We start from the raw sequence: 144,179 nt of genomic DNA on the forward strand, positions 1-144,179 counted from the left end.
TAGATGTTCTTGCCCAGTACTTTTCCCCATAAATCATCAATTGGCAGTTCAATGTCATTATTTGCACCCATGAGTATCAAAATACCAATGAAGGCATATAATTCTTCTGTGTTTGTATGTTTTAGATTCCTAATACTAGCTTCTTCATTAGTATGATGCACAATAATGTTCACTATTTCAGGAGTTATAAACTTTTGAAAGATTCTGACGCATTAGAGGTCAAACCTTCATGGAAACTCACTATATTCTGTACTGGCCTGCGGACTTGCCTTGGAGGTGCAGTAGTATATTCCCTACCACTTCTTGCTATAACAGCGATGTTAGAAGTAGAAGCGTGCTGCTGATCAGGGGATGAACTTCTCGAACTTGAGTCACTTTCAATTTCTCTGTGATATTCAGGTCACTGTCGTATGTCACAACATTATCATCTTCTTCTGGATCACTTGCATCATCTATATTATCTTCATTTACCATAGCTGTCACCTCTTTTTCTGTGAGAAAACTCCGAGACATTTTGACACTCTGATTATTACGAGACATTTCACACAACTAATTTCCAACTGTTCCAGTTTGAATAACAAGACAGTTATTACTTTAAAAGCAACAATGACAACATAATTTGAATTAAATTTGTATATACAGTGGTACCAACAATCAAACAATGTATATTAATCTGATTATTGATCAATATTTTCAGACAGAAAAATTGTCACACCCATGTCTAAGGGGGGGGCAAAAATTGCCCGCACTATAAATGAAGATGGTAGGCAGATTTAAATAAATCATAAAAATTATAAGCCCATGTCATTATATACTTGAGATATTAATCTACAACTACCTACAATCTTGTTTCTTCAGGTCAACAATTACATAGTCTACACAAATAAAACAAATAGTGCGGGCAATTTTTGCCCCCCCCCCCCTTAGCAGTGCTAGGGTTAAGCACTACAACGGGATTGTTCTGGATACACGATCAAGTTAAAGGTCCCAGCCTTGAGAGTAGATGACGTCACGAGCAGTGGGAAGTGTTTCCTGTGGCCAGTACCTTCTATTCTATTTCCCTTGGTATCAACGACAGTGTTGACAGTTGCGCAATAACCTTGCAGTTAAAGCGACTAGATATAAAACCAATTAAAACAGATGACCTATTGGAACGATAACAGACGAGACATTGCTATATTCATAACAGAAATATGGATGTTTTCAATATATTTGTTTTGCTTTCTTTCCGCATTAGTCACATCACTTTTATTTATTTATTTATTTATTTATTTATTTATTTATTTATTTAGCTATTAATTCATTCATCCATCCATCTATTCATTCATTCATTGCTTTAGTAATTTAAATTCTCATTAGATGTCAGTACTCATAATGTAATCATACATAGTGAAAAACTTAAGTAGTCTCGTATAAAGGCTTGGTTCTCTGTCGTAATCTGTTAGATTTTAAGAAGCTGCGGTTTATTTTAATATTTAAAAAATAGTACCTGTAACCGTTTTTATTTTAATAAATCATAATTAATTGAGAACTTGTCACTCTATGACAAGCAATTTTGGTTGAGAGAGAATGTTTTGTGGGACTTGTTTGTAATGCAAAGGCAGGCAGGATACAAGTGGTTTTAAGTGTTAATTGAATTTCGTCAATATAAATAATTTTATGATATGATACAGCTTAATTGTAAATAATTATAAATATACTTTTTTCTGATCATAAGATAAATTTTATTTGTTCAGTATAAATTGAACTAATGGTTCTTAGACACTTGTATGAAATTAAAGAAACTTGAAAATTTGTATATCTATTGATTCAGCTCCTTCTTGCAGAGAAACAAAGTTGTATAGAAGTTAAGAATTTATAAATAAATGTACCGTACAGTACTGGTACACGAGAAGTGAATTAGTCAAATAATATTTTAAATTAGGTATGATACAATTTAATTTAGGGAGGCTTTTATCTGACCTCTATTGAGATTCTGAGTGACCATTTCTCAGTTCACGAGATGAATCGTAACAAATGATTGCACAAAGTGGATTGCTGCATACTGGATAATTCTCTTTATAACACTGATATTATTCTGTGTTAAAAAGTGTGAAGCCTTACAATAGTTTCAGATTTGCATACTTGAAAACAAGCTATGTTTATAAGTTACGTTATGTTTGCTCTGTTGTAGTTTGATGATATCACTCTATAATACAAGTACATCTCGTGTTCCTCTAATTGTGGTTTTTACAGAACTTATTGTTACCGGTACTGTAATAGTTCCTTGTAAAACATTTTTAATTGCATTAAACAATAAACCAATGCATCACCAGTACAAACATAATATATCGATCTAATCAAGCAGATAAAAACAAACCCAATTTATACTTACACGAGAATATGTACATAAAGAACCGAAATAGAAACTGCCTATTATAAAGTTAATTTGATTAATGGCACAGATTCTCTGCAAATGAATAATGACATTAAAATATTGCACATGTTAAACGGATTATTGTAAATTTGATGTAGAAATGTGATTGTTTTAATAAAACATTCTTACAGAGAAAAGCAATTTTATTTTTTGTTCATAATATAAAAAATGCATTCTTAATGGACCAGATTGTCAGACCTACCTACAACACGCGTTCAGACAACGGATATAGAATATTTTATGTAAATCATGTGGATATATTACATAAATGAGTGAAGTGCGGAAAATGCACTACCCTCCAAAAAAAACTGTGACACCAAGTTTTTTTCGCAGAAACCCCATTTAAATGTGGAAGAATGGAATTTTCTTTCTACTACATCATCACAGAATTATAAAAGACTAATTTCTACACAGATTCTGAACTTTAAAAATATTTAGATAAATGTTATTTATATCTCGTTATTTTAGAGCCCTAGCGTGCTAGAACTTAAAATCATTGTTATGAAGGTATTGTTGCGTTTTCGATGTTTAGCGTTAATGTGGGCATTCTCTGTAGAGATTTCGAAGAGGTTTAAGAGAAAAGTACACAAAAGAATGCCTCTAAGCCCTAAGGATTGGACGATAGCAGTCTCATTTTTAAATGAAGGCTGCAGCTACAGCTACTTTAGTGAGATACTGGGTATGTCCCACAGTAGTATCCTTCGAACTATATGTATATAATTTCCAGGAACTCAGTACTTTTCAGAGGAGACCCGGATCAGGTCGTCCATGATGCACTTCGGGCCAGGGAAGGCCGTTTCTTGAAGCTGCAAGTCCTGCGAAATCAACATCTCCCAGTCAGTGCTGTTGAGACACGAAATCACCTGATAAAATTGTACAATGCAGCTGTAAATGAGAATACAGTGAGGAGGAGGCTACATGAGACAGACCTAGCCTCAAGAACACCTGTCACAGGCCCAGACCTTACTCTGAAACACCGAAGGGCCAGTCTATGTTTTGCACAGAGACATGAACACTGGACTGAGGAACAGTGGAGCCAAATGCTTTCCAATGACTAGTCTAGATTCTGTCTAAGGCATACGGGGCGTGTCCTGGCTCCTGAGCTGGGTGGGCAAGTATTGGGCAGATGTTACTCTTAACATGAGCCAAGAGGAGTTCAGCGGCAGCCACACAGCCACTAATCTCCTACTGTAGGGGTTCGAAATCTGGGGTCCATGGACTCCTTGGAGGTTCTTGGATGGTCTTCAGGGAGTCCGTGAAAGTCACAATTAAAATGAACGTGTTTATTCACTATATTATATCAATGTAAAAAACAGAAGCGTATCTAAAATTGTTTTTCACTTTTTTGACATTTTTCTAGGGAGAAGTCCATAGTCTTCACCAGATTTTCGAAGGGTCCGTAACTCAAAAAAGATTAAGAATCACTGTCCTAGTGGGATTGACAAGAATACTATATCACTTTATTTCAATATTACTGTATGTCTTTTATAATATATTTACATTATCCAAACAACAAAATGTTTTGTTTTATGTATTTTCTTTTATGTTTTTGACAATAATATTCAATTACTTCATTTCAATTTATCTTTTCAAATCAAAGAGTTGTGTTTACAATATATTTACATTGTCTACACAACAAAATGCTATTATGATTTTGCTTTATGTATTTCCTTACATATTATGTTTTTTTCTGTGTTTTGCAATAAGCAGGGAAATGTCTGACACAAATTTACTTTCCTAAAACAACTTACCTCATTGACGACAGATTGCTTTAAATTCTCCATTACAGTAGAACCCTGATTATCCGTCACTCTATTAACCGATTGGTGGATTATCCATCTGTCTTTCTCTTGCTTTTCTTTCTGCAGAAATCAGAATGAATCAAAAGTCTGGAACCATTGTAGGCCTAAATATCGTCCAAGCATAAGATAATAATTATATGGTTCCAGACTTTCGGTTCACTTTGTATATAAAGTACTGTACATTGTATTAGCATGTTATTTTTTCCAGAGAGTGTTATTACAAGCCTTTTTCATTACACAGTATGATCTACTGTTCGAGTGTTCACATACTAAGCATTTAACACGTTCGCCAGTTTGAACAGAAAGGAACCATTCCTCTCATTGGGAATCTTGAATCAATTTAAATGTAATGCTGGTACTTGTTATGTTCTCTTTGTAAATAGTTCTCTTATTGTAGCATTAAATACTTCAATCTGCAGTAATTTCATACCTAGATAATTATTCTACGTTTAATTTGTACTTCAGCAACTAATATTTTCTTTGTTCTTAAATTATACAATAAATTGTCCGGTCTTTATTAATCAAGTTATATTTCAGTACTTTGATTTCATTGTAACTGTAAGTTTAATATTAACTGCAATTTTAATTTCAATTGTATTCTTGATGTTGTAGTTGCAATACCCTGATAAAGAGGAAGAGAAGACCTGATGACCTTATCTCTACCAGATTAAATTATAAATAAAGACAGAAAGAAAGAATGAATGAAATAAAGATATGAAGATACAAAGAAAGGAAGAAATAAAGAAATGAAGAAAGAAATAGAAAGATAAAAAGGAAATAAAAAAGAAAGAAAGCAATAGTAAATAAATAAATAAATAAATAAAAAGTATTGGTAACTAAATAAGTACTGTAACCGAGTAATAAAAAAATGAATGAATGAATGAATGAATGAATACCGTATCAGTAGAACTAACCATTTTACAAACTGCCAGCAATATTACTTTTTGGTTACACTATGCTTGAATTCGCGATACTGTTTATATTTGCAACAGGTTTCCAGCACCCACCCATCCAAGTGCCTGCGTGCCCAAAGTGCAAAATTCCCGCCGTGGGCACGTCTGGTCTAAGGTAACTGGGCAGAAGGGGAAAGAACGTGGAGAAGGCCCAGAGAGCGCTTTGCGCCTTGTACCTTTTGGAGGGGGCTCTGTGATGGTGAGAGGTGACATAACTTCAGAGGCCCGTACCAAGCTCGTATTTGTAGAGAACAGCCACTAACAGCACACTGGGACATTCAAGAGATACTCGCTGATCATGTAGTCCCTTTTTACATTTCTCATAGACGAAAACTTTGCATTTATGCACAATAATGCATGTTGCTGTTTGGTGTATGACGGACTACCTCCAGGAAGTCGGCATTTCAACTTTGAAATGGCCAGCAAAGATTCCTGACCTGAGCCCTATTAACCATGTGTAGGACATGCTTGAACATGCTAAACCCGAGTTTTCACTACTCCAGTTGAAATACCACAGAAGGACATCTGGGCTTTGATCAGGAGCCTGACAAGAAGATTGGTAGCGGTAATAAAGGCAAGAGGTTGGAATACTGGATATTGATCATAAAATGAACAATTTTGAAGTTATAAATGTGTTGTTTCAAATGAATGCTCAGTAAATCCTCTGTTTTCGTTTTTACCAAGAACAACCCTGTATTGAATTCTTTTTTTAATTTTCAATAAGATTGTGGTAATATTAAATAATTGAAGCAAATTTAATTTTTCTACATTCAGATATGGTTTCTGTTAAAATACTGTATCTAGGTGTCATGGTCTTTTTGGAAGGCAGTGTATTTTGTTTGTTTGTTTTTTTTTTTCAATTGAATTTTGTGAAATTACACTCGGTACTCGTATTATAGAAGATTCTGTCTTCATAATTTTGTTAAGTCAATTAGGAACAATCAAACAAAGAATACTCCATACTTCATCTTCAGGCTGTAGACAACCTTCCAGGATTATAAAGATAATACAAGACTGTGGCTTTCAAGTTTGATTCAGAAAAACAACATAGAAAAATGATTGAAATAGTATTTTTAATGATAACTCATGTGAATTTTGCTATATAGAAAGATGAGTTTTTGTTCTGACCATTTCATTATCATCAACTCATTATTATTTAATTTGCATGAATAAGAAAATTATGCGCTCCAATCAACACACTGAATTCAGGCAAAACAATTTTTGTTATCTATATTAAATGAATTTATTGATATTAATCGTCCTTGTTTGATTTCACATCTGAATTATTTACTCAGTTTGTCTCATACTTCTAAATACTAATTTGGCATTGTTTCAAATTCTTGGTCCTCAACCTCACTAGGAATTTTTGTTTCATTTTCTTTGGAACATATCACTGGCTCAGAGTCCACAATTCGATGTTCTGAAGTCAAAGATGCCATCTCCTCTTCTACACGAGTCTCTGTCTTTTCAATTTGTTCACCCATTTCACAAAGTATTTCTGCTTCTTCCTGCTCCGCTAATTCTTCAGAGTGAGACTCTAAGTCTAGATACTGATACGACACTTTCAGTGCTTGGTTTTTCAGTATCTCATCAATTTTCTTCAATTCTTCAGGTTGGGATTCAGTTCCCTGGGAATCAGATTCATATTTATCTTGTGATAATACATCCGATATATCAGAGTTGTTCTGTCTAGGATTATTGTTTAAAGATGTTGCAACCATTGTTGACGGATGTTCTGGTTCACCGTCAACCTTCACTGAATTCTCCATGGCCTCCAATGCTTCCTCTATATTACCGGTACTCACTGGACTTTCGAGTAAACCTTCTACAATTAATCCATGATTTTCATGTATGTCAGAAACTACGACATTCTCTAAATTCATAATCCCAATTTCTGAACTTCCTTTTGTTATTTCGGTATTTGTTTCTCTCTCTTCATTCTTATACAGATGATTTATATTAGTGCTTAAGCCTAACTGTTGTAATTCTCTTTGTGAAGTTGATAGTACCTCAGAAATTGTAGTTTCACTCGTATCGAAAGTAACATAATCTTCTATATCTTGTATATTGACTGCATTGTTTATTCTGTCTATTGTATCATCGACATTTCTTCTCAGAATTTCTGTTTTGTTTTCTAAATGTACTGATTTAGTTTTTTCTTTATATTCAGTGTCTTCCAAATTACTTTCAAAATTCTGTGACTTTAATGAAACGAAGTTAATAACTTCACTATCTTCAGTAATTAATATGTTTTGTGGTTTCATTACCCCACATGATATTTCTACCGATTTATTAGGATTAAAATCATCATAATTTTCGGTTACTGTCACTTCTTGTGACTGCGAAGTGTTGCACAAAACTTCTATTGAGCTTTCCATGAGTTCAGATGCATTTTCTTTAATGCCATTACTTTCCTGCAAACTCTTTTGGGAACACGTTAAATTATTTATTATTTTCAGTATATTAGGCTCAATGTTCTGTGCTACTATTAAAGCTATTCTAAGATTCTCGGTACTATATTCAGCAGTGCTGTTAATGTAATCGACTACAGGATTTTCAAAATCATCATTTTCTAACACATTCACTTGTTTCATTGTATCATCAACGATTTCATTTGCAGTTTGGAAAGCTGTGTTTTCTTTCAGTTCCGGTTCTTGATTACATGCTTCTGGTGTTACTTCTGAATCATTTTCTAAACAATTGAAAATAGAGGAGCATAAATGAATTTTAGATATTTCTATTTTCAAATCTCCAGACAATGATTTCACATGGAAAGGAGAATTTACGTATGGAATGTTTAGTGATATTTTGTCTACTATTTCTGAAGGCATAGGATGATGTTTATTCTCTTGTTTTTCATTAAGAAGTAGTTCAGCAGATATATTTGTTAAGCATGCTACATCATTTGTCTCTTTCTGGCCAATATTTTTTCGATTTTCATTCATAGCCTCAGTTTCACTAGATTTCACTGGTTCCTCTAAAATATTCTCTGCAACTTCTGTAATCAGTAACTTGGGCTTTGAAGATTTGGGTTCTGGTTTCATCAGTTCCGAAGATATGTTGTGTGGTGACACATTTGTTTTTGAGGAAGCTATTTGTTGATTCAGTACTGAGAATATTGCATGTGCGACCTCTTCTCCGACCAGGGATTCGCAAATAGTAGTAGAATTGCGGCTAACATCCTCCATTGGATGCTGTGTCAGTTGCAGCAATGGGAAATCTGAAGGATCAGATTCCTCACTATCTATTGCTTCTGTCATTGTACTGTGTAAAGATTTATCAGGTCCTTCCAATTTCATCATCCTTTTCTGGTCAGAATCGACACTGACATTCTGTAGAAATTTCGTCAGAAGAGAATGATGGCCTGATGAAATCTTAACAGTATATGTAGAAATCTCGTTATCCACATTATTATCTGTTGGAATGCCTTCCATGTGCTTGATTTCATTGCCGATGCTTTTAAGAAGGAATGGCTCAAAAGAATCTGCACTTACAGCCGAATGTGTTTCAGATTGACTGCCAAAATTCCCAACATAAGTTTGTTGCAATTCTCTGAAATCTGTGGAAATGATGGGTGGCCGATATGGAGGCATGCTGAACATAATAGTTTGTGGATAGCACTCTCGTTGAATGCTTATTTCTGTAGCTGGGATAGCAAATGTTCGCTGCACTTCACAACTAGTGTAATTATGATCCTGCACTGAATCTTCATTGTAAATACTGATGGCTGAATCTTCGATGTTGACTAGTGGAAGTTCCATCTCCTCTTCCTGTTCAATTATTTTATCTTCAGACACCGTATAGTTAGGTGTTTTCTCTGTTTGTATCACTGAAAAGTCGTTATCTACTTCAATTTCGACTGTATTTGAACATTGTGTTTGCAATGTTAGTTTTTCATTTTCCTCCTTTGTGGTGACAATAGCTTGGCTAGTAGTAGGCCTAGTGTTTACATAAATACTTTCCTTATGTTCCACGTTGTCAGCTGGATTTTCACATTTACTTAATCCATCTTCTGTTATATTTTTTGAAAATTGGACTTCAGAAGTCAGTTTGCGGTTAAAATCAATTAACTGAAATCCTTTTCCTCCATTACAAATGCTTTCTATTTTTATATTAGTGAAGTAATTTTTGTCATTATCAGTTTGAATTTCACTGCCATCTTCTTGTTTAGAATTGACGAGCTTATTCGCATCAATCAATGCTTTTTGTATGTCATCTTCCTTCATTTTATGCTCGCCATCCATCCGTACTTGAGAATAATTTTCAACATGTGGCGAATTACTCATTCCTTTTATCTCATAATCTAGTGATTCATTTAACATATGTTTCACATACTCTTCTTTTATATTTGTGGCCTTTTCAGCCTGCTGTAATAATGAATTGTTTATTTTACGCTCAGTTCTAAGAGTTCCATTCAAATGAGAGGAGGTTTGTAATGTATATTTTTCATCTAGGTCCTTCTGCATGTTTCCTTTATAGTCATATAAACTTTCCTGATTACCCGCAGTTGTCACTGGTTTGGAATCGTCCATCTTTAAATTTGATACTTTGTCTTTCTCTTGAATACTTTTATTCGAAGTTTTGTTCTCTACAGCTTCCAGTTCCACTTTTGATTGCTCATTAATATGAGTTTCAACTGTCTTTGGAAGGTAAAACTCACAAGTTTTCACTACGCATTTGTTTTTAAAGCATTCAGTGTCTTTGACATCGATAATCACATTTTCTTTCTGACTTTTAATGCTAGATTCTTCCTGTTTTTTGCCCAGGCTCTGAGAAACACCATGTTTAATTGCTAACATTGCTTCATTTTCTTCGATTATATTCCAATATTGACTTTGAATGTCGTCAGGAACAAAGTTTGCATTTTGGGGATCAAAAGAAGTTTCTGATGTACGTTGGTCTTCTACTAACTCTTCCTGCCATTGAGATTTTGCAGTTTGAATCTTGGTATTGGACTCTACAGAGTGAACTTCACATTTACCATTTTTTTCCATGTTGCTTGATGTAACAGACATAATAGAACACGACTTCCTGGATTGTTTATTGTCCTTATAGATGTATTCCAATTTCTCGATTTCTGCAGTGATCCTGGCACATTCTGCTTCGCTTCTAAAATCTTCCACTTCTGTAATAACCACAAATTCTGTCTCTTGACAATCTTCACACACATATTCAATACCTTGTTTGTCTATATCCACTCCTGTTCTAGAATCAACACTGTCTACAGATGTCCCACAATGTCTTGCCTCATGTGTCCTGTTTCTTTCTGATGCTCTCTGTGAAGCGACTTGATCTTCTGTCTCTGTATTGTGGATATTGATGCTTTCGTCCTGCTTGGTTTGGTTATCTTCACAATCCCAAAAGTAGTCCTTGTCTAACAAATTAGTTGCTGTCTTGGTTAAACCACTTAGTAAAGAGGTTTTGTCAGGTGAGAATGAGTTTCTATTAGTTGATGTATCATTTCTACACGTGTCTGGAATGATGAAATTGACTTCCATTTTCTCCGGTTCTTGTTCATCCAACACTTCAGAGATGTCAGAAATTTCTTTAGTGCTTTTGTATTCATGGCCACTGCAGCTGTCGTCTGACATGTTAACTTCTGTTGCTCTTTTTAAAAAGAATATTATGTTGTTTGAAGTTTGGAAATAAGACACATTAAAGCATTATGCAAATAATATATTCTAAGTGATACCTTGTTATTGTGTACTGTTATTTTAACTCAAAATTTATAGAAGGTGTCCAAACTGTTGTGGTCTGGATGTAACCATAGTAACAGGGAACGACTTTTCTTCCACAGTTAACAATGGATAAAACAATGACAAAATATTGTAAAATCATAGCTAGTCTTAAGAAAAATGTTCGATATAAGTGACATAAGCCTTATAAGAATTAAAGAAAGAGTAGAAATATTCAACGTAGATGTCCCCTTTATATGCCATGAAAGCACTTGCAGGGCATGGAGATACAGGTAATGTAGTCGGCAGCAAACTCAGACCACGTTTTACGCATAGGAAGACCCGGTATTCAGTTTGATAGGGGGCTGAGTGAACCTGGAGACATTCTAGAAGTTTTGGCAATAAGAAGAATCCCTTCATCACACGGACTTCAACCCAGGATCTTCCAGTCCATAACCAATTATTGTTCTACCAACTGAGCTACCTTGCAACCTAATGGAAATAGAAAGACATATTTGAACATAGTGGTCGTTCATACTGAGAAAAGAATGTTTCTCATATACTGTATATCACCCAACTCACAATAAAGTAAAAGCAGGATATAATATGGCTGTCGGAGAACCTATTTCACTCCTGCCCTATAAGTTAACAACAGTATATTGGAACGTAGCTTGTAGGATGACCAATGACAGGACTGGAAAATTATGCAACTTGATACATCCCAATAAGTAATTTTATATCATCAAACATACAATTAAAAAACTTCCCAGTTTAGACAACATTATTCTTACGGAAAATAAAATATAATAAAGTGGGTTACTTAAACATTATCTCTCAACCTATTGAGGCCTGAGACGAGTCAGAATTTCAAATGGAAATGCTTGCATTTGTTCTTCACCAGCGGTGCACAACCTGCAGCCCACCACTATGTTTGCTGTGGCCCGATAGTGAAGTTTCAAACTTAAAATTTACAAAAATATTTGAACAGACTTATATTATTAATTACTATAAATCACAGCAATCACTAATTAGTAAGACATTTATGTAAATTCTATTTATTATTGGAAGATGTCTGCGGCCCTCCAAAAGAACGCTTTTTTTTAATATTAGCCCGCAGTATTCATAAGGTTGAGCACCCCTGTTCTACACTGTGTAGGCATACACCACGAGTGCCCTAAGGGATATTTCGCAAAAAATAAAATAAAAATATACCGTACAGAATTGTTATTTATTTATGTTTTCTTTTTTTGGAGGGGGATGTGCTTTCCACTGCGGTATATCAGATTTTTACTGTAATTCTGTTCACTTACCATGTTGCGGATGATTTTCAAACGACGTATATAATTTAAGTCGTTCCTTACAAGCAGTGACAGGATGCTGGCTTATTGATTATTTATCGGCGAAGTGAATATATACGAAAAGAACTACAAATAGGGAATTTTATATCTAGCATGAGGGATTATCAGATAAAATAGAAGAAGCTTGTGGAAAGAATGAATCGATACCGACTCCCAAGAGTAGTTTTGGATTACCACCCTAGAGTCAGATGAGACCAGGAACGCCCATGTAAACGATAGAAAGAACAAGTTTAATGAATATAGTGCTGAGGTAGGCCTATATATCTTATTTTAATGTCAATAGTTTTCAGGTGAACATTTTAATGTAAATATTAATTTAACAGTTAACTTGACACTGGAACAGGCCAGGTGTCTATCCCTTGTGGTTGATGATGTTGATTATATAAAATATAGTATTCGTATATTGTAATCGTTTCCAGTATTATAATTTTTGTATTTACGGAAATCTGCATTTAAAACAGATATCAGTATTAAATATATTTATATGCATCAGCCGGTGGGACCCAACCATTTAGGACCTACCCATGGAGCTGACAAAGACAGACAGGCTTATTCATTTCATAATATTCTTACATTTACTTTACAACATAGAATAAAGAACATGTCTAATTCTTACGTTTAACATATAAAAATGCAAATATGATATATGTACAGAATTAATACCTTAATAACAATAATATATTATACAATGCAATATCTTTACCATTTAATAATATTAAAATATTTACATAGTACGGTACTGTGAAATGTCAAGAATTCATCTACAGAATAGAAAGTGTTAGATATTAAGTAATTTTTTTAGTTTTACCTTAAATAATGCAGGGTTTTGGTTATGATTCTTAATATCTTCAGGAAGACTATTGAAAATTTTTATCACCATGTAAAGTACTCCCCTTTGATAGCCTGATAAATTTGATGATGGCATATGAAAATCATTCTTTCTGCGGGTATTTATACTATGTATGGCTGAATTAGTTGGAAAATTTTCTTTATTACATAGGAGGAAATTTATTAAAGAATGTACTGATTTGAGATCAGAATCTCTAATTTTTTTTTAATAATCTACACGATTCTCTATCCTTTGCTCCAACTATTATTCTAATTACTCTTTTTGTAATAAGAATATATTTTTACTATCTGCAGAATTTCCCCAAAATATTATTCCGTAGGATATAAGGAATTAAAATAGGCAAAATATATCGTCTTTAATACTCTCTCATAGTCTAATGAGGAATAAAATTTATTTTTATGAATTCTGACTTCATAGACAACAATGATCTAAAGTTAGATGTCAATTATTGTTAGAACAATAAAATTAAATATTTCAAATATTTTCTTTCCACTAGCATGTTAAGGACTGTACATATATAGCAACAAAAATTAATCAATTTTTTCTAAAATTATTAAAAAAAATGGTGGGTGGTAGAAAAATTCTGACTTCATTTTTGGAATCAGCAAATGGAATTATATAAGGAACAACAGAAATTGTACATTTAACAAAATCACTGTTGATCAGTGTAATTAGCATAGGAACAAAATAGTCGTCCCTACATTCTGTGATCAGGACTTGTAAAATATGCAGTCAGTCAGCACTCTCTTCAATAATGGTGGAACCCAGTTTCGAGCTCCATGAAGTACACATCAGATGATATGATAACGGGATGATAACACTTCACCGCAATCTGATGAAGTGGTCATGGTACCAGGTGTTTTTATTTATTCACGGAGTTATTAAAATTTGTTTAGGCATTTTGTACTTGAAATTCCGAGGATCATAGTGTCCTAATTTTGAGATAATTGGATTGAAGTTTTTACTAGTTTGAAGATAGAAAGTGCTGGCTGTCTGTTGAATCTCTTGTGTGATATACTTAAGACCAAGATCTTCATGTAATTGAACAATGCGAATGTCGTAATCTGCTCCAGAAATTATTCTGCCAACTTTATTTTGAAGGACTTGTAGTCTTTGGAGATTTGTCTTTGCTGCAGACCCCAAGCAGGCACTGCATAAAGCATTACTGAAAGAATGAGACATTTGTACAACTAAAGTTTCTTTTGAAGTTTCAGAATCGGAGAGGAAAGCAGGGGATACAATTGATGTATTCTTTGTAATGTTCTCTGCTTTATATAACTGATATGACACTGCCATGTTAATCTTCTATCAAGTTTTATTCCGAGATATTTTGTGTTTGTTGCATTTGGTATATCTTTGTTATTAATTTGTAATGGAGGTGGTATTAAAGGTCTTCTTTTTGTGAAAACTATTACATTTGACTTTTCTTCATTTATTTTAATCCTCCACTTTGTACACCAGTCTCGCATTGTGGTCTAAGGCATCCTGCCTAGGACTTGCGTTATGGAATGCGCAATAGTTCGAGTCCTCATGGGGGAAGAAATTTTCTCATGAAATTTCGGCCAGTGTATGGGACTGGTGTCCACTCAGCATCGTGATGCACTTGGAGAGCTACAATAGGTAGCGAAAATCTGGTTTCGCAAACCAGTTATAATGGCTGGGGGGATCATCATGCTAACCACACAATACCTCATTCTGGTTGGATGATCGTCCACCTCTGCTTTGGCATGTGAACGTGAGGCCAGCAGCCGGCTGGTCGGTCTTGGCCCTTCATGGGCTGTAGCGGCACGGATTTTTATTTTTACTTTATACACCATTGAGTTAATTTCTGCAAATGACTTTGGACTGTAGTTGTTGAATTTATAATACTGAAGTGTCTAAAATAAATTACTGTATCATCTGCGTATTGAGCAGTTTGACATGATCCATGAGTAGGTAGATCAGATGTGTAGATATTATAAAGTGCAGGAGCCAAGACTGAGCCCTGAGGAACACCAGCCAGCATTTTGTTTCCATTTTAACTTGAAAAAGTCTATCTTTTAAATATGATGCAAGTATGAAAATGATAGATTCTGAAAATCTTAATTGTATTAATTTGTATAGAAGCCCAGCATGTCATACAGTGTCATATGACTTTGCAACATCCAAGAAAGCTTCTGTTGTGTGTTCTTGTGAGTTATATCCTGATTGGATATATTCCACAACCCTTACAAGTTGCTGGGTTATGTGGCATGAAACCAAATTGGGTATTAGATAAACACAATCTATTGAGGCTGTCATGTGAGCAAGAATTTACTTTTTCGTATATTTTTCCAATACTACTTAAGAGACTGTCCCGCACCGTGGTGTCGTGGTATAAGGCATTCTGCCTAGGACTCGCGTTATGGAATGCGCGCTGGTTCGAGTTCTCATGGGGGAATTCTCATGAAATTTCGGCCAGTGTATGGGACTGGTGCCCACCCAGCATCGTGATACACTTGGGGAGCTACAATAGGTAGCAAAATCCGGTTGTGAATACCAGCTATAACAGCTGGGGGGATCATCGTGCTAACCACACGATACCTCCATTCTGGTTGAATGATCGTCCAACTCTGCTTCGGCATGTGGACATGAGGCCAGCAGCGGGCTGGTCGGTCTAGGCCCCTCATGGGCTGTAGTGCCACGGATTATTTTACTTACGAGACTAACTGGTCTCCGGTTCCGAGGATATATTGCGTTTTTTCCAGGCCTTGGAATTAAGATGATATGCGCAATTATCCAAGGTTTTGGAAAATAATTAAAAGAAAGTGCCTTGTTTATTAATTCTGTAATGTATTTTATGACAACATGAAGATTTTTGAGAATTTCATTGGTAATATTATCAGGACCTGGAGACTTTTTAGAATTTGTAATGTCACCAACAGATAAGGGTTTATTTAAAAAACCAAGTACAGCAGATGTTCCTGATGATTTCTTCTAGTTTGTAAAATAGACGCAAACTCACAAACAGTACACAATTGCTTCTCAGAGATGTCGTGACGTCCGCGAAATTGCCGAGTGTCTCGCGCAACGAATCAGCGCACAGTGGGGTATTTGCATCAAAAAGCTGGCCAAAAGTCGATATTTCAATATTGTCCTACCCCTGAAATTCTTGCTCCCTGACAGAAAGAAATAGTGGGGGAGCGATAAGATAACAGTTTGTGTTTCATCTGCTTCATCATGTGGTCGTCAGCTCAGTCGGAAGTTGAGTGTTTGTGACAGTATACGTGTATCTTATTGACGCTCTGAGCAAGTTGACAAGTTCATTATTGTTTTTATACGTTTTAAAGAAACAGTGTGGCCTGTTACAGGATGGATCCTTCTCAGCAAGGTATGTACTTCACTTTTGAGGGCTTTTTGTGTTTATATAAAATATATTTACAAAGTTATTGCGGTTAGAAAACCATCTATATTTTCAGTATTTTTTTTACGAACCCAAGTTTTTGTTTAATGATTTAGTGTACTTCAGGGTGAGTCCCGATGTTATTTCCTATGTTATTACAAAGACTAGATCTTTGGGTGTGTAATAGAAAAGAAATTGGCTGCGATCTCGTGCGAATTGCTTATTTTCATACATTTTTGTAACAAATACTAATTTTCAATTTTTTACTCTGTTACAAATATATATATATTTTTTCTTTTACTAGGGCCATCTCAAATCAAAATTTTGTCAAGGAAACAATTATATGATATCATGCAAGAGCAAAAATAATGTGATATCAACGAAAAATTAGAATATCTCGAAAAATATTTGCTGATGCAAGAGAATTACTCAGAGGAACAAATTAAGGCTTTTAAACATACATTTTCGTATACAAAGGCAGAGTTAAAAAGGAGATGGTTGAGTGCAAATAGAAAAGATAATTGATTCAGCAAAAATAATGAAATCTGGCTTCAAGGAACCTTGGAGTTACCCAAAGCAATGACAACGGCTACGACTGTATTCGGACGGCCACAAAAATCTTTCGGCGACTCTAGTGAAAGAAGTAAAAGAAGGAAGACTCAAGGACTTAGAGAAACAGTAGATACCGAGGAATTGACTTTTGCCACCCAGATGAAGCTGCGAGCTTGTGGAAAACCAGACGCATCAAAAGTTCTTAAGGAAATTACTAAATCTCCTAAGCGAGCGACAAAATACAGGAAGGCGTACTCCAGCAGTCTACAAGAAAAAAGAGGGCAGTTGTCACCTCTACAAGCTCTTTCTATGTTTGTGGAAGCAGGTAATTTACTTTATCACCTGCTATTTATGTCTTATTGTTCCTTAATTATCTGTTCTATTTCCATTGTTGTTGTTGTTGTTGTTGTTAAGTCAACTGTCCAAACACAGGTCTGAACCTCACAGGTGATACCAACAAAGAGGCATAGGGTAGGGTGACCAGTTCATTTCCCCCTCCATTTCATACATCGCTGACTTGGTACATATTACATTAATCAGACTTCAGATGTACACAAACAAATGAAAAATATTTATTTTATATACTTCTTTATAGGTTTATCAAGAAGACAGTACGAGATCGTAAGAGCCAGCGACAAAACGCTTTACCCATGTTACTCCGTGTTGCAGAAAGCTAAGAAAGACTGTTACCCTGTACCTGAATCTTATCAAGTGACAGCTGCTTGCGCAGAAATAAATCTGCAAGACTTGTTAAACCACACTGTTGCTCGATTATTGTTATATTTGCAAGAAGTTGTGCAAACTTTGAGTGAAGATGAGTGCAATACATTAGAATTAATAACCAAATGGGGCTGCGACGGATCTCAACAGACTCAATTTAAACAGAAATTTGAAACTGATATAGATTCAGATGCCAATATATTTCAAAGCTCACTAGTACCTTTACAGTTAGTTTGCGGTACAGATATAAAGAAGGTAATATGGAAAAATCCTACACCTTCTTCTCCTCGATATTGTCGACCCATTAAGATTAGATTTGTGAAAGAGTCAGCTGACTTAACTAGAGAAGAAATCGGTTACTTGGAATCAAAAATAGTAACTTTAAATGAAACGAAAATTGAAATAAATGGAAGAAACTTGGTTATAAAACACACACTGATACTAACTATGATCGATGCCAAAATATGCAATGCGGCCACTAATACTACATCTACTATGAAATGTTATATCTGCGGAGCCACATCAAAAGAATTTAACAGTTTATCAAATAGAAGGGAAGCTGATCAAAGCACATTCAAATTTGGATTATCCATCTTGCATGCAAGAATTCGATTATTTGAGAGTCTACTGCACTTGTCTTATAAGTTACCCCTCAAAAAATGGCAACTGAGAACAAAAAATGACAAAGAGATTTATAAACAGAGGAAGACGGACATTCAAAATCAATTTAAGAATAGAATGGGCATTATTGTAGATGTTCCTAAACCTGGGTTTGGAAACAGCAATGATGGAAATACCAGCCGAAGATTTTTTATGGATCCTGCTTTGTCCGCTGAAATAACAGGTATGAATGTTGAACTGATCTATCGATTCAGAGTCATTTTAGAAGTTATATCAAGTGGACATAAAGTTGATACTCTAAAATTCGCTGCTTACACCATGGATACAGCAAAACTATATGTTCAGCTGTATTCATGGCATCCAATGACCCCCACAATGCATAAGATTTTAATTCATGGCCCAACTGTAATTGAAAATGCCCTTTTACCGATTGGACAACTGTCAGAGGAAGCAGCTGAAGCAAGGAATAAGCACTTCCGTTCCTATCGCCAAAATTATGCCAGGAAGTTTTCTAGAGAGTCATGTAACCTAGATATCATAAACAGGCTGCTGCTTAGCTCGGATCCTCTGCTCACAAGCATGAGACCAACCCCGAGGAAGAGAACGAAACCATTTTTAAAGGAAACCTCAGAAATGCTACTACCTTCTTTATTTACGATTTCTGCTGATCGAAATGAAGACGATGAATCTGCAAGTGAAGCTGAAGAGTCTTCTGATGAGGAATCTTGGGAATAATCTCATTAATAGAGTATCTAACAAACTGAAAGTGAGCTAAATGTTTAGGTAAACAAAAATTAGTAATAAACTTATATATTCATGACATGGAAAACATATACATATTTTTAGATCAATATCTTATATACTTCCATAATTACATATATTATATAATTAGTGTTAACTTATTTTCAAAGTACTCGTATACTATTATATATTTATGTCTTTAATCGGAAGAAATTAAATTTTATTTCAGTTGAGTTGTTGCCTTCTGTATAACGAAATAAGATTTACGTAAATAAACTATAATCTTTGCTATAGAGATATAAATTTACCTGTACCTGCTGTATGAAGAATATATGTTTTAGACCATTAGGCCTATATTAATTGATTGACTAAGTGTAAAAATTGCAAACATTACATAGCCTAATCATTATAAAATATGTATCATTAAAATGTAACAATTTCGTTTTGATTTTTGGCTTTCATATAATGTAAGTTTATACATGATGCAATAATAGTTTATTTTCACTACTAATGTATACCTACTCTAATGAAACTACTGATTATCTTTTTGTAATTGTAATTATGTGTATAGGTAATCATATTAGTCGAAAACCTTGAAGTTGCTGCGATTTAAAATAATAAATAAAGAACTTGGATAAATCAATAAATAGCATAAAACACATTTTGTATTTCTCTCCGAGTGCCATAATCTCCTTATTGCATCCTAATTTAATATATTATCCCAATTAAATGCGATTGGAACACAATAATAATTTTATTATGATAATTAATACTTTTGGCCAACTTTTTGATGCAAATACCCCACTGTGCAGCGCAGCCACCTTGGAATCCATCACAGACACAAGCACCGTCTGAACCGGGCAGTGATCTCAACCCAGCAACAACTCAATGTCACCGGGCGGTGATTCGAAACCAAAGTTTACTAAAATGTTTCTTTCATCCACTGGGCCGTGCCTCAGCGCGATCTATAGTTCTGGAACTGCCCCAATAATTTTGCCAGCTATTAGAACTAGCGGAACCATTTCAAAGTTTGTTCATATGGTATATCTTTAATCATTCAACTAATACAGCAAAGTATAAAATGCCATGGAATAATGCCCTTTCGGGCTCATCTTTATCTTATAATTATTTGTTATATCTTTGGGTCATCCCGTGGTTAGAAAGTTTTTATCTAGGATTGCAAGTGGCCATAGAACCATAGTCTGTAGTCACGAAGCTCAATAATAGTAAATATGCATCCATAGATAGTTGCTAACCACTAGGATCGCTAATATCGCCTCATTATAGACAATGCGAAATAGTACCGGCACAGTCTATTGTTTCTAGCACCCTCACAACTCAACCTTCGTGACTGTATATACTATACTGTGATAGAACTACATACTGTAAACTTTATTATTATTATTATTATTATTATTATTATTATTATTATTACTATTATTCGACCAGTCAGTGCAGTTGGTAGAGTGCTGGCCTTGTGTGCCCGAGGTTGTGGGTTCGATCCCTGCCGATAGCGATTAGTGTACTTAATTGCGACAGGCTCATGTCAGTAGATTTACTGGCGTGTAAAAGAACTCCTGCGGGACAAATTCCGGCACAGTGGCTACACAGATATAACCTCAACAGTTGCGAGCGTCGTTAAATAAAACATAGGCTAATTTCTTCGACCAAATATGGCGCCCTTATGTATTGACATCACTTATCAAATTGCCAAGAAAGTTTAAATGGCGCCGGGTCGAGTAGTTGTTGCGTGTACTTTTACGTGGTAAATTGAGAACGGGTATTAATTTATGGGCGAATACATTTTCTTTCTAATCAAGACTCATTACTTCCTGTGACTACATCCTGTTGGTAAACGATTTAATTCATGCATTGAAAGAGCTATAGTAGTGTCGTGGCCGGCCACCTACACAATGCAGAGTTATTAACTCTACGAAATTGTACGATAAGAGTTTCTGTTTGAGTAATTTTAGAATTTCAAGAAAATGGGGTTACTTTTATCACGATTTCAGGTAAGTTTGATATTTTAGTTAGTTATTTCAGGGACTAGCGCAGGAAACTGCTCTACAGTTCATTGTTATGTTTAATCCTAGATCATAGAATATGTTCAACTATGGATTCTGAATATTAATTTTACTGAGATATTTTTTTGGTATCAGATCCTACCTATTACAATAGAGAATATTACTTGAATGTTATTTTGATATGTGTGTTCCTTTTCATGTTACTGAATTGTACGAGCATCGGTAACGTAATGCTTGATGAGTTACCGGTACTCCATGTTGTATGTGAATATTTGTTGCTAAAAGAATAAGTTAATATTACCACTAATATTTAACTCTCTTTCTCACATATATTTGTGCAGTAATTACTGGGATTGATTATTATCTATTAAAAATTTAGGCTTAGATTGCGTGATTCTGTTGTACGTTGAGATAAAGGGCTAAAATTTCTACGAAAAGAGATTACAAAATAACTTACTTTTCACAGGTGTAGCATTATTATTCTCCAGTCTTCCAATTTTCGCACAAAAACACGTAGGCCTATATGTAAGTCATTGCTACCAAAAGCCTGAACAAACCAAACCTAACCCTTGACTTTACGAAAACTCGCCTATTCTAAGTTCACAATTTGAACAAAGATAGTCATTAGACAATACGTCATGTCTTAATAGAAAAGATCGCAGTTGTTCAATATATTCAACAGTGACTCCTTTGAATATTCCAAAACCGTCTCACAAATAAATGAGTCTTTCCTTTTCTATGATTGTTAACCAAAAGATTCAGCGATGTAACTTCGCGAAATATAATTAAATCTATCATCTACACGAACGTCAGCAAGCAGGAAATCCATACACATCAGAAATTACGAAAAAAAAAAAAAAAACATAGCCACAGTAACTTCACAATTGCATATGGACATCTGATCACTGGAGAGCAGTATTCTACCTTGAAACAAGTAAAATCACAAAAATCAAATAAACATACAAATAACTTTTTATGACTCAACCGCCATATCTTAACCATAAATAAATGCTAACCGACATTAACTTCAAAAATATGATTTTTATGTTTGAAGAATGTTATCATGACTTGTAAAATAATAACCAAAAACAATTTCGAAAGTTTCCAGGTACCGAAGCAGTACATGGCTTGCTAAAATTGAATATCAGTTGCTGTTTTACCAGTTCCCCCATAAGTAGTTACTAATAATGCACATTCGATACCTTGTAAAATGCCAGAGATGGAGCAGATATTAAGTTTTCCCATGTGGCTGACTGAAGTAGAGTGTCTTAAATATTAAACTTCGTAGGCCTATCTATAAAAAAATCTCGCATAAACTGAACATCCTGTGCGCTAGTTTAGCTATAATTTTTTACATTTCCTCTATCTGTATAATGATTTCTGGTAAACAATGACAAGGATTTTGTTGACATTCTGTTTCTAAGGATCAGTTCTCCCTGGAATGAATAACATTTATTAAAAACTTAATGGACTCTTTTTTTACTTCCAAAAGGAAATGAACTTTCCACGTGTAATAAAGAGACTGTTTAGTAATTAGGCTTTAATAAGCTGAAAACGTGTACTTACTTACTTTTAAGGAACCCGGAGGTTCATTGCCACCTTCACATAAGCCCGCCATTGGTCCCTATCCTGAGCAAGATTAATCCAGTCTCTGCCATCATATCCTACCTCCCTCAAATCCATTTTAATTTTATCTTCCCATCTACGTCTCGGTCTCCCCAAAGGTCTTTTGCCCTCCGGCCTCCCAACTAACAATCTATAATGCATTTCTGGATTCGCCCATACATGCTACATGTCCTGCCCATCTCAAACGTCTGGATTTTATGGTCCTAATTATGTCAGGTGAAGTATACAATGCGTGCAGCTCTGTGTTGTGTAACTTTCTCCTTTCTCCTGTAACTTCATCCCTCTTAGCCCCAAATATTTTCCTAAGAACCTTATTCTCAAACACCCTTAATCTCTGTTTCTCTTTCAAAGTGAGAGTCCAAGTTTCACAACCATACAGAACAACCGGTAATATAACTGTTTTATAAATTCTAACTTTCAGACTTTTTGACAGAAGACTAGATGACAAAAGCTTCTCAACCGAATAATAACAGGCATTTCCCATATTTATTCTGCATTTAATTTCCTCCCGAGTGTCATTTATGTTTGTTACTGTTGCTCCAAGATATTTGAATTTTTCCACCTCTTCGAAGGATAAATCTCCACTTTTTATAGTTCCATTTCGTACTATATTCTGGTCACGAGACATAATCATGTACTTAATCTTTTCGGGATTTACTTCTAACCCTATCACTTTATTTGCTTCAACTAGAATTTCCGCGTTTCCCCTAATCGTTTGTGGATTTTCTCCTAACATATTCACGTCATCCGCATAAACAAAAAGCTGATGTAACCCGTTCAATTCCAAATCCTCTGTGTTGAAAACGTGTACATCTTGTTAAAAACAATTGTTTATAACCATAACAATGGATATTTGAATATAACTGTAACAACATGCGTACAGTATTTATCACTACATTCTTCTCTCCTTAGTGTAAAAACATGCTGGAGTAGTTCACCTCGCCACACATCTTGCCGTGTGGCGATTAGGAAACAAACGATACATAATGGATAAAAATATGCTGAAGCCGTTCACCTCGCCAAGCATCTTGCCATTCAGCGGGAATCAAACTGGTTTGATTTTCAGGCTGCAGCTGCCTGAACCTAGTGCTCTGATTGGTTGGGTGTCGCAACGGAACATCATTATTCTATCTAGGGCTCTGTAAAGACTAGCAAGCAGAGAGCGATCTTCACTGCATTAAACATTATTATCACGTCGTGGTTCTTATGCTAGTCAATCAATCGCGCTGTAATTTTTAGAATTTATATATAAATGTCTAAGGAAAGCAGAGAAAAAAATTTCGAAATCAATATCCTTTTTTTGGAAGTGGAAAAAAAACTACTTCCAAGTGATCAGTTCAAAATAAGCATTGACACCTTCAAAAGTTGATAAGCGACAAATTTTTTATATTTCACTTTAGTTGGGGGTCAAAGCAAGAGAAATGTTTAGAAAGAATGTAAATTACTTTTAAAAGTGACTGCTACTCAAAATTCTTACTGGTGTTAGAGTTTCAGGGAGTTAAACAAAGGAGTACCTGGCGGACTTCCGTATGCAAAGAGACTAAACTGTTAAAACTGCAGATTCTCATAGAAATACTCACGCTGATTTCAAATTTGTTTTAAAAATGTTTCCATTGCTTAAGGTGTCCAAGTTAATCGTGAGTATTTAAATTTAAGGATGCACTGGAAGGAATGGTGAACAGGAGAAAAGTTTGGGACAGAGGAGGTATCAGATGATAGACAACATTAAGACTTTTTAATTGTATATGGAGACCAAGAGAAAGACGAAAAATAGGAAATTGGAAAATGCTTGGTTTGCAATGAAAGACCTGCCCTTAGGCAGAACATTAAATGAATGAATTAAATTGTATTATTTATTATTTATCATTAGCAAAAAATTACACTTTTCATTTTCATAGTTTTCTATCAGTAGATTTACTGGCATGTAAAAGAACTTCTGTGAGACAAAATTCCGGCACACCGCCGACGCTGATATAACCTTGGCAGTTGCGAGCATCGTTAAATAAAAATAACATAATAACAAACTCAGAGTTTCAGATTATGAAACTCAAGTGACAGCTTATTTATTACAGTTTAATTATAAAATGGAGAACAAAATGCTAAACTACAAAAAAACGGAAGAAGTTGGGTCAAAGAAGGGGTAAAAATAGAGAACAATGTGAAGTTACAGTATCCTTCGAGAACTACGAGGAAGGGCATGAATGATGTTATAAGAAATTTTTGCAAGTATTAGGATGACTATCATTTTTTAACCTTTCTTTATTGCATTGGTTGTGAAGATTGTGGAATTGATTTTTAACATCATCTTCTGAAATTTGTATTGCACTAGCAGTTTCTGTTAAAGCTGATTGTCTTTTATTTTATGTTATGAAAATCAGCATTTCCCCAAGCACTATCTTGGCTCAAGTGCGTCTATTTTTTGTTTTTCTATCTACTTACCGGTATTTTTATTATAAAGCTATTAGAAAAACACCTTTATACTTCAATAATAACCAGCAGCATTATTCTCGTAAACAATGCTGGCAACCTCTCCTGTTTGAAACTGTCCTATGGAGAATTAAAAAGAAATTAAATATAAAGTACTATTGGCACTTTTGGGCAACACTTTTCACAATCGCTGCAAAAATTTCAGCAAAACCAATATCAAACATGCTATGGCTGCAATCCTGAAAACCCTGTTCCCACATAACTACTATTAAGCTGCACACTGCATGAATAAGTAGCAAGCAGATGCTTTGACAGCCCTACTTTCCAGGTTACACCATTGTTCATATGCTGCTGTACATGAGCTGCACAGTAATTTGTACAGCAATACTACATACATAGCAATGTGTAATCGTATCTTCACTTTTTAAAAATAAAATTAAGAAGTATTTTATCAAACAGTCATTCTAGTGCTGTAAGTTTAATTACAAAATCTCATTATGAGCTGACTGGCAGGATATGTTCCTCGGACCGTGAACTTCATACTGCGATCACATTTCACACATAATCTGTTCACCCAGTATCATCTATCTTGCTTGTTTTCAAATTAATTTTCTATTATATACAGAGTGAATCGTAAGTAATGTCATTAATTTCAAGGGGTTATTCTTCGAGATATTTCAAACAAAAAAGTTTAATATAATTTTGCTCGGTTTTACTTCCTTTTCGAGAAAAAAAAAATATTTTATATTGAAACATTTCATAGTGTATTTTGGAAAGACTATTGAATTAATTCTTGATATGCTCAGTCAATTTAAGAGATCAGTGTATTGTGATGATGATGATCATCATCATCGACGCTACAGCCCAATTTGAGCCTCAGCCTCCCTTAGAACTCTCTTCCATGCATCTCTGTCCCTGGCAACCAACCACCATCCTTTAATTCCCACTTTCTTTAGATCCTCTAACACTCCTTCCATCCATCGCAGTCTTGGTCGTCCTACACTCCTTTTTCCTTCAAATTTATTCCCCATAACTTTCTTGGGTATCTCATGATCTGCCATCCTTTGCACATGGCCTGCCCATCTTAATCTTGATATTTTAATGACTGTAACCACATCAGGGGACTTATATAGTTGGTAAAGTTCAAAGTTGTATCTTATTCGCCATTCTCCATTATCACATATTGGGCCATATATCTTCCTTAGAATTTTGGTTTCAAAGGATCTCAATCTTGACATATGAGTCTTTGAGAGGGTCCATGTTTCACTGCCATATATTAATACAGGTTTTACCAAAACATTATAAATATTGCACTTTTTTTTCCCTTGTAAGAAGTCTTGACTTAAAGTGCCTCAATAATCCAAAATATGCTTTATTGGCATTTTGAATTCTTCTATCAATTTCTTCACTAATATGATTAGTGTCATTGATTAAGGAGCCCAGATATAAAAAAACTAGAGACCCTCTGAAATTTATATTGATTAATTTTTAAATGGGTTGTTGTTGTCAAGTCCCTTTTTTGTTTTTTACATCCAACAATCATGTACTTAGTCTTCTGTTCGTTAATTTTCAGCCCCATTTTTGGGCTGCTGTTTCTAAAGCAGTAAATGTTCTCTTAACATTCTCCACAGATCGACCAATGATATCTATATCATCAGCATAGGCCAGTATTTGGGATGATTTGTAGAGTATTGTACTTCTTTTTGTATATCTGCATCCCTTATCACTTTTTCAAGGGCAATATTAAATAAAAGACACGCTAGTGAGTCGCCCTGTCTTAGACCCTTAGTTGTTTGAAATAAATCTGATAGTTCAGATTGGATCTTTATTTGACACTGACTGTCATCCATGCATGTTTTAACTAGTCTCACCAGCTTCTTCGGAATGTTCAGCTCTACCATCGCCTTATAAAGCTCAGCTCTATTGATGCTGTCATATGCCGTTGAAAAATCAACAAACAAGTGATGAGTTTCAATATTTTGTTCATATGTTTTCTCAATAATTTGTCTTAAAGTAAAAATTTGATCAATTGTCGACTTTCCGCTTCTGAAGCCAGCTTGATATTTTCCTATGGCCCTTTCTGTGTATGGTAATAGCCTGTTGTGTAAGATTCTGGAGAATATCTTATAAGTGGTATTTAATAACGTTATTCCTCTATAATTAGAGCAAATCATCTGGTCACCCTTCTTGTGTAATGGGCATATAACTCCAATTCTCCAATCATCAGGAATCATTTCTTGTGTCCATATGTCCTTAATTAATTTCTGTATGTCTTGTATTAATTCATTACTGCTACTCTGAAGGAGTTCTGATTGGATACGATCCATTCCTGGTGCTTTGTTTTTCTTTAATCCAATTATTACATCTCTTATCTCTTCTTCGGTGGGTTCATCAATATCATCATGATCATCATTCCTATAATCGTTATTATTTATAATACATTGTAGATCATTATGTTCCTTGTTTAAAAGTTCCTTAAAATGTTCGGTCCATCATTTTAGAATTTCATTCCTTTTTGTTAAAATCATCCCTTCATTATCCTTACACATAGTGATTCTAGGTTTAAAGTTTTTCCTATCAGAGTTGACAATTTTATAAAAGTGCTTACTATTGTTTGTCCTTCTGAAGTCTTCTAAGTTTTCCATATGCTGGTTCTCATATATCCTCTTCTTTGTCCTATGAACTCTTTTCTCCTCTCTCCTTTTAATTGTATATTCTTCTTTAGATTGTCTTGTGCATCCTCTTTGTAGCATTACGGTATAAGCTAAATTCTTCTCTTGTGTAACCAATTCACATTCCTCATCAAACCAGTGATTTATTTCTGGTTTATCAATTTCTCCTAATACACTTACAGCTGTTCTAGTAATTATATTCTTTATTCCATTCCATTGTTCATTTATTGTCACATTATTTGCTGTCGTGTCATCCTTCCTATTTCTTAGTTGCTCCTCCATTTGCTGCTTGTATAATGTTTCAGTTTTCTCATTTTTTAGCTCTTCAATATTGAATTTTACGATTTTCCTGCTATTAACTTGGTGTGTATTTACATTTTTATGATTTGATATTCTTTGTCGAAATTTGGATATAACCATAAAATGATGAGTCCATATTAACTCCTCTGTAAGATCTAACATCCATCAAGCTGGATATATGTCTCTTATCTATTAGAATGTGGTCAATCTGGTTCACAGTTACTCCATCAGGGTGTTTCCAGGTACCTTTGTGGATCTTCTTATGACAAAATATTGTACTTCCTATGACCATTCCTCTAGAGGCTGCAAAATTTATTAGCCTACATCCATTGTCATTACTGACATTGTGGAGACTATGTTTCCCAATGGTGGTTTGGTATACACTTTCTTTACCACTTGTGTGTTCAGATCACCTAGTATAATTTTAATGTCGTTCTTGGGACAGGAGTCGTAAGCTTTATCTAATTGCTAATAAAAACTTTCTTTTTTGTTATCTTGCTTGTCTTCTGTCGGAGCATGGACATTAATTAGGCTACAATTGAAGAATTTACCTCTTGTTCTAAGGATGCATATTCTATCACTTAAGGGTTTAAAGTCCATGATAATATGCTTGACTCTATTATTTACTACAAATCCTGTACCAAATTGATGTTTATGCTTGTTACAACTATAGAATACCGTACATTCTTTCTTCTCAATGACTCCTTCACCTAACCATCTCACTTCCTGTATTGCTGTTATGTCCGCAGTACATATTTTCAATTGTTCAATCAGCGTTTTCAATGCTCCTGGTTTGTATAATGTTAGGACGTTCCAAGTACCAATCCGTAACTCATTTACCTTTTTCAAGCCAGGTTGCCAACAATTAATCTGTCCGTTTACTAATTCTTTGGGTTTCATAGCAATAGTTTGTATTGTGATGATAAATGATTGAAAGAATTTAGTTTTGTCCTTTAAATGTGCAAAAATTTGATCCCAACAAATGTAACTTTTCATTCTTCAAAGGAATTTTAAAACTTGATGCACACTAACAATCCTGTAAAGGTTATTGCCTGCTGGAGAGATGCAGCTTGCATAATGCGAGAGATGGATGAGACAATGAGAAATGTAAATGTTGCACACTCGATTACTTTTACGGGAAATTTGATTTCTTGTATGTAAGTTTACCAGTTACTACTTTAAAAATTAAAGTGGAGGGAACTATTTCTAATTTGCTGAAGAAAATGCTTGTAGTAGGCCTATGACTAATGGAAATTTTTTGAATCACTAATTAGATTTGTATATAATGTAGAATAAGCTTTTCTTGTTGTCTGTGTTCACCGAATATTTAGTTAAAATTCAGTATGAGTTCAAAAATAATATTTTTAATTTAGTCCATTTAACGTAAAATAAGTGTATCGCATTTTTATTTTTTCCTTCAGAGTTTTAAATGTTTTAAAATGTTGTTATTATAACATGACATAAGCATCATTGTTGTTTACATGCTCTAGATCATTCAATTGAAATAGGATAGTAGAAATATGTCTTCATATTTTAAATTCATTTTCAAATACGCTGAACATTTAATTAAAATTAAGTTGTAGAGTTTATTTTAAATTTTCCAAGATTTTATTTAACATGAAATGAGCAGTGTTCATTCTCTGCTCTCTAACACAGATTAAACACAAAAATTAAATGGTACCGGTATATCGTCTATGTTTTTTCTTAAGAGTTTGAAAACGGTGTACGTGGCAATGACTTTCAACTTCCCTGTTATTAAGCCAGGTGAAGGGGTTGTTCAGAGCACTCTCTACTGATTACACAGCATTGCATGATCTCGTAATTCATGTATTTTAAAATGCACATTTTTCTGTAAAACTATTCAAAATACAGCAAAATGGTATTTGACGTTTTTTGTTGCCCTTTACTAATGGAATCATCCACCAGAATTTATGACATTACTTACAGTTTATTCTGTATGTTACTCTGAAATACAGGAAATATTTTTGCAAGACATGTGTAATTTAAAATTATCCCAGTCATCACACATTAAGTACATTTAGTTTTTCAAAATTTGTTTTGAGCATGTTTAAAATTAAATTTAGTTAATTTTACAGTTAACTCATAATGGATGTTAGTAATTTGAAGCAGATTCTATGATATTTATTAATTTCACATCTAATTCAACACAGTTCACGTCATTTCATTTGTCCTCGTTAATATTCTGGTATAACCTGATTTTCATTTTACAAGTTAAGTTTATCATTAGGTTAGTATAATGATTTATGTCTTTGAAAATAGGTTCCAGAAGTGGCTTCAAAGTTGAAGAACCTCATGGTAAGTTAATTAAAAGAGTTTAGCGTTGTGTGGCGGGTGCTCTTCCTTATATTATGTTCATACTTTCTTCCTATAACAAACTTGTGATGCATCAGACCATGAAAAAATCAAAGCATTGTGAGCACAATTTTTTCCTGAAGGAAGTTGTTACTCAGAGTCTCTGAATGAAATAGTTGTATTTAATTTCAAAGAATGGAAGATATTCTTACCATATTTATTTATTTCCTGTTTTTATTACCTTCATACTTGGAATTACATTTTTTTTTATATGAAATGTTACTACCTATGTCTCTGTTCATAACAGTGGAATGTATTAACTGACATCTCCTTTGCTCTACTAATTAATAAATATTTGTTTGCGTAAATTGCATTGTGAATTACATTTTATACATCCTTGAAATTGATTTAGACTACATACCATAAAGCCAATGTCATATTGCTAATTATGAAATTGCATGTTCATGAGGTTGTGGAAATGAGATCAAACTTTTCAAATCCATCGCTTGGTTAAATAAATGTGATACGAATATGTTTTAAGAAATGTCATGCTTTATTTAAACGATTATTGAATGTTACTACAATTTTAAAGAATATTAATATAATTCAAATTTTGTAAAGATGCTCTAAAAGAAATGTCTGAATGTTATGTCTTCATATATACAGACAGTGTTCCTACTCATTAGGGTTGATTAATATACAAGAAGTGTTTTGATTGGAATTAAAATTTTTTAGTTGTTACTGCAGTATTGGAATGAAACTTGATGTGTGACACTCGAAGGGATTGTATTAAATGGTATTGAAAAATATAAAAAGGAAATTTAGATTTTTGCATGTGGAAATAAACCTGCAGATAACATATAAAGACTTTGTTTGAAGGCTGTAACTCAAAGTTGTGTGTTCGTAATAATATTTTGTTGGTTTTATTTTTTCTTACAGAGAAAGAAGACTACTCTAGAGATTTTGGAGAGCTTGGAAAATGTGAGTATTATCACATTCATGTCTTTATTTTTATATATTCCTTGGTCATTTTTGAATGCTATGACTTGCATGCAAGGTTTTTAAACGAATTTGAAAGCAATATAACCAGTAGTTTTCGTATAACTTTTCGTACTTCATTTCTTTCTTGTTACAAAGACTTCTGAATTGTCATATGCAGGAAGTATTGTATTTTTTAAAACATAAACATACGTCAAAAAGTTTAGTTAGGATAGAACAGAAAAGTATCAGGAGAAGGAGATAAAACCTGCCTTCTGTGATAGTATTACCACAGTCTAGTACATACAGTCACAATATGTAGGGAATATGCAACCAATGACAGTTGAACTTTAGTTGCTAGCCACTAGGATCACTACTGTCGCACAGTCTATTGTTCCTAGTACTCTCAGTTGCTAACCGCTTGGAGCATTGTATTGTGAGAAATGCAAAAAATCATCTCAAACTTCGTGAATGAATGTATGTACTAGACTGTGGTGTTAATTATTATAGTTAATCAAGGAAATTGTTGGCTTACCAACAGATGTACTGGATGCAATGATATATGCACCTCGAAATTTGAGAGGACTTGGAATTTTTAAAGCACAGTGGGAAGATTTTCTCCAACATCTTAATATATGCAGATTATTAGTTAAAGAAGACAACCCTTATATTAATCAAACTAGGAACCTTCAAGCCAAAATTACTGACAGCCTTCGCCATTTACCACTTAATGTCAACGATATTGGAACCATTAATCCACGCAACATCTGTAAACAACTTCGTGTCACTTCTTATCATAAATGGAGCGCATTACCTGGGAAAAAGATAACACCTGCATTAGCAATAAGAAAGGTCTATCTTGTGGCCAATGGACGAGACCACTAAAATAAGCACCGATGTTATTGCAGTTACATCTCTCCCTGAAGAAGCCTTAGCAATATCCATTGCAGGAGATGCAATGAGCATGAAATGTTACCCACGTGCTACGTTTCTGCCCTCATGGCGAATTACTGCGAATTGACAGACATAACACAGTCTGCTTAATAATTGCTAACAGATTAACGAAGTATTTGAGGAAGTTCAGTGTCTTTCTACAGAAAAGTCTGCATGGCGTGCTGACATAATAATTGATCGAAATAAAAAAACTGATCTCATTCTTGACCCAACAATTAGTTTTGAAATTAATGAAAATTGACCAAAGGAAGTACATGAAGAGAAGCATGCTCACCCATAAATATAATATTCAAGATTGGAATGTGATTGAACTTATGTTTGGTATGCTAGGAACAATTCCCAAATGTATATTGGAGATTCTCAGAAAAATAAAGGTTCCTGAAAAGACTCTTCAGACAATTGCATCAACCATTTTAAAATTTTCATTGAACATCATCAATCTCTATTCATCTTTATAATATATCACTGTTTATTATTTATTTTTCAATAAATTCTTATCGTATTGATACCTACTACATCTTGTTGCAGATCATTAATTTTTTTCAATTTTATTACACATATTTCTAACATTAATTTACTTTTTTTTTTTAATTGATTAGGATGCCGATATTTTAAATCCAAGATTTGGACGGCTATCAATATGATGATACTATTTATCTAATGTTCTCAACATATTGACCATTTCTACATAGGTTGGATAAAAAGTAATGGCAACACTGCTGTCACGTGACGATGGTGCATTCGAGAGTTGCCAGCTGTGTGGACATGAACAAGGACTGTTAGATGAGTTAGTGCAGCCAGCGGGGACAGTACTCTGTCAATCTGCTGCAGTGTGTAGACCGTTGACTTTCATAGGGATAGTGCAAGCGCCCTAAGACCACGTTTACAAAACTAGAGCAGCGTTCCTGGATCAAAATTGAAGTGACACGAGGCACAAGAATGTTTTCAGGGACTGCATGAAGCATATGCCGATGCAGCGTTGCCACTCGCACAGTGGCACGATGAGTTAAAGCGTTCTGGGAAGGCAGGGATGCCGTTCAAGACAACCTCCGTACAGGACGACCCCGCGTGGAGGACAACACAGTTCAACTCCTTGCTTCCCTGTTGGATCACCGATGGACTGCTCGTGAGTTAGCAGCGGAAGTCTGAGTATGTCACAAAACTGTGCTCCACATTCTGCAAGACATTCTGGGTTACCGAGGTTTAACAATGGCACCGCTATTCAGTCGCACAGGCCTTGTTGGACCAGTACCAAAGGAAAGATGACGACTTTCTTGGATGAATCGTCGCTATGGACGAAACCTGGGATCGCTTATACGAACCAACCAAACTTGAAACGTCAAACAAATGAATGGAAGCATCCAGGTTCTTCTCGTCCGAAGAAAGTGCGCCCTACACAAAGTGCTGTGGCGTATGACATTGATGGGGTAATACTGCACCACGCTGTACCTCCAAGGCAGATGGAAAATGCGGACTACTGGAACATCCACCGTACTCACCTGATATGATCCATGCGATTACGATCTTTTCACCAAAGTGAAAGAACCACTGCGAGGGACCCGGTACAATACCAGAGATGAACTTATCCGTGCTTTAGGGCGGACAAATCGGAACATCAACAAAGATGGACGCGCTGATGGTGTATGACACCTTCCAAACATTTGCCAAAGGGTAATAAATAAGGGGGGCGACTATATAGAAGGTACGTAAATGTTGTACCCCTGTGAATAAAGCCATGTCAGAAATATCGAACTGTTGCCATTACTTTTTATCCAACCTTAGTATTTGTATTCCGGCTTCCCAAAATCTGCTGCTGCTTCTTATTTTTTTAATAGCTTGTTTTGATACTAGAAGTAGAAATTTATTTTGAGAAAATTGTCATTTGAAGCATACATACAGTATTGAAAGAGAGACATATGTTAATTGCAGACAATGAGTTATAGATTTTCATATAGAAGGTTGTATTGGACTTCTCCTTTCTAAACTTGTTGGCAAGTTCTTTTATAGATTACACATCTCTGAATATCCGATTTCAGATGTGAGTGGTCAAAATATGATTTATTATGAATAAAACATGACCAAGTTAATAAACAATATCGGATTTTGCATATGCTCATGTGTGATTCATGGTGCATTTGCATTTCTGTATAATCGATTTAGTTCTTTGTTTCACGTCTGTGAGTTCAACTACAATCTGTTAAAGTGTTCGTTATTGCAGTATAATATTCCAAGACTATCATTATTTGAAAAATGACATGTGTTTATAAGAACTTTAATAAAATATTTTGGTTATCTGTAATGTTGTAAAATTTTGATCAGACTAGTAAAATTTTGTTTCACTCTAATCTGAAATAAAAATATATTTTTAATTTCTGGCATTGTATGAGGTGTACGATAAATTCATTACACCCAATGGTAGGATAATGAAGATTATGATTACCAGAGTAATTTTGGCGTTGACAAATTCCTGGATAAGATACATTTATATAGCTACCATGAAATCTGTTATATAAGCTTCCCACATTTATTTCTCTTCTTAAGTAAATGGGTCTAAATAAAAACTTAGCATTCTCTTCTTAGTATAAACCTGCAAATCTTTGATCTAATGACAAGCAAGGTAACCAACCACTATCGTATAGAGCAGTGGTTCCCAACATTTTTTGACTGACGACACACACTACTGAACACCCATGATAACGCGACACACTTATTTGTTTTTATTAATAATATGGATAGTATAATAATAACAACCAGTGCTTTTCTTCTGGAGGAAAAGGTAGTGAAACTCTGCGTAAAATATTTTATAGTGGACAAGGGATTACTGTTCACTGCACGGGAATTTTGTCGTTTTTAATCTCCTTTTCGTCCAACTAAGACTTTCAAGGTATAAGCGGAATTCAAAGAAAAATTATATTTAAAAAATAGTTATTTACACATATTTCGGTTGCATGATGAAAAATGCAACAAAAAGGTGCCAGAATGCTGTTCCAGCGCGTTCCGCCAGAAAAAAAAAACACTGTTAACTTCGATGTAGTGTCAGACATCCAGTATTGTAGATAGGTCGATGTTAATAAACAAATTGGAAAATTCTAAGAAACAAGCAGAAACTTGAGTGGCATTAGAAAAAACAAAGTTATGTGTCAAAAATCTCAATCTATCTATAAGTTACTAGATGTCTGATAAAAGATTTTTATTATCGTTTTTGAAAACTCACCTATTTAAATTAATGTGAAGTCTATGCTTGGTGGGTTGCACAGAGTTTCTCTATACGTAGCGTGGCCTTATGGTTGACAGGCCAACACGTAAATAATCTTGAAGATTCAACACTCTATTCCTTTGTTTAGACTTCACTATTTTCATGGTGGAAAATGCTGATTCACACAAGTGTGATGTTGAAAACGGCAGTTCTAAATGTCTTTTCAGTTTATTCGGCACCATTGACTGATTTGACAAAACATTTCTGCATATAAGACACTCGGAATTTTGTTTATATTCATCTCCATGCCACGTAAAACCATATTGCAAGGTATTCATCACTATATTTACGAAACGCAATACGTTTTTTCGCTCACATTATTTGAATTAGCACTGCTGCCATTTAACCCAGAACTTGATTCAGATTGTCTTTTTCGAATTAAAAATTTGTCCATGATAAAATCTAAATAAAGCACTTTTGTTAAAATAGTCACACTATCACCCGCTCACACATATATACTGAAACTGACCAATATGTTCTGACGATTCTAAACTCTGTTTGTTACCAAGTGGGAAGAGTGAACGAATTACAAAACATTGTTGCAGGTGTTCACTTTCATTCCAATTATCATCAAGCAGAAAAAATAAACTGAGCATTGTTGTGTTCACGTTTCATTGATAAAGTCTGTCTCAAAATAAAATGTACCATATCAAAGACTTCGTTGTAAATAAAATATGCGTCGCAAAGAGACTTTCTGGATGGCATAACATTTATTTTTCAATTCCAAAATTTCGCGACTTACTCCATGGGGCCGCGTGACACACCCATTGGGAACCACTGGTATAGAGGACGATTAAGTGTCCAAAGTAATAACTCCATTTTATTAAAGCTGAAATGTATTACATTTTTCTAAATCTTCCCAATATCAGATGAAGTTAAAAAAACTTGATCAAAAAGTAAATTGTGATTTCTCCAAACAAGCGATTGTGTTTAAAAAGCACTCCCTTATATATTTGTAGTCTAGGGTGATCAATGCTTTCGTCACAGCCTAGTATATACAGTCACGAAACTCAATACGTAGAAATATGCATCCATAGATAGTTGCTAACCACTAGGATCGCTACTATCGCCTCATCACAGACAATGTGAAATAGTACCTGCACAGTCTATTGTTCCTAGTGCCCTCATAAACTCAAGCTTCGTGACTGTGCAAGGACATTTTCAATAATATTATGGGGATCAGAGAAGCTGCCTGTGACTTGAATGTGTTAGTCTTGTTGATCATCCAAATGAATATTTTGGAATCTTCTGTAGAAATGTATGAAAAAAAATATGCTTATAAAGAAGTTCTTCGTTAAAGAGTTGTGTAATTGCTACACATTGTTAATGTCGTCATCCATTCAATGGCAGACTTATAATAGAATAAATGAAATTGGTACTTTGTACAAACTTTGACCTTTTCACTGCTTAGGCCATCAGAGTAATGGTGGACAAATTCATTATGTATCTTTGCGTCGACTGTCACTCTGACGGTGTGGGTGACACAATAGAAACAAGGATTTCAAAGCATAGAATGGAATCTCTGAACGTGGTTTAGTTTGATATGTTAAGAATATTCTCCAAGTTTCATGTATATATTCAACCTACAAAATAATATGTAAAAAAAATCAGCAGTTAAAAAGTTAATGATTTTTTTTTGTAATCAATAATTTTGATTGAAACTATGAATATTATTTCTAACTGTTAAATTTAGAGATAAATACTTAAATAGTGATGTGCAAAGCTCGGAACTTGGGGACTTGTGCCTTTGCACATGGCTAAGCGACTGGACTTCCATGTCAACAACTCCTGCTTCCAGCACGGAGGTACAGCAGTCAGTTCTGCTATAAAAGTGGTTTCTGGCAGTAACAACATATTGATTGTATTATGGTAGGTTGAAACACGTAATTTTACAGCATATGTATAATGAAAATAAACACGAGAAATATATCAAATTTACTGTTCTGCTCTGTACATTTTATTACAGTGTATGACTACGTACATTCGAAGATTTTCGAACCCATAACTTCTTCGCCTGTTAATTAAACATGATTTGAAACGAGAAAAACTTATTTCCACTTCACGTGAAGTGACGGGAACAAACTTAAAATACTGAATGTTTTCACTGTTACTGTTTTCTATTAGATTTTCAGCAGTTGCTAGCTGATCTCGTATCTGAGAAAGATAAGCATATCCCAAATTTTTCTCGAAAATGGTTTTCAATTTGTGTGTCACTACTAGGGCAGGTCCCTCTACGTCTTTATCAATGGCTGTGGACAAATTTTCCACCGATTTAAGGGACTTCAATGTCTTTCACCGTTTCCAATCTCTAGTTTATGTGTGGCACAACTTACAAAATATAAACTTTCTATTCGAAGAAAATAATGTATCTCTTCCGAAGTCCTCCACGAAATTCTGTAGCTAAAATTTAAAAAATGTATTTTCAAACTTCTATAATACCCATTCGAATAACACGTATTTTCTAATTCCTTAAACAAACGTTTTCCTGTAATTCTTTGAATGTCATTGGCTTCGACACGACACAGTTTCCTCGTCCGTCTCCCTGTCATTCGATGTGACCACTTTATTAGTACACACGACTGTCCCTGAGCACTTCCAGCGTGAACATTGTGTACGTTGTACCTGTAACCTTACTCATGCACACGACACACAAGTCCCCAAGTTCCGAGCTTTAGTGATGTGTCAAGTATACTTTTTTCAGTCTCCACCCAACAGGACAGGGAATAGTAATATTAAAAAAAAACATGACCCATTCATCTGCCCCGAATTCGGACTCAATGTAGGCTAGTCACTATAACTATGACTACAATGGAATATTTCCACACTTTGAAATAAATAAATACAGATCTTTCAGGTTAGAACTTCTGACAACACAACAACTTCATTTAAAACATTTTTATAGAATGCTATTGCTAATGCAACATCTTAACATATTTTAATTTAAACATTGCAAAACTGCATTCTTGCGTCAGTTTTATATTTGAAGCCATGTGGATGAGAGAAGCTTGGTTGTTTTTAATAAAACTGTATAGCTATGGAAGAGGGATGGAAGTGCAGCACATTGTAATTGTTGTTCACATATAAATATTTGTTTTATTCAGTCGTTTTAAGAAATTGACATTTTAGTAATACGTATATTAAATTTATGTTAGTGACTTACATTATCACGAAAACAGTGAACGCATTATATTAATCAAAACATACTGGTACACCATTATGTTACAACTAATGAAACACCAGGTGGACTGGGTTCGAATTCTGGTCGGGGCAAGTTACCTGGTTGAGGTTTTTTTTGGGGTTTTCCCTCAACCCAATTTGAGCAAATGCCGGGTAACTTTTGGTGCTGGACCCCGGACTCATTTCATCAGACGCTAAATAACCCAAGATGTTGATACAGCATCGTAAAATAACCTACTTAAAAAAACTAATGCAATAGAATTTAAAGAATTGGAATTACATTGAATAGAGTTTCTTGTGAGTTTCAAGAGAGGAAAAAAGCGCACATTCGTGCGTGTGCACGTGTGTGTGTATGTGTGCGTGCAAACTTGCAGTTATTTATCCCAACTACAAGTGTGACTCATATAGGCCTATGTATTGCTAGTGTTATGAAACATAGACCACTTGGTTTATCAAAGACTATCTAGAGTGCACCATAAATGGTGGATCTACATTACACTGGTAATAATGAATTGTTTGGATGTCACAGGGAAACTGGAGTACCTGGAGAAAACCCCAGTGGTTCCCAGATCCAACACAAGTTATAAATTATTCAAGGTCAATCGGGATTTGAATCCTGACCCCTAAGCTTTCATGCTTAGTGCACTAGCATTAAGCCATTGTTATTAAGGTTTTAACCATAAATAAGCCAAGAAGAGTGCGTTATTACAAGAGGTAACACTTGTAAGATACAAGTGCTCCTACACACCATAATTGAAGACTGTGTGTGTGTGTGTGCGTGCGTGCGTGCAACTTTACAGCACGAAAAATGTTATGAAATCGCCAATAAACTTGTTAAATGAAAGAGGGCCTCTTCATTCACTGTATAGGCCTATGCTACGAAATAATGTACCAATATTAATTAACCTTCACTTTCCAACCATGGATAAATGCAGTTTGAAAAATTCTCGTGTGAGCAATTCTATCAGTACATATTATATGATTCAGCTGAACTTATTAAAGTAACCATTTTTGTAAAATATAAAAAAAAAAGAATGTAGCATGTACTTCGTCTATTTTACTTTAATTGTTAATTTCATGTCAAAATGCATAATGTAAATATTGGTCATTTGTTTACTTAATGGAAGCAAAAATACCCAATGTGTAAAATTTATAGGATTATGAGGAAATAGCAGAATGCATTTGGCTTTCTCCCTTCCCCCTCTTTTTCCTCAACCCTCTCTCCCCTTCTTCTTCCTTCTCTCGTTCTGTTTCTCGCTGTCTTCTCCATTCCTCTTCCCCCCCCCCCCATCTCTCAACAGACACACATACCCTCTCTTTTACTTTTATGTATAGAAAAAGCTTTAGTTGAATTGCTGTTTACTGTAATTTGGATGTGATTCCAATTATCGTTTTCAAGAAAAATATGAAGCAAAAGGATTGGCTATTCCACACAAGTTTATATATTATAGATCCTGAAACTCTGGACTGGATTAAAAAAATCGAGATAAGTTACATTCCTTAAATGACCGCAAACCTACAGCAGTTCATTATGTACAATAGAGGTGGTGGTGGTGGTGGTTGTTGTGGCAGTGGTATACCTTTATGTAGTGCCTGTTTGAGAATGGTATATTTTGTGAAGTTTGTGAATTTGTTACAATTGAGAATGGTAAGAAGTCGGTAGTGGGTGACTTGCTGGTAAGCAGTGTAGGCTACTTATAATAAAGATTGTATTTCATAAGGTTAATTTTATCTTTCAGAGGATTAAATCTATAGAAGAGAACCGATTACATACAGAACAAAGGCAACGGAAAATAGTAGGTCACCTGATACTTTATTCTGTGGGTGCCTACGTTATAGCAGCAGTGTTGTTTTACTTCCTGTATTTTCCTGCATCTCTTCAAGATCAGCTGTTTTACATAACACCATTACTTATATTTCCTGTCATGTAAGTATCTTTACAGCAGACAGTTGTTGAACATAGTTAAGTGTTGAAGTTTATTGCCGTATGTTACCCGGATATTGTTTTTAAGCCAAATTGTGATCTTAATTTAATAACAGTATTTTTACGATTGTGTTATATGCATCACTTTTAACATGGCAAATTTCCAGTTTTTATTCAAACTCGTGCCAAATGCAAGACATACCTACATTATTTTATTATAGCTTCTCGAATTCATTACTTCAACTGTTTTTGTCGTTGGTAAAATGTAAACATTATGTCGTGCATCACCCATCTGACATCTTCGAGATGGAGAGAGAAAGGGGGAAGACGGGATGATGGACAATAGGGCCAAATCTTTGGAAATAGAGGAGATTTGTTTACGATGTAAAAGAGAAGACTAGGCCTACTGTCACACAACTGTTGGTTCATAGAAGTCTTTAGCTTCATTGATTCTTGGGCAGGGGAAATAGGAATGCTATTGTGAAAACCTCTGTTATTTAAGTTTCATCCTGTGACTTCGATGTGAGCTAAGGAGAAGATGTATGATGGTAGAACTAGAGATACAGAAAGTGAGGGGAAACGGGAGAATCTATGGTGAGAAATGAGACGAAAAAAAGAAGCGGAAGTGTAGAGATTGAGCAAGAAAGTGAGTGAGAGGGACAAAAAAAGGGAGATGAACGAGTTAGATACATAGAAAAAAGAAAGAGGAAACTGGAGTAGTAGGGCTAGTGAAACGAGGCTTGTTTGAGAGGGGACAATTTTATTATTGTAGCAGGTAGGAAAGTTGAAAGATAGGAAGAGAGTTTGGAGGGGTTCTCGTTATCGAAGCTCTGCAAACTATGACCCGTGTTTTGATGACGAAAAAAACAACTTTGGTCTATTGAAGTTCTGCAAACGGTATTCCACGATTCGACAACCACTGAAGAGGATTAGGGTTACTCTCTGCTAATGAAGTTTAGCAAACATTGGTCTGTGATCGGCATTCACATAGATGATAGTTCAAGGAAAGGAAACAAGGTTTTCCTAGGGTTCGAGCAAACTGAAGGCAAGGTGATTTTGATGAAAATGCTTGGGATGAAAATTCATGGTAGGTGAGTGAGGGAGATTGGGTCAGAATAGAGGAGTAGAACACATCTGAAAAAGTGAGAAGTGGCAGCACTTGAGAAACATTAAATTAATGTCTACACTTGTCTCATCCAGGTACAAAATTGGTTTACCCTCTTGCTAAAGCTTTCTTATTTTCTGTAGGTATATTCACCTCCAATTTACAATGTTTCTCCTTTCAATTAATTTTTTTTTCTTCCACCTGAAACCCATTTCCTTCAGTACAGTATTAGTCTCAATGTTGTCGCCTTCGATATGAAATTAATTCTGTCTTGTAACACAGGTAATAGTTCCTTTGCAGCTTGGTACTACTTTATTGTTCAAATAAAAATTCCTAATTACATTTTTATCACCCTACAGTCAAAGTCATGTAGTATATTTGGTTTTTGGTAGTCTAGCATTACCGTTTTTTCCAGGTGTGGACAACACACATTTTGTTCTGTGCAATCTTTCATTTCATTCCTTATGTGATATATCATTCTTGTATGTGGATACATTACAGTACTTTTCTGCCCTTGCAGGTGGTTTCATAAGAGGAATGCTAAGGCACTGTTGTTCTTTTTCTTCATTACATCATTTTATTACATTTGCAGTAACGTTTCTTCCTTCGCTATGAATTGTTAATCTTTCTTTCTTCTTTGTCGACATATTTACAGTTCATAAACAGAAAATTGATAACTAAAGTACTAATACTATAATATTACAAAGGCTTGCGCAATATTGAAACCATTCATACTGTTACAACAAATAAAACACAACAATAAAAACGCCATTACTATTTCATGAAGTTGCAGACACTCTCAAAGATACGCATAGTAGATGTTTGTGAAACAGGAATATTGCCATGAATAGCGAAGTGTGCATGCACAACTGTTTCCCTTCCACCCCATCTAGAGACCTCTTGGTGTGACAACACTATACAGTGTTCTAAGAGCTATTGTAACAACAACTACAAGAATGAAATGACTGGGACATGTAATGAGTATGGATAAGAAATCCATGCCTAATTAATTTCAGTTTATTGATCCAGGCAGCAACAGACAACCAGAGTGCCCAGACTTAAGATTGTTGGATTGTGACATAACCTAAAATGGGGTCCTTTTCTCAACACATGTGGAACAGAGTTGCTACAATTAGTACTTCCATATTAGATCTAGTACTTTTTCAAATTTTCTACTACGTCAATATTTTTATGGAAATTTAGCATCTTTTTTCTTCCAAAAATTATATAATATTTATTTTATGTATGTTTCATTTTGTGCTTTGTTTAAATAAATTATACTATTTTAGGCTGGGGATGTGTAATCCAAATTGATTATGCGGGATGTAAAAATTTCAGAGGGGAAAATTCCCCCATTCTTCCTTCTCCCCATAATTTGCACACTTACAATATCATTAAATAACAGACTAAAAAATGACATGGATCTATGGTATGGGGTCCATGGTTATACTTGACTTTTGAAAAAAGTCAGTGTTAGTATTTTTGTTGCCTTTAAATATTCATTACAGTGAACTTAGAACTTAAGAATTCCAGAAATTATCCCAGATCTATAATCTTTTCGCTGTAAGAAAAATCTTAATGCAAACAATAGCACGTGACTGAAGTGAGGGTTCATTGGCCCCTGTTTGGCGCCATAGATTCTTAGTACGTGTTCCCGCCTACTGTTGTACATTCTGTTTCATGTTAAACATTTCCCGTTACTCGTCAAGTAGGCCTAACCTCAATACTATGCATTCGTTTGCTTAGGAAACATTTATTTTATAATTACTGGTAATTAAATTATTTTAAGTCTTATGTCTTCACAATGGACAGTTGAGGATACAGATGCCATACTTTAGTACCATGTGCTTACGCAAACAACAACGAGCTCAAGTGACGCTAGCTTGTTACAAGAACAGACTATCTCGGTATTACTGTTGGTATTCATCCGCATTCATAGTACATAACAAAATATAAAAGTAACTTTTCTTTTATATAACGTTTTACATATGAGTGAAGTTAAATGTTTAATCGTATTTAACAACTATAATTCAATTTTTTATTTTCAAATAATACAAGATTGTGGTTTCCAAATACGAACTATATTTTCCTGTGCCATATGAATGTTTCGACTGGGAGCCAATCACGGGTATGACAGCAACGTGCTCATGTTTACATTAGGATTTTTCTTACAGCAAAAACAGTATAGTAGTGAGCATAGTACTCTCTTTGATCACTAGTGACAAATGCAACTGATTTTTTTAACTGTGAAATAAACTTTCTTTAATTTTTTTTTACAGATCATTCTTGTTGGAAACATTATTTTTTATCAATATTGATTTATTTCAGAGTTGTATTTGTAAAACGCCTTGTGACATGGTACTATCGACGAAAATTAACACGAAACCAAGAAAAATTACACGACATGAGGGAAGAAAAAAAGAAACTTCTAGAAGATGTAATGGATAAAGAAACTTACAAAGTTGCTAAAGAAATCTTGGAGAAATTTGCACCAGATCAACTGCGGAAACCAACTGTAAGTTTGAGTTATAGTACTTTAATTTACAACAGAAATGTTGTGTAAAATATGTATTGGAAAATTACATTCTTGGTAGTGCTCTTTTGCATAGTCATGTTTGCGTTTGATTGAAGTAGGAATATCTTGGGCTCGACTAGCAAGTGATGATTATTGCTATCTCCTTAAGAGTCATTATATTGAACGGCTTTGTATGGTAGTAGGATATATATTTTTTTTAATCTAAAGAATGAGAACATAACTGAATTATATATTTTTTAGAAAACTAATAGGATTTTTTTGTCTTAGTTTTGTCAGAATGATGTATTCAAGGAGTTTGACAGGTTAGTTATTAGACTATTACTATATTTTGAATGTAAGATTCATATACATTTCTAATCACTGTTATTACTAAAGAAATGCTTACCTGATTAAGGAAAAGTTACAAATAGTCATGTCAGTCCAATTACTTCGGGGAAAAGCAGTTTTCTTGGTAGAGTTTCCCATTTTCCTCTGAAAATAGCTACATGTTATTCTTTCAATCTGTTTTATAACATACATTTCATTGTTATCTACAAGTTGGCACACATAAAGTGTTACAAATTAGTTTCTCTTAAATGAGTCACACTAAAAGCAAGGAATGCGAATCAAACACTGCTATAAGGAAGAACAGGAAAGGTCACGAGATAACTTGAATGATATTCAATACTGGGTAATTCCATTTGTGACAGACACGACAAATGATTCTCTACAAAAATATAAAGATTTATTTCTACTTCAACATAACATTAGCAGACTTTTAAACTATATCAGATACAAAGTGCATGTACACAGCTACACTTTCATGTAAGGAGCAAGTATCAATCTCTGTTTATTACAGATATCTAAGTACAAGTAATGTTGTGACAGACACGACAGAAAAAGGAACACAAATTAAAGGGAAGTCCGACAATGTACTATATCTTCCAATATTAGCAACTTCTTTTGTTAGTACTATAATCATAGAAAGGAGGAATATCCTTCCTTAATATGCTACAGATAGTTTTTCATTTGAAACATTTATGAAGTATATATTAAGCCCTATTCTCGTGACAGACACGACATACAAACTGTGACAGACACTACATATTCCAAATATGATTTACAAAATTACATGCATTTGCAAATTAAAGAACATCATTATCAAACTAGATATGTTGAAAATTTAGTTTAAGCCTATTATCAAATTGTGGCTCTGGTAGAACTTTTATAACCTGGTCTTTGTCAATATCAGCCTCATCACCAATAGCAGGCGAAAAGAATTTCTTGGACTTCCTCTCATGCCGAAGGAATTTTACATGAAGTGTATTATCCTTGTCATATGTCTTCACTTCCAAACATCTTCAGTTCACAGTGCTGCCAGCATATGATTTATGCAAAAATACGGCCAATTATCTTTGATTTCATAAAATATAGACATTAAAGTCTCTGGTATAGCATTCAAGAATTGTCTAGAACCACCTTGAGAAAATGGTAATTTGGTTGACATAATTATGGAATTACCCTACTACATTCGGAAGAGAAATGACATTGATAGAATCAGTCTTGCGTTGTGATAGTTACAGTACGACTTTAGTTTGTTCCATTGCATGTGAATACATGTCTTGTATCGCACGGTATTATTATTTCATTCGTAAACATATGTTGTACATTTAATTAGCACATAAAAATTGTGTGGATTTTCTTTATTAAAACTCATCACACAACACGAATAATACACTAATTTTAGGTTCGAATATTAATTGAAAATGAAAGTTCGTGCAAACTTCCCAATATGGCAAAACTGTCGGCCCAGAGTGTGGCAATGTGGCAGATTTATTTATTTATTTATTTATTATTATTATTTTTTTTTTTTTTGCACAGCCAAAAGTGCCATTGTTTTGGCATTCCTGATTATTTGGGTGCCGGTTAGGAGGGATTTTAGTGTATATCAGTTTTACTATATAATAGATTCTCTCTGATAAAAATACAAGCACCTCCTTTTTGAAAGACATGTCTACAGAAATGAAACCTAATAAATATCGATGTAAAGACAGTTGTAATATTTCCTGTTGTTTCATATGATGTTCAGTTATACATAATATCTGAGGTTTGTGATTTTGAGACTCTAAAGAAGTGATCAATTCATCACTTTTTTGTTTTAATCCCCTAATATTTTGATGAAAAATAGTGAAGTTACTGTGTTTAGAACATTCGTTACTAGAAACATCAAAATATTCATAATTTAATTGAACTTTGTTTTAAACACCTTACTGGTGGGAGGTTTAAGGCTACCTCACAGAAAGCTAAGCTAAGCTTCACTACACTAACCAATGCTAAGCTATGATGTGCTATGACACAAAACGGTAGCTAAACTAAGCTAAGTAAAACAGATGTTTCGAGATAGCTGGATATCCAACTACACTATTTGAAGAGGAGACAATATTATTGGCGCTCTCATGGAAGATTAAGAAAGAGAAGGAAACTGAACTAGGAGACGATAATTGGAAGATGGAGAGGAATACATGGTGAATTTCATCATTTGATTCAAGATTTGCATGGAAATGATGAAGAATTTAAAAGTTACTTTCGGCTGAATCAGGAACAGTTTCATGAACTTCTCTCTATTATTGAGTATGTTAAAAAATGTACAAATTGGAGAGAATCTATAACACCAAAAGAAAGATTAGCATATGTTTGAGGTAAGAACATAACATTACTATGTTCCATATATTTTCAATATTATGGTACTGAATTTTACAACGTTATTAATAGGCCTATTCCTAAATAAGATATGTTGTTTATGTTTTACTGTCACAAGCTCACAACAAAAGTTTTAACAAACTTCATTATCTATGGTTACAACATATCTTTCAGCATCATCATTCTGGCTCACAACTATAACTGTAGGTTGGGTGGATGAATCTGTGTTTATGGGGGTTGAAATTACAGTGAAATTTTGTCCTCAACTTGTACTGGCAAAATGTTCTTCTTTTGCTGTCATTACAGTATGACATATTTAACGCTTCACACACATTTGTAAATCTTGTGGCAATTTTTTTGTGGATTCACACATAGATGAGAAAAAAATGTCGACTGGATTTGTATTCTTTGTGCGTTTGTTGAGGTATTCAATTACCTTCTCAGCACTGCTCGATGCAAGGCTTGTTTTTTGCTTTTTTGCTGGATGTTGAATGGAGAATTGTCAACTACTGCAGTGGCAGCAGCAGAACATCCAGATATACGTGGTTGCATCATCATTGTTTTCAGTAATATTATCTTCAGTTGCGGCAGGGTCATGCTGTGAGTTCTCTTTACTTTGACTTTGAGTTATCTCAGTGTTTGTATAGGTGCTGTAAAGAAACACATGTGTATCAGATGATAACTGGAGGCACCTTAGGAGAACTCAGTCATATGCACCATAGATTTTGTTAAAAATATTATAGGGCCTACTGTATGTACTGCGATTTATTTTTACTTTCGATAATAATGATATATACACTCAAAAATAGCACCATTAATAAAATTTAAATATTTCTTTTTAATACTATAACCATTCCAGTATGTATAAATCAAGTAAAAAGACATTTATATTGCTTATTATTGTTTAGAAGTATAACACATTATTAAGACATATTCTTTATTTCCACATTTATTGTAACTGTTAAAGATTGTTTTCTCATATTACATCAACATACTTTCTTGTAGACATGTAAGGGAGTAGGAACTGCATTTGTTTTTGAAAATTTCATTCTTTAATTTTTACTGCTTCTTGTCCACCTTTGGTTTCTTTTTGTCTTTCGATTGCCTCTCTGAAGCAGTCCCTCAGTTTTTTCCACATATTTTTTACTTCTTTGCCTAAAACAATATGTATCTTTCAGGTACCTGATAACTGGGAACAGATTTAAAACAATAGCATATAGTTACAGAACAGGCGCCTCAACTGTATCATCTAAAGTAAATGATATTTGTGAAGCCATCTGGAATCGACTACAGGACAAAGTGCTACGTATACCATCAGAGGAAAAATGGAAAATGATAGCAAAAGATTTTGAAAAACTATGGAATTTTTCCAATTGTTTAGGGGCTCTTGATGGAAAACCTGTACTTATATGAGCCCATGGAACAACGTTCTATAATTACAAGAAAACATTTTCAATCATTCTGTTAGCAGTTATAGATGCACATTACCATTTTACAGTGATCGATGTGGGTGCCAAAGGAAGAAATAGTGATGGTGGCATTTTCTCAAATAGTGTATTCGAAAAGGCATTGAAAGATGGTTCTTTAAATATACCTGCAGATGAGCCATTGGTATCACATGGTCTGAGTTTGCCTTTCGTATTTGTTGGGGATGAGGTTTTCCCGTTGAAGAGATACCTCATGCGACCTTTTCCCCATGATCAGGTTCACAACACTGAGCCGTAAGGTGTGTTCAGTTAATAGGGATGTGATTTTTAGGTGCTAAAAAGTGAGAAAATATTTATTTTTTTATGTGCTAAAATTTTTAAATATTTGCTAAAAACATAAAAATATTTGTTAAAACATAAAAATATTTTATAACAGCTTTAAAAATTGTTCTGTTAATGCTAGTTTTATGAGAAAAAAAGTACAGAGATACTCACCAATCGCAGATAATCTTCATATGCTTGGAAGTTACAGTGCACTATAAACGTTTTCTCCAAATTCTCCATCAGAAATCTGTCAGCTGTCATGGAAGAAAGCCCTTTCCATGCCACATGAAGTTAGGCTGGAGTATTTAAAGAGAGGAATATCACTAACTGGATAGATTCGTTGAATAATCTAATAATGGTAATATGTTTTGTTGCTGTCATCTCTTTGCACGCCAACAAGTATGAACATTTGCACATTTTGAAGGGAATTCTGTTGATGTCATCGACAGGAGATCAGAACACGTGTAGGTTATTCCTCTTGTTTCTTTAGGCCACAGACAAGACAAATATACGCAGTATGACTTCATAAAGCTATTATGTGCATTCAGCACTAAAATTAAAACACAACAAAAGTAAACTGTATATTTAAATATTAACGGATATATATATATATATATATATATATATATATATATATATATATAATTTGAACTGGTAATGGAAATTACGGGAAAATGGCTGAACGGATTTTAATAAATGACCCCTCATTTTGAAGCTTGGAACCCAAAGTTTTTCAGAAAAATAGCAGTTTTCAGTGAAATATCATTTTTCCTACATCATTTTCATATTTTACAAAATCGAGAAATATGGCTTTTCAGAATAAAACAAAACACAAACACACTACAATAAACAATAGGATATTACACGAAGGCTGTGACCTGCATGGTTGCTGACATATTTAGAGCTCAAATTCAATTGGTTATTAAAAACTTCAAGACTTAAAAATAATTCACAGGTCTGATTCTGCGGTGTGTGATTTTCTGAGTACAGCTATGTATTGGATATTAAAATCTACAAAATTTGAGGTGGTTTGAGACATTATTACCATTAGAAATGAAATATTATTATAGTTAATGCCATGATGTGACTATTTTTCATTAATTATACATATTAATGCTATATTGGTGATATGAAAGTGAAACTTTTGGGGTTATGTAAGTAGATGTAGAGAATATCTTAAATTAGATCTTCATTTCTATAATTTACTAAGTGGTGGCTGGGTTATCTCCCAATGACCGATGTATTACTATGGTGAACGTGTATAGTATATAATATTATAACTACAAAACTTACCTAAGATAATATTGTTATTAAAAATCAAATATTTTTATAGTTATTAATCAAGTGGGGTTGGGTCTTTTTCATATACTTAATAGCGGTTTGGTGTAGATATTTATATACGTCATTCTCTTCATTATTGGCTCGAGAGGGCGCAAAAATTACAGTTCCTAAGGAAAGACCATATGGTATTACTTACTGATAAAATAAGAAGCCTACAAAATTATGTAGTCTCCCAATCATTTCAGCAAAATCTCTTAGCAGGATAAAAAGATTTTACTCTCTACATTTCAAGCTCTACATGCAATAGTTATACCAAGATGCTATGTCTATTGTTCGAAATCATAGCAAACGTGACATTTTTTTTTAACTTTCACCTACAATCCACAATGACCTGAAATAGCTATTGCTTTACTCCCACATGAAAAACCCACTGATCGTCCTGACATTGTTATTTGCGTTTTCGCGCTGAAACTCAAAAACTGAAGGTGGATAGGTTCAAGAAAAAGTATTTGGCATTAAAAAACATTCAGAGGGAGTATATTTCATTATTACGGAAGCAAATAACTTTCAAAATGTCTGGTATTCTTCATTCAAAATACTGTAAGTCTGAAAAATTTTTATTTGAACGTCTAATGAACTTAGTTTGCAGAATTTGCTGCACAAGCCACTAGCCCCATATAAAGGTGTACGGTATTTATATAGGCCTACAGTATTACAGTAAAGGTAAAGGTAAAGGTATCCCCGTAACATGCCATGAAGGCACTTGGGGGGCATGGACAGTATTACAGTATGCACATATTTAACAAATATTTACTTTGTTCGAAATTTAAATAAATTAGCACAACCATAAAATATGTATTTATTTATAGAAAATTCCGAAAATATTTATTTTACATAATTTTTTGTAAAAATATGTTTTCATGTGAAATAAAATTTCATATTTATGATAATGGTTCTTCTATTGGAGTTTTAAACTTGGTTGTATTCCTTTATCTACATGTAGAAAAAAATATTTATTTACCTAAAAATCCAATTCCTATCAATTACCGACTCTCACAAGTCAAACATATTGTTGAAAATACTTTTGGTATTCTGGTTTTGCAATGGCTGTTTATGAAAAACCTTTTAGATGCAGAATGTAACTAGTTGGTAAAATTGTAAAGACAATGTGTGTTCTTCACAAGTATATGAGGCGGAATATATATATGACATCAGTATGACAATGTGAACAAGAAATTTTAACACAAGACGCATGTCTTGATTCGATTCCATGTGTAGGTTGCAATGCTACACAAGAGGCTTTCAATATTAGGCAAGAATTTATGCGTTATTTCATGAATGAAGGAAGTGTACCATGGCATATAGCTTATGTTCATAGAGGAAGAAATCAAGATTAACTATTCAAAATGAACTTCTCATTAAGTTAGCAATATAAACTTTAATACAATTTAATAAATTAATTGCATAAAGTGAAAAGCATATTACCAAACTGTAAGCAGTATTCAAATTATAGTGGGTACAATAGTTACTTAAAATAATAAAAGATATGTACAATCAATCCCAAGAGTTACACTTATTTTTTGCCAACAGTTGTCTTTCCTGGTTGTCTCTCTATAATAATTTGAGGTTGTGTCATAGAGACAGGGATATTTTTGTATTTCTTCAATCAGCCTTTCCTCTCTTGGTCTACCTTCCATGATAATTGGTACAAAGGAATAATAAAATAATTATTAAAGTTGTCCTACACAAAACTTAAATACAACCATCTACTAGATGCCGAGAAAACAACTGATTATGTGCTTGCACGAAGTCAGTTTACAATTACGTAAATCGCCTCCTAGGCGATCTGTGAAACTTAGTTTAGCATAGCGCTCTTTGTGTGCCATTCCATATAACTACATTAGAGCTATTTTTTTTCCTTAGCTTGCATAGCCTAGCTTTCTGTGTGTGGTAGCCTTTAACCTAACACAGGAATATTGCAATTCTGTTTTTTAACATGGCTACCTCTGATGCTATTAGCAATAAGAACCGAAAGGTGTTTCTTGCCTCTACCATTCAGATGCAGGCTATGTGATGTATATTCATACCTGCGCCATATATGCAATTATTGTTCCATTCCTCCAGGTGGCCCGGGTGACAATCATAAATCAGATGCTGACAGTAGAATTATTTTTCCTGTCTCAGCCCAGACAGCAAAGTTCCATTCCCAAATGAGTACATGATAAACCCTAGGTCCCAGAGCCCAAAGTCTTTAAGTCTTATATGAGTATGGAGACTCATACTAACCCAAAACTTCACCACAACCTAATTTTAACTACTGTAGAAGTTAGATTAAATGAGAGAGAAATGGAGTTGGTGGAATGAAAGAGTGAAACGGAAGTAATATCTGTTTTGTCCACCACATATTCCATCCAGACCTGACCGGAGATCGAATCTGGATCACCTGGAAGGCCAACAACACTCAGCACTGTAGCCAGCAACCTGGCCATCCATGTACTTTGGCTCACATTGACCTATTATGTGCCATATATATGATTATTGTTCCAATGTGACTGATGAACTAGGTGGCAATTGTAAATAAGATGCTGACAGGTGGGTCATCCTGTCAACTCAGACAAGTACGTGATAAACTGCAGGTCGGGAAGCTCAAAGTTCCTGAATTTTATATCAGTATGGAGACCCATACTACCCTCTGGACTTCATTCCAGCCTATTTTTAACTATTGCAGATGACAGATGAAACGAGGGGGAAATAGTGTGTTGATGGGATGAAAAGTTAAATGGGTGTACCCCGAAAAAAAATTTCTACAAGTCTGCTGTGTCCATGATGACCAGGCTGGGGATAGAACCAACATTGAGCTACACACGTGACTTAAATTTTATTAATTGTGTATGTGATGTACAAGGAAATTTTATCAGTCATGTATTGTGATACAAATTCGTTTCAGATTGTGTATGGGTCCAACTTGTGCAGCCATAATAAAGCTAGAGTAGTGAATCTGTATGTTTGTAATCTAGTGTGTAGCTTGTACTCTGTCCATTGTCAGTTCGATATTGGCAAATAGGGGCGTGGTTTCAAGTAGATGTGGAGTGGATAAGAATAAAACTGTCCTGCATTCTTGTCAGGGCTGATGAACCAGGACCCAAACAATACAGTATTATAGTATAATGTTTGATATTAAATTTAGTGTGATTAGTAAACTTAATGATGTTTAATACATGTGAGTTACAGAAATATTTATGTTGAATATTTTGTACTTACTGGTGTTTGTGACACTGTTTTGTTTTTAAATTATACAAATGATAAAATATTCCTTTATAACTTCATACCTGAATAATATGGAAACCTGTGCACAACAGTTTTAAGTTAGGCCCATATTCCTTCTGTCTTGAACAGGTTTCATTGTATATGTAGAGCCTGTTTATATCAATATTTAAATAGGCTATAATACAATCAAAAGTGTAATTAGTCTACAAAGCAAGATAAAATAACGTCACAGTTTCGCCCCCTCCCCCATGCAACAGGTAGGCTACTGTTCAAAGGAAGTCCGCCTGCTATTGCAGTTAATAATAAATTTGATTTTATTAGTGAAGACGAATTTCTAGATGTTAGAACGTCTATAAAAGTAGTCCTCAATGTATTAATCTTTGATTTCTTTTCATTGATTCCTTTTTTTTTTCTCCGTATCTCTCTCTCTTTCCTTGTATGGAGGAGGGACCCGAAGGCTTGTACAGCAAGGCTCTGTGAATGCTTGGGTTAGCTGAATGGCCGTGCTCTTGTACAAGTACAACACACCACACCATGAATTTAACCCGGGCTATGGTAATGATGATGATGATTATATATGAATTAATGATGGCAAAATGAATCCGAGATCTAACGCCGAAAGTTACCGAGCAGTTTTGCTTCAATTGGTTGAGGGAAACCCCCAGAAATAAACCCAACCAGGTAACATGTTCCAACTAGGATTTGAACCCGGACCCACTCGTTTCAGATGTGCTGTTACTCCACAGCAGTGGACTCATTGATTCCTTAGTATCCAGTAGATTAACTAAGATTACTTTTTTGTACTATGTCATCATTAGCCTGGGCGGCCAGGTAGCTCAGTCGGTAGAGAGCTGGCTACGGACTGGAAGGTCCGGGGTTCGATCCCAGGTGATGACAGGATTTTTTTCTCGTTGCCGAATTTTCAGAACGGCCCCGAGGTTCACTCAGCCTCCTATAAAATTGAGTACCGGGTTTTTCCCGGGGGTAAAAGGCGGTCAGAGCGTGGTACCGACCACACCACCTCATTCTAGTGCCGAGGTCATGGAAAGCATGGGGCTCTACCTCCATGCCCCCCAAATGCCTTCATGGCATGTTACAGGGATACCTTTACCTTTTACCATCATTAGCCTTAGAATCAGCTCACTTGTTGCTGAGTTTCTTGAAGCAGGAGGAGGATACCATTTTCCCAGACATTCTTCACATCAGAAAACTAAAAATGAACATCAATAAAAAAACTAAATGCAGCCAAAGTGCAAAAGAAAGTAACAGACTTTTTTAAAATGGCTCATTATTAGTTCTTAATTAAAAAAAGATTTTGCAAAGTAACATTAAACTACAGTATTGTCAGCCATAATTTTCCATTAACTGTCAACTCCTCCTCCATCCATTATAATGGATAATTGGATGCACTTATGCAATATGGAACCAACCACCATTTTATGAATATCTGGATTTCTATTGCAAAATGTGTCTTAATGTCTATAGTTTCTTATACAAAATAGAACCAACTCCTATCTGTAATGTGCTGCCCTATAGAGAAATCTGAACCAACCACCAAAACAGAATCCATAGTGCAGTGTTTTGCAATTTAGAACCAACTCCAAGCTGTCAGTTCCCATGTTTGTTTTGTGTAAATATGGGAGTCTGAATACAATTTTTTGCTATATTATATTATATTATATTATATTATATATTATATTATATTATATATTATATTATATTATATTATAGCAACAAGAGTAATGTTCATGTATCAAAGAAAGTTGTAGAACCGAAGATGTTTAGGTATCAAATATGTAACTGCAGAAGAAAATCCAATGAATTTTTATTTTTGTAGGTTATTTTACGACGCTTTATTAACAGCTTAGGTTATTTAGTGTCTGAATGAGATGAAGGTGATTATGCCGGTGAAATGAGTCCAGGATGCAACACCGAAAGTTACCCAGCATTTGCTCATACTGGGTTGAGGGAAAACCCCGGAAAAACCTCAACCAGGTAACTTGCCCCAATCGGGAATCGAACCTGGGTCACCTGGTTTCGCGGCCAGACGCACTAGCCGTTACTCCACAGGTGTGGACAGGATGATATTGATGGAATCAATGGTCCCCTTGACTTCACCTTGGAATGATAAGTCAATGTATGAACAAATGCTAATGAATATATGTTTTTTAAATTTTATTTGTAATCCCACAATTAGTGTCTCGGATGTTTAGTTTTCCAATAATAAAGTGTTAAACATGGATTTGAACTAGACTGTTGCCTCATCTCTCTCTCATTCCAATCACACAAGTAGGAACCAAGTACCAATATCCATTTTTGCAATAAGCAATATGGAACCAACTCCAATGTTGGCCTTCTACTCTGTGTGAGTCAAATACTGATGCGAGCTGCACCATTGATCTGAAAGAGCATTTCAGAATATTAATAATGCAATCATTACTTTCGTAATAGTATTGATGTAGAATTTTATTTGTAACGATTTGCTAAAACAGCTGTAGCTCAAAAGCTGTATTTTGGACTTGGTTCCATATTGCATAAGTGCATCCAGTTGAGGTTCTACTGTAAAAACAATCGAGTTACAAGATTTAAGGTAAGCATGGTTTACTTATCTACTTTGTTCTTGCACAAAGTGTAGAAAAATCTACATTGAAGTGCGAAAGTAACAGATTGACACATGAACAACAGTGAGATTTATTTTATGCTGTATTTAGAATTCAGATTATGAAGATCAAATCACTCTTCATTTTTATACTCAATTTATGTTGTTATTGTTATCAAACGCTTGGCTCTGGCAATAAAGCATGAGCTCTCTCACTCTCCAGTATCTCTCTGTGATGGATCCAGCAGGGAGTGCTTCACAGAGTCATCATAATCTTTTGAGCATATATATATATATATATATATATATATATATATATATAAAACTGTTTTTAAGTGGGCACCAGTTTTTTTATTTGCTATGGTGGTTACATCACCCACTCAATCAAAACACCCAGTATGGAGGACCACACCTGTCGTTAGTCAATGGATTCCTCGAACCTAGCCAGGAGATCTTTACCAGTTCTACCAGCTATCTTCGCAATCGTCATTTTTATGTCGTGACAGGCCAGCATATTTGGTGAAATAGCATTTCCTCTGTTTCTGGTGTTTTAGTTATACCGCCATTATTCAGTCAATTTATTTGTTTGACATTTTGTACTATAGTGTTCAAAAATATTTTTTGTTTATAGAGTATGACCATACCAACCAGAATGGTTCCTTCTTCAAGCACAGCTATCCAAAGAAGATCTGTTTCCACTCCAGCTCCATCTTCAGTGCAGCAATCAAGTCCAGCTATTGTTGGTGGTAGTTCCATTGTCACCTCTACACCTGGTACTGATGTAAGGAGACGTTCATTACAGCAGCCTTCTGGTCCTATTAGACCACCAGTGTCTATGGATCCAGCAATGTTTGTGACACCTTCAGGTCAAACAAATGGGCAAGGTGTTATTCCACGTAAGTACATACAGTAATTACATGATAGATTTCGTGTTAGACCAGAAACACACATCAAGAAATAAGTTATTTAATGAAATTTATTACGTTTTCAAGGACCGCCCATGCCTCGTCCAGTTCTGCCAAGAGAACGTAGCTATCTTGATAAACTAGTGGAGTACTTAGTTGGTGATGGGCCCAGCAATCGCTATGCACTAATCTGCAAACAGTGTGATTCTCATAATGGCATGGCTCTCAAGGAGGAATTTGAATACTTTGGTAAGATTTAAGTGCAGCTAGCTTTATTTTTCCTTCTATTCTCATCTGGAATTCTTCCTTTTTATAAAAGATTACAGATTAGTTTATGCAAATTGATCAATATTTATATATTTTTGTGGTATGAGTTATACTTTAAAAAAAACATATTTATTCATTAATGTCACACATTAGAAGCCCTATTTTCAAAATGCATAAACTATTTTATGCTCGACCATGCCGAAATGTAGTAATTATACACCTAGTAGCAGTCCTTTAATGCATGTCATTAAAGTACACCTATTCATTAAAGTACAGGTGTTTTCAGCCAATGACAAGTCAGCTTTGTACCATTATAAAACCGCAAGAATCGATTATTCTCGGATATGTAATCGAAAGAGAATTAGCGAAAAGTCACGGAGGCTGGAAATCCATTATTGTCACAGAAGGTTATGTTTTGTTACTATAATAATTAGCGTTAATTGTAAATAATATTCAAATAAAGTCAATTTGTCATCTCGTTTTTCAATGTCGAATTCAATAATCAAGGTTATACCAAGTTTAACGGGATTACATCAAGATCAATGACATTATTGTTCCTCGGAAAAAATCACTACTTTTGCGTCTGCGCACATCTCACAATTCACGACCTAGAACAAAGTCACTTCCGATCTTGTCAGATACAAATAAAATGTATACATCTGAATAATTTCAAGTTAGAAATATGGTCGAGCATAAAAAGTCGTATGAAACTCGCCTATAATGGTAATTAAGAAGCTCATATGAAAATTATGAAACTCGCGCTCGTTTCATAAACATCCATACTCGCTTCTTAATTACTATCATTATAGGCTCGTTGCATAATGTACTATTATTTTAGGGACTGTGTATATTGCAAGATTTGTCTTTGTTTTTAAATGGTACATTATATTTATGTAATCTTTTAGGATTCTAGGTAATTGTTACGTAAATTTTTATAGACTTCACAGTAATTTTTACCTAGTATACAGGGTGTTTCAAAAATACGGGGCATAATTTGAGGTATGTATTTCCCACACGTAGACAATCAAAATAGTTCATTACAACATGTGTCCGGAAATGCTTTATTTCCGAGTTATGGCCTTCACAACATTGAAATTCACCAGAATGTTTTTCTTTCTGCAGGTCGTTGCCGTCAAAGGAGACATTAAGAGGGCACTCTGACAGTTCATTCCGAGGCGAAGGTTACATTCAGTGTTGTGTAGGCGTTAGACTGTGCGACATGTATTCAAATCAAGAGCTGGCAGAGATACATTTCATGTACGGTAAGGCGGACGGCAATGCTGCGCTGGCTCGTCATTTGTACCAGGAGAGGTACCCACAGCGACAATGTCCAGATCGGAAGACATTTGTACGTCTCCATTACCGTCTGTGCGAGTATGGAAAATTTAACTCTCCTGGTTTGGGAAGGGGACGACCAAGATCTACAACTCCAGAAGTACAGGAGGAGATTCTGGAGGCTGTGAACATGACTCCTTCTATCAGCACACGAAGGGTAGCGTTGCAAGTCAATGTTCCTCATACGACTGTCTGGAGACTGTTGAAAGAGTAACTTATCAATTGTATCCTTATCATTTGCAACGTGTACAGGCCCTGTCACCAGCAGATTACCCTGCACGAGTTAGGTTCTGTCAGTGGTTCTTGCAGCAGTGTGGTGTAAATCCGAACTTTCCTGCCTTAGTATTATTTACAGATGAAGCACAGTTCACACGAGATGGCATAACAAATTTCCACAATCAGCATGTATGGGCGTATGAAAACCCACGTGCAACTGTTCCATCTCATCACCAGGTGCGGTTCTCCCTCAACATGTGGGCCGGTATCATTGGTGATCGATTAGTTGGACCCCATGTACTTGTAAACAGATTTACGGGGCAGGCGTACACAAACTTCCTGGAAAACACCATACCTCATGTTTTAGAAGACACTCCACTGATCAATCGTCAACACATTCACTTCTTGCATGATGGCGCTCCTGCACACTTCAGTCATACAGCTCGCCGGTACTTGGATCGAAGGTTTCCTGATCGATGGATAGGTAGAGGTGGCCCAGTTGCTTGGCCTCCATGCTCACCGATCTGAACCCTCTCGATTTCTACTTGTGGGGCCATTTAAAATCATTGGTTTATTCGTCTCCGGTGCCTGATTTGGAATCCCTTCGGAACGAATTGTTGCATGTTCTGAGGACATACGCAATACTCCTGGAGTTTGGGATCGTGTTCGCAGGTCAATGAGACATCGATGTGAGGTCTGTATTCAAGCAGGAGGTGGACATTTTGAACATCTTCTGTAATGACAACGACCTGCGGAAAGAAAAATGTTCCGGTGAATTTCAATGTTGTGAAGGCCATAACTCGGAAATGAAGCATTTCCGGACACATGTTGTAATGAACTATTTTGATTGTCTACATGTGGGAAATACATACCTGAAATTATGCCCCGTATTTTTTAAACACCCTGTATAGCTTACATCATTTATGAAAATGATAATTAACTCTGAATATATGCGTGATGAGAGTTACTGATTTATTTGTTTAGTTATTTATTCATTCATTTATTCGGTAAAGTTCGAATTTGTATGTAGCATAAGACAATCAAATTATGTAATATTACTTCTTAGTCACAAATGGGGCGAATTATACAGCCAGTCTTAAAAATGTCCGTCATAAAATCGTATTGATTTATGTGCATGTTGAAATCTTTCTGGCATTCCTATACAGTGTTGTAATATGGTATGCTCCAAAAGAAACAGTACTGTAATTATTACTTGGCTATTGCACATGTTTCCCTAGCATCCAAGAATTATTTGCCAGAATATTTAGACATACTGTAGATTCAATGCTTGGCTTAGTGCTGCAATTGAAGACCTCCCTGGAATAAGGAGTAACCAACAAAACTGTAATTCATGTTTCAGGAGAAAGGGAAATAATTTCAGGGACATTTCATTAGGCCTATATTTATTATCACAGCCATTTGACTAAACAAAGATTCAAGTTTATTCAGCATTTGAACATAATTTATTGTTATAAATAAATCCTTTAAAATTACATTTCCACCTACATCACATATTTCAAGAATCTGATGTTACATCCATTTTCCAGGGATGTTTTCAATTATGGTTCTCAAACCAAAGGAAAAAAAATTTGATTGTAGTAATATTTTCATTCATGTGGGCTTGGATGTGCAAATGGCCCAAGCTTGAAAAACATTTCAGATAGCTTTTGTGAAATGTTTCACAAGCCGCCACGGTTATATTACAAGTTTCTCTATAAGGAAGCATTCTCACTGAATGAAAGGATTGCACAGGTAGGCCAGTAATGGTAGCAAACATTGAATCCTGGGCAGCTCCTGACGCAGATGTTACAGTCTCTGAAAAGAAATCTCCAGTGAAGTCTTTAAAAACTGGGTATCAGTGTGACTTCTATACATCAAATGTTCAAAAGATGGGTGAATTTTCGTATCGAATATGAACATAATTTGAATGATATTGACTTGAATGCTGGAATTGTGTAGTGTAGTTCGTTATTAGCTCTGGCATATAAAATCCATTATTCTTGAGTAAAATATTGTTTAGTAACAGATGTCACCTTCATCTCAATGGCTGTTCGTTTTCTCGATTTTGAACGGCATACATTATTAAACAGAAACCCCTTCATTCCAAAGATGTCAAGATTTGATGTGTTGTATCTGCAGATAGTGTACTGGACACACAGTTTGTGGAAGGCTATGATGGACATCTCTAGACTGTTACCCAGTATCAGTATAGAGACCTCATTACCACGCCATTTTTTAGGGATGTGCATATTATATTTTATTGTGCAAGAAACATAGCACATCATGGTCAGCGGTTCCAACAAGATAGAGAGACCAGCAACACGGCCATAAACACACTTGCTTTGCTCCTGGAACATTTTTTGGAATACATTTTCCTTATTGATCACATTCACCTGACCTTACACCACCTACATATAGAGTATATTAAAGGAGTCCATCTTTATGGATAATCTGTCAGCAACAATTCTGGAATAGTGGGAAAAGATAGTGACTTTCTTTCACCAACTGCAGCAACCCCCTCTATCTGTAGACATGTTTGAAAATGTACATGAACATCAAGAGCCCCATACACGCAAAGACTTAACTGGAGGTAACTCTGTGCAAACCTAAATTCACAGGCAAGTTTCCTCATGTATGGGCGGAAAGTATCAAGACTTTTCACCTTCAGGTAAGTCTCTAGACTTCTATGACTGCTTGAAATTTTTCGACTGTAGTGCTCTCCAAATTAAATGCAGAAAAAGTAAACATAGAAACGAATGATACTGCAAGCATCTGGTCGAAACTTCTTTGTTACAGTATGTTTTGCAGTTCTTTGTAGCGAAATGGCTGCAAACTATGAAAGTTAAAATTTAAGGAACTATTCTCATGCATTTCTCTTAGAATTTATAGAAATGTATAAATCTTTTCCATGTTTATGGAACATCATGTAAGTTAATCACGAACAAATTAATGCAGAACCATGGATAAATACTGTTTCTCAAGTGATAGGATTTCTCCATGGAAAATAATTGACTTCAGTGACCTCTTACGACTTCTTGGTGAACTACAAGTCTGGGAGGTAAGTCTTTGTTTCTATGGGACCCTTTATGAATGTTGTATAGAAAATGAAAAGCATTTTGAACATCTTTTATAAAAAAAAAAAAAAAGGCGTCATTGAACATGAAATTTTATTTTGCAAAGATATGTTTATGTTCCAGTTTATTAAAGCACTTTACATAACTAGCTTATAGATTACTAGTTATATAAAAGCACTGTATCCATTTTCGGTACTGTTTGTTTTGGCGCATACTACACCTTTTGCACATAGTGCACTTCTTTACTGAAAAATACTTTCCATTTTCACCCGTCATTTATTTTCAGCATTTCGCTGCTGTTACTGCTTCTATTGGAATCCAGCACGGAAGCAAAGGCCACAAGCTCCTAGACTTCCATCTGCAACCAGCAGATCAAGTGCCCTGTTGCCAGGACATACATCTGCATCAGAATTAGAAAGTGCCTCTGATTCAGAAGGTAAATGAATTAACATGAATCTTATCATAAGAGTAATCTTATCAGTTGAATCATCTGGGAAAATCCTGTGAGATTTGTTAGGCAGGTGTTCTTCCAATACTTCATTTTCGTACCATTCTAATTCCACTGTTGCTTCATGTTGTCTCTGAATTGTCTCTGTAATTATATATAATTTATTTCCAAGAAATAGTCTGCCCAGGCATCCTGGGTTGCCAAAAACACAGAATAACACACATATATGAATAATAACAATTACAGTAAAATAGATGAATCAAATTGAAATGTGAACTAGGAGCTTAAATTTAAGAAATAATAAATTTGTACATATATTGTAACAATCGGAACACCTCAAAATCTGTACTTCAGTGGCTGGTCATGATAACATCTTTAAAAAATATTGGAGTGCAAGAGGTCAAATGACTTTATTGTCAAACGCCTGGCATTAGAAAACAACAACAACATATTGTAACAATCACGCACTAACGGATAGAAATGGGGGGGGGGGGGATTATGATATTCCATATAAGTTATTTTTCAGAATCGCCACAGACCCTTTAATGCTAGAAGTAATTATTTTTGGAATGATGTCATGGATTCCAAATATTTTGATAGTGTTTGATAAAATGTAAAATAATTTATCAGTCATAATTGTGTTTAATACTACTTGTTCTTAGAGCAGTTTGTCTAACAAATTATATTCCAACACTTTTTGACATGTTCGAAAGTGAAGTTGCAGAAAAAGATTCTACGAGTCTATTATGTTCTGTATGTTTTCAACTATGAGTAAAGGGACTAATAAATTGGCTGTAGAAATGAGGAATGAAAATACAGGCAGTAACATTCATATTTTTAAGAATTTGTAACATTTTAAAAAGTGTTTAGTCTCATACCAGTAATGCAATTGGAACCTCTTCTTTCACTTTACATTTCTCTTAGGACAAAATTGCCTTTATATATCACCATGCACAGTTTGCATAGATAACAATATTCATTTATTCATTCAGTTTTCTGCCCAAGGGTAGGTCTTTCACTGCAAACCCAGCTTCCTCCAATCTTTCCTATTTTCTGCCTTCCTCTTTGTCTCCTCATATGATTCATAAATCTTAATGTCGTCTATCATCTGATATCTGCTTCTGTCCCAAACTCTTCTCCCATTCACCATTCCTTCCAGTGCATCCTTCAGTAGGCAGTTTCTTTAGATAACAATATATCATCGCAAAATTGTAGAGGAAATAAATATCTTAAATCAATTCGTGTCATTATTTTTTATTACAAATTAAATAATGAATCAGTTGTATGTTTATTATAACAGATATTAGACTGATCATAAAATTGCAGAATGCAATTCTGAATGGATAAATTGTGGAGAAAACATTTTGGGAAATAATTATGGTGCATTTAGACTGAAAAATTATCCTACTTCTTGTGTTGTAGTATTTCATTCATTGATTACTTTATTCAGAATCATGTTTTACAATCGTTTATAGTGATTTTTCTATCCCCATCCATAACCAAAATTCTGTGCTGTTTGGGTAAAGGGAGATAAGTCATAAAAATGAGTTTGTAGATAAATGAAAATTAAACTTGGAATCCTTACTGCAAATAATTTTCTACACTAATAAAGCACATCAACTGCTAGTATTCTTTTGATTTTTGCACACTCACTTGTATAATTTAAATTTGTATTCATCTGGGGAACAAAATTCCAGGTGCACAAAAAAAACGACATCCCCCTTTACCCGAACACCACAGAATTGATCTCATATGCACTATTTGTATTATTTTATGCTCTTGTTTCACAATAGATTTATGAATAGTCAATTGTCCGAAGACAAGTTTGAACCTCACAATTGACGAGGCATCACTCATGAGGCAACTAAGCCAGGAGATAATTGAGTAGAATGGCCAGTTCCTTTCCCCCTCCATTGCATACATTGCTGAATAGTTATATATTACACTAATCAGACTTCAGATGCATACGAACGATTGTTCTTCATCTGACACACATCAAGTGAGATGTACTGCCTGATTATAAATGTACGTATCAGGCAGAACCTCAATCAGAAGTATATGAATAGTTATTAATTAATAATTTATACGTAATTTGTTTACATAACCTTTTCCAATATCTTAGCTAACATTTATTGCATGGGCAGTTTCAATTGTTCCTGTTATGTTTCATAACCTAAAGTGTTGAATTAACTTGAAATGTCTTCATTTCAGAATCTGGTAGTGAACAGCAATCAGATTCTGAATCAACAACAAAGGAGGGTGGTGTAAAAATCTCAGAAGTTGGTAAGTTTTTGACTTGAAATTAAAAATAAAGTGCTTCTGCAGTTACATTATCTGTAATTAGCAGAACATTTTACGAATAATTATATTTTATAACTAGCCGTACCCGTGCGCTCCGCTGCACCCGTTAGAAATAAATATTGTGATTTTATTAGTAACAACAATGAGATTTATTCGTCACAACAATAATTCCTTTCTACAATTCACGTTAAACGCTCTCGTCAACAATTGGATCTTCACTCACACAGTATTCGTTATAGCACTCCACCGACGACAATGACAATTGACTTGGACTATTACGCACAACAATGAACTGTTAATCTTAACTAATATTTACAAAGCACTATTTACAAATCAGAACTATCAGTTCTCAGTTCACAGTTCTTCTATCTCAGTCACTCGAGTTCACAATATCTCGAACCACAGACCTGCAGAGACAGTTCACTGTACTCGAACTCGGGTCCCTCCAACTGCGGTCCACTGCACTCGAACTCAGGTCCCTCCAACTGCGGTCCACTGCACTCGAACTCAGGCCTTCGGATGCTGACGCAGATGCGGACGCACACTCGAGTCGAACTCCGGCTGGCTTGCTTGCTCTGGCTTTCTCACTGACTGAATAACTGAAAACTCTGAAGACTCTACAACAACAACTAGTTCGCTGGCGCCTGCTCTTTTATAGCAAAATCATAGTTGCGAGAACCTTCTACAGGTGTGTAGAGAATTATCTCAATATCTCTACATCGACATTTCTGGAAGGGCCGGGAAGGTCCGTTCCCCCTTCCCTTCGTAAGCAGCTGCGCGCGCGGACTCGTCGCGTGACGTAATACACCCTCTCTCGTCTCTCCACCGCGCGACGTCACCCAATGTTCCGTGGAGCCTGTGCGATCTGCTTTCTTGCGGGACGCTGGTCGTGAGTTCGATTCTCACGTCGCTGTCACATTGCCCCCTCCTTAGGGCTGCTCGTCCCGGGCAGTCCCTTGGTAGGCGGCTAATCGGTCCAGATGCACCACCATCATCTTCCCTCGAGGTTGTCGCTGGATCCGGTACACCACGTCGTTGATCCGGGTCACCACGCGGTATGGTCCATCCCAGGCACGCTGCAGCTTTGGTGATTTCCCTTTGGTCCTGGTAGGTCGATACAGCCACACCAGGTCGCCCTCCTGGAATCCTGCAGAGTTGGCTAATCTGTCGTAGCGCACCTTCATCCTGTCGCTGGCCATCTTGAGGTGCTCTCTGGCCAGTTGGTGAACTCCATTCAACTTCTCGGTGAGTTCTGCCACATAGTCAGTTGCTGGCTGGTCGGCGCTGGGTGGCGTGCCAAACAGCAGATCACAGGGCAGGCGCAGCTCTCTCCCGAAGACCATGTTTGCCGGTGTCATCCCTGTTGTATCGTGGACCGAAGCTCTGTAGGCCAAGAGGAACAGTGGGACTCTGGCATCCCAGTCTCGTTGATGGTTGGACACCACCTTCCGCAGATGCTCTTCCAAGGTTTTGATGTAGCGTTCCACCATACCATCGGACTGTGGGTGGAGGGGAGTGGTCCTGGTTTTATGCACCCCCAGACGCTCGAACAATTCTCCCATCAGGTTGGATTCGAAGTTGCGCCCCTGATCGCTATGCAATTCCCGGGGCACCCCGAATCGGCAGATGAAGTTGTCAAGCAGCGCGTCGGCCACCGTCGAAGCCTCTTGGTTGGGAATCGCGTACACCTCTGGCCATTTTGTGAAGTAATCCATGGCGACTAGCAGGTAGCGGTTCCCGCGATCCGTGACCGGGAACGGTCCAGCAACGTCGATGGCGATCCTCTCAAAAGGAGCTCCCACGTTGTACTGCTGCATGGCTCCCCTGCTGCGTGTCCTTGGTCCGCGACTGGCTGCACAGGTGTCGCATCTTCGGCACCATTGTTCCGTGTCGGTTCTCTGATGCAACCAATAGAACCTCTGCCTTAACTTGTCCAGCGTCCTGTTGGCTCCCAGGTGGCCTCCAGTCACTCCAGCATGAGTCTCCTCCAGCACTTCCTTCACCTTGCTCCTGGGCAGGACAAGTTGTTCTATGCGGGTCCTTCCATCGGCCGACTCCCAAATCCTCTTCAGGATACCGTCCTTGACAGTGAAGGATTCCCACTGGGCCCAGTAGCTCTTGTAAGTGGTGCTACGGTTGGCGATATCGGCCCATACTGGTCTCTGGCCGGACTCCACATCACGCAGTAGCTGTCCAATGTTTGGGTCCTCCAGCTGCTCCCTCCTTATGGCGGCGTTATCCCATCCTGGGCTCGGCTGGGCGGCAATTGCTCTTACTGCGTGGGCGCCATCCCGCTCTTCTACTTTCAGGCAGTGTTTGCAGCCATCCGGGCACGGACGTCGTGACAGGGCATCAGCGTTGGAATGTTTCTTCCCTTGTCGGTGTTCAGAGGTGAAGTTGTACTCCTGCAGACGTTGAACCCAACGGGCGGTCTGCCCCTCCAGATTCTTGAAGCCCAATAGCCAGGTGAGTGCAGAATGGTCTGTCCTCAGATGGAATTCCTGGCCATACAAATATTTGTGGAAGTGCTTCAGGGCTTCCACAATGGCAAGAAGTTCTCTACGCGTCACACAGTAGTTTCTCTCAGCCTTGGATAGTGTTCGGCTGAAGTAGGCAATCACCCTCTCTTGCCCGTCCTGTTCCTGAGAGAGTACTCCGCCGATGCCTACGTTGCTAGCGTCCGTGTCGAGCGTGAACTTCCTTCCAGGGATGGGATATCCCAGTACAGGAGCAGTGCAGAGCGCCTCTTTCAGCGACTGGAAGGATGACTCCGCCTCGTCTGTCCACTGGAATTGTCGTTTCTCCTCGGTCAGCTGGGTTAGAGGCTTAGCGATGTTGGCGTACCCAGCTACGAACCTTCTGTAATAAGTGCAGAGGCCGAGAAAGCGGCGCAGCTCCTGCTTGTCCCTCGGTCTCGGCCATCCTCTGACGGCTTGTAGCTTCTCCGGGTCCGTGGCCACTCCGTTGGTCCCTACTACGTGTCCCAAGTAGTTGACCTTCTTCTGGAATAGATGACATTTCTTCGGGTTCAACTTCAGTCTGGCTTGTCGCAGTCTCTCGAAAACTTTCCTCAGGTTCAACAGCTGTTCGCCGAAAGTCTTGCCCACCACGATGACGTCATCAAGGTACAGCAAACAGGTGTCGTATGTCAGGCCTCTCATTACGGACTCCATTAGTCTCTGGAATGTAGCCGGGGCGTTGCAGAGGCCGAACGGCATAACGGTGAACTGCCATAGTCCCTGGCCTGTAGAGAATGCCGTTTTCTCCTTATCCTCCGGATGTAGCGCCACCTGCCAGTATCCTGACTTGAGATCCAACGTCGAGAACCACTCTGCTCCGGCCAGGGTGTCCAAGGTGTCGTCAATTCGTGGAAGGGGAAAGCAGTCCTTCTTGGTGACGTCATTCAGTCTTCTGTAGTCCACGCAGAAGCGCAGGTCCCCATTCTTCTTCTTCACCAGCACCACAGGTGATGACCAAGGGCTGTCGGATTCCTCGATGACCCCTCTTGCTTTCATGCCCTCCAGTTGGCTGTCAATCTCCCTCTGTTTAGCTAGAGGGACGCGTCGAGGAGGTTGTCTGATTGGGCGAGCATTTCCGGTGTCGATGCGGTGATGAACTTTCTCCGTTCTCCCGTAGTCATTTTCAGACAGACTGAACACGTCCTGAAATTCTGTCAGTAGATCGTGGACTTGTCTTCTTTCTCTTTTGCTTAAATTCGCCGGCAATTCTCGAGCCAGCTCTTTCAGTGATGGGTCTAGATCTGGATGTGGTCGGTGACACTCCTTGTTTTCTGCCAGCGACGTCACAGACACCACCGGCTCGACGCTACCTAGTACAGTTCCACTAGGCACCTCCTTGTCCCGATTGGTGACATTCAGGACCCTCACCGGTACCACCTTCTGATTCGGGAGTAGGGATCTGGCCACATAAACCCCATCTATCGGAGTTGTTTGCGAATCGAGGAGCAGGTTTCTCTTAGGTTGTCCGTCCAGTCTTGCCGTCACCACCATCTCGCAGCCTGCCGGGATTGTCACATGATTCTCCAGGGTGAGTCTGCCGGCCATGGGTTGGTCTTCGACGTCCCTCAGGAACACTTCATCCTGACCAAAACGCAGGATACGGCGCCTGACGTCCACCGTGGCATCGAAGATCCGCATGGCGTCGAGTCCCAGGATGACGTCTTCAGTGATGTTGGCGACGAACACCCACATCTCCAGTCTCCTCTTTCCCAATGTCAGATCCAGGAAAACCTCCTTTTGGATGGGCAGGTTCTCGCCTGAGGCAGTACGTAGCTCATACCGGCGCAGCGGCGTCCTCTCAGGTAGTCCACGCACGACTTCCGGTCTGGCGATAGTGAGCGACGCCCCGGTGTCTACCAGTACTCTGCATGGGCAGCCTCTTATCCATCCGTCAGCAATCAGCCCATCGTCGCATCTTCTGTTAACCGTCTTCAAGATCAGCCGAGGGGATGGTGATGACGGCGCCGACGTGCCCCTCGTCGCATCGGCCCCTTTTAGTTTTCCTGTTTGTGACCAGATCGGTCACAGTCCCTCCTCAGGTGTCCAGGCTCGCCGCAGGACCAGCAGGTGGGCACTCCTCGTCTTCGTCGCTCGGGTGATTTCGGTTGACGTTCCTCGACGTCGGCCGCCGCGACGCTCCTAATCCGGTGCGATGCCGAGACGTTCGCCGTCAACTTGGCTGCCTCCATCCTGAGGGCCGCCGCCAGAGCTGCATTGATGGTGCGATGCTCTGCCAGGAGTAGCTGTTGCTTTATTTCCGGGTCTCGAACTCCGCTGCCGAAGGTGTAGGCCGCCTCTCCAGCGATGAAGTCATTAGGTAGGCCCCTGAGCGCCTTATGGGCCAGTTGTTCCACCGCCATCGCGAATTCTTGCAGGGACTCGCCTGACTGTTGGACCCTCGTTTTTAGTTGGGTCCTAAATGCTGCAGCAAGTTGATGGTCACCATAACGTCCCTCCAGGGCCGCCATTATCTCAGCGGCTGTCCCATCTTCTGGAACGCTGTGAAGAATCTCCGACGCCTGTCCTTGAAGCGCGGTCAGCAGCTGAGTAGTCTTCTCCGCTGGGGTCCACCCATTATGTGCTGCGGTGGCCTCGAACTGGCGACGGAATATCGCCCAAGACGTCGTACCGTCGAACTTCGGCGTCTTGACGTTGTGATGTCTGGCTGAAGGCGATGGTTCCACAGGGCCACTATATGGAGTCCTCAACTCTGTGGCCGCTTCTTGCATGGCACGTCGAACCTCCTCGGCAACTATCTGTTTATGTTCTTTAGCCTGGCGATCCACCAACGCGAGGATGTGCTTGTTTTCTTCAGCATGTCGGTCCATCAACGTGAGTATGTGCTTGTTTTCCTCGGCGTGTTTGTCCATCACCTCACTCGTCTTGTCCAGCAACTCGCTCGTCTGCTCTTGACGACGCTCGAGATCGCGGATTTTGCCGTCGAAATGGTCTACCTCTTGTCTCAATTCGGTTACTGTCTCGTTTATAGTTGTAAAATTCTTGTTTAGGTTGTCAAGATCGGCTTTGAGTTCGTCTTTCACGATGGCGACAATTCCATCTACGTGGGCTGAAACGCTTTCAATTTGCGTAGTGACGTCATCTTTTACTCCGCTGATGTCGCCTTTCACTCCGCTGATGTCGCCTTTCACTCCGCTTATGTCACTTTTCATCTCTGTTTTCACATCACTTATGTCACTTTTCATCTCCGTTTTAACATCACTTATGTCGTTCTTAACCTCACTGATGTGCCTGTTCATGTTATCTTTTACTTCACTGATATCGTTCTTCATTTCTGCTTTTACTGCACTTATGTCGTTTTTCATTTCAGCTTTCATTTCCGCGATGGCTTGCAGGATTTGCTGTAGGTTCTCCATTATCGATAATATCCCGGTTCTGACACCAGTGTAAATTTTATTAGTAACAACAATGAGATTTATTCGTCACAACAATAATTCCTTTCTACAATTCACGTTAAACGCTCTCGTCAACAATTGGATCTTCACTCACACAGTATTCGTTATAGCACTCCACCGACGACAATGACAATTGACTTGGACTATTACGCACAACAATGAACTGTTAATCTTAACTAATATTTACAAAGCACTATTTACAAATCAGAACTATCAGTTCTCAGTTCACAGTTCTTCTATCTCAGTCACTCGAGTTCACAATATCTCGAACCACAGACCTGCAGAGACAGTTCACTGTACTCGAACTCGGGTCCCTCCAACTGCGGTCCACTGCACTCGAACTCAGGTCCCTCCAACTGCGGTCCACTGCACTCGAACTCAGGCCTTCGGATGCTGACGCAGATGCGGACGCACACTCGAGTCGAACTCCGGCTGGCTTGCTTGCTCTGGCTTTCTCACTGACTGAATAACTGAAAACTCTGAAGACTCTACAACAACAACTAGTTCGCTGGCGCCTGCTCTTTTATAGCAAAATCATAGTTGCGAGAACCTTCTACAGGTGTGTAGAGAATTATCTCAATATCTCTACATCGACATTTCTGGAAGGGCCGGGAAGGTCCGTTCCCCCTTCCCTTCGTAAGCAGCTGCGCGCGCGGACTCGTCGCGTGACGTAATACACCCTCTCTCGTCTCTCCACCGCGCGACGTCACCCAATGTTCCGTGGAGCCTGTGCGATCTGCTTTCTTGCGGGACGCTGGTCGTGAGTTCGATTCTCACGTCGCTGTCACAATATAAAGTAATTACATAATTAAAATAGGACATTTGATCCAGGGAACATTCGTGTTTGATAGAAGGATAAATCGTTTAATATGTTACTTAATTTAAATTGTATTCAAATAATTAAAATGCGATCATTTTGGTCCAGAGACACTCATTTGGTGCAATGACAATTCCTTTAACATGTTTCTTAAGTTTTATTACATGCAACCATAGTTTAATGAAGATTGATATCATTTAGATTTAATGTGTATATTTTATTTTACTTGTTATAGGTTTCCATTGAATTATGCTAATAACTTAATTTTAACCCTTGTTTTCTACATTCAGTAAATGGCGCTTGGCCCACTATGGTTCTGAACCCTTCAAATAACTTAAATAATATTATATAATATTACATATTATATTATATTATATTATATTATATTATATTATAAGTTACTGTAATAACAGTATAGCATTATGTCCATCTAGAGAAACTACACTTTCCAGTGGTGAAATAATAATTAATTATACAAATCGGTTAATTTAGCTTCCGATATTACTTCATACAAACACAGAAACATTCTCTGTAGGCTATCTTTCATAGTTTTCTATTGTTGCTGTCCAAGGCCCCTTATAGACGAAGTCATTTGTTTTTTTAATTCATTACACGGCCTTAGATGGCAGTTATTTAAATTTTAAAACTCATTTATCTCATTAAATATCAGTCCTATCAAAATTTTTCAAGGAATAAAACTTATCGCAAATTATTTTTAAAGAAACTTTTGTTATGTAACATTTTTCACAAAAATCAATAATAAGCGAGATATTTCGATTTATTTAATTCAGGCCCCCTTATAACCCCCCCCCTTTTAAATAATGTATTTTGAATGCCATATAGCCTAAAATCTAAGTTACAACTAACTTAATTTATATTCCAATTTTCATCGAAATCTGTTCAGTCATTATCGCGTGAAAAGGTAACAAACATACAGACAGACATACATACAAACAAAAATTTCAAAAAAGCGATTTTCGGTTTCAGGGTGGTTAATTATATATGTAGGACCAATTATTTTTGGAAAATCGAAAATTACCAGAAACATTTCGGCTACAGATTTATTATTAGTATAGATTAATTTCCTAACAACAGGAAATATTGTCCCTCTCACTGGGAGAATATCAATTACGTGCTAGTTTGCTAGTTACTGCAAACAAGCTTTTGAGAATGGAGGTGTGAGTGTATTTCTCAGACCTGACCGTAATTTTAAAAATATGAATCTTTCACGTTTTTGCAGAGACAAAGATTTGTAAATTTGTGCTGTTGAATTAAAAACTGATACACATAATTTCATTATGATATGTCTATATAGAATGCCATCTGAAGACTATGAAAATTGTATTCATTTATTGGAAAAGGCACTGGAATACTTGCAGAAACTGAAACGTGAATGCATTATTTGCGGAGACATCAATGTCGATTATCTAACAGAAAGCAATAGGAAAGATCAACTAAATTCATTGCTAGTATCTTTCAATTTAATTTCCACAGTAAACTCTCTGATGATAATACAAGGGGATTCAGCTGCTGCGATAGACAACATATTTATTCGAAAGGAAAAATAGGTATATCTCAAATTATCCCATAATTAATAGTCTTTTGGATCATGATGCTCAACTCGTAAATATAAATATTAATACAGATATCAAAAAAATCAACTAAAGTGTGATTCAGAACCATAAATGAGAAACCATTAAATAATTTTGAAACAAATTTTAAAAATGAAACATGGGAATGAGTATACAGGATAGAAGTGAAATAACCCTGCAGATTTTCAGAGCAAATAGCTCATGTCGTATGTAACAAAAAAGTGTAATACCATATTGATGGAAACTCCATGGTCGCCTCCCACCCAAGTGTTTAACACCCTCGTATTCGGTAACTATTCCGAATAGGATCATGGTTTTTGTCTGTATCTTTAGAAAATCTAATAAACAATCATTTATCCCTTTGGCATATTTCAATAGCATGGACGGTTTTCGTGTAAATTTAATTTAAAAACCACTCATTTGAAGCCACTGATCGATGTGACCAGCTTGCAACATTGTAGCCAAAAAGGGAGATGGGAAGTAGTTCATTTAGGCAGACAGATCTGAGTTCGTTGACCTCTTACATCTGTATATGAGAAGAATGCAAGATTGCTGAAACTTCCAACTCATTTTTTTAATTAACTGCATTTAATCACAAAACATAATACAGGTTTTCTATTCATTTAAGTGTACCTTCTCATCCCTTTCAACCTCCAGGGTTATTTCACTTCCACCCTGTATAGTCAAAATTATAAGACCAGTAAATTCAACGAGTTTCATAAAACATTTCTAAATATTTTTAATTCAGTTTTCCTATAAGTGTAAAAATTTCAAGAATATCCAACAATAGATGGATTACATAAGGTGTTAAAAATCCATGCAAAACCAAGATACTATTATATATACAGAGTAGAAATAATGACACAAACTTAAAACAACACTATAAAAATTATTCAAAAATATTATACAACGTGATTCAAAAAGCTAAAGAATTACAGTATAATACAATAGTACATAATCTGATAATAAAATCAAAACAACTTGGAATATAATTAAAAAAGAAAGTGGGCGATCAAAAAGTAAAGAAAAAGACAATACCCTTGTATCTAACAATACAAAAACATCAGACCTAAATGAAATTGCAAATATATTTAACAAATATTTTGTTTCAATAACTGATAACTGTAACATACCCCAAGATAATGTTACTAACAGTTTAGAACCTGTAACATAATATTTTCCAACAAAATTTTCAAATATTCACATATTTCCGACAAACAAGATATAATTGCAATTATTAAAAATCTGAAGTCAAAAAAACTCCTCAGAGAATGATGAAATAACAAGTAAAATGAATTCACATTCGATAATGAGTTGGAATCATATTCTGGAGGAAATTCTACAAATAGTAATAGTATATTCCTACTACAGAAAAGAGTAATTAGAATAATAGTAGATGCCAAATCTAGGGAATTGTGTAGGACCATTTTAAAAAACTACAAATAATCCCCATGGCTTGTCAGTATATTTTTTCATGAATAAACTTCCTCATATAATCATGAAAACTTTGTAACTAATTCAACAATTCATAGTATAAATAGTCATCAAAAAAATTACTTTCATATTTCATCAGCAAGTGTATCGTGCTATCAAAAAAGAGTCCGTTATATGGCTTTAAAAAATTTTAATAGCCTTCCTATGGATATAAAGAAATCTCATTCAAAACATAAGATTATTTAGGGCCAAATTAAAGAAGTACCTTCAAGATTATTTAGGGCCAAATTAAAGAAGTACCTTCTCACTCCTTCTATTCGGTAGGTGAATTTATGACAGTCAACATGCTGCATGAATATTTTTGTCTTATATTAAGTATTGATACTAACCCCATGTGTTGTACTAGTATATTGTAAAACCCTTCTGTATATACAGTAAAACTTCATTTATACGTTTCTCACACTTATATGCTTTTTTTTTTTTTTTTTTTTTTTTTTTTTTTTTTTTTTTTTTTTTTTTTTTTTTTCTCCTGAAGTCCTAGCAAAATGCCTATATTTTCCATGTTCATTTATTTCAGTTATATTTTTTTGGTTCATACTTTTTTTTTCACTTATACCATCGTATTTTAAACCCCATGAGGCACAAAACTTCATTTTATGTGTTCTAATTAAATTTTGCTCGAAATTAAGTTTGCTGTGAAAATGTAAGAACTCAAAATATCGTATTTATGACATGGAATATAATATGCACACGTATTTTTTTAATCCTAAAATCCAGAAAAAAAACTGGCAAATATAATACCCACCTCTGCTAAAAACTGCTCAAGATTAAAATTATATTATCAAGACAGGTTATGAAGGCACTCACTTACCTCTAGCTATACATCACATTCATCTTCATATGCAGTATCAGTACTGGAACTTCCGGTCAACAGGTCTGGGTTGGTATCAGAACATTGATTGACTCTTTCATCAGTAATTAATTATTGGTAAACTCTTTTGGTTGGTTTAATTAATGGCACACAATTGTTGAGAGATGTATTCATAAGATCTCACAATAAAAGAAAAAAATGTTATTAAGTCATTCTAATAGTTAAGAATATTATTCTTATTAGTGATTACTGTCAAAAATAAACAAGAAATTATGCACGAAAAGTGCGCAGAAGATGAGAAAACACGAACTCGCAGTGGCCATTTCTGTCTGTTGTTTCCCATCAATCTCGTAACATAAATAGAGCATTAATGTTAATTTGTTCGAGTCTGTTTGAGTGCGAATGTAATATGCACCCCAGTTTTCAAGATGATATTGCATATTAATCACGTAAATACAATACAGTATGTAATTCATTGTTAAGATGTGGCTTTGAAATTTCTGGAAATTCGAAGCTGCCAATTCTTGTCTCCGCACGTGGCAGCCAGGGTGCGAATTAACAGGGGAGATGCCTCCTCCCTGTTGCAAAGTTATCCCCCTCTCATAAATTCATATTAACATCCCTGCCAGGGATAACTTATGTCCCCCTACAAAATGTAATTGTTTTAATACGAGTATGCTTTATAAAGTTCAGTATAAAGTAAGCAAATAAAATAGTACTGATGTATTATCATCACCTGCAAGCTGACAACAATCAATAACTTAGGAATTACACATCTTATCTTATCTTACCTAATCTTAAGTCTGCTCATGAATATAATTATTATTATAATCAAGATGCAAGACAAGCAACTCAGTGAGACCAAGTGAATGAGGATGATGATAATTTTATGTATGGTATTCTCTATCTAGGATTCTATCACCCCCCCTCCCTCATCAGAAATCTTAATTCGCAATACAATGTGCTTCAATGTTTGTGTAAAGTTGTGTACTGAACTTGAATTGGGATATATTAATTTAATTATTGTTTTGCCCACAAATTTTAATCTCTTGATGAATTAGCCTTTCAATTGAAAGTTTTAAATCTAAACAAAAAGCATACATTATAGAAAATTAAAAAAGTTAATAACAATAATAATAATAATTATTATTATTATTATTATTATTATTATTATTATTATTATATTTATTTTTATTTATTTTATTATAACATTAATGTGCTGGTCAACAGCCATTGACCAATAATAGCCCAGCACAAGGGATACAATAATAATACAGAATTAAAATTTGAGTACAATTAAATGTTTACAATAATAATAATAATAATAATAATAATAATAATAATACAAATTTTAAAATAAGTTAAAATTATAATGTTAATTATGGATGCATAAAAAAATAAAAAAAAAACCATCTTAAACGAATAATTTTTCTCTAATCTATGACATATATTATACTAAGAGAATACTGGAGATGATACAATGAAAATTAAGTATAATTTTTAAAAGAATACGTAAATGATAAGTCATTGCCAAGAGCAAACTAAGTCTATACATTGAAAGGATCGAACTGGCAGTCGTACATGTTGGCATTTTTAATGCAGCTGGAGGAGACTGGTGAAAGAAATTTTGAATTTCTATTATAGAGAAGTTTGTGAACTGGCATATCTTTTGTCGGGATACATAAGTTAATATTGTTTAAGACTGAATCACAAATATTTCACCTTTGAGGATGTTACAAAAGAAAGATAATTGAACTCATGGCATCTAGCATATAGGTTTCAACAATAAAATTGAAGTATTAGCATTTTATCTCATAACTATATCCAGAATTAATGGGTAGAAATCTGAAGGAACATAAAGATATAAATTTTCTTTGTATATTTTCTAATTTAGCCAAATCAGTAGTTGTAATTGAGTCCCAAACTACAGATGCATATTCGAGTTTCGATCACACCAATGTATAGTAGAGCATTAAAGGAGAATCGGGCGTGAAAAAAGAATAAGCTATTGACTGCATTATTCCCAACGTTCTGATTGCGTGACTGTGAATGTAATCAACTGACTTTGAAAATACAGTTTACTGTCAATGAATATTTCCCAATCTTCTGTTCTGTTTATTAGAACATTATTTAGATAATAATTAAATTTCATTGGAGTTTTTCTAGAAAAGATTATTTTATTACATTAGTTTTGGAGACGTTAATTTTCATACTATTGTCTTCCGACCATTTTGAACTGAGTTATTCATCTTGAAGGGATTGACAGTCAGCACTACTTTTGATTGTACGGAAAATTTTTAAATTGTCGGCCAATGATAGACAGTCAGAACTTTTTCTTTTACATGTGTCATGTATGAATAGGAGAGGTCCTAAAGTAGAGCCCTGTGGGACTCCACAATTTTTGTTATAAGGATCAGAGTGTTTATTAAACAGTTTTACACACGATTGTCTATTACTTAAATAATTTTCGAACCAGTTTACGAGGCTTACAGAAAGGCCAATATTTCCTAACTTATGAAGTAGGATATAGTGCGGAACTACATTGAAAGCTTTACTGGAATCGAAATATATAGAATCAGTCTGTCCCTGCATTTCAATTACTGGTACCCCGAAAAGTGAAGTGAAGTGAAGTGGGTGGGCATTAGATACACAATTACTGGTACAATTTGATTTAGAAAAGTGACCAGTGTCTGTGAATAATGATTTAAAATTTTTATTGAAACGTTATGTAGGATTGAGATAGGTCTTAGTTTCTAACATCATTTCTTTTTCCAGTTTTAAATATAGGAATAATTGCAGCTTGTTTCCATAGTGAGGGAAATTCACCATTTTTCATATTAGAATTAAATATATGGGCTAACAGAGAGATAAATATATCAGAGCAGCATCCTTTAATTATAAAATTTGGAATACCGTCTGTGCCACTTGTTTTAGTTAGTTTCAATTTTTTAATTGCTTTACGAACATCATCATGTGTTACTTTAGGTGTAGGTAATGAGTCTGTTATATTCGTAATAAAGCTTTCATATGATTGTGTTTAGTGTGAACAGATTTGAAGTGATCAGCAAAAGCAATGAGAATGTCTTCTTGATCTGTAATGTGTTCATCATTAAGAATTAGTTATGAGGAATAATTATATTATAATCTGTCTTCTGATATGATTCAACATATTTCCAAAATGTTTTAGGTTCCATTTTAAGATTTCCATTAATATTTTGAAATCATGTTAATTTATCCGATTTAATTTTAGATTTAAAAAGTTTTCTATAATGGAAAATAATATAAAGGCCTATCTTTTGAAATATCTGACTGTTAAATGTACCATGCTTACTCACTTATTGTGTAGAAGAAATTACAAATTTATTTGTTGGTAGATGGAAATACATCAAGTACCCTTATGTGTAGCTGCATGATAAAGCCTTAAACAGCAATATCATAAATCAGTGAGATACCATAATCAATAGCAGTACTGTAAGCACTTCAGTCCACTGACATTTCCTAGATCCAATGTTAATAGGGTCTGTAATTTGAAGCAATAAATGTTCATATGATATCCACAGGTAAAGAAAGTAATTTATTTGAAGCAGTTGGTGGAGATGAATATTATATAAAAGTTTTATGGATGCTGGCTGCATTCAGAGGTAACCATTGAAATTAGAGAGTATTTAATATATGGTTTTGTGGGAAATTAAATCTGTTCCAAGCTATTTACTGAGGTAACTGCTGATTAAAGGTAGCTGTTTCAGCACTTTTACTGTCTAGTTGATATTGTGTGTATTTGCGCATTTTTTAATTTGTAGACACCAATGAATGTGATCTGGAGGACTCAGCAGAGCCTGGAGAACAACAAGATAACAAAGGAGAAGCAGATAAAAGTCCAGTGGAGAGTAAAATTTCTAGTTCAGAGAAGGAAGAAATGGTTGAGGCAAAGTTCGATTCCTGATTATTATATAATTAAGAACATTACATTGGTATTTCAGAGGTTTGTTTAGCTAGACATTTGGAATTTAAGTGATCCTAAATATTTATGTTGGTGTGTCCTTTACAACATGTAATTTCCCCATCTTTCTACCAGGAATATGTGAATAAAATCACAGTTGAAACTGACAAATTGGATATTTATGATGGTTAATAAGGAGGTCAAATATTTCATCTGAATATACAGTGTGGAGAAACTTATAAATCATTCTTCAAATTATTTTATGTACATTACAGTTCCCACGGATACCAATCAGTTATGTTATGCAGAATCAAAGTTTTTTTTTTTTTTATTTAAAAGCTAATTTAGTTCGAAAAATTATCTAGAAAAAATGTAACATTTTTATAAAATAGTTACATTGTGCTATTATACATGTTTCATTTTAATTCAAATTTAAAATGCTGAAAAATACACATATACAAGATTTTAGGTCATTTGATTCCATTTGTCTAATGAGTGAGGACTTTGTATTTGTTTTTTTCAGTTGCGTGGTGGTTAAGTAGATAATATTTGTTGTAAATGTGGCACAGAATTGTGATTAAAGGATAGGAATTTTGCTTCAAAGACTTCTTGCTCAGATATGGTAGGAGTGATCAATCTTCTCCATTTTTGTGATTGCTAATACCATATTAGCATAAAATAATTGATAGCATTTAAATGTTTTGTTCCATAAGAGTTTTCGCCTTTCGAAGTAGCTCCCTCTCCCCCTCCCTCTGTTTCTCTCTCTCTGTTTACGAAAAGTAAAATCTATTTTTCCTCTTTAGTTTCTTCCCATAACATCGTGTACACATTTTTTTATCTATGTTGATCATTTAAGATACATTCAAAGATAGTCACTAGGTCTTGTTTAAAATAAATTTATGTTCAAATTATTCAAATGTGTGTTGAATAGTCTGATGAGATAGTGATTAACTTCTCTGAACACCTCACCTTAGTTTCTTCACATAGCAGTCTTGTAAGTAAATTGCAAATAATTAATGTGTACCAAGTTTACTCAATGTTTAAGTGCTTAAATGTTCCTAGTTTGTGAACCATAATTCTCTTCTGTTCTCTTCCTGCTAAGAGATCAGTTGCAGAGTTGAAAAATCAAGATTGTATGCTGATTTAGTTTCAAAATTAAGAAAAAGTTGTTATATTCTTTACTTGCGAACAGTAATTGCTATATAGAATTTGATGAAAAATGGAGTATCTTGCTAATTTGTTGTAATTTCATTAACTATTTGAATCATTGCGACCTTTTAGTTGTAGAAATATTACAAATTATTCAGTCTAATCATAGCTACACTGCCAATGCCATTTACATAAGTAGAATAAAATGGAGAAGAATTGATTATCACTCACATGAAGTTCTTACATAGATCAGTATGAAGTCACATTATGTGTAAATTTTATTTATTTATGAAGGTTTAAGTACTGTTGTATTGTTAAATTATGTAATTATCTTCTTTCTTTTCTACGTGCGTATTTCAGTGATCTGAATTTAGTGTGATTGTTATTGGGAATGTTTGCGTGGTAGTATATAGATTCTGTGATTGTCAATTTTTAAGTAATTTTGTAGGTTGCAAAATTTTGAAATATTTTTACGTAACTTATTTTTGAATATCTTATCTTGCAAGCAAATAATGACAATTAGGAAACTTTATTGCTTTACTTCGTCTTAATTTCCTCCATCCTCCCCAGGGCTTAATATAATGTAGTATTTATAAATGCTAGTAATGTTGAAAGTATGTTTAATATATTATGATACCATACGTGCCTTTATTTAAAATATTAAATTGGCTGCAAGACCTGCATAACTTACATTTTATATGAAATTTTAAGAAAAGCATTGTGAATTTACCTTTCGAGTTTCATAAAGTAAAAGCATCTTTACCTCAGTATAGAGGACAGTACAGTATATTACTGTTGATTCATTGGTTGATTCACAATGCATTCTTCACCATTACAGCCACTAATGCAAACTTCAGGTTATTTTATCCTTCTATAAAAATGGCAATTGAAGTACGTATAAATAAATAATTCAAATCATGATTCGAGTTCTTTCCTTTTTGTTTATACATTCTATGTAATATATATTTTTGTGCAAATGATCTCCTGGAGATGAGTGGTTTCTCGAAAAACTTCCTTTTTTCCTAGTCTTCATAACATTTTTTCAATAATTTACATTTACAGAACCATTGCAAGATGGAGGGCATAAAGGTCATAATATCATAGCGCTGGATGTGATGGCCAGAGATTTTTGAGAATTCAATTTTGTTGGAATAAAAATGCCCTTTTCTCAGAAGTAATATTTTTGACTTCATGTGTATGCTTGTAAACTGATGATATAATTGTTAGTCGTATGACTTACAATTATGTGAACAAAATAAAATCATTTGATGACCCATTGGACAGTAACTTATATATATATATGTATTTTGCACTGAAAGGAATGCCTCTTCTTTATTTCCATGGAAATTACAACAGATACTGGGAGCACAATAACACTGTTGAAGAAAATAAGTTGTCACTTTGCATTACTATTATTTACCTGGGAATGTTTGTTGAGTTTCCTATTTAAAGCTATGTGTCAGTTACCATGGACAGCATCAAATTCGTCAATTGGGTCCTCCTCCTGCTCTGCAACAAGGACTGCGAGATTGCTGAGACGTTCGTGGCCCATTCTATTCTGCAAGTAAATTTTAATGCGACTTAAACACGAAAATGCAATTTCACAGCCTGCACTAGATGATGTTATGACAGAAATTATAGAAAGTTTATGCATTTTGTGAAATGCCAATTTATACTCCTGAAGGAAATTAACAAATTTTAAAATGTTGTCAATAGTGACAAACAATTTGCAGAGACAATATCTTTAAATTTACCACTTGAACTCGCCCGTTCGAAAGGGTGTTGGACGAGACTAAATAGGAAAGTGTGAAATTCTCTCTCTGTTCCTACAGCGTGTAAAAGTTTCATTCGAGTGATAGTATATATAAACAAGAAGACATTAGAGATATGTTAGAGATTCAAATCATCGAGCACTACTTCATCTTCATAGTTGCAACATTGGCTACACTGCTCTTCACGTTGCATGGCCGTTATGTAAAATTGTCATAAGGTTACGAAAACATTTATTATTTTTTACGCTGTTATGAACTGATGAATGTACATTACCATATTCAGTACAAAAAATAAACATTGTATGTATTTCAAAACTTTATTTTTAAATATTTATATGAAAATTACTAAATTTCAACATGGAAAAAAAATGTTTGTGCAGTACCGGTACAGTATGTCTTTACATAACCTATAAACATATTTTCCAATTATCCGGCAAAATCAGTTATCCGGCACTGGCTTTGTCCCACAGTTGCTGGATACGAGAAATTCTACTTTACTTCACTGATGAAGTGTATATATATATATATGTATGTATAAGTGATATGCGTTCAGTTTGTAATGCAGCTTAACAATTAATATGATGTCATATGAAAATTCAGATTCATTCAATCTTCCTAAAACTTCACAAATAGTCTTACCATTCTACATAGGTTAATAATCATGTTAATTTCATTTAATAATGTTAAATATGTTTAAAATATGGGGTTATTCATAAGTCCGTGAAACATTTTACAGTCCATGAGGATTTACTTGTCTAGTCCCTTTTAGAAAGAGAAAGAATAGTCACCATCTCTCTCTACCCTCATTTATTGTGACGGCAATATGGTCAACACTTCTTCCAACAACCACGAGTTAGCAGCAGCGGCACTCTCTTCCTCTTTAAATTCTGACTCCTCTCCGCCAGAAAGTTTCTCGTCCGTGTCCGTGTCGTCCAAATTTATTACGAACCAATCACTAATTTCATCTACCAGTCCATCCTTTTTCCAATAAAATTGTTCAACTTTTTCTACGTGTTCACAGGTCTTTCTCCAGTTATCTTCCATCACTTTTGCAAGAGCGCTCTCAAACAACAATTTCACATCTTTGCTTTTGAGCGAAATATTATGCTTCGCAACATCATTTTTAACCTGTCCCCATATTAATTCGTCTGCGTGTGAGTCACAAAGGTATGGTGGCTGTCTCACTACAGTATGGGAATGCATTGTCGCAATTTGGTCGATTTCGTATGCTTTGAAATTGTCTTTTTTAGTTTTTACAAGTTCATACAATACAGGTTTCGTGGATCATAAATCAAATTCAATGTTACTGCTACGAAGCCAGGACTGCAGTTCAGATTTCGACGTTGATGAAATCGGTGCCTTATTGAGTTCTGTTGAATGTTACTATTGAGAAGAATGTTTGGTAATAATTGATTAATGAACCAATTCTTAAATACAGTACTGTCCATCTCCTCGTGGTTTCTCTTTCAAACTCCATATGCTTCCAGTGAATAAGTTTTCCTTAATTAACACGTCATTTATATCCTTCAAACTAGGCAACAAATAAGTCCGATGCAAAGAATAAATTACTCGTCTTATAGTGGTGGCAGAAAATGAGTCAATTGCAGTTTTCTGAGGAGTCCTGTTTGGGCGTTTCTTTCCTAGAGTTCGTAGATCGCTTCCACTTTCTAGTGCCTCCCTTTGTTTTTTTTTTTTTTTTTATCCTTCTAACACTACGAGACATACCTGTCACTGCAGCAGTTCTTCCGATAACTCTCGACACAGATATTGCTTGCTTTCCGCATTTCTGTGCCTCATATTCTTCAGTAAAGAATTTGTGTATATTAATAACCATGTTCATACTGTCCAGCTTCAAGGCTTTCCCACGTTTTCCCATATTGCTTACCTTGATTATTAAAAACAAGAGCACAATACTCATTACAATGTTTAAGGCAATAGGGAAACCATGCAATTCCGAAAACATTTTGTTTAAATTGTGAATTGAAGGGCTCAGAGCCAAAGGCAACCAACCCACAATTTTGTATTGTTCATTGTTAACCCTCTTTTCAAAACTATACATTGTTGTTATAGATTCATGCTATATTTTTGTATTTATTCAATGTAGACCAATTAAAATAAATTGTGAAACCAATCATTTTTTTGTCAGGATCCTCTTAATTTCACCCCTTATTTACTCATTTTGTAATTGTGGGTTAGTCGCCTTTGGCTCTGAGCCCTTCAATTATGTTATATTAAATTGATACAACAAGACACACACTTACTTCACTATTCACAAAATATTACTGAATAAATAAACTCGAACAACGCAAAGTCGCCACTGAGAGATCCACTAATTGGGTTTGCAAAAGTGTGTTCTAGAAGGGCTAAGGGAGAGGGAGGGAAGGGAATTTCAAGAATTCTACAAAAGAAAACCTTTTCCCCGTTACATCTGTTGACGGGCAGTAGAAAAGGACCGCAGACAAGGACAGTAGAAATCACGCCAACTTAACCCTCATGCACTGTAAATTTTAATAACAATTAAAGTACGCAACATATGGTGACATGCCGATTGACAGAGAAACTCTCCAAGTTTTTTAATAAGAAGAGCCCACTCTTAGTTGCCATGATTTACCACTTGGTGACAGTAGTTATCAAAAATGGCAAAATGACATTTACTAAACATGAGCAATCGTTTTGTGTGTTGGAATATGCAAGGACCTCGTCAAGGATTTGAAGTAGACGGTTTCACTGACTTGCTCATAGCAACGAAGCAACGTTTCATCTCTCCAGAAAAGTGAATTGGCACAATGTGCGCATATGGGGAACTGAAATTTCCCCTCGCAATCATATAGCATGTGCGAGACTCACCTAAGGTGAATGTCTTCTGTGTGATTTCGAAAGATAAGGTGTATGGGCCATTTTTCTTTGTAGAGTCCATCGTCACTGGGATGATTTACTTGGACATGTTACAAAACTGGATGATGCCTCAGCTGAATGAAGACAGCAATGATTACATTTCTCAGGAAGATGGGTCTCCCTGTCTGTCACAGTCACAACAACGTGCGAGAGTATCTTAATCAAAATTTGCTATACAGGACGAGAAGAGGACGCGTTAATGAAGTGTCCACCACGATCGCCGGATTTAACTCCGTGTCACTCTTTCTTGTGGGGGTTTGTGAAGGATATTGTCTATGTGCTTCCGCTCACCGCTGATCTCCAGGAACTTCGCCACCGGATTACAGCTGCCGTGGCTCTGATCAACCATGACATGCTGGAATGTGTATGGGACGAGATGGATTACCGCATGGATGTATGCTATATTAGCAAAGATGAAAATATTGAGCATCTGTGAGGTACGTAACATAACTTGGAGATTTTCTCTTTATTCTAGTGTAAAGTAATTTGTTATTTGTTGTGTAGTTTAGTAGTTATGAATTTTTAAAATGTTTCACAGACTTATGAATAGCCCTGTGATTAGATAGTGCATTTTCGTTTCCAAACAAGTTAGGAAAGTTATCGGTTAGTATATCCTGGAGTTTTAGAGTTCAAACTCTGACCCTAAATGCTTATGTCAGGACACTACAAAAGGTATAACCTAGCTTCGATACATAATAATAATAATAATAATAATAATAATAATGGAGCATGACAACTATAAGTGGGATTGCCGCTAAATTGAAATGGTCTCTCCAACTACGTTTTTTACCATATAAACGCATTAACACTGCGAAACTAGCTCTGTACAAAATGTTAGTGCTACATATTACAGAAAATATAATTAGATCGATAATAATACTGAACTAGTATATACGATATATATTATAGAACATAATAGTAAACATGATACACATTAACTGTAAATACTATATAACTATACATACATACAATTATTTCATTTAACGAAATCAACTCCGTTGCGGTGAACAAAAACATTATATTCTGAGATTATGAAATTCATATCTTTTACTATAACTGCCAGTAAAAATTTGTTTAGCCTAAGAAAATGTTCTTCCTATGTCACATGACTGTACAGGGACAAAATAATAATAACAAAATTCAATATAGGCTACAGATTATCATTATTTACATTTTACACAATATATACAAATAATTCGTTTATCAAAACCTATCCCATTGCAATGAACGAAAACATATATTCTGAGGTTATGAAATGCAAATCTTTTACATAAAATTTGTTTAAACTAAAGTGTTGTGGAAGAGAAGGCCTGATGGCCTTAACTACACCAGAATAAATAAATAAATGATCTTTCTACGTCATATGATGTCACAGGGGCATATTTACATTATTATATCATTATTATTTAATGACCCCATGTGTACCTGCTTGCAATTCGACCTTGCTTATGGTCCACACCTGTGGAGTAACGGTCAGCGCGTCTGGCTGCGAAACCAGGTAGCCCGGGTTCGAATCCTGGTCAGGGCAAGTTATCTGGTTGAGGTTTTTTCCGGGGTTTTCCCTCAACCCAATATGAGCAAATGCTGGGTAACTTTCGGTGTTGGACCCCGGACTCATTTCACTGGCATAATCACCATCTCATTCAGATGCTAAATAACCTAGATGTTGATACAGCATTGTAAAATAACCCAATAAAATAAAAAAATAAAAACCTTGCTTATGCATCCATGTGATATAATAGATGTAGCTATCAGAAGAAACTATTGATCTGCTGTATATCTGGGAACGAAAATGCTCTGCCTGGTCATAATATACTGAATAAAACTAGCATGGATTTTATATGTTTTACGTACAACAAAATACATTTAAAAAGTTAGATGCACGAACCAGTAATTCTAACACGGTTAACATGTTTCAGTGTTGACTATGTATGCAATAGCCTCTGCTCCCAAGCCAGTAACCTCCGGCCCCCTTCGCTGCTCCATTCCCTTTACCACTGAGTAGCATTGTGTTTTGCATTTCCTTGGACAGGATTAGACGTGCTGCAATATGCCTGTTGTTCTTTGAGCAGCTCATACCATTGCTGTATTTTTCAGTATGGTGCTCTGTAGTTATTGCAAACATTAGGTGAGTTTTAGTTATTTTTTTTAATTATTATTAGAAACACAATGTGCAATGACGATAACAGTATAGATTGTTGCATTTGAAAGTTAATTATATTCGTTTCAGGTTGTGAAAAATTGGTACTTTTTTCACACTGTTTTCAACTAGGCCTTTCGATTTCGTTAATAACAATGTTTCTGTCAAAGCCTTCTAAGAAGAGGAAAATAGAAGACAAATGCAGGGTCTTTAACCCTTGAGAGCTCGCGCCTGTAAACTTTACGTCATGGCTCGCGCACAGTCGATTCGACCGTGCGTGGGAATGAAGCAGAATCTATATTTTTTGCTAATATCTGTTAGCACAAAAGTTACAAAAACATTATTTAACTGCAGTTTATTCATTAACATCAATATTATTATTACAAAAACATTATTTAACTGTATTTTATTCATTAACATCAATATTATTATTACAAAAACATTATTTAAACGTATTTTATTCATTAACATCACTGTTATTATGTATTAAAAAGAAAATGAACATGCCAATATCCAAGTAACCTTGAGTGTTCTTTATACTGTGAAAAATATATAAATCACATTATATGTTAAATATTTTCATCAACGTCATGGCCTGGTATAGGAGTAACACAAAATATGACGGTATTTCCATTTGTCCTATTCATTATAGTCATTATCGGTGTGAAATAGGCCTAAATTCAACAAACACGGAAGATAATAATATTAGAAGATGAACTCAGTCACATGACCTCACACGTATTACATATCTTCATCACTATCACCATCGGCACTTTCTTCAGGATTAGCACAAAAAGTGCAAGTTGACTGTGTATGTTCTTTGCAGATGAAGTGGCGGCATACATTACACCTCGTCTTAGACTTACGATTTTTCTTCCAATCGCAGAGATGGCACCTTCCTGGACCCTCATCTTCTCCAGATGGAGGTGGATTTCTTTCTTCGGCAGTTCCAGTAATTTCTCTGATGTTTCTCTTCAGTTGATGCGGCAGATTTTCTAGTTGCAGTCTTTCAAGTAGATAATTTCTAGACAACTCCTTGCTGGGTGCTTGTAGGAATTTTCTTCGAAACATGTCAAATTGGCGAATATTGTGTTTCAGTATAATGAAATTATTGATGCCTGCTATGTTCAGTAGTGTAAAGAACAGAGTTGGAGGCCAGCGGTTACTGGTTCTTGCAACTGAATACCTAGCCTTGTACTCGTCCACCATGTCCACCCCTCCTTTCGTTGAATTATAAAACGTCAACATGTAAGGTTTTCTAGATTCTTCAGAGTCTGGATCAATTTCATCAATATGATGCATGGTGGATAACAGCAACACCACCTTCTTCTTTTTCGGACAGTAGTACAGAAGGGTCTTGTCCTTGGTGAACCCGAAAACACTGCTATTTTCCATTGAACGACTTTGCAAAAATAAAGGGGGCACCTCCCTCTTATTTTTTCTCAGCGTTCCAACTAATGTTAACATGTGAGCTGTTAGAAGTTCATCAGCAAGCGGCACTGAAGTGAACCAGTTGTCAGTGGTGACGTTTCTCCTGGATCCACTGATTGGCTGCACCCTCCTGTTCACAACACATTTAGCAGAGTTATCAACTTGGTAGGGCCCTTCAGGCTGCTTACCAGCGTAGACTTCCATATTTAGTGTATAAAAGGTTTTTTGCACATGCCAGAGAGAATACCTTTATTCCATATCTTGCCGGTTTTGTTTTTATGAATTGTTTGAAACTGCACCTTCTCCTAAAAGATTCCAACATCTCGTCGATAGTGACGTATTCGCTAACAGTAAAATTCTCGGAGCATTTTTGAACAATTTGCTCAAAGAGAGATCGAATATGAGCAAGCTTATCAACACTTCTGCGCTCTTGTCGAGTATTTGAATCATCAAATCTTAAAACTGTCACCAGGAACTTGAATCGTATCCGGTTCATACAAGTTCTGAAATAAGGAACACCTGTCCCATCAGCAGACCAAAGGTCGAACAGGTTCAGATGAGATGCTCTCAAAACTCCAGCCATATAAAGAAGTTCTATAAAAGCTTCCATTTCAGTTCTCTTGTATTGTGTACATCTCTTGGGCAGCTGTAATTTGGACGCATTTTTCAATTTTTTCATTTGTATGTCTAACAATTTCATCAATGATAGTGTCAGTAAAAAATAACTTCCAACACTGGAATGGTGTCGATGCGCTCCTTGCTACCTGTTTTACACCAGCTATAAACCTTACTATATTACGTTCGCCAACACGTCTGTTACGTGGTGGACAGTGCATTTCCCAAGTTGTTACTCCATCTTTCCCTGTATAAATTGGACCTGTAACAAGGTCTACTTCCTCATCTGTTGACTGAGCAGAGTCTGTGTTATGATCGATTTCTTCAACGTCCGATTCAATGCTATCAATTGGTCTGATAATTTCTTCTTCACGGAACAATTGTCTTCTGACTGCACTAGCTTCCCTTCTTGTTTCTTCTTCCCTGACCATTTCCTTTTCTACACTATCAATAAGGTTCCTTATCCTTTCTCCCTCTTCATCCATATTTCTACCCAGCAATGTACGGGGATCAGTAGTGAAAAGAAAGTATTACACTGACAAAAACGTACGTATATGTGAAAAGTTATAAATACAAGAAAAAACTACATTACACTTACACACCAAGTGAAACAATATGAAGTTGCGTAATGACTCGCACACGGTCTGTATAACAACAGTTTCTAATCAAATTGACCAATAGCAAAGTGCATGACAACAATCACATCTTATTCTGGAAGAGTCGAATGAAAGGTACTGAAGGGGTGAGCGGCAGAACTCAAGTGACCTTGAAGAAGAAGCTAAACGTTTATCACACCCGGTCGAAAAGATCGTGCACGAGCTCTCAAGGGTTAATGAATAATGACATCAAAATACTTTTCTTATAGAAAATTGGGATAAGCTGATGTGTTTAATTTGTGGAGAAAGTGTGTCTGTTGTTAAAGAATACGATTTAAGGAGACATTATGAAATTCTGCATAAGAAAAAGTATTCGTCTCATAGGCTAAGCTCGTCAGACCAGAATTTTATCATTAAAAAAGAATCTGACACCACAACAAAATATTTTAAAAAGGAAAGATGAAAATGTTGCTGCTGTGTGAGTTAGTTGCTGTGTTGCCAAGATAATAGATAAGAGTGGTTGATCGTAGATTGACATGGAGTTCGTGAAAACGTGTAAACGCCATTGTTGAAGAAACATGTCTGGAAAAGTTAGCAAACTGTTAGTTTGTCTGCCAGAACAGTGATGCAAAGAATAGAGAACACAGATGAGGAATTGAAATCTTTGCTAATGGAAAGTGCTAATAAGTTTACTTTTCTTTCTCTAGCTATGGATGAGATAATGATATTTCCAGTGGCATGTATTTCATAGAAGCAAGGTAAGCAGTGCATACCATGCATTATGAGAACGAAATGTTAAGATGAATGTATTATTTTGTACAGGATAACTAGTGATATATATAACATAAACGAAGTAATTTTTGCTATCCAGTTTGCGAGTGTCCTCCATAGGGCTAATGTCCATATTTTGGTATTCCTTAGTTCTCCCACCACCATCCAGCACTGTGCATCTCACAGAAAAATCCCTCGTACAACTGAGTCTCATCCACCCCGCTTCCCCCTTGTAAGCTCCCATGCTGCTTCATTAGCTGGAAGCAGAAAGCTTTTCTTTCACGTGCAAAGAAAGCATTGTTCGGTTCAATGAGGTTGATTCTACGTCCTATCCGAAATTAATGTTTTTTTAGACAAATATTTATGGTTAACATCATATGCTGTGTTTTGCCTATATTTAATATGCTATCACATGAAATACAATAAATCTGAATAATAAAATAAAAGTTTTTCAGCATCATAAAATCTTTACCTGAATGCAAAAGATAGATAACTCGATCTTTTTACACTGAAAAGAGAAAAAACATAAAATACACTGTGTCCGTAAAGTCATGGTGCAGTTTTGAACACTTATAATGGCTAAACGAAATGAAACCAAAGGATGAAACTTACTATACATTAAAGAATATCTCAAAGAGTTTCTGAAGTATAAATTCCAATTTTATGTGCACGCAGGTAATGACAGAACACAACAGTGAAGCGAATCACGTCATTTAGTCAAGTTGTAGATGGTGCGAAGGAAAGTTCAATGCATCCTGTGGCTTTCAAAATTTGAGTCTGTGACTCGTGTTAATCGTGAATATCATCACGTGTACAATGAAGAACTGTCACATAGAAATAACATTCACCAGTGGGATAAGCAGCTGAAGAAAACTGGCAACTTGTTGGACCAAAAACGTTCTGATAGGCCTTCAGTTAGTGATGAAACTTGTGAAAAGATAGTTTTTTTTTTTTTTTGTGTGTGTGTGGTAATGCATAATACATTTATAAGGCTTGATTACTGCATAAACATAAAAAACACGTTATACATACAATAAACAAATTAAAAAACTAAAAATAGAAAAAGGAGTGGGATTATGGAATAGGGAGGGGTTAATTAAATACCAGTGACAAAACCATTAAAACTAATATTACTTACAAAAATCATAAACGTATGGATATGGGTATTATTCACATCCTGTGCACCCTTCATGGGCCCACAACTCTCACTGAATAATATATATTACCCAAACTTGTCCACTAGTATCTTAAAAAAATCTGCATTGCTGTCTTGTGGTTTGGAATGCAGAACCCCAAAATCTTTGTTACTCCATACTTGCAATTCTACTTTAGGGTGGATGATTTGAATATGATTTTGAGGGCTCTGTAGTTAACCATACCGGTTAGCAGTCTTTAAAATCTCAATTTTTTCTCCTTAACTGCTTTTATAGCTTCCTTCATGTTATCCTACTTAGACGGTATTGCTTACACTGCAATAAAATCCAATAAACGAAAAAGTTAAATGTGGTGGGAAATCTTTTTAAGCGCTCAGTATTTAAAAGAAAAAATGTTAAAGGCCTATATAAGGCTACTACATGACACTATAATAGTGCTATGTGTTTAAGTTTTAACCAGAGTATTGGCATGTATCAGGGGCGTATTCTGCGGACTACTGGGGCTACCGGCGGTAGCCCAAGGAAATTACAAAACAAAAAGTTTATAATATAAGTCTAGACATCGGATTTTTAGGCACTAAAAATTGCAGTTTTAGGCGCCTAAAATAAGCTCAAAATTTGTAAAATTAGGCTCTATTTTAATGAAAATAGGCATTTTAGGCACATCAAGGTATCATACTTATTTCTTTCACTGAAATTTTTAGTTATACACTAAAATACGCACAAAAAAGTATGTTTAAACATTAAAAAAGAATACTATATTATATTTATACAGAGCTGCACAAATTTAATATATTGAAACTAATGAAATAATGATTATTGATATCAAGATTACTCATTTTAAGTTATTGAAATTCAGTTCCATGCTCAGACTTTATTATAATTATCTGCACAGTACACCACCAGAATTTTTTCTAAATTCTCCACAGTTAACCTTTGCCTTTTGTCACTCAGAATCATTTTGAAAGCAGAAAAACTTCTTTCAACCGAAACTGATGTGAGAGGCGCAAATTTTAAATTAGGTACAATAGAAACATCAATACTTACTGGAACATTTACACTTTCCCCCGATATCACTCTTGATACTTTTTCCAACAATGAAAATCCTACATTCTTATTTAATACGTTGTCCCACTTATTTTTAACTTTTTTCCCAGTTTCGCCCAAAGCAGAATGTATGTTCACTTGAGCTTCCTTTACTATTGCTATTTGGCTACAAAGAGATTGTTTTTCACGTTCTAATTGTTCAATGCTTGCAGGTATGAAAGAAAAGTTTGATGTTATGTAGGCAATATCGTTTTTCACTCGTGAGTCATTCAGACAATCTTTCACTGCTTTCACACACGCTGCACTATCAGTTTCAGGTAATTTATCAATAACTGTGACCACTTCTTTAAAATACTTAGAATAATACACCACTGACTGAATCCAGGTTCCCCATCGTGTAACAACCGGCTGAGGTGGGAGTGGGATATCTGGAAAGTTCTCTCTGAATATTGAAATCCTGGATGGGGCTTTACAAAAACATTTTTTTGTGTTAGAAATAAACGAATTGACAAGAGGAAATTCATTCTGGATTGTTTCAGAAACCCTGTGAAGGCCATGTGCTAGACAGGTTACATGCGTGAGGTTAGGATAAAAAGTTTTAAGAAGTGAAGCTGCAGCAACCATGTATGAGGCAGCATCAGTACAAAACAACAGAACTTTAGAATCGTCTATATTACCTGAGTATAAAGACTGTAGGCCTTTATTTACAAAATAAGCAATGGCTTGGCTATTCACTTTCGAAAGTTCCTTAACACATACGAGGTGTGGAATCAAAGGTCCATCAGGACTAAGTTTTCCTACTACCATATTTGCTATATACCTATTCATAGGATCTGAGGTTTCATCCACAGAGACCCATATGTAAGAATCACCTATATCCTCCCGAATGGAAGCTAAAGTTTCATTGTATATTCTGTCTAAGTAATTTTTTCTTAGGGTCAACACAGATGGGATATTTTGTTTGCAGTATTTTTGTAAAAACTGTCTTAAAACCGGATTTTCAATTGCATTCCAGGGAATGTTAGCAGCAACAAACGCTCTGGTTAAATCAGCATAGAAATTGCTGCTGAGATTGGATGAAGTAGGCTGTGTTAGTAAAGTTTGTTGCAGTTGATTTTTCTGCTGAGCTTTAGCCTTATGAGCCGCTCCTTGCACATGCTGCTTTAGGTGGCACTTCTTTTCTTGCGAAATCTAAAAATGTAAAGTAAACTGAATTAAAATAAAATCCTAATTGTTGTATTGCCGTATTTCTATCACAAAGTTAGTGGGTTCGAACAATCAAAATTTTAATGACCTGCAAATACTTTAACTATCGGAATTTAAAAGGTTAAAGTGTAGTGGTCTTAAAAAGAATTATACCTCAGGATAGCTCAGTCAATGTATAAATATTATAGGCCTACTCATTAAAATTAATAGAATTTATATATTTCAACTATTGTTACATACCTGTTTGCTACAAATCTTGTAGAATATTATTTTTCCATCATAAGTGAATTCTGAATATACTGTTAGCCATTTCCGGATCAATGTAGATTTTGCACTTATATTTTTCGGCATTATCGCGTTAAACTTCACAGGAAAACGTCCTACCGCTCAAAACTTCTCAACACAAATAAGGTGAGGGAAAGAGCAACTGTTAACGAGCATTCAAATGGACCGTTGTTATTGAGATTCAATTGGACAAAAATACAAAGTTCCACTTATTGTTGCATTTCCTGGTAGTGTTAACACTAGGAGGGCCATTCTTTTAAATATTTTGTAACGGTTTACCCTACTAATTCGCAGTTTTACGACTTTTCATAAATATTTCAAAAACACTCTTTCTCCAAAAATTGTGATTTTATGACACTCTGAAGGGCAGTACAGCTAATCGGTTTCAGACCGAAAACAGTCATTTTTATAGTATAGTATATCTCTGAATCGGTAGCAGCACATGTTGTGATTGTTGCCTGCTTCAAAACTAAGGTTGGTTCTTTGTCGGCATTTATGCCTCCAAACATGTTAAATTCGGTGAAATCTATTGCGAGTGTCGTGAGATTCAAAACATTTTGTTTCCTTTATCAATGGTTTCATGGCCGGTGTGAAGCAAACTTTCCACTTTTTAAATGCCTTAAATTTCGCAGTGAATGCATGTATAAATTATAAAAAGTAAGAGTAAAATGCGAAACTTTATAGTGAGTTAGGCATTTTTAGGCGAATATTAACAAATTAGGCTCTAATAACCGTTTTAGGGCATTTTAGGGCACTATAAAACTCTTTGAATACCTTTCAATTTCCATGAAACACAAATACTAATAATTATTTTTACTTTTCTCCTAAAGAAACAAAATAGGCATTTGCCCTAGAATCCGATGTCTGAATATAACATAATGTAATAATTTTGTATTATTAGTTTTACCACAGTAATTAAAATTAAAGTAATTGTTAGATTTATATGTGCTCTCTGCTCTCGAAAAGAAACAAGTTGTCAAGGCGGCATCACTGGAGAAACCGCTTGCTACATGAGGTAGCCTGTGACCATACCACGCACGCTGTCCGGTCGCACAACTGCCCATGCCCCCGCTCTCTTCTGTTTCCAACTTGCAGTGTAAGGCCGGGTGAGTTGCCGCTCTCGTGATCGGTTTCTTCGCAGGCGCAAAGCAACAATACGCTTAGCACGCTAGCTCATGAATGTAATTGTGTTCTTGCAATGCAGTATTTTAAATTTGTGATTTGTTCGAGTGTCTAAGAGTTACATTAATTGTGAATTATTAAGTTTTTAATTTCCCAATTAAGTGATATTGTGAAAAATATGGCAGAACAAGTTTCTGGAGAGGTTTGTGTTGAAAATGACTGTGTAATAGAAGGTTTATTAAAAGTGCCTTTTAACCGTCGTACATACAACGAGGAAGTTGAAATTGTGAAAATGGAAAGACCAACTCCTGAGTTAAATTTGTCCATGGACGTAAAAGAAAAACAGCGTGAGTACACACGCCATTTCACTTCAACATCATATGGTAAGTGGAATAGGTTGTGTGGTAGTTCTAAACTGTCTAAACTATTTTGCTGGCCATGTTTGTTATTTAGCCGCGAAACTAATGTGTGGTCAAAAGAGGGTTTTCTAATATCAACTCCCTTTGAACGGCAGTCCTAAAACACGACAAATCAAAAGCTCATATTTGTAGTAGCATGAACTTTGCAAACTTTGGGAAGACAAGAATTGATTTACAGCTAGATAAGCAAAACGCTCTACATATCAACCAACACAATGCACCTGTGGAAAAAAAATCGGGAGATTTTACTGCATCTTATTAACGCAGTCTGCTTTCTAGGAAAACAAGAATTGGCTTTTCGGGGTCATAATGAGAGTGTGGAATCAGACAATAGAGGAACTTATATTGAATATTTAAGTTCCTTAAGTGAATTTGACCATTTACTGGCCAATCATCTTGAGAGTTCAACAGTATTTCGTGGTACTTCTCCCGCAATTCATAATGACTTAATATTTGCTATAAGTGGGATTATGATAAAGAACATAAAATCTGAAATAGAAGAAACACCTTTTGCGGCCATTGTTGTTGATGAAACAAGTGACTGCTCTAATCAGAGTCAATTGTCCACTGTTTTAAGATACGTCGATAATACTGCCAATGTTCAAGAACAGTTTATAGGATTCACAAATGTCAGTTCGGACAAAACTGCTGCTGCTTTGTTTCAGCATGTGGAAGGTGTTATAGCAGAATACAATGTCGGCAATAAGTTAATTGCACAGACATACGATGGTGCTTCAGTTATGGCGGGAAATATTAATGGCTTAAAAACAAAAGTTCAAGGAAAGTATCCTCAAGCACTATTTGTCCATTGTTACAGCCATGTTCTCAATTTAGTTTTGCAACAAACTACTTCATCCATTCCAGAATGCCGCATTTTTTTTTTTTCAAAACACTGTCGGGTTTAGCTACATTTTTCTCATCATCTCTTAAAAGATCAGAAAAACTCAAGAATTTATGAAAAAGAAACTTCCAAAAGTAGCACCAACTAGACGCAATTTTACATCTCGGCTTGTAAATACAGTAAAGTAATACAGAGAACAACTGACTGCTTTCTTTGAAAATATCATTTGTAATGACTCTGAAGAAAACTGGGTTGATGATGTAATTGTGCAGGCTCAAGGATATTTGTATTTTTTCACACAGTTTCAGAATATATTTCTTCTTGAAGTCTATGCTAGAGTGTTCGCACATACAGATGTGCTCTACAATATTCTTCAGACAAAAAGTCTAGACATAGCATACTGCTTGCAAGAGGTATCAAAGTTAAAAAATACTATATTCGAGTTCAGACGTAGTGGGTTTCCGTCCATATGGAGTAATATGGAAAATTAAAATTCTTCAGCCAATACAATGGAACCACCATTAAAGCGAAGAAAAGGAGATGATGAATTGAAATACAGGCAGCTGTACTACAGCATACTAGATCGTATGCACATGGAAATTACTGACAGATTTTCTGATTATGGAAAGCTTCAGTTCACATATCTTCTAGATTCTCAAAAATTTTCTGTTTATAGAGAAAACTTCCCGAATGAGGCACTAAACAAATTATTTCAGTCCTATAACAGTCACTTTGATCAAGGACGTTTGAAAAATGAATTAAGTGTAATATATTCAGCAGAGGTCTTTGATTTTTCGAACAAACCTATCCATGAAATATTATCTGCCATATATGAAAACCAGCTGAACCAAGTTATTCCTGAAGTCCTTAAATTGGCAACATTAATTGTGACAATACCAGCTACGTCAGCATCGGTAGAAAGAACATTTTCTGCGTTGAAGAGAATAAAATCCTACTGTAGATCAACTCATACACAAGAATGTTTATCCGGCTTGGCACTGATGTCCATTGAAAAGTCATTTCTACAGAAACTTCGCAAGCGGCCCAACTGTAATTTCAATGACGAAGTCATCAAAGTATTTTCGTCCCAATCAAGACATCTGAAATTCATATATAAATAGGTAAGGAATTTTATTATAGGGACTTTAAAATATATTTTGTGTAATAATAGGGTCAGTGGTAGCCCAGGCCCTTAAACCAGTATACGCCACTGGCATGTATTTACGTTAGAAATAGTGTTTGATCATAAACTCATGGATGAATACTACCCCGAAAGATGGAGGAAATTATGTGAGCATGTGTGGAAAATAGAGGACAAATATTTTGACCAGAGTGTACGGTTGAAGCGGAAGTAAACAAAGCAATCCAATGAGAGTCACGATTAGCAGCCTAGTAGCACCAACTTCGGTTAAGACACAGATTCCGATTGGTGATCGACGTTGGGGAATGCACAGAGAAGAACACGCAGCGAGTGTGGGAGAGGAAATGGAGTAATGGTCAGCGCATCTGGCCACGAAACCAGATGGCCCGGGTTCGATCCCCGGTCGGGGCAAGTTACCTGGTTGAGGTTTTTCGCTCAATCCAATATGAGCAAATCCTGAGTAACTATCGGTGCTGGACTCCGGACTCATTTCACTGGCATTATCACCTTCATCTCATTCAGACGCTAAATAACCTGAGCTGTTAATAAAGCGTCGTAAAATAACCTACTAAAAAAATAAGTGGTGGGTTGGCAACCATGTTTGTGCGTCAACTGCTTTTCCATTGTCATGTCTTGAATACGGCCCTCGTTTTGCTGATATGCAGTTGATATGACAACAGGATGGAGCACTAGCTACCTTATTTTGGTGTAGGAGTGAGGGACTTCTTGAACCAGTAATTCCATGAATGAATTGGCCGTCGTGGCACAACAAAATGGCCACCCAGATCATGAGACCTGACAAAAGTGATTTTTCGCTTAGGAGTATCCTGAAAAAGATGTTTTCGCTCAGAAACCGCAGGATCTACATCAATTGCAACAGATGATCGAACAGTCATTCGTGAAAATTGATGAAAATCGTGAATTATGTGTTGCCATCTATATATCAGTGTCTAAACGTTGTGAATTATGTATCGAGAAATAGGGCCTCCATTTTGAACAAAGTCTGTAAAGGAATGTGTAGTCAAATGTAAATTGAATGTTTAATTAAATGTAAGGAAGTGTTTGGTGAAAGTGACTTTTCACCCACTGTAGAATCTCTTTATACGAAACATGACGTAACTATCAAAAACGTCACACTCAATTTAATGGTAATACCCCGTTAGCCTAGTTTTAAATTGAGATTTAAATGCCACACTGAGGTATGTACGTAGCAAAGTTTGCTTACGTTACCAAGGAAATTGTTGCATGAACTTAAATAAAAGTGAATACATATAAATTTTATTGTAATCTAGACTTTAGAGTAAAGATTTCACGATTAAGTGATGTTACAAGACAAAACGTATTCTATTTTATTTGAATATAGGTAGGCCTATTCATTCTATTTTATTCTTTCCTGTAAATTTATATCCCTCCCATTCCAATGGTTAATCAACACTTTTTCAGCAGTTGACTTGTGGGAAACAGTTTGATATACGGTACTTTAGCCTATATCTCTAACATAATTGACTCAGTTCAAAGTTTTAAATTGCTTAGTATGAGTACCGGTAATTCGTTCTTAATATGCGTCATAACTGATAGAAACGATCGTGCTCTTTACGTAAGCTATAATTTAAGAAAGATTCCAGAATCACATTTGCTCTCCTTATCAATATTCATAATATCAGCAGTAGACGGGATTACTCATCCTCGTTTCAGATAATGTAATCTCATCCTATATGTCACTACTATTAGTTCTTCTAATGCTATTCTCTAGAAGAGCATTTCCCAAATTGTGTTTCACTGAACACTAATGATATTCGATGTACGAATACGTCTGTATTAATTAATCAAAAATAAAACAAAATACATTTCATTACTTCAATTTTTTCCCGCACAGTCATTGTTACAATTTGATTTATTCCAACACTCCAAAATAAACTGTCATTTTTGCGTCTACCGCGCGGGGCAGCGTCAGCGGAGGGGGGGGGGGACTTTGGTGGGCTGGAACCCACACCAAAATTAGTTAGCAGTCCGAAGACTGGTTGGAATCTCATAAGTAGACCTCGGATCTTTTAAGTTTTTACCTGTTGTTTTCCTTAATAGCCTATCAGTAACTATATAAAGTACGTTATTTTACGTTGCTTTATCAGCATCTTAGGTTATTTAGCGTCTGAATGAGATGAAGGTGATAATGCCCTGTGAAATGAATCCGGGGTCCAGCACCGATAGTTACCCAGCATTTGCTCATATTGGGTTAAGGGAAAACCCCGGAAAAAACCTCAACCAGGTAACTTGCCACAACCGGGAATCGAACCCGGGCCACCTTGTTTTGGGGCCAGACGCGCTAACCGTTACTCCACAGGTGTGGACAACTATATATGATAAAATGTTATGTTTTATTTAACGACGCTCGCAACTGCAGAGGTTATATCAGCGTCGCTGGATGTGCCGGAATTTTGTACCGCAGGAGTTCTTTTACATGCCAGTAAATTACTGACATGAGCCTGTCACATTTAAGCACACTTAAATGCCATCGACCTGGCCCGGGATCGAACCCGCAACCTTGGGCGTAGAAGGCCAGCGCTATACCAACTCGCCAACCAGGTCGACACAACTATATATATATATATATATATATATATATATATATATGCCTGCTATTATAATGTAACTGATATTCTCTTTAATTCACCCCACAACAATGTGACTTTTATTTCTACCTTTAACCACACACCCATCAACAATGTGTATTTCATTCAACACAGCAACACAGTAGTCGTTATTGCTCTCCACACAGCGACAATGACAATACACGTGTATTATTGAGAAGAACAACAATGTACTCTTAATTACAACTAATGTTCACAAAGCACTATGTGCAGAACAAAACTGTCAGTTCACAGTTCGTTCGCCTTGGCAAGTTCTTCTAGCTCACTCACTCAAGTTCACTGTACGTCGAACTCAAGCCTTCCAGATACAGTTCACTACACATCAAACCAAAGTCTCCGAATACGTCGCACTCGCCTGGATACTGCCTCAGTTACAGACTCACTCAAGTTCACTGCACATCGAACCCTGGTCTTCTGGCCACGGTCCACGGCACGTCGAACCCCAGTCTCGAAGGCTGGCTTCCTTGCTCGCTCGAAGACTCACGTGTAGACTAACTTCCGAAGACTCAAGTTCACTGCACATCGAACTCAGGACCACCTTGCTCGCTGCTGTCCAAGACTTGAAGGCTAACTAACTCTCTCGCGACTCACTGACTCCCGTCGTCATCTCACGGTGTTATTTATTTACCATGATCGTCTAGAATGTTCTGCGTCGCGCACTTCTAGGCCTCCACAACAATCTGTTTCCAGACGCTTCCCCTGCTCTCTCCGCTCCGCGCTGTAGTCTTCTTTCCCCTCGCTCCGCGCCGCGCCTCAGCGTCCACTGAAGCTCGAGCTCCGCTTCCCGCGCGCCATTCCCCGACGCGGCCAGAATATTCCGGCCTGCCGCCACAATAGTAATGAACTTTTATAGTGCCTTTACGCACCTATTTTCACTTTTCTGCACTTTAAACAGACTTCTTTCACCTTAAATAATATTTAAATCTTATCCCCCCCCCAAAAAAAAAGACAAGCAGTAAGAATTCAAAATATTAAAAATATTAATCCTCGAATATGGAATTGGTGAGGGACCGACACCGAAACCACCGGTACCACTATTATATTGCAGTAGTCGGTTAAACGGGCACAGCAGTCTTTGTAGGCAGAAAAGTGTGGTCCTTTTATTTATGGTGATAGCGGCAGCCAGATCAACAGACCTTGTCAACAATGGTTATCTACGCAAAATCCATTGTGAAAAGTTGAAGACTTCTTTCTTTCTTCACACATTTCCGAAATATTTGTAGCTAGACAGTTTAGGAAAGTGCTTCTTAATTTTGGTATTTTGCTTCTGTGCTTGTGCTACAAAATGCCGAAACTGAAAACTTCCACATATGTATTAATAAGATAATGGATTTCAGATTTTCAGTGTTTTACGACAGATGGGAAAGTAGTTTTGTGCCAGGTCTGTAATAAAGAGGTAAATGTAATTTTTATTATAAAAATAACTTTTTTCTTATCCATGTACGAATATGGATCTGATTTTTCATTTCACAAAAATACTTGGCCCGTGTTTATGTAGGTCTACATGTTTATATTTAATCCGCGGACATACAAACGTAGATCAATTCTTTTATCTTCTCAGCGTAGCACATATGGATGAATCCGGAAATGGGTTTAGTGTGTTTGCACAGTCTAGTATATACAGTCACGAAGCTAGTTGGTGAAGGTACTAGGAACAGTAGACTGTGCTGGTACTATTTCACATTGTCTGTGATGAGGCGATGTTAGCGTTCGTAGTGGTTAGCAACTATCTATGGATGCATATTTACTACGTATTGAGCTTCGTGTGTTAGTTGCTTGAAGGAAAGAAGACCTTTAGGGTGTCCGAGACTTAGATGGGAGGACAATATTAACATGGAATTGAGGGAGATGGGATATGATGCTAGGGACTGGATTAATCTTGATATGGACCGATGGTGGGCTACTATGAGGGCGGCAATGAACCTCGGGATTCTCTGAAAGCCATATACATCATTACTGAAATGAATTTGGTCAAATGTGTACAATACCTTGCCATCGCATTCTTCAGACGCTCAAAGCATGTTTGAAACTGTACGTACATACAATCATGACCTCAATTCATAATCCAGGTTAATATAGGTATATTGGAAAGTGTAGAAATAGACATTTCTGAACGAGTTTAGCGCATGTCCATTTCCGATGCCTCGTATCTTGTTTTGATGACGTCAGGGTTGTTGTCAAAGTCGAAGTGAGTCAAATATAAGTAGGCGGTGCCAGTAAAATCTTTGACAGTGTTAGTAACATTGAGTGCCGAGAAGACAGTTGCCGTGATGTCGACGGCACTGTTGGCCGCGGTAGCCGTAATTTTGTGTATATTATTTAGGATATTAAATGTTAATAGTCAACCTCAAAAACCGGCTCTCTACTGCAAGGATCTCACCTTTCTGGACACCATTTTAAAGATTGCACCTCTCCTACAAGAACCGTACGTAATATATAAATTAAGTATAACAATAGTGATAAATAGTTGTCGGCTAGTATACTGTAGACGTGTGCAGAAGCATACAAACACGATTAAGTTTCTGTAAAAATGTGTCATTGTGCTTTTCTTTTTGACATTCACATGTAACCACGTTGTTCGTACAGTGAATTTCACTGTCATTCTCATCCCCAAGTGAAGATGATTTATGACCAAATTTATTTGTTAATAAAATGTTATAACACGTTGATTTGTATTATATTTAGTATTAAAGTAGGCCTACATAGTAAGCAGATACGATAATTCGGTAAAAAACGTTGGCCAGTATGACGGACATCATTGACATCATCTAGGATCAGTGACAGGTTAGGTGTGGCTTGTTGAGGTTTCTGGTATGCCTTACATATTATACGTTTTTCGGTAGGCATACCAAAACCCTGAAGAAACCAAACCTAACCTGGTACTCCTTGCATATACGAATGTGACAGGTTAGGTTTGATTAGTTCAGGCATTACGCCTTGCATATACGATTAGCATCTACACAAAAAGTACCTTAAATTCAACATTTTTCACTTCCGAAATCACCGAAACTATCTCAGGATAACTCCAATCTCAGTGCTAGTTTTACCGAAATTTTTGTTGGATAGTTTTAAATTTTGTGTTTGTTTTTTTTTCCATACCATTGCAAAGGTAAGATGTGATCACTGCTAAAGCCATAGCATATACCGGTACCGTAACTTACTCAACCCATCCCAACTACCTTTGTTTTTTGTATAGGTACCCGACCGATGATTTTCTCAGTCATTTTCACACGAAATCTTCAACTAATCCAGTGGTACCAGTACCACCATTACAGTATATTGCACTACACGGGAAAACACATCTTTCTTCGGTCCAGGGTAAATCTATTTGTGTACCTATCTATCAAAGGGCATATAGGCCAATTTAAGGCATACCAGAAGCCTGAACAAACACAACCCTACCTGTGATTGGTCCTCTACCTTACGAAAACTCGTTTATTTCTTCAGGTAGTGGCTATGTATATTTGTAAAGTTGTACCGTCTCTCAGTTTCATTTCGTCATCAAATAACGGAACACAAATCAGACGTCAGTCCCGTAGTTTTTCTTTCAGTTTCAATTAAAGTGAACCTACTAAAGCCATAATTTCGAAAATGTTTCAATTTAGAGCATATGAAATAAAAAAAATTCAGTTCAAAGTTATTACACTCTTATTGCTTGTTTATGGCCGGTATTATAATGTTTTATTTGGTGAAATAAACTTGCATGAAGACTGCATAATACAGTGCATGTTTTAATGAGAACTGGTCAGAGGCGCAGCAAAGGGGGATAGGACCAATGGGACCAGTCCCCGCTAGAACATGGTTACCAGTACTATTAAATTTTTTTTTTCAATATTATAAACTGTAAAATGTAACTAAATTATTTTTTAATATACCCAAACGTCAGGCTGTGTTGAATGAATTCCATGGCAGTCATTCAAAAAATTGAAGGAGCCTTTCCAAACTCAATGGATACGACACGATTCACTAAACGTTTTCACTGAAAATTATGGTTCAGCTGGGAAGGCCCTTCAAGAAATTAACTCTCCATGGACAGATGATTCTGCTAGCAATGCAAGCATTTTGTACAGTGCAATAAGCAAGTGTGAATTTGTTATTGTTTTTACATAGTTAAAAAACTGTTTTCATACAGTCTACCACTTTCAAGTACTCTGCAATCTGAAAAAATTGACCTCTCCATCTGTTATGCTGAGGATACAAGAAAAGTAATAATGGGTTTGATAGACAGTGTGAAAGAGAAGTTCTCAATAATTATTTTTAGGGTGTTCAAAATTTCTGTGAAAATAGTGAAATATCTATAACGGTATGAAGGGCTGTAGCCCTTCAAACCATACATGTCATCGTCGAGTATGACATTCCTGGAGCTTACCGTAGAGGGATTCCATTGACCTGGGTGTGACAGATGTACAGTTCAAATAACTGAATCAGTTTTTATGAAAACCGAATAAGTCAAAATTTCAAGGTTTGCTAGTAGAAAGAAAAAACTGTTTATTTCAATTGATACTATCTGCATAGAAATGATTACGCTTACACGTACTTTAAAGCATTCCTACTCCAACTGGGTATAAATTGGCTTTTAATTCTTAGTTTTGATTTTAAAAGTAGTTTCGGAAATTGACTTATTCTGTTTTAACAAAAAAATCCGAAATATATATACGTTCGTTTAAAGTATTTATTTTACTGAAGTTTTTAACAATTTCTTTCAAAATTGTACTTATTACATAAATTTCTGGTAATCTACAGAAACTAAACCATTTATATTGTCACATAAACAAAACTAATTGAATTATTACAACGAAAAATGATTATGTACAAGGCGCTTTCCCACTTGTCCCACAGCTAGCAAACCATATGTTGCACGAAGCGACTGCATGTATGTGATAGGGTAATGTCCTGGCATGGCGCATGTGCTAGCGGAACTTCCCGAGTGCTCTTAGTAGCTTCGTTGCATTGGTTGAAGATGGATGCTCCTATTCCAGCTGCCTCCGCGTGTAAAGTGCAATCAGTGATAAAGTTTTTGAATTCACAGGGCATAGCCCCAATTGAAATTTATTGTCAGCTGTGCCAGGTCTATGGGCCTAACTTCATGAGCAAGCAGATGGTGCGTTGCTCCACAAGGTCGTCTGTCATGATGATTGACCTCCCACTGCGCTCCTCGTCATGCACATTTTGGCATCCTACAGCGCAACACACCATCTGCTTGCTCATGATGTTAGGCCCATAGACCTGGCACAGCTGACGATAAATTTCAATTGGCGCTATGCACTGTGCATTCAAAAACTTATCACACTCGGTGGCAGCTGGAATAGGAATGTCCATCTTCAACCAATGAAACGAAGCTACTGAGAGCACTCAGGAAGTTCCGCTAGCGCTTGCGCCATGCCAGGACATTACTCTATCACGTACACACAGTCCCTTCGTGTAACATGTGGTTTGCTAGCTATGGGATGAGTGAGAAAGTTACTTTATGAACGCGCCACGTATTATATTAAATATTATTAAATTCAGTATAGATTTTATGTATGATGAAGTAGCTTAAATGTAACACACTTCTCTGAAAATAACTACATACATTAAAGTTAATATTATAGACAAGTTTACAGAAATCTCATAAAAATCATGTGTAACAAGTGCAACAAAATTGCACTATTCTCTCTCCTCAGTGACAGGCCATAAGATTATTTTAACATAAAAGACTTTGGATTCTGAGGACACATACTTCACTACTTTTTTCACATATTCCACTTTATTTCTAATAGATACTTTGCCTGTTGGTTATGCTGGTTCTAATGCACTAAATATATTTATGTGATCGCTTCCTAATGTTTTTCTCAGGTGAAATGAATGTTCAGTAATACAGCAAATGAAAGGAAGCACAACCCATTTCAGCTCAATAATGAAGAGAAATCGCATATTAATAATTGCGTTGGCAGAATGACAATAGAAATTTACCAACATTGAAAGATGGAATACATTCGCCCAGCCCGTTTTTTGTTAAAAACGAAAAAGTTATTGACTTATTCTCTTTTAACACAAATTACGATATAAAAAGATATCAGATAAAGCATAACGAATACCATGACATTTTCGGTATTAATGCCAATCGATAGACCTTAACTTTAAGTACAAGAAAACTGACTTATTCAGTTTGAACAAAAACTGATTAAATTGTAAAATATATCAGATTCAATATTCCTGTTTCAAATTATATCACTTTAAATGCAGCTGATTGTATTATGATATCTGCAAACTGTTTTTTTAAATAAGTATGTAAAGATTAGAGAGCGGAATTTAGGCAAAAACCTATTTTTTTCCTTGATACATACAGGCTTGAGATTTAATATTTTTATTTTTTTCATGGCAATATAGCTATAAATTAAGGGGGTTTTATAGTGCATAAAAAGGCCTATTTCGACGTTACTGTTTATTTTCAATTAATTTTTCTTTTAATTTTTGCATCTTTTTCGTAACTGTTTACTGTTTTTCTTAACATCCTGTGCCATTTACATTCCAAGATGGATAATAACTCCTTCCTAGCAGTGAGCAGCACAATAGAGAAGTACCTCCGGGCTACCCCTTCTCATTCTTACAATCTTTCAATCCCAAAATTCCAACTTTCAGTCAGCCTGGGTAGCGTAGTCGGTATAACGCTGGCCTTCTGTGCTCGAGGTTGCGGGTTCGATCCCAGCCTAGGTCAATGGCATTTAAGTGTGCTTAAATGCGACAGGCTCATGTCAGTAGATTTACTGCCATGTAAAAGAACTCCTGCGCGACAAATTATTATTATTATTATTATTATTATTATTATTATTATTATTATACAGGGACATCATTTTATCTTTACTTAAATTTTTATTGTACCTGAATTTTTTTATGTACTTCACTTCCACCCCTTCTACTAGTAAACTTCCAACCGTTCTGCACACAGAACCAAGGCCGCGTATGCGGTCATAGTAAGCAGTACTGAGTGATTAGCCTATAGTATGTTCCAGAAATATGTTCGCGTTTTCCAGTGACAAAAAGCTTTCAATGTTGAATCATATTTTCCCGCAGGTACTGTCATCCGTTTGCCTACATCGTACCCCGGTTTCTCCTACTTGATTCTGCTAGCTCCTCTGTAAAAGGTAGTGGCTGGGCTGTCTTCGCTCTTTTCTGAAAACATTAATTTCTGTTAGGAATTGGACGTCTATATAATATTATACAACTGTTTAAAATACTTAAATAAAAGGGCCTCGTTAAGTAATTAACTGTCACGTGATTTCCCCCATTTCTACTACTCTGCTACATAACCACTTGAACGGACAGTAGATAGCATGTCTGAGTAATTTTATCTTTTGGGATCGGGCAGAAGTGAAGATTGAATTTACAGTATGTAAGTACTCTTTTATAGAATAGGTACAGAATTATTCCAACATGAGTTACTAGTACAAAGGACGAAACTGGTAATTTTACTTAAATACAACAGTCTATAGTGCGATAATATGCACAAGAAGTGAAGCCAGTATCGAAATAAAGGGCCAAAATTGTCAAAATGTGTTTAAATATCCATATTATGATTATTTTTCTTTTTAACTTCATTCTCTATATTGTACGCTATTGTGCTGTAGACAGTATAATATACAACTGCATAATGAATATGTCCGAATGGATAGCTCAGTTCGTAAATAAAAACACTTACTGTTAATACAGTACTGTATTTTGATTAAACAAAAACCCAATGACAATTATCAAACTCAAAATCGCGATATTTTCTAGTTTACATAAATAGTTGAACTACTTTTCTTCCCTCCTATACCTAGTAAAGTGATTTGTTTGTATTTTACGCCAGTATCATCGAACTCCAGTCGTGGAAGGGAGTAGCAAATGGTGTTTCTGGTTCTCAACCGTTAATCCAAAGGTATAGCCAGGTTAATATTAGGAATGTTAGTAAAAATAAAATGATGTCCCTGTATCTTCCTCTGTCTGTCAGTAATTTAACACAGACTCGCTGGGTTGTACCCGAATAATCAAGTATTCTCTTACATTCCAAGACAGATAATAAACCCTTTCTCTTTTCTCACCGTTTGTAAGTGAGCGACGCAATAGCCACAATAGATGCTAATCATCTACTGTGAAGCAAACTATGGAAATGTGATTGGTGAATGAAAAACACTAACATAAAGCTAGAATGTGTTCATTTTGTGTATGCATGTATAACCTTGTAAAATGTGAAATGTGTGGAAGTTTCTTTTAATCCTAGAATTTTGCATTAAATAAATGTTGATTCTTATATTAGTGATATTCTTTAACAAAAGAAAAGCCTATTTTTTATTTTATAGAGCCTAAATAAAGGAATTTAAGAGCCTATTTTATGCGCCTAAAATGCCACTTTTTAGGGCCTAAAATTCCGCTCTCTAGTAAAGTATTATTAACTGAAAACTGTGTGTGACGGGTCTGACCAAATTTGGACGCGCGCGCGCGCGCACACACACACACACACACACACACACACACACACATGCACTCATTGCAAAAGCAATTGAAATGTTAGCGATAAAAGAAATATGTCTAATGTAGTTTCTCTATTATTAAGAAAAGCAGTTTACTGACACAAGGAAAGTAAATAACTACAGCTAAATTGAAATTTTTTTTGATAAAAGAAAATTCCAGTAATAAAAACCATTAATGTCAGAACAAAAATAAAAGAAAAATATACGGACTATGATTAATCTCGCTATTTCAAGTCGCATGAAAAGAAACTCTCTTTCATATTTCATGTTGTATGAACGGTACATAAATTCTCTGACTCCAGCCATTCTGAATAAACAGCGCATAATTATTATATTCCAGATGGCTTACCAGTGATTTAAGACTTTTCAGAAATATCTTGTTTATACTGATTGAATTTTCCTACCATATATTCCACATAATGATTGCTATTTCCTAACATAAAACATAAGAACTCGAACAAAGAGATTAATTTCACCTGATTTGAACATTTATATCATTCTCTTACAAAATTGGTAAAAAGTACGATTTCCTTTCATTTGAATTTCAGGAGGATTCAAAATTTTAATAACATCTTTTTGTATATTAATAAACTAAATGTCACCTTTCATGGCTTGATAAAGTTTATTGCCCTTGCATATGATGATACTTTTTGATCACACCACATATGAATAAAGTTACCTGTTTATGGCTCCAGTGAGCTGCTGAATTTCATCCTGTGTTATTAGGGAAAAGTTCTCTGTAAAATAGACTTTCACGGCAACTTCTTTTCTTTAAGCTTTTTTTCACAGGAGTAAAATCATTCATATTGTTTCTGTTTTCGTCATATTGTTTCTGTTTTCTTCAACTGTGTCTTTTAAATGCTGATAACTGATTCTTTAGTTCTTTGATAACTATTTCTAGAGGTGATGTATTTTCTACCAATTTTGGCTTCCATGTCTTCAATCTACTGCTTCCATGGCAAATTTAATCTTTATTAGCATCAGTTAACAAATGTGACATCTTGTTTACACAGACTGCATTTTCCAGTAATGCATTCGTTTTTACTGATGTCGCAGGTAACTTTCTGAGGCAACTCTTTACTACTAGATCGAGGAAAAACTGGAATTTAGATGTGAAATAGGTCATTCCATGAAAATTGTGACATGACACTAAAAATTAAAATTTGTTAATTTGTACATAATTTTGCTATCGTAAAGTTGGCGAAACTTCAAAATATCTCAAATAATATATAAATGTCAATATATATTGCGAATCTCGATTTTATAAGGTCATGAAGTTGATTGAAAATAAGCATGGATAAGTGAACAAAAATTTGTGATTTTCCCGGGCTTATACAACTAAAGTGAATAAATTTAGGACAAATTAATAAACTTTATATAAAAGGACTATTACTGGTGACTATCTTTATTATATAAAAACGTTAATGTTTATTCATTGTTACATTTTAAGAGTCGTTTTTAAAACATATTCATGGTTGTAACATGAGTCATGAAAACATGAATATTTTATATTATTTGTTCTAAATGGCACTTCCTTTTAAAAGTACTTTGTTTATTTCTTTCCATGGCGACGTCTTAACAAGATAAAACTAATTAAACTCTATTTCCCTATTGCAATATTCTATTATAAGTAATCAAAAATTGTAATGCGAGTCACGGTATATGTAGAATTGTAGAGTGTAACGTGAGTCAAATATCAAGATGATGTAAAAATGTTGTCTGCGGGACAGAGAGATGCAATTCGTGATGGTGAGGGCAATAAAACAAACACACAAGTGCGATGCATGATATGCTCTATATCAGAAGCATTCCAACAAATCAAGGAACAAAATCCAGACTTGCCTGTTGGAAAAAGTAAATTTACAGAGCTGCGACCATCACACGTATTACTAAGCAGTAAACTTCCACACAACGTGTGCCTATGCAAATACCACCAAAATTTTTCTCTGGTGTTGGAAGGACTCCATAAAATTAACCGGACATTCCAAAATGCAGTATCAAATTTCCAGAGTATCATATGCAGTGAAGTCACCAGAAATTGCTGGTTCAATAAATGTGAAAAGATTTCTGAATTTTATAGGAGATATATGTAGAGGAACAGGATGTGACATGGTTCATGTGGAAGAGTGATCAATCTGAACGAATTTATAAAGTTCTGGAAGAAGGTTGTACAATAGAGCTTGTTGAATATATTTGCAGTATAATTTCTCAATTTATAGAACACTGTTACATCAAAAGACACCAAGCACAGTGTTACAAAAATGTTCGGGAAGATGTTGTTAAGTCTTCTTTCAGATGCCAAGCCAAGTGAACTTTGCCGAAAATTTTACTTGTGTGGCACAAGATGAAATTCAAAGTGCCCAATTGCAGCAGTCACAGGTCAGCTTATTTACTTCTGTAGTATGACACTCTGGAAAGCTGCACTCATTTGTACTGGCTTCTGACAATCTGTCACACACTAAGGAGAGAGTAATAGCGTACATTGATATTCTACCTGCAACTACCAGTCAGATATTCATATGGTCAGATGGTCCAGCGTCGTAGTTTGACAGGTACATAGCTGTTGCTCTCTCTACCTTGTGTCGCAGATATAATTCTACCATCATATGGAACTTTTTTCCACATCTCATGACAAAGGCCCATGTTGGTGCTGTGAAGAGGAAAGTCTGGAATGCAGTAAAGCAGAGGAAACGGCAAGTCACCTGTGCTGATGATTTTGCACAGGCCTATAACAGCAGTGAAGACTCTAATGTCAAAGTGCAATCTGTTTCATCCAATGAAGTAGTACATCGAAATAATGAACTAAATACAAAAGGAATTATAAAAAATGTCAAAACTATGGAAGGTATTTCTCAAGTGCATTGTATTCGAGCAAACCAAGAGACATTCACTACCTCGATTCTCACTGATGAACAAAGTCTAAATGAATTTTGACATGCTTCCATAAAAGTTGGTGACTGCTACTATGCACAGTATGATGGACAGTTATATCCAGGTGAAATAAAGGCACTGAAAAATGGAGAGTTTAAAGTTAGCACAATGGAACGAGCTGGTTGCAATTGGAAGTGGCCTTCCTCACCAGATGAGATCTAGTACTCCATTTCACAACTTGTACAGAAAATAAATATGCCTACACTTGTTAAAGCACGCAGACATTACAAGTTTGAATAGTTAGATGTGTTTGTTTCAAGCTGATGACACAAACGTAACATGAGCCACGTTTTTCTGTAACTTGAGTCACGTAAATTTATTGCAATAAAACAATTACTGTCTTGTGTTTCTTTGATCTGTTTGTGTAATATTTTACATTGGTGTTCACATTGCAATATATAACAATTACAGGTTCTAGGCGCTTATAGAAGAACAGAGTTTATGCAAAATGTAAATACTTCTAGTTTGCGTGTCCTTTTTGATGTAACATGAGTCACGACATTTTAAAAAATTCCTATAAATGTGAATCTCAATTTTTTGTATGTTCTATTATACCATATGACTGACTCCTTATAGGAGAACATTCTGCTAAAAAAGTGTGGTTCTTTAAACATTAATGTATGATTTACAGTGATTTGGTTTATAATAAAATAGCTCCAAGTGTAACATGAGTCACATGGAATGACCCAATTATGCTTTCAGTCAAAAAATTTAAATTTGCATCGTATTTGCATTGCATACACACATTATGTGAGGTGTGTGACAGTGGTAGTACATAATTTGGTCTTGGTTCGTAAAATGTTGACTTTGCAAGAGGAGTAACCTAGCTTATTGGAATGGAGTTCTTAAATTCCTTATAGGCTTCGATCACAGTCAAAACCATATACTGCTTCTGAATCTGTTCTCTTTTTCCAGTTACAGGATTCCTAACAGATTTCACATCTTGTGATGAATATATTGAAATACAGCAGAGCCAGGTTCTATTTTTACAAAGAAAATGAAGATTTATAGAAACTAGTGTTCGAATATTTTTTTTAACTTGAGCTGTGGCTTTTCATCATGCTAATTACTTTCTCAAGATATTTCACTAGGCCTACTTTACAATATCTTTGTAATAAAGTTCTTATACCTCTCCCTCCCTATCTGTTTTAAGCATTTGAGCTACGTGATTTTTTCCTTTAAATAGTGTTTTTTATAAGATTTATTCATTGTAGAAGTAATTTTGTGATCTTAAGAGAACCATTTTTTACTTTATTCTAGATACACTCCAACTCGACTTTGGGGATTTAGTGGCCATGTCCAGACTATAATACACAGTATCATTGGACGAGTGCGTTGTCCATGGCCAATTGGAGAAAGATGTTACCTGTCATTACGTGATGGGACTACTTTGACATACGATCTTTATCAGCCTCTCGACCAGTCACATGAAGGTAAGAAAAAAATCAGCTAGAGGGTGATATGCACATTTCCAAAGTATAATGCAGTTAGTGAAACTTGGTAAACAATGAATTGTAGGTCTATACATCACTGATTCCTAATGCAAGTCATTTGCAAAATATTACACGGATCAGAAACAAAATTTGGCCCACTTGAATTTTCCAAGTCTAGTTAGGCTATAACATACTGCGCATGCTCAGTGCTTCAGAGTGGTGGTACACACACTTGGACAGCTATTGGCAATAATTTTACTTCATTATTGTCACAAGCCATAAGGCATTTTAGAAGATGAGAAGAAAAGTAGTCTATTCTTAATAGTAGATGAAAATTTGTAAATAATAATAATAATAATAATAATAATAAATAATAATAATCCGAGGCACAACAGCCCATGAAGGGTCATGACTGACCAGCCGGCTGCTGTCCTCGCGTCCACATGCTGAAGCAGAGGTGGACGATCATCCAACCAGGATGGAGGTATCGTGTGGTTAGCATGATGATCTCCTCAGCCGTTGTAGCTAGCTTTCGTAACTGGATTTTACTACCTATCATAGCTCCCCAAGTGGATCACAGTGCTGGGTGGGCACCAGTCCCATATACTGGCCGAAATTTCATGAGAAAATTTCGTTCCCCATGAGGATTCGAACCAGCGCGCATTCTGTACCGCGAAAAAATTTGTAAACCTTGCATTAAAATATAATGATGGTGAACAAAATGTAACCTGCGTAATAGAGTATGTCTGGGCGAGAAGATCGACATACCACATGGAGGAGAGGGTTTCTGTCTCATCATAATAGCTCAGACTGTTACGTTGTCTGTCTGTCATGCAGAAGAATATGGGTTCGGGTCACATTGGTGGCAGGGTTTTTTTTACATGAATTTTTAAGACACCTGGAAGATACAATTTGTCTTCTAAATAAAAAAATCATAATAAGGAAAAAAAATAATTAAACAAAAATGGTGAACCTAATACCTCGTCCACCACTCATCTACTTCTGCAATTATTGCTCTGACCCTACGAGACATGGAATCGAAGTTAAGGAGAGAAGACGCGAGTTGTTCGAAAATGAACCTCCTCAGAACAGAAAGTGCTGTGGGGTCAAGTTCTCTACGCTTGGGAAGACTTCGCCCAGAATCGGGACTATTTCTGCCAGCTGTTCGATTCCATGCCTCATAGGGTCAGAGTAGTTGCAGAAGTATACGGTTAGTGGACGAGGTATTATATTCACAATTTTTGTTTATTTTATTTTTTCGTTATTATGATTATTTTTTTATTTGGAAGACAAATTGAATCTTCCATTTTTTTTATGTTCTGTGCAGGGTCAAGCCAAATAAAATCCCACAAGAGATGGGAAATAATTATTCCACATATGAAAACAAAAAAAAATGAAATTTCGGTCGCAATGTCTTAACAGAAATTAGTGTAAAAAAAATTCTGCCACCAATGTGACCTGAACTCATACTCTCCAATGTTATACTGACAGGAAACATTGTGAATTGCGCTCTGTAAGGATGTTGAAGAGGTGGCTCAAATTTTGTTTCTGTGTCTGTACATTGAACATTAATTATATTTTTTGTTATTTATAAATTTAAGAAACGAAATATTCCTTTTTACAAGATAATGTACTAATATACCACTAATAGAAAATAATGAAACAGGGTGTTCATATCATGTTTACATCCTGACTTCACAGAAGCCTTGATATTGTAGTGATGTGCTCATACTTGACAAGTTGCTAGCAGTTTTTCCAGGCATAAAATTCATGCAATAGCTTTAGACTCTCGTAATGACTACATTCTTTTTAGAAGCATATAGTGCTTTTTGTAAAAAAAAAAAAAAAATATTGCCAACAACACTGCCAACTCCTGAATCGTCCATGATATTGACAAATATTTCCTTCTCATTCGTCTATCAGTGGAAATTGTTCACATAAACCCTTTCACTTTTCCTTATAAATAGAAATTGCAAGAATTTACATTTTAAGATTAAGAGGGCCACAATCCTTAACAACTAATTACACAATCATGAAACTTCTTCGTAACATTGTTGAGGTTAATGATGAGAGGTCATGATTGTTTGGCAAGCCACCTGCACAAAATAAGAATTTTCCATACATCCGCCTTTGCATTGTGTGATGCAGATGAAGAGACGAACATGGAACACGTCAAAAGATGCACAGCATTGCTACAAGAAGATATCGTACAAAAATACCGAAGTGCAGGACGACAAATGACTTCATTGTCAAGTGGCTAGCCATTGGACCAACAACAACATTATTATTCATTAAGAAATATAAAGTATTGACTGTTGCATCATCGTACATAGAATAGTCTGAAGTTTTGTTCTCTATCAAGTCACTGAAAAATGGATTCATTAACATTCATTTAAGAAACTATTGTCTCCTCATGAAACATCAGCCTGTTTATTCTATACTCACAGATCACATACCAAATTCTAAGATATTCATATCGTCATATAAGGAAACCTTTTGGTGGCTTTTATGTAATATACATATTTATTTGTTACCAAGCATGATGGAGTAAGGCTTATCATTTCTGCCTTATATGTGGGAGGTCTGGGATTCATTCACAGGGACTGGCTATCCTCACTTGAATTTTTCGTGGCTTGCCAAGTCCCTCCAGGCAAATGCTGAGAGAGAACCAATTTAAAGGGCCATGACTCGACTCCTTCCCTATCTCAATTAAGACTCATTCCACATCAAATCATCACAAAAAAGTGCAATTCTCAATGTTTGTATTTTTATTTTAACAAACCTTATTCCACATTTAGAGGATGTAGTTGTGTATAGAAAGTAACCATTCTTAGATTTTTTTAAAGACTGGTTTTCAAGGTATTGTTCTTTGAAAATCGGATAATATGTCAAAATTTGATGCCTTGACCAGTTTTAAAAATGTTATATTTTCAAGACCATTAAGGATACAATTCTGGGACAAGTGTCTTGGAAAACTTAAGACACTAGCTTTCAAGTGATACATGACATGACATGAAAAATTTATTTAAGCTTTCTAGGTCATGCAACAGAATTTTGAAAAATGGATAGAAAAAATACGATGCTACATTTTCTTTAAAAATATATATTTGATGTTTTGTTTAATCTATCAGCTGTGTTTCAAGTTTGAATTTGGGATGATAATGTGAACAAGAGATATGTTGTTGTTGTTTTCTAATGCCAGGCGTTTGACAATAAAGTCATTTGACCTCTTGCACTCCAATATTTTTCAAAGATATTATCATGACCAGCCACTGAACACAGATTTTTAGGTGTTCCGAATCCATTTCTTGGTTTGAGTTGCACAATGGGCAGTTAGGGGACTGATATAATTCCAGTTCTATACAGGAACAAGAGATATACCCATGTATTAATTATCAGAGAATGGAACTTTGGCAGAATGCCTTTTTAAATGTGTTAAATCTATTTTCATTTTGAAAGTAAATCTGTACGAATTATGCCTTTGTGATTGAAACGTCACAGTTTTATGTTGCCCTTTTCTGCCTTTTTTAATATAGATGCCTAATTTACAAAATAAATGCTTTTTTTTACCTTTATTTGATTATTTATCTATTATTTATTAATTTATTATTAGAAATTGCCTACAGGTATATTTTAATTTAGCTCTATAACCGCTACAATAAAAGTGATTCCACCGAATGTATATTATTGTCTTTCAGTCAATTCATTATTCTCTTTGCAACAATGAGTGCTGCCCTGCAAAAATGTATAACAGTAAGCATTTTAATTATCGCTTGTGTTTATTTGAAAAGGCAACAATGACTGCTGGTCTGACATTATTTTTCTTTCAGTTTTCATTGCGACATTGTTGTAGCTAGCTAAATATTTCATATCGCAACATATCAGTACAACCAAACACAAAAATGCACTTTCCAAGGCTACTGGGAAGAAGATTTCTTTGCTTCCAACAGTAATTGCAACATCGGGTCGAAAATCTCAATTTGGATTCGACTTATGTAAAGCTTTTCTTGCTGCCGAAATCCCTTTGTGGAAAATGCAAGGTTGTGGGTCTAGTGCAAGGTTTTTGTAATTGCCTTTTATTGCGTATTTTAGCTATTTATAATGGCTTTTTGCTTGCCTATTTTAGCTATTTATGATGCCTTTTTGCCTGCCTATTTTAATGGTTCATAATGCCTAAACTTCCGTTCTCTGTTAATTATCCTATGGAATTTTAAAACACATTTTCAGGCTAGTTGACACACCTACAGTTTCTAAGTTACACGTCATATTCCAATGAAGTAAAGACAATCGACAGATGAAGGTTCAATGTATCCAACGTAACCTTGATTTGGAGTGGCTGATATCATGTGATATGGGGAAGGGGAAAATTGAGGCACGAATTGGTAGACTGCGTGGTAGTCAAGGCAGTGTAACTCGAAAATGTGAAGTAATAGAAAGTTCGAAGTAGGTCAGATAATTCGAGGGAAGAAATTAATATCAAAAGAAAATATTTATTTGCTGTTGTGTAATTCGGATTTTTTGTATGGAACTTTCTTTGGCATCCTCTCTGTGATATAATTATATTAAAAAAATTACCATGTATAAAAATGTATTGTGTCACTTATGTGTGTATGTATATTTGTTGGCTTGTCAGTTACAATATTGAAGAGAAACTACTCCCTTACCCATGCTAGCAGCAGAGACTAAACATGAAATGATTATGCCTACTGTCCGACCGAGTGGTTATGTCACAGGGTCATCGAAATGGAAAATCACGTGACAGTTATTTACGTAACAAACCCCTTTTCTTTAATTTTTTTTTAAACAGTTGTATAATATTACACAGGCTTCCAATTTCAATACAGAAAATATTTTCAGGAGAGAGCTTAACAGCCCAGCCACTAGCCTTTACAAAGGAGCCAGCAGAAACAAGTGGGAGAAACCAGGATGCGACATAAGCACTTGGTTGGACAGTACTGAGTTTTTTATATTATGGAAATGTATATCTCTAGATAATGAGTATACGGTACCATGACTGTTGAACGATTTGAAGAAAATGTGTTTAAAAATAAATGTTGTCCATGAGTACATTATTAAATGTATTTTTTAATACTGTAATAATAATAAGTTTAAGGAAGGGTCAGATAGTGTATTATTTAGGAAATTCTAACATTTTGTTTTATGAAATTGTCTGTTTCTGCCTCCAATGAAAGTTTTCAATCCTACTTTTAGTACAGTACTGGTAACTTAAATATTACATAGGCCCAGACAAAATGTTGTTGTCATGAAAAAAGTGAGACGTATGAACTAAATCGCTTGAAAAACATTATTGCATAACTTTTAACCAAATAGAACACAGGAAAAAAAATAAATAAATAAATAAAAATGTCAGGTCCAGTCCTGGAACAATACATTTTTCTCAAACTTTGTAGCACAAGTACATGCTGAAAATAAGAAGTAAAATATATGGTTACATAAAATGAGAATATACGCCTAGTGTAATTAAATGCATCAATATGTTTAGAAATTTGACTTGATATTTCTTCTTAAATATCTATCCTATGCATAAAGCAAAATTATTAATATCTTGTTCTTTTTTAAATTCCATCTTTGATTGCTTCTTCAGCTTAGAACTTTGCTGTCTGTACTGTAGAAATTACTGCTCAGCTTCCAAAGTTCTGTGTTCTAAGAAATGCACTGCTCTGTATAATGCATGTATACAAATGTAAATATGTAATATTTGTCTTTAATATTTGATTAATAGACCTTGGTAATTATACCAAAGTTGAAGTTCTTGAGTTTCTTGACTGTGTCACAGATTATTTTTGACATAAGTTTTCATTCTAATTATTTTTTCAAAGGTAACAGACTGGATAACTGGAATATGATACCTAGCAGAAGTATTGGGACTATATCACCATAACGGTATTCAGAAAGTCTTATGCACTGGTTGCTGTAGGTGTAACATCGCTTGAGCATGAACCTAACTAACAATGAAAGGCACGAGACAAACTTTGTACTTTCAGTGATAACTATATTTTTATTTTTCCTTTCAGTTTTGTGTGTGTGTGTGTGTGTGTGTTTTTTTTAAGAGCAAACCATTTCGTACAAGCGGAGAAAATATATAACAATAATAATGATAGTTTGTGAGTGAAATAATGTGTATACGACTCAAGAGAAAGTCGGTTTGCTTTCAATACAGATACTGTAGATCAGAGGCGGGCAAAATGTAAGAAGCAATTAATTCAGCCTGCATGACAACAAAATGATAAGGTGGGGAGAACAAGAAATACATTACTGATATCTACAGTTGGATAGGGGATAGCCTGACTTCACATGATCATAGAGTTTGTTTTGTGTTGCAACACACATTCTGCCTGCCTGTGCTGTAAACACCCTGAGAGATTTCAAATTCGTTACCATATCCTTAGAAAATTAGATATCAATTCAGAATATTGTACAAGAAGTTACAAAACATTATTATACAAACATGTGGCATTGTCATGAAAACTTTTACTAATGAATGTTATCAGTATTATGTTCTTCTAATATAAATGTGACAGTATGAATGATGTAATATGCTTATAAAAACTGGGTGTTCGGAAAGTCACTGTGCACTTTCATTGTGAACTTTAATAGATATTTGAAAGTGATGTCCACGAGAATCAATACAGGCCTGGATCCGTTTTATTTTATTTTCAAACACTTTCACCAGTTCTTATTGTGGAATGGTCCCTGTATACGCAGTTATTGCAGCTTATAGTGCATGAAGTTTGCGTGGGTGATATCAATACACTGCACATTTTGCTGCTCCCTATGGGTAAAGTCTGGTGAGCATGGGGGCCATAGAGTTTTAAAGATAGTGCGTTCTCAGTAAAAAATTGTAGAGATCTGTCAGCTGTGTGCGCAGTGGAACTGTCTTGTTCATCTTCAAATTGTCCAATGAAATTGTGCAGAATAGAGCATTAATGTTCACTATTGATTGTTTCATTAAATGAAATATGACTGACAATGCGACGTCTGTAAATGCCAACCCAAATTGTGTGGCATGTACACTGTGAGCATTATCCAATGACCATAATTGTGTGTTCTGTGAATTGACGTAGCCAGAAAGGTGAAACAAAGCCTCTTCTGGGTAAAATATAACATCAATGACATTAACATTTTTTTGCAGTAGTTTAATTTCAATGGTCAGTTGCTTTGAGATCCTACAATACCATAACTTTGTCAGAAGAGTTTTTATTTTTTTCTGACAGCTGTATGCACTGTTGCAAAACCAATATCTATTGTGCTAATTTAATTAATGATTTTGACAGATTCTGCGTCATAGAGTCAGAAATATCCAGTAGGTATCCTCAGTCAGTTTAGGTGGCCTCACTCTGTGTGGCATCCTGTACTGAGGCTGTTTCATGGAATTTATCGATAAGTGCATGAGCTGCATTACAATGTGGAACTGGTGCCTTTGGAAATTTGTCAGAAAATTTCTGCTGCGCCAGTTCTGCATATGTATCACCTTCCCTAAACACATATTTGACAATAAAAACATGTTCTTCTTGGGAAAGAACCATGCCATTTACTTGATAGGAAGCATCAACTGCGGCAATTATTGATGAAATGTATGGTTGTCAACTGGTAAAGTTGAACAGTCAACATAATTTTATTCAGGAATTAACGAATTGTTAACAACTGCAAAAAAGAGAGAGAGAGGGAAGTTTTTCTGATTTGTTCTTAAAGTGTACGGTGATTTTCAGAACTCTCTTAATCATGTACAGTACACTATAGATTTAGGTGAAGGTAAAGCCATAAAGGTATCCCTGTATATACCATGAAGGTGCTTTGGAGTCCATGGAGGTTGAGCTCTATGCTTTCTTGACCTCAGCACTAGAATGAGATGGTGTGGTATATGTACTCTTTCTGAAGGTGGAATATAAACAAGCAAGTGCCATTAGCAATGATAGTAACTTTTTTATGACTACTTACGTCATTCGTCATTTAGACTTCTCAGATCTGTACCACCTACTTGAAATAGTAACAAGGTAAAAAAAAAAAACTGTTCTTAGATATGAAGAGTCATCTAATTAAAATAATTTTGTAAGCATGAAACGTCATCTCATAAGTGACTACACAAATATTTTCATAAAATTAAAAAAATTAATAAATTTCACAATTTAGGATCGACTGTTTAATAAGCATAAAAAGTCGCAGTTCATCGAAATTATAAAAACAGTACTGTATATTGTCAAAAAAAAAAAAAGAGATGTTATTGTAAGTAGAGTATTCTTAAGGCCTGCTTCCACATAATGGAATCGAAACGAAACGTCTGCTGCCACTCACATCTAGTGGAATTGAATCAAACCGAACCAAATTGTGTTGCTGTTTAAAATAGAGCACATCACAGCTTTAGCACAGTTATGTAGAGAGGCGGGAAAAGAATAAATATCGAAAACAAGAAAAGAAAATACTGGAACTGTGATATTATAAGTAGATTACACATGGAGAATTTTTCACTGTATTTCATTATAGAGATGTGAAACAAAATTTCCTTCTCTAGTGCTTCTTTGATTGTAAATTTTTACCTGATTTTTTCGTTAATTTACTTATTTCTTGTGATGGGCAGAATCGAATAATCTGTTCTCGAATAATATTAAGAATCAAATAATTTATTCAGATAAAAGTTCTCGAATATTTTTATCATTTGAATAATGATTTGATAACTCACCAGTAGGTTCTTGCTTCTCGGTTCTCTTATCCAACATCCAGCATGACAGCAGTAATGATAGCAGTGACCTGTGACAGCAGTGTATTGCACAAGCATAGGAGTTTATATTTTTTTTTATTATTCTAATCACGTGCTGTAGCTATCTGCAACTTCCGATAAAGATGTTGATTCCTGCATTCCATAATTAAACTAGAGAAAGAATGAGGAGAGAGAGAGAGAGCATCTGGAGCAAGTCTTTATTGCACATAACTATCATGTTTGTAAATAACGTTAGCCTAATGTATTCGATTGATGAGCATTTGGTATTCTCGAGAACTTCCTTCTGTACTGTTTCTTTCTGCTTTTATTCTTCACTTCTCGCAGCATCTACCATCTGAGCTAAGTATTTGAATACTTCGAAATTTTCTCGGGCTTCCAGCCAGGTCATAAGTTGGTGATCCACCGACGTTTCGAGGATGTTCATCTTCCTCATCTTCAGGGTTAACCTTCATTTAACCCTGAAGATGAGGAAGATGAACATCCTCGAAACGTCGGTGGATCACCAACTTATGACCTGGCTGGAAGCCCGAGAAAATTTCGAATTATCACGTTGCCAGGAAAGCTTCAGTAGTTATTTGAATACTTGTTCGCGATTCGAGATATACCTCGAGAACTTACAAGAATCTAATAATTCGTATTTTTTTTATTCGAATACTCCTCCCATCACTATTTATTTCACTTCAAGCATTATCACGGTATTAATTATTACAGCAGTAATTTTGTATTTTATCATGAAATGGCGGATAATTCTGAACAAAATGTATTAATTTTTCTTCGTTCATATTATTGTAATTTTCTGTATACTGTACATACTGTTTCAGCAATATCTTTCAATAAACAAATTACACTGTCAAAAATGGATATAGCCAGGACCTCCTATGTAGGAGGTTCAGGTATGACTCATTGAATTCATTCGGTTTGGTTCAGTTTGATTTGACGCAGTGCTTTCTGCAGTCTTCCATTTAAATACATTGTGAAGACAAATTCTGTTTGATTAGATTTTGTCAAGTGGGAGTGGGCATTTACACATAATAGACAATTTGAAATAATTAGCGTATAGGTCACTCGTGTGTGTTGTGTTCAAATTAACAGGAATGAAATGGGATTAAAATTAAATTTGAATATTTGCAATTTAATGTTTTAATCAGGCCACAATTGTATGGCACCAGTATGCTGTGCATTGTGTATGCTTTCGTTTTAACTTTCCTGATTACAAGATTTTTATTGCTTTTCTTCATTGATGCGTGTAAAGGAAGTAAATATGTGTATTAACAGCATGGTTTAGAATTAGTGAATATATCAAATTGTGTATATAAAGAAATCAGGACAGAATATGGAATGCCATTGCCGAAACCTTTAAATCTATTCTTCAAATGAATATGTTTTTAATATTAACAATATTCAATAGTAGACAACTTAACTTTCCAACATGAATAACTAGTTGAGAATTCTTAAATTTTGATGTTTCAGAATTACTAGGGTTGATTCATAAGTTATGGCAACTATTTTTTTCTGCCGAAAATGCTCCAACACAGAAAATTATGCTTGAGCTATCAGTTTATTTTCTAGATTGAAAGATTGTAGGCTTTGTAGAACCTCACAGATTCCATTAGGTGTTCGATCTTTAACCTTTTCAAAAGGGAGAAATTTTTCAATAAGTTTACAACCTTTAATGTACCGTGAAATAATAACAAATTGACTTTTGCAAGTTATGTCAGTTGTTTCATCAAGCTGCACAGCAGCAAAATGAGCAGCATTAATGTATTTTTTTTAACATATACTTCATACATACAATCTAATAATTAATTTTGTATGGTATGTGAGGTTAAAAACTGAAGCATTGTTCAAGTGTTGATCTAATACATATCGAAACTGCCAAGTAAAGACAAGTCTAAGAAATTACCTTCATTTATTGATTCCTGACAGATTGTGATTCCTCAGTGATAATTCATGAGTTCTACACAATGTTAAACACTCTCTGTCACTCTGCCAGGTATATGAGTATGTCTGTTTTTGTGACCTGTTTATTATGTATTACAAAAAGTTATCTTTTTCCTGCACAAATATACAATGTGTCCCTAAATGATTATCAGAGTTTCGAAGTTATTTAATTTCACTTATTTGCGGTATATAAAAACAAACCTTACATGAGATTAAAGAGGAACTCTCCGAGTTTTCACACTGTACGTTATAAGTGTTCAATGTGAGCATTGTTCGTCACACGGCACACATCTGGCCAATAGTCGAATTCATTCCAAACTTTGGTCAGCATGTGATAGACTCAATAACAGCAACAAGCCTTCTTCTCAAATCTGGCAGGTTGACAGGTAGCGGTGGTACATACACATGGTCCTTCACATACCCCCATAGAAAGAAATCATATGGTGTGTGATTGGGAGACTGTGGAGGTCATCAGGAGAAAACCATGTTATTCAGACTGGCACGTCCTATCCATCATTGGGGAACAACATCGTTCAACCAATCCCGCACATTATGGAGAAAATGAGGAGGAGCACCATCTTATTGTCAAATGAAGTCTTGAGGTTCGAACTCATTGAGCTGAGGGAAAAGATAATTCTGCAGCATATTCAGGTATGAAATACCTGACACTGTTTTTTCATTGAAAAAGAATGGCCTGTAGACTTTTCGTTGGAACAGGGCACAGAAGACATTGAACTTTGAGGAATCCCTTTCATGTTGCACTACAGCACGTGGATTCTCCGTCTCCCAGATACGCATATTATGTCTATTCACCTTGCCATTGAGATGTAAACTTGCTTCATTGCTAAACATAAAATGACTAAACTGATCGTCATAATTTTCTGGTACATGTTGCTTTTCATGCAAAAATTGGTACGTGCCACTAGGTCGGTAGCCTTAGGAATTGCAGTAACTGCAAATGGTAAGGCTACATATGCAGCCGCTTTTGTAGCACTCTCCACATTGTCGTACGAGGCATTCCTAGTTCACGGCTGGTATACCGCACAGATTTCTGAGGACTAGGTATGAAAGCTGCTCTGACATTCTTGACTCTTTCGTTTGACACTCATGGACATGCTGAACTCTTCCCTTTACAGATACATCCAGTTGTTTCAAACTGCCTATACCATCGACGAATGTTGTTGTTGGACAAAGGATCAATTCTAAATTGGCGTCGGAAAGCTCGCTGCACAGTAACAACAGAACTGAACTTCGCAAACTGCAATACACAAAATGACTTATACATGGTAGTCACCATTTTATAAATTTAACGCTGTAATGCAGTAAAGATGATAAACAAAAATGCTGCGCTCAGGATATGAAATATTCACAGTTCTTCTTTCATTACACGAAAGAAACACACATCCACTTTCGTTTGCAAAGATATACCAACCACCTAAAACTCCGATAATCGTTTAGGGATATGGTGTATGTAAAGTCGTTAGGTTGATATGCTCCTAACCATTTAACTTGAAGTTTTCTTTAAGTTTTAATGAAGAAAATGGAGTTTTTAACAGTAAATTTTGTTCAGTTTACGCTTTCATCACTTAACACATACCAGACACAAAATTACATGCACATATGTTCGTGTCTGATTAAACTGCAAAGCATTCTGGACCTGGCCAGCCTGGCTTCACAATCTCCCGTCAGCATGCAGCAGTGATCTTCTCTAAAGTGCTAAAGTCACTCAAGTTGTAGGGCCAGCAGATTACGGACCCCTATCTCATACTTTGTAATTTGTATGCTCTCTGAAGTTTTTATCGACAGTTGTTGCTTTATATGCCTCTTATTAACTTAAACATATGAGTGCAGTGAACTGTCTTAAGCAAGAAGTATATATTTTCAAATTTAAGGGAATATTGATGGGGCAGACCATTGTGCCCCTAAGGTCTGGCCACCACTGATGTTTTCCTTTGTATAAATTATCATTTATGTACTTATATTGTAATTTGGTTGCTGCAGATGACTTCACGTTGGCCATTTGTCCTGGAATTGGTAACACATCTGAAAGTGTGTATATTCGTACATTTGTCCATTATGCCCAGTGCCATGGTTACCGCTGTGCAGTACTGAATCATGTTGGTGCTCTAGCTAGTGTAAAGGTTACAGCTCCTAGGATATTCACATATGGTAAGTTACAGGAAATATTGCTATAGTATAATATATAAGTACCATAGAATAAAAACAGTCTAATAATATAATCATTCATTCGCATTATATAGTTTGCTTACCTTAGTTTGCTGATTTCAATTATATTTATGTAGGCCTATATTATATTTTATTCTAAGAGTTTGTATAATTCTTTATTGTGTCTTTTCCTCCAAAATCCATTTTGGAGAACCAACGCACATATTGTGTGTAAAATTTTTCTTTCAGATATTTCTAATCTTCTTTCGTCATTCTTTGTTACGATACAAGTATCTGATTCATGAAGGAAGTCTTTCAATTCAAATTAGGCTCTATTTGCAGCTATCATCAATTAGCAAATTCTTTGAACATGTTATTGTTACTAGCGACCAGAGATTCCAGACATTATGTAAAGTTATCAACTTTTTCGAACATGTAATTTTCTGTTTTTAAGTTATCCATAAGCTATAGTTCTTACCATTGATTGTAGTCATACATTTAGTGTTTTATTGATTTACGACTAATTCCATTTCTTTTTCTGTGCTTTATAATGTAATATAACATAATTAGAGCTGTCGATTTAATTAATTAATCACACTAATTAATTTTTAAATCTAATTAACTGATCAAATGTATTTTAATCTATTAATGCAATTAAAATTTTAACTGATTAAAATTATTGTGGGGTGAAGGAAACAAATCTGTCTTGTGAAGTCTGTGTAACACAAAATCCGTATATAATTTGGTACAGTAAACTCTAAAGGCTTGACCACACCTTGTCTCTCATATGCTGTGGGATCAAGACATTACTGGATGTTCTTCTAATATTACGGTACTAAGATGTAACCATAACAAAGAACAAATCGTTTATAGGAATAGTTCAAATTTACGTTCATTGGGCTTGTTTAAATGTACTGGTATTGAAAACAATAATTATTGCAATAATCCACTAATGAATTAATAATGTAATATATTTTAAGAAATTATGTGTGTGTGCGTGCACACACTTTAGATAGGGCAATGACTCCTTTTAATAACTTGAAGATATATTGAAAGACCTAGAACTACATTTTTAATCCATTGACATAAAAACTATAGAAAGTTGTAGACCTTAAACAGTGATAATTTCCTGTGTTTATTTTGCATCTCCAAGGCAACACGTCAATCAATATAGTACTGTATGTTGCCTAGCAGCACACGATTATCAACAAACCAGAATATTGATGTATTGAAGTCTATAGGTATACACATACAACTAATGAACTTTAGAGCTGAAGGCTTATGCCAGAAAGAACTTGCATAATATTTTTTATCATTTTAAAATACGGTACTCGGTAAAAATGAACGAAGTTGTAACAGTCCTACTCATGTGGAGCAATGTGCAATCCCACTGCTTGACCCTAGAAATACCAACAGGGAGGGGGAGAAGTACTTTGTGGCCACTTTCTTAAAAAATTATATTTTAAATATGTTGTAATTGACATATTAAAAATATTGTGTGTATGTATCTAATGCACACTTCACTTGCATGATTCGGTTTCCGCATATTACGGACAGATGAGAGGACTGTGACCATTTTCAAGTGGTAGCCTACACCACTTTGATGGGCCACGCTATGCATGGTGTGTATCTGTGGAGAATATTAAAAATATGAAAATAATGTATTGCCAGTTATGAATCCTTCTGTGTTATTGTGTTATTATTTAATTGTTTTCACTGGTACTTTTATTAAAATACGAAAATCTTTCAAGATTGCCAAAAAATACCCCCCCCTCCCCCCAGTAACTGATGTAACCTATGTTACGTCTAGAGTTTCAAGTTATTTCAACTTATTTTAAGCATGATAGCGAACTCATTGACCACTTATTGTTATGCTTGTATGTTACTATTCATGTAATGCACCAACAATGGATATATTTTATTTTATTTTTTTTAGCTTCTACCATACCAACATTGAGAATGTTTAGTCTTTCTATTTTTGTTACATCTGATTAGTCTGATGAAGTGCTGTGATATTTCTGTATCCTATTTGTTTCCTGCCTATTTCTACGAATTGTTTAATGAAATTTCGGCCAGTATCGGATCAGTGCCCATCTTGCTTCATGATGAATTTGGGTAGTTACAGTAGGTATCTAAATAAAGTTCTGCAAGACGGCTGAAGAATAATAATTTAACTACACATTACTTCTGTATTTGTTGGATGATTTTTCACCTCTGCTGAGGCATGTGAACTTGAGATCTGTAGTTGACTAATAGGCTTTGGCCCTTTGAGTTGTTGTGTACATTATTATTATTATTATTATTATTATTATTATTATTATTATTATTATTATTATTATTATTATATCATCAGTTTTAAATACCAATTTTCGGAACTAGAAAAACAATACGAGAAATGACTATAATATATGTATAGCTGTTTTGTATAAATTTATACAAAATTATACATATCATCGCTGCACCTCTAAAATCCGCTATGTGTATTTAAACAGATTTTTCAAAAGAAAGAAAAAAACATAACTTTTAATTTCCTTGATTTTTAAAACTACTTTCGGTATAATTTCTATCATTACATGAAAAATGATGAAAATATACCGAAAGTAACTTTGAAAATCAAGGGAATTAAAAGTGATAATGTTTTTTTCTTTCTCCTTAGAAATCTGTTTAACCTTTAGAAGCCGGAAAACTTATACCACTATTGCACGCAAATTTCTAACTCTTAAGCAAGAGTTCGTATACCTGCATAATCGAGTAAATTCGTGTTGGGTTCATTAGCCGAGTGGTTTAAGGCAAACAAGATAGGTATGTCCGGCCAGGATATCGTGCCTAAGATCGCAGGTTCGCGTCCCGGCCACTGCCACTGCAGTCAATTCAGCCTGTGGTAAAGAATGGGGAGGGCCATGTAAAACAATCGGTGTAATGGTACGCATGGAAGCTGACAGGGTTTCAGTGACTGCAGTTGAAATGATTTTGCTCCTTATTTAAGAAAAAAACATTACAAAAAAATGTGTTTCAATTATTTTAAGCAAGTGCAATGGCCTTAATGCTATATAAAATTAAATAATATCAACGTATTTTATATATAATATACAATTTATAACATATATCACCATATGACCATAATACTAGTTTTTCACTATAGTGGTAGCTCGGCTCTTAAAGGTTGAATGCACATAGCAGATCTTTGAGGCGCAGCAACAATATATCTATTTATGGCAAACATTTTATTTGATACGGAGGAGGGCCCCAAAGGCTAACACTGCAACCTCTACTGAACTTGTGCTTTACTGCTTCTGTACTGGCATTGATTTTTGAAGTCCAGTCAGTCACTCTTTTATAGATATGGTGACTCACCTGTGTGGTGCTATCTTTCGATTCAGCCCGTACGTCTTCAGCTCCTGTGGTGTTCCACTAGAATGCCCTTCCACCCCCCCCCCCCACCCACATAAATATAATACGTCTTCTCAGACTGATGCCATCTGTATGCCAGCCACAATGCTACACCATTCCAAGCAGTTTTTGATAATACTATTGAAATAATGATGATGGTAGTGGCAATGGTGAATATTGAAATGGAGTGTGATGATGGAATGATGGAGATAAATGGAGAACTCCGAATAAATCCCTCAGGAACCTTAATTTTATCCAGCATCAATACGATTCTGCCGTCGTCGGGATTCGAACCCAAGTCCGCAGACGTCATAAATCAGTACTCTGCGAACTGAGCTACCAAGACAGCAACCAAATATCGTACTTTTGGGATTCTTTGTGTGTCTTTAAAATTGCAGTTCAAGAAAATTAGCTATAAACGTAATATCATACATCTTGATTACACACTTTTAAAACTTTGTATCACTTCAGAATATAGTACATTATAATAACGATTTTCTAGTGTTAATATGAAAAACTAAATGTTATTATTACCTAGTTGACTAATTTCGACTTTCGTTTCAGTTATCCTCAGTAGCTCGTCCTTGCTTCTTCCGGTTTCTTCAGTTGTTTTGCTGAGGGTTCTTTGACTCCACACTACCAAAAATAATCACAGAAATCTGAATAAACAAGGACCTCACAAGTTCTGAGGATGTCTGAAACAAAAGTCGAAACTAGCCAACTAGATTTATATACCACTAGTTTTTCATATTAACACTAAAAAAAAGTCGTTATTATAATTAACTATAGTATATTCTTAAGTAATATCATTTGCAACATGATATATTGCAACTAAATTGTTACGAAAAGCATAAAACTTATAATTATAAAGTATGTATCACATTCGTGATGGTCACAGATGTGACTCAGGAGTTGGTCTGCTCATTCAAATCTGTGTTCAGGCGTTGTTGAGAATCTTGTTTGGTTGATTATCTGGTTAAAGTTTTCCCGACACTTTTTCCAACAGCAATTCGAATGTTAGGTAATGTATGGTGAATCCTCAGTCTCATTTTGAAAAAATGCCGTCTTGCCAATTGCACTAATGCTAGGTAACATCGCAGTTGATATAGCATCGTTAAATAACTGATTTAAAAATCTTCAACACTCATTTTACAAATTATTATATTATCATTGTTGAAACTCAGGGGTGGCACCAGGAGGAGTTGAGGGTGGGCTTGTGCACCCCTTCTGGAATCCTCGCATCACCTTCAGCACTCCGAAATAACCTTGGCTTGACTTGGCTTTACAAGGGCTGAACCCAGGACGGGTCCATACACTTAGGCACACTTTGGCCCTTTGTGCGTCCTTATATGCGATGATTGTCCAAGTCAGACAGGTGGCCTGAGTGGCATTTGTGAATTCGAAGGTGGCAGGTGTGCCATCCTGCTTCAGCCCCTGATAGAGCCAGGTCCCGTTTCGCAGACGAGTAGCCTGATAAGCCCCAAGCCCTTCCTGTCGTCGTTGGCTGACAGGTTGGTCATATTGCCTCAGCCCCTGATAGAGCCAGATCACGTTCGCATAAGAGTAGCTCAAGGAACTGAACGAAATTATCACTTGAAAAGCACAGAGGCGACTGAATTGGTAGTATTGATACAACACTGTCAAGAATGGTCTATTTACGATTGTTGCAACAATGTACTGAACTGCAAAAACTGTGTGTGTTTGTGTGTGTGTCTCTCTCTCCCCCTCTCTCTCCCCTCCCCCTCCCCCTCCCTCCCTCCCCCTCTCTCCCTCCCCTCCCCTCTCCCTCCCTCCCTCCCTCTCTATCTCCGTCTCTCCTTCTCTTTCTCCCCCCCTCTCTCTCTCTTTTTACGTGATTCGGGTTCCGCATATTGCGGATAAATGGCAGGACAGTGACCCATTTTTCTAGTTGCACACCACTTCAGCAGGCCACGGTATACATAATGTGTATCAATAAAACTGCAGTCTACAAAATGTACGATAATCTTAAATCATTATTATCGCATTATTGCTTTGCAACAACGTACAATACACAGCTTATCTATCGTTTAATTGTTAGAAGTTGCACTTTATTCTTTAGAGTGGTCTTAGATGAGAACTACAAAAATCAACATATCACATTTTTAACGAAACATTTTAAATAGGTCTAATGGAATAAAATATTCATTGTGGTAAAGTGAAGTAAATTTTTGATTAGATAGGTTCATTCTTCCTGAAAATGAAAAATAATCTCTAATAAGCATCTTTGAAATATTGGTCCCTGGTAGGAAACGTTATATTTTAGGCTTCAATCACTTGAGATCTCTGAATCTAAAAGTGTTTAAGAATTCGATAATCATTTCACGAAGAGTGATGTTGAATATTCGTGAATTGGCATTACCTTGTGACATTGTGACAGTGTTTCAGTTAGAATTCGACAGTCTATCTTAAAAGTGTTCCTCAAAAGAGAATACAATCTTGAAAAGAGGTGTTTTCAGGCGGATTGGTACAAATCTTATGCTGGGCTGGAATATAATGTAGTGAAAGATGCTGCTTATTGTTTTGTCTACTGATTCAGGAACATAAAAGAATAAGGTACATTTTCGTTTTAAATATTATTTATATGTGTAAGTGTGTTGTAATTTTCTAAACAACCATTGTGAAATTTCGACCTTAAATATATTTTATAGTATCCAACTTACCACCACCAATCTCAATTCTCGCAACCTTCTACCTGATGCAAGAAGAGTTAGACGACAACTAAGAGAACAAGAAATAGTTTGTGGAACTAACTTCCTCATAAAGACGTCACACTGTATGGGGAATTTTACACCAGCAAGCAAGTGGATTCGTAATCATAAGGGCTTATCGTACTTTGAATGGACAGAAGCAATTAGAATGACAGCAGGTGTGTCTGCAGTGCATTCCCTGACAGTATCCTCTGTAGGCGTTGTCACAGAGAGCACAAAACTCTTACTTATGTCTTGGGTGCCTGTCCATATGGGAGATACTGCACAATAGTAGGCACCATCGCATTCGGGACAAGATGGCTCAAGCTCTGAGGGATTATGGCCACAAATGGCAGTACTTGGTGTTTAAACCAAACTCCAAATCCGGAGTAATCCTGGACCCTACAGTCCGGTTTGAGTCTCATAGTGGCCAGCCAGAAGAGGTCAATTTTGAGGAAAAAGCTATATATTACCCCACAATCGATTATTACAAACTAAAATACAGTCGAGACAATTTGAAGTGACAGGAAACCATTCCAAAATTTTTTTTATAGTTTCTGGACTTGAATGGGATTAGATAATGATTGGTCATTATCGCTATTAAGGGATCTCTTTCAATTTTGAGAAATCATCTGTATGGATTTAACAAATGTGTTTTATTTAAGATTGAAGATTGTGATATGTATAATTTAAAAATTGTAAACATATTATTTTAGTTTGTAAAGAAACATTTTACATTTCACTAAATTTAATTGTTTTATAACACTTTGTCCTTATGGCAACCCTTTAATAAAGGAAGATTGTAGAAAGCTACTTTATATAGTACCCGTACCCCAACTGTGAAATCCTGGCACCGTCACTGTTGAAACTTGATTTAGTAAATTTGAACAATATTTGCATATACAGTATAACAGGCAAGGCTATAATTCAGGCGACTGCGTTTTTTGCACTCACCTGCTGTTACTGTGTCATTCTCTGAGGCAGCAACATTTGAATGATTTATTTAGGTTAGTTTAAGTTGTTAGGCCTGTATTTAGGTTAGTTTAAGTTGTTAGGCCTTTTTGCTCAGATTAGTTTTAATTGTATTACGACAGCTTTGGTTTGCTTACATTAGTTTCACTTTCTTTAGGTTTTGGTTTGTTTGGGTTAATTTTGATTTGTTTATTCTAGTTTTGATTTTATTAGGTTGGAATGGAATGGAATTTCGGGAGGGGGGCACTACGACCCAGCACTGCGACCTTTCAAGATCTATTCCGTTAACCCTCAAGCTAAGTGCATATCCAGATTTCGAGCAGGCAACTCCCCCCGACCCTAGACCAACCCCCTCTATGCATCACCAGCTGGCATTCAGGCAATGCTATGGAATCATAATGAAATGGAGAAATGTTGACAGAATGATGTAGATGCCTAATATGGGGAAACGGGAGAACCCCGAGAAAAACCCAACTACGACCTTGTCCACCACAAGCGTCACTACAGATTTTTCATTGAAAAATCCCAGGCTTGACAGAGATTGAACCTGAACTGCCTGCATGATAGGCTGAAAGTCTGACCAGTGAGCCACTGCAAGGACATTTTATTAGGTTAGTTTCAGTTTATTTCTTGCCACTTTATGCTAGGTTTGATTCTCTCACATAAGTTTTTATTTCTTTAGTCTAGTTTTAATGTATTCGGATTAGTTTTTGTTTCCTTAGATTATACTACTAGTCATTTTGGGTAGCTTTGGTTATCTTAAATAGTTTCAATTTATATAAATTATTTATGGTTTGGTTTGCTGATTTAGTGATTTTAGGTTACTTCGGGTTTGGTTAAATTTTCTAAGATTAATTTTAGTTTCTTTAGGTTAATTTTGATTTGTTGACATTAATCTAATTTTTTAGGTTAGGTTTTGTTTGGTTTATTTAGATCAGTTTTAGTTTCTTTAGATTAGTTCTAAAGTTATCTTTTGTTTGTTTAGTTAGGTTTGGTCCACTCCCATTAGTTTTAATTAGCAGCAGTTAGGTGAGGTTTGATTTGATCAGTTCGCATTTAATTATGTAACGTTATATAGTATGAAGTAAATTACGTTTACACAGTTCTTGTATAATATGACAGCAAATTCGATAAATTTATTAAGGTTTTAATAGGTTTTCTTTACTTTGAGGAAGTTATGAAGAGAACTATCGAAATGTTTACTTAGACCAGAGGTTCTCAACCTATGGTACGCTTATTATTGGTGGTACATGAACCACTGCTGGGTGGTACTTAAAGTGTGAAATAAAAATATAAATTATCATAAAATATAAACATATATACCTGTTTTCTGTGTATTTTATGGAACACACCATTAAATAAATTCAAATAGTGACTGTTTTTTAAGTAAACACGTCAAAATAAAACAATCAGTTATTGGTATTGGAGCATAGAAACGTTTATTATGATCCTGGGAGAGATACTTGACGATTTGCCATTATACATTTGATCAGTGGTACAGCTAATGCCCTAAATTAAAAATAGTGGTATGTCATTGAACAAGATTGAGAACCTCTGACTTAGACGATACAATTAAGTATTCTTGATGTATGATACAAACCAATTATCTTATTTTCTAGTATTTCATGCCCACACCTTGTGTGTTACATTTTTATTTTGGCTAGTCACACTACTTTTTGTCGTATGTTTTTTGAAATTTTGAACATTTTGAAAGCTTTGCTCTGTGAAAAAAGGATAATTACAATCGAGGAAGATATGTACATTTCTCTCGTACACCCTCATATAGCTTTTATTTTGTGTATTTTGTTAATGAAACTGATACAAATGCAAAGGACCTCTGTATACTGCAGTTTTACTACTCTTCCTTTGGCATATTTGTTACACTACATAACAGAACTGCAGACAAGTCATTGATGATCTCATAACTAATACTGGTTTCTCATTCTCTTTATTCATGCATGGTGCAATATTGCCAACTCTTAACTATCAGATTAATCAAATTCTCGTTGTTACTTCAGGGAAAACTTCACTGTCAACTTATTTTAAAAAAAAGTCACTATTATTTTGTAAAAAATATTACATAATTTAATATATTCAGTTACATAATTTAAAAAATTATAATAAAGATAAAAATATTTAAATTTGCGTACTACATGCAAAGTACTCAAGGCATGCAACTTTCCCTTATTATATAAATATGTGCACTGTAGAATTTCAGCTATTATTTTTATTTGTTACAGTTAAATTGTGCTAGTTTAAAGTTCCTCTTGTGCATATGCTGTTAAAACTAATATGCTTTTGCTTATACTGTAAATATGATATGTCGATGATGATGACAGTAGTGGTAGTAATAAATGACACATAATAATTGAGGGGCTGGGTGCAAGAAGGGCATTTTAGAGGATGTGCTCTTTTTGAGTAAAACGCTTTATTGTGATCTCTGATCTGTTATGCATATGTTCACCAAGTTATAGTTCAATACTGTGATCGTAGAGGTCAGGAATAACCAAAATGTGAAGGCATGCATAGGTAATATTATTACGGTTTGAACTTTCAACATCAATTTTCTCGAAACTTGCATTTGAGAGAAGTGCCTTTCTTGCACCCAACCCCTCAATTGTAAACCTAGACACATAATGCAATCTTTTAAGTGTAATAATATTAATACTAGAATTTCATATTCATAGGTCATACAGGAGACTTCAGTGAAATGCTATCTCATATTCTTGAGAAGCATCCAAATACCTATATTGTCTGCATCGGATTCAGCTTGGGAGGAAATCTAGTCACAAAATACATGGGTGAAGCTGACCGGTGCAGATCGCCTAATATCATTGGAGGAATATCCATATGCCAAGGCTATTGCGCCATTGAGTAAGTATTGACTTAGGCTGATTCCTTTTATTGCTGCTACTGTATGTCAGAAATGTGTGATGGATCAGGATTAGAATTATACTTAATGGAAATTTGCAAAGTACACGCTTTCTTTCAAGGGTAGTCACAAGATATTTCATAAAGAGCAGAATTAGAATATTTTTTACGATAGTAGGGTGTTTCATTAATATAAATAATATTGAGACTTGGATGTCATAACAGAAAATACAGAAACTGTATTATTTTTTTATCATTATTAGTGTTCTGTTGGAAGTGGTCTCTTTGTATGAAGTATAAATTGTGTAAAGTAAAAATAAAATTGAGATCAAACCAACTGCTTAAATATACCAAAAAATTGTTCTTAAATTTCAACAACAGAGAGAGAGAGAGATTGTGTCATTGTAATGTATGTTAGGCCTATTATTGTATATTAGACATGAATTTGTGGAATATAAAGCAGTCATGTTTTTTACTTTTTTTTGTTAAGAATGAAATATGTTACCCATAATTAAATACAGTAATTAATATTTCCCAGGCCATGAGAGTGCATTTTAATAAACAAGTATAATATTGCAGATTCTACATTAAAATTGTACATCATATGCAGGCATTGATTTTTTTATCTGTTTGTTATGGAAATGTATTTCCAGCTATTCTGTATGAAAAATTCATTTGTATTTTTGGTTTTTGGCATTTGTAGATTTTTGGGTAAAGCAATTTTTTTCCTTCATTTTCTTCATCCTCCTCCTCCCACCCTCTCTCCAATAGATTGATGCATAGATAAAGTTACCAGTTTGCATCTGATTTGTAGATTGTAAATCTTCAATACCTTAGAGGGATGGCTGGTCTTTTTCTGATTTTATTGATAATATAGCTGTTACCTCAGAGCTTTAGGCCCCACTCTTATGTATAATCTCAGTGAGAAGTGGTAGCCATCTATCATACTTTTCTGGACACTGTTGAGATTTTAGCCATTCTACCCAGACAGATGCATGGGGAGTGTGTGTCCTAACATTTTAAACCCCCAGAAATTTGTCTTCCTGTAAATTGATGAATTCTTGTTGGTTATTTGAATCATCCTTTCATATCTGACGTGATCTTTCATTCGCCACCTAGTGGATACTGTGGAAGTTACATTTTCCCCAAGAATGGTCTCGCTAAAACATAGGAATGAAAAAGTAACATAACAATGAATAGTGCACTATTTTGAATAGGATTCCATTCTCTGTACAGTCTCATATTTGTGATAAAGAAGTAATTTTTACTGTCTTATCATTTCATCTTTGCTTCATTTTGATTATCTCCCAATAACGCTGAATAATATTGTCAGTTAAAGATGATCATTAAATAAGCTAATAAAGCTCAAGTATCAGCATTTCTGACTACAAATCCAGCAAATCGATAATTCAATTCCCGCCAAGAAACTGAATGAAATCCTTTGTAATTTTCTGAAATGGTCGTCTTGTGTTATACTGACTATGTAACAAAGGAGTCCTCCCATTACTTTGTTCGTGCTGTCATAGGCTTAGGTTTGGATCTGGCCAAGTAATTCAGTTCTTAAATGCAGATGGTGACATTAAATAAATGAATAAATAAAATCAAACTAATTCCCCCAACCTAAATCTTACGTAGGATACTTACTTTTTAATACATTTTTCAGGGGTACAAAATGGCTGCTTAATTGGCAAAATTTTCGTAGATTTTACCTGTATGTGATGACAGAGAGCATGAAATCAATTATCCTTCGACATCGACATATTCTTCTTCATGACGATGTGAAACGGCGATACAACTTGAAAGAGAGGGAAATCATAGCTGCAGCCACCCTTCCCGAACTGGATGATGCCTACACAAGGTGTGTACATCACTGTGTGTATAATAGATTAAGAAAACTTCTGTAGTCTCTTCTGTGCTTAACACGATGTTTCAATGTGCAGGAAGGTGCATAACTTCAAGTCTGTGTCTGAACTCTATCAGTGGAGCAGTTGTGTCAACTATTTACAAGACATTAATACACCTATGATTTTCATCAATGCACGTGATGACCCCATAGTTCCTGAAGCTTTACTGCGACCAGTCAGACAATTTGCTTGTGAGTAGTACATGAAACCAGTACCATGTTAACATTCGCAACATAAGGTTCTTTACGAATACATAGATTAGATAATTTGTAGTAAGTATTAGAAAATATTTAAACGGTTTACTCAACTTAATGGAAAGTCTATATTTATGATTACATTGACATGAGACATGGGACCTGATTGTTTTAGAATGTTAAGGGATTTTACATCTAGGCACCAACCAACACTTCATAAACAATTCGTGAGAGGGAACAAATTTAAACCACTGAAGCAGGTTCGAAGCTTTCCATTATGTTATAGTGGAAAATACTTAGATTAAACCAGGAGAAATGATTGTTATACTTCAAGACTATTAATCAGAACTACTAATATTTCCTACGAGAGGAACTGTCTGGTAGAATGACATACATCTGGTGGAATAAGATTGTATAAACTTACAGCATTCCAGTTTTCATTTGTGCAATTACCAGATCCATCTTTCTTTACCTTAGCTTAAATTATATAAAACTTCAGAAAACATTCTAGTTATTAAAAAAAAACTACGTATGCTTTCTTAAATTTTGACATCTTCCCAGTTTGTGTACTCAAGAACATGATTCTATATAATAAATTTAATGTGTTCCTTTCTTAATAATTTTACTATAACAGGAGTTCATTTGCTAATAACGAGATACAATTATCAAATGAAGAGTATTGCGTTAATGAAGATAGCTTTATAAAGCTATATGTTTGGAAGTAAATCCCGAAAAGGAAAGTATATGATTATGTCTCGTGACCAGAATATTGTACGAAATGGAAATAGAAAAATTGGAGATTTATCCTTCGAAAAGGTGGAAAAATTCAAATATCTTGGAGCAACAGCAACAAATATAAATGACACTCGGGAGGAAATTAAACACAGAATAAATATGGGAAATGCGTGTTATTATTCGGTTGAGAAGCTTTTGTCATCTAGTCTGCTGTCAAAAAGTCTGAAAGTTAGAATTTATAAAACAGTTATATTACCGGTTGTTCTGTATGGTTGTAAAACTTGGACTCTTACTTTGAGAGAGGAACAGAGATTAAGGTGTTTGAGAATAAGGTTCTTAGGAAAATATTTGAGGTTAAGAGGGATGAAGTTACAAGAGAATGGAGAAAGTTATACAACACAGAACTTCACGCATTGTATTGTAATCCAGACGTTTGAGATGGGCAGGACATGTAGTACATATAGGCGAATCCAGAAATGCATATAGAGTGTTAGTTGGGAGGCCGGAAGGAAAAAGACCTTTGGGGAGGCCGAGACGTAGATGGGAGGATAATATTAAAATGGATTTAAGGGAGATGGGATATGATGAGAGAGAGTGGATTAATCTTGCACAGGATAGGGACCGATGGCGGGCTTATGTGAGGGCGGCAATGAATCTACGGGTTCCTTAAAAGCCATATGTAAGTAAGTAAGCTTTATAAATAATTTGTATGCTCATTTTAAGTTACTCAGATACACAATGTGTAAGCTGATGAATATCTGTGGATTAATTTTAATGTATCATGATTTATAAGAATAAAATCTAAGCTCATTTCCATAAAAACAAACACATACAGGGCTTCAACAGCTGGCATGGTGTTTTTCTTCTTGGTGGCTGGGCATGTTGCAGTCAGCCACACTTGTATGTTAACCCTACAGTGTTTTGTTTCTCAGCAGCTGGGCATGTCACAGCCAGTCGCACTTGTACGTTAACCCCACTACTTAAAATGTGTATAAAATCGTATCTTATAGAATATCCTGGAAATGTCCTGTCTTGGCTAAAACAGGCGTTGTATTGGGAAAACACGTTTTGATTGACACGATTAAATTCGGTCACTGTAATGTTTCTGATTTCATTTGTTCTACAGTATATACAATATTTAACCTCACAATAATTAAAATCCTCAATTTAAGAACAATGAACAGTAGACAAAGTGTGTTCTATTTTTAAAAAATCGGACCAATTATTATTTGTCTTGCACTAACAGCACACCAAACTCCAACATTCCAATCATGAAGAGGGATTTCTTGTACATGATGTGGATTTTCAGAACACCAATAGCGAGTGTTTTGATTGTTTACATGACCAGTCAGGTGGAATCATGCTTCGTCTGAAAAAAAAACATGAGCTGTGAGTCGACTAAACCTTCAATCTCTGATGAAAAAAACCACACATTTTGTCTACCCTTCATTAATCTTAAATTGAGCATTTTAATAAATTATTGTGAGGTTAAATATTGTATATACTGGTAGAACAAATGAAATTGGAAACATTACAGTAGCCAAACTTAATCGTGTCAATCAGAATGTGTTTTCCTGATACAATGCCTGCTTAGCCAAGGGAGAACGATATTTCCAGCATCTTCTATAAAGTACGATTTTATACATGTTTTAAATAGCAGGATATGAGTGTGGTCAGCTGCAACATGCCCATTTACCAAGAAGCAAAATACCGTGGAGTTATTGTACGAGCGTGGCTAGCTGCAACATGCCCAGCCGTCAAGAAGCAAAACACCATGCCAGTGATCAGTACTGTTGTGCCCATTTCTGACACCAATTTTTGTTATACTAATTCTGACACCAATATTTATTATACCATTGTTAAACTCTATCATATCTGACACCAGTGTTTTGTCGTGCCGCTTGCCACAACAAGGGCGGATGGCGTATCTTTGAGATAATCGCGAGTTATAATCTCTATCAAGATAACACAAACGAATCAGACACTGCGTTATACTTTATAAACTGTTCTTTCTTATGTATAGGAGGGATTCCTACTAGAATGTGATCTCAGGCTTTCGAAATAACCACAAGTGTAGAAATTCACTATTACTAAGTTTATTAATAAAAATATGAATTTACTACAAGTAAAATATTGAGTATTGAACGATTTGGAAAGTATGAAAATTTCTATTTATTCTGAAGTACCAAGATAACTAGTTAAATGAAAAGTTTAAAGAATGATCTGATGATTTTACTTACAATAGATAGTAGGGCGAACCCTAATACTGTTCCCAGTTAATGCCATATTCTGGATTTCTTCCTGGACGTCGGGAAGATTCAAGCGCTACTCCATGACCGCTGTCTTGACCAATAACTAATGACCGCATTTTCGACGTTTCATGTCCTTTTATAAATTCTCGAACCGCGTCCTTTGTGACGTAACAGAGTGACGCCATTTTACCCGCGAATCTTCTAAAAAGACGGTATTGCATTCACTAAACACCACGCTTCTGATTCTTAACCATTCTTTCAAATCGGCGTTTATGGTCGTTACTTAAAATAATATGGATTTAAGGAACTTTCACGATTGAATCTGTTTTTGACTTGACCAATGGAAATCCAGAGTTGCGGAATCCTCGCCAATTAAAATGTCTCGCGAGAGATGCTGCATAAAATATGTATCTTTCGCTATGTGTCAGCTGTTACTAAGACTAACTTCTTGCTACGAGTAAAAATGCAAACGTACGCATGCCTACCTTGTTCAAGGACTGGACTGTGCTGACGTTAACTAAACTGTCATCTGTACTCTGTCGAAACAGGAAGCGAGCTCTTTCGCATGTAAAGCATGTATGCATGTATTAATAATACGATTTCGTTACTTTAAAATAAAGTGAAAATATATTGCTTATGGTTATAACAAAGTTATGATTGCTTATCATAATCCCTGGGCACAACAGTACATATAATAGAAGCCTTGTACTATTATTAGTGTAGAAGATAAATTTTCGCTCGAAGTGATGTAGTATTTTAACATATGCATATGAAAGTTACAGACCTCAGCAAACCCCTATAAATCAATTCAGTCTCAAATTTATTTTACTGATCTTTAGTTGTGTAAAATAACAGATTACAGAGAATACTCAAAACCATATTCAGTTTTACTGAAATATTCATACCATAAAAATCTTCACATATTAACAGTGAGAACTGTAATATTTTTTTAATGAAATTTTAATACATTTAGAATACTCGAATGTCCTTAGTTGTAATTTTATAGTTCATTTAATTTCATTGTAATGATTTCCCTGCATTTAATTGTAAGAAACTGACAAAAAAGATTACATCTAATAGAATTTACTCTTCCCTCCTCCCTCAAAAAATGTCTCAAACATTAAGTACACAAAAAGCATTAGTACTTTGCAGTTTTCTTTTGGTAAGAAGGCGAATCTTTGCAGTTTTCTTTTGGTAAGAAGGCGAATATACTTACCTACATTTAAGTTGGATATTTCGGAAGAACTAGTAGTGAGTCAGTATGCCACAAGCAATTTGTCATACAAGAAATGGGGTTACACTTCAAAAAAACTGTTTTTGAATCTAAAGAACTGGTCAAGTTATAAGATTTTTACTTTCTCATTATACAAGGAGAAAGTATTCTGATACTGTAAAAAATTATTTTAAGTTTTTCACACGAAAACACGTTTCCAACAGTCCTTATACCGAGAAAATGGTCTCATGATTTTCATCTGTTTGTATACAGCTTTTCTTTTGTACTATTTGATGATCTACTAGCAGTTCATATTGGTATCTACATTCGGAAGGTATGCTTAAGAAATATAATAATTTTTATTCAAAAACAGCTGTACTTGATTAACTCGAGTTTGCTCAAATTATTTTAGTCTTAATTTTTCCTTAAACAAGAGTGTAAAAACATTGTGAGCTTTTTATTTTCATTACCATCAGCAATCAGGGTTAAGTCTGTCCAGTCTGTTCTAGTTTTATGAAGGTGTACTTACATTAATCCAACAACTTGTTGATTAATCTATATTTTGGCTACAGGGTTATATTCTGCAGTGTTATGGCAGAAGCTGATATGTACAATTCTGGCAAAAATATTTTGTCTGGTTTTGTTAAAAAAGTTTGTTTTAATATTATGGGAAAACCCTATCACATCATTGGGGTAATGTAACTCCGCCTTCCAGGCGCCCCAACCTCAGAAGTGGGTTACAATTAAGCCACGGCCAGGAGAGAAGACCAGAAATGTCGAAAAGACAACCTGGTGGCATTGGATGAAAAAAAATATATATATATATATTATGGGAAAACATGATATGTCTACTCCTGTAGGGGAGGGTGGGAGGTAACAAACCAGTTATTCGCAATTAGTTCCACTCTAACATACTGCCAACTTTATTAATCGAAACAAATACAATATTAAATCATAGAATTGACAACAGATGGTGTGTCCTGTTTCAATCTCCAACATCCTCCTCACCCTGCTCGATCTCCAAGAGAATCACCAGCTGTACCCAGTTGGCAGATTCTACTTCCTGATGCATCTCTTCAACTCTTGCTCTTTTCCACATCTTTCATGGCCGGATGTCCTCGTGAAGTAGAACTACATCTCCTACCTTGAGTCTTGGCGTGGTCTTTTTTTTATTGGGTTATTTTACGACACTGTGTCAACATCTAGGTTATTTAGCATCTGAATGATATGAAGGTGATAATGCCGCTGAAATGAGCCCAGGGTCCAGCACCGAAAGTTGCCCAGCATTTGCTCGTATTGGGTTGAGGGAAAACCCCAGAAAAAACCTCAACCAGGTAACTTGCCCCGATCGGGATTCGAACCCGGGCCACCTGGTTTCGCGGCCAGATGCGCTGACCGTTACTCCATAGGTGTGGACGCCTGGTCTTTGATGGGCATTTCACTTCATGGTAGGTACGAAGTTGGAGAAGATATTCATTCTTCCATCTTTGCCAGAAGTGTTCTGTGATCTTTTGTTTTAATCTAAATTCTTTGGGTAAGTCCGAATTCATAGGTGGTTCAGGTCTGTGTGGGATGGTTGTTAATCTTTCACCATTTATAAAGTGAGATGGTGTTAGTAAATCAAAACTGTTACCATTCTGTGTGATCGATCGAGAATTGAGAGCGGCTTCAATTCCAATCAGAATTGTATTTAGTCCTTCTTCATCAGTTCGTGTACGTCCTATTATTTTCCTGACGCATCTTTTGGTGGAACCTATCATCCGTTACCACCATCTTCCTTCCCACCAAGCCACTTGTGGTGCTATGAACTTCCACTTTATGCCATGATGTATAAGATATTCATTAGTCTTATATTTGTAATATCTCATACAGTTGGATAAGCTCTCTTTTCGCAGCTTGGAAGTCTGGTAGTCTTCTTTCTCGTCCTTTTGTCTGGGGAGTGAAACTACTCTTCTTCCGTC

At 35.6% G+C, this 144,179-nt stretch overlaps 2 protein-coding genes and 1 long non-coding RNA gene across 6 annotated transcripts in view; 2 read left to right on the plus strand and 1 right to left on the minus strand.

Moving 5' to 3' along the window:
* The first annotated feature begins 20,554 nt into the window (after window positions 1-20,554).
* On the plus strand, window positions 20,555-81,120 carry Lnpk (zinc-ribbon metal-binding protein lunapark). Of its 2 annotated transcripts, XM_069831523.1 has the most exons (10): window positions 20,555-21,061; window positions 30,379-30,414; window positions 31,351-31,392; window positions 40,516-40,703; window positions 44,134-44,320; window positions 56,550-56,814; window positions 56,911-57,072; window positions 62,002-62,151; window positions 64,375-64,446; window positions 78,911-81,120. In XM_069831523.1, exons 1-10 carry the CDS (start codon window positions 21,035-21,037, stop codon window positions 79,051-79,053), a joined length of 1,272 nt encoding a protein of 423 aa, XP_069687624.1. In that variant the 5' UTR covers window positions 20,555-21,034; the 3' UTR covers window positions 79,054-81,120. The 2 variants fall into 2 exon arrangements, with proteins under 2 accessions (XP_069687624.1, XP_069687633.1); XM_069831532.1 differs by lacking the exon at window positions 30,379-30,414 and having other exon boundaries at window positions 20,559-21,061.
* Window positions 44,710-49,381, minus strand: LOC138703568 (uncharacterized). The gene is made up of 3 exons (XR_011333204.1): window positions 48,016-49,381; window positions 47,457-47,670; window positions 44,710-44,812 (listed from the first exon to the last, which is right to left on the minus strand). It is a non-coding gene; the product is annotated as an uncharacterized lncRNA (long non-coding RNA).
* Window positions 81,121-102,438: 21,318 nt separating the features above from the next.
* Window positions 102,439-144,179, plus strand: part of Hydr2 (abhydrolase domain-containing protein 2) — a 54,602-nt gene continuing 12,861 nt past the window's right edge. For 2 of the 3 annotated variants that reach the window (XR_011333209.1, XM_069831595.1), the window contains exons 1-6: window positions 102,440-102,707; window positions 112,963-113,135; window positions 125,815-125,982; window positions 135,737-135,923; window positions 137,584-137,778; window positions 137,861-138,015. Coding sequence is in view for 2 of the 3 variants with exons in the window: in XM_069831595.1 (XP_069687696.1) it covers window positions 102,553-102,707; window positions 112,963-113,135; window positions 125,815-125,982; window positions 135,737-135,923; window positions 137,584-137,778; window positions 137,861-138,015 (1,033 nt within the window). In the remaining variant the exon portion in view is untranslated. Of the gene's footprint in view, window positions 102,708-112,962; window positions 113,136-125,814; window positions 125,983-135,736; window positions 135,924-137,583; window positions 137,779-137,860; window positions 138,016-144,179 lie in introns of all 3 variants that reach the window. The other variant, XM_069831608.1, reaches the window with a different exon arrangement.

The sequence above is a fragment of the Periplaneta americana genome, chromosome 1 (genome assembly GCF_040183065.1).
Source record: "Periplaneta americana isolate PAMFEO1 chromosome 1, P.americana_PAMFEO1_priV1, whole genome shotgun sequence".
In the NCBI taxonomy this organism is placed as follows: domain Eukaryota; kingdom Metazoa; phylum Arthropoda; class Insecta; order Blattodea; family Blattidae; genus Periplaneta; species Periplaneta americana.

What these genes read in the sequence shown, in the direction of transcription:
- Lnpk (XM_069831523.1), top strand. Translation starts at nt 21,035, where the DNA reads ATGGGGTTACTTTTATCACGATTTCAG. An exon ending in TTTTGGAGAGCTTGGAAAAT is followed by an intron (nt 31,393 to 40,515) that starts GTGAGTATTATC and finishes TTTATCTTTCAG; the next exon opens with AGGATTAAATCTATAGAAGA. An exon ending in TGGGCAAGGTGTTATTCCAC is followed by an intron (nt 56,815 to 56,910) that starts GTAAGTACATAC and finishes TACGTTTTCAAG; the next exon opens with GACCGCCCATGCCTCGTCCA.